This window comes from Dromiciops gliroides, chromosome 3, assembly GCF_019393635.1.
Source record: "Dromiciops gliroides isolate mDroGli1 chromosome 3, mDroGli1.pri, whole genome shotgun sequence".
Lineage (NCBI taxonomy): Eukaryota > Metazoa > Chordata > Mammalia > Microbiotheria > Microbiotheriidae > Dromiciops > Dromiciops gliroides.
In genome coordinates this window covers 373610252-373754430 of record NC_057863.1, presented here as the reverse complement: position 1 = coordinate 373754430, position 144179 = coordinate 373610252, and the positions used below count along the sequence as shown (strand labels likewise).

Below are 144179 nucleotides of genomic sequence, written 5' to 3'. Positions count from 1 at the left end.
AAAGGCACAAACAGTACAGTTTTAAAAGTAATATGTAGAATTTTCATATACATTTCATATACATTTGCTTTTGCAAGTGGGATTAAATGCAGTTTGACAGATTCATATAGAACTTTTTTGTGTTGTGTGGGGATATATAGATTGCTAGATCCATAGATAGAGAGATCAATACATTTAACTATAAAAAGATGACAACTGGCTGGAGGAGAGCCAAATCCTGGCCTAACTCCAGAAGACAAAGACCTAGAGGAAGTTATTTGGATAGAATAGAGGTGCAGAGCCAAGGTCACACATAACAATGCCTGCTTAAAGTGTAGGGAGGGGAAAACAGCCTTGTTATCCAAAAGTGCAGTTGGCTACTCTACGCCTCCCACCCCCATTCTGTAGTAGACTAAATAACAAAACCTGGTGGGACGCTGAGGAAGTGGGGGTAGAGGTTGGATCTTGCTTTAGACTGAATAACAAAACTTGACTCAACTACCTCAATCTGGCTAGACTGAATTCACAACCTCCTGCAGCACTGAGCACTCTAGCTGTTCCGGACTGTTCCTCCCCCACAATGTTGCACCCAACCTGCAAATAGACACTTTTCCACAACAACTCTCTCTCCTAAAGGAAAAGACTTTAATCCCATTGGTCCGTTCAACTGCTACAGAATGCTTCTGATTGGCTGTATACTCTAAGCAGGACTGAAACAGCTGTATCAAATGTGTAGCTTAGGAACTTGAAGCTTCCCATAGCAAACTGGCTTCCTTAGTGATCTAATACATTTCTTTTCCTTTCAGTTTGGTTACTCACTTTATTTTACTTCCATGTCACAAAGACCTGCATGGATGAGATTCTTCCTGGGCACACAAGGAAATTTGGCTGAGAAAATTCCCCAACGTGAGCAGTCCAGAAAACTGTTTCATTGTCTAATGTATAAGTTTGAAACCCCTATGTATAACAGTAGTTATACATACTTGTTTACATTTTTATTACTTGTTTACATTTCTGTCCAAGTGTGCTCCTTTTAAATTTACCATTTCTTTTTCTCTGTAGAAGATAGACAGTTGTCTCATAGCTACAGGGGTGTCCTGGAGTCAATTTGTACTGGCTCCACAGAGCCTACTGTTAAATTTTCAGTATAAGCATTTATATCCCAGAATTCAATGAAAGCTTAAAAAAACAGGTTGTTTTGTCTATTGTCAAGGTTTGGGAAAGTGATGGAGAAAATGTTTATAATGCAGATTACACTTAAAAGTACATCATGCATTTTTTTTTTTCAAAGCCAGTTGTTAAAACATTTACCAGTCTATTCCTGGATCGCTGCTTCATATTTCTTGTTCAGTACCTTTCTATTCCCCACTTTGAGGAGGCCCAAGATATGACCTAGACCTAAATTTTAAGTAATTTTTCCCAAGTTATTCAGTTGGGATATAATAAGTCAAAGAATAAGAGAAAAGGGACCTGACTTTTTTTTTTAAGGTGGTCAGGTTGCCCTGGGGTTGAATTCATGTCAGTCAAGTAATGTGAGTCCAAGTCTGAGAGAGACTTCTTGGTGGACACAGAGAGGGCACAGCACCCCATTGGGACCAGTTGTCATACTGTTATATTACAAATAGGCACTGAAGATTTTTGAGCACTATATTGACATGGTCACACCTGTACATTTAGAAAACTGTTGTAGCTGTGTGTGAATAGTTGGGGGAGAGGGGGTGTTCCAGAAACTGGAATCTAAGAGGCCAATTAATAGGCCACTATAAGACTTGAGAAAAGAGGTGATGAGATCCTGAACTAGGAATGGCATGGGAATGTCAAAAAGGGATCATTCCGGAGAGATTTGTACAAAACTAGAACCAATGAGACTTTGCAACTGTTTAGATATATGGTGGTGAGGGTGAGGGGGAAGATTCAAGGATGATGAGAGTTTGGATGAATAGCATGGTAGTAGTGTCCCAGACAAAAGGAGGTAAATTTGGTGGAGTAGGTTTAAGAAAGAAGATAATGATATAATTGGGGCATTCTGCATTTGAAATGCCTGTGGGACTATACAAGAGACATAGTAGAGCTGGCAGAATGATTAGAGTTCAGAAGAGATTAGGTTAAATATGTAAATTATGTGTCATTTGCTTAAGGAAGATATTTGAGCCACAGGAGAAGATGAGGTCTTTGAAGCATAAGAGTTAGAAACAGAAGAGGGAGTACGAGGGAAGGATGAGTTAAGAGGATAGGGAAGTTTGGAATTAGGGTTACACATTTGTCCCTCTCTCTCTACACTTCCAGTGGGTTGTGCCCTTTCCATTACCAAAGGATAGTGGGAAGGGAAAATAAAAGAGGAAGTCTGAATAATTGAAATGATCAGTTGATTAGGGATTTGCCCTAGATGGATGACTCTTATGGTTAGCAATAATCCTAAATTGCTCAATTTCTAAGTAGTTAAGATTTCATCGAGCCATAGAATGTTAGAAGTTGAAGGGACCTTGGAGATCCATCTAGTTCAAACACCCTCAAAATATTTATTAAACTCTCCCAAAGCACTTGGTAATAATCAAGCAGAAGGCAGACTCCCATGGAAACTTTTAACCTAATAAAATAAAGCATGACACATTTTAGTTTTCCTGTTTGTGCTTCTGAGGGGAGTTGTGGTTTTGTTTTGTTTTTTAAGCTATCGTAGGACAGGGGAGGGGGTGATGATGACTGGATGTCCATTATTCTTTAGGGAAAATGGTAATATCCTCTTATTCTACTAACCAAAGCAGACTTCCTGGAAGAGATGAAGTTTGACTTGAGTTTGGATAGAAGAGAAATGTGGCAATTTGGGGAGCCAGAAGTAGGGAAAGGGTAGAAACAATAAAAGTGGTGGATGAATGAAGGATGGGATGAACCCCCAAAAAAGAAAAAAAATTAAGTTTACTAAGTAGTGGGCACCTTGCTAAGCCCTGGGGATATAAATAAAAAAGGAGAGTCTCTGCTCTCAAGAAGCCTACTTACATTCAAAAATGTGAATTTGGGGAGGATCACATACAAAGAAAAGTCATTATGGGTTCTTTGCCACTGTGAGAGGAAATCTTTAGGAAAGCATCCCTGGGGAGCATGGCTTGGCTTGTGACTTTTCACCTTTTTCCTGGTGACTTTAAGTCCTGGGATCCATGTTTATCAAATTTTCAGATGTCACAAAACTCCTAGGGATATCTTACATACTGGATGATAGGATCGAAAATATGTAGGTTACAAACATTGTGTTAAATCTAAAAAGATGAAATAGATAAATATAAAGTCTTACACTGGGTTCAGAAATCAACTTCACATAATAATATGAGAAAGACATTGGGCAGCTAGGTGGCGCAGTGGATAGAGCACCAGTCCTGGAGTCAGGAGGACCTGAGTTCAAATCCAACCTCAGACACTTGACAGTTACTAGCTGTGTGACCCTGGGCAAGTCTTAACCCTCATTACCCAACCAAAAAAAAAAAAAAACCCAAGCAAACAAAGAAAGATCTAATAAATCATTGGGGGGGAGGGGGGGGATTAGATGGCCTTTAAGGCCCCATCCAGTTCCGAATCTATGCTCCTATGAGCAGCTAATATATAGGCCAAGTGAATGTACTATTTAGACCCTATACATAAAATATTGTTAAAAAAAACAATTATTATTTTTTAATATAAAAGTGTAACCTGACCCTAAAGCCCTCTCTCCTCATTGGTGCAGATAAAAGCCCTCTGTCTGCATGAGGTACAGAGTTGACAGCAGAAGGAGAGAAGAGAGCTCCAAACCTGAGAAGAGAGGAAAGGTTTGTGCTCATCAGTCTCTTTGAGTTCTTCTGGCTTCCAGATTCAAGAGAGAAGGTATGTGACGTTAACCTGCCCTCAGACCCATAGGATGCTAAAAGGAGAGTGATGTATAATGAGGCTAGAAAGATAGGTTAGGGCTAAACTGTAAAGGGTGTTCAAAGTCAAATAGTCATCAATTCAAGTCAATATTTATACCAATTTTTAAAAATTATTAAAATATATTTCTATTTTATCCCAAAGGCAACAGGGAGACAATGAAATATATTGAGTAGGAAAGTGACTTGGTCATAATCTGAATTTAGGAAAAATCACTGGTAGCTGTATAAAGAACGAATAGGTGGCGCAGTGGCGCGATAAAGCACCGGTCCTGAATTCAGGAGTTCCTGAGTTCAAATCCGGCCTCAGACACTTGACACTTACTAGCTGTGTGATCCTGGGCAAGTCACTTAACCCCCATTGCCCCGCAAAAAAAAATAAAAATAAAAATAAAAATATAAATACACTATACACAGATGTGAATAGGCTAAACACAAACGTACAATGTATATACGAGAAAGTGGTTATGGGGAGATTACATAACTCTCTGATGGGAACAAGAAAGGTATCATTGTATAGAAGGTGGAATTAAAACACTAGATTTAGGGGGACAGCTAGGTGGTACAGTGGATAAAGCACTGGCCCTGGATTCAGGAGGACCTGAATTCAAATCCATTCTCCAAAACTTGACACGAGCTGTGTGACCTTGGACAAGGTCACTTAACCCCTCACTGCCCTGCAAAAACAAAACAAAAACAAACAAATAAAAACCCCACTAACCTTGAACAGATCCAAAGATTCCAAGAGGTGAGATTGAAAAAGAAGAACAAACCAGGCCTGGGAATTAATCTGTACAAAGAAATGGAGGAGGGAGATGGAGTAAAGGGCATTCAGTAAGTAGGATGGTTTGATGACAAAACAAAGAATGTGAAAGGGAATAGTGTGAAATCAGTCTGGAAAGAGGGTAGAACCAGATAGGTATATGCTTTTACATAAACAAATATGAGTTATTATTATCGTTGATATTGTTATTATATTTACATGCAGACATGTATTTATATATATTATGTTTTAAATATATATACATGTGTGTGTGTGTGTGTGTGTGTGTGTGTGTGTGTGTGTGTGCTATTGCTGAGAGGCCTTCAACAAAGTTGGTCTACATAATTGAAGACATGGGCTCCCCAAGGGAGTGTTCTACCATATGTGGAAGAGAATAGACTCAATGAGAAAGCAGACAAACAAGAACCACCACCAGGTCTTAGGGCCCCATTTTTATGAGTTGGGAAAGCAAACCTAATTGCCCTTTTTCAAGAAAGGGGCAGGTAAGTGTCAGGAACATAGAGACTGGTTCTTAATAAAAGGTAGGGTTAAAGAATTAGACTTGGTCTTTTTAAACAATAAATAATGAAATTGCTTTCTTAATTTACATAGTTGTGGTACATTGGTCAGCATTCTATAAAGTCTTAGTACTAATGACAAGCCACTACTTTTACTGTTAGTAAGCAATTAGCAGGAATAGTAATCATTCTGGAGGTGGATTATGACCTAATCTAGATGCTCATAAAACTCTAAACTTACTCTGCTTTTTATTCTAGTTGCTAACAAGCACAGAACCAACATATCTGAGTCATATTATGAAGGGTCATGATCCCAATAGTATTTGATCTGCATTGCCTTGCCCTTTAAAGAACATCAAAGAATATCAACAGCAAGATGTTTTGATAGAAAGTGTTAGATGTGGTTTTTAATAGGTGGGCAAATCTGATCAAAGTTATTTCTTATTTTCTAAAGCATAAAACCCGTTTTGCTCAAGGAGCCCCAACTAAAATACTGAATAGGAAAACTTAAAGCACAAACCTTTCAGTACAAATACTATGCCCTATGACTACGACCACTGACTTTCACCAGGAGGTAGGGGGGAAGGGTATGGATTTGTATTTAACACTAATTTATAATTCAGTACTTACTGGACTCTTTAAATGAGCCCTTTAAAATCATTTTTGGAAAACAGCTTTTTTTAAACTGAAAAAGTAAGCTCAGAGAAATGTTGGATTTTTATAAAGAACTTGGGAGATTTTTCTTCCTTTAAAAAAAAATTTTGGATTTAGTCCAATCTGCCAACTCATTTTGCATCTACCTTTCATTTCTTAAAAACTGTGTATACCATATACTGGGCAGCTAAGGTGGCACAGTGGATAGAGCGCCGGCCCTGGATTCAGGAGGACCTGAGTGCAAAAATCTGGACCTCAGACACTTAACACTTACTAGCTTGTGGTGAACCCTGGGGCAAGTCCACTAACCCCAATTGCTTCACTAAAAAAAACCAACAAATAAACAAAAAATAAAACTGCATATACCAAATTTCAAAGAAGTTATACCTTGGGGGAAGGGGGGAACCTTGCTTTTAGCTTCCACATCTAGGTTTATTTCAAGAGATAATATTAATCCATTCTAATTTACTTTTTGTTTTGTTTTGTTTTAAAATTCTTTTTTTTTTTGTGGGACAATGGGGGTTAAGTGACTTGCCCAGGGTCACACAGCTAGTAAGTGTCAAGTGTCTGAGGCCGGATTTGAACTCAGGTATTCCTGAATCCAGGGTCGGCGCTTTATCCACTGCACCACCTAGCCGCCCCCCTAATTTACTTTTGATTGACCAATGTGTCACTCTTATTATGGTTTTGTGTGGTTGTTACTCTGAAGGGGCAAAACTATAGGACTTAATGACCTTATATCTGCTCCAACTGGTTTCTCACATTCTTTAAAATTCTTTCTATTTCAAAATGCAACTGCTCTTAGAAGGCTTTAAATTCACACTATGGTATAGTAGTATTCATTCATTTGTTCCACAAATATTTCTTAAACAGAAACAAAGTTTAGATAATAATAGCTAGCACTTATACAGCATTTTAATATTTGAAGAGTGCTTTTAAAATATTTCATTTTACCTCAAACATCCCTGGGAGGTTGATATTATTATTATCTTCACTTTGCAGTTGAGGAAACTAAGTTGACAGAGGTTAAATGACTTTTCCAGGGTAAAACAGCTAGTAAGTATTTGAGGTGGAAATTGAAATCAGGTCTTACAGGTCCACTGTTCTATCCATGGTGCTACCTAGCTGTAATAATATTAATATTAATAACAATAACAATAGTTTTATAGCACTTTAAGGTTTGAAAAGTGCTTTATGTATGTTAGGTCATTTGATCCTCAAAACAATCCTATGAGGTAGGTGCTATTATTTTATTATCACCATTTTATAGTCAAGAAAACAGGCACAGAGAGTTTAAGTGACTTGCCTAGGGACACACAGCTGGTAAGTGTCTGGGGCAGGTTTTGAACTCAGACCTTTCTGACTCAAAGCTCCATGCTCTATCCACTGTCCACCTAGAATAAATAAATCATAGTCCCCGGCCTCATATAGATTACATTTAAGGCACAAATATGGATACCTATAATATACAAGGTTATATTACAAGTGCATTAAATAGTTACCAAAATAAGGTGCTATGTGAGGTCCAAAGGTACAGGTTGTTATCAACTGAGAGGATCAGGGGAAACTTCATGGGGGAGGTAATATTCAAAGTTGGTTTTAAAAGAAGTGTTTGAATTCCACATGCAAAGAGAGAGAACATTCCAGGCCTAGGAAACTGTGTGCAAGAGCACTGAGGTGGGGGCAGCTAGGTGGCACAGTGGATAAAGCACCGGCCCTGGATTCAGGACTCCCTGAGTTCAAATCCAGCCTCAGACACTTGACACTTAACTAGCTGTGTGACCCTGGGCAAGTCACTTAACCCTCATTGCCCTGCCAAAAAAAAAAAAAAAAAAGCACTGAGGTAGGGTTAGAAGAGTGCCATTTGTGTTTATGAAGGTAGAGTATGCAGAAGAGAAGGATTAAGTCAGTTTGGCTGGGATATAGAATGCAAAATATGAGTAGTAATATGAGTTATCTAGACAGGTATGACATTTTCAGATTATGAAGGTCCTTTAGGGTGTGTGTGAGGGAGGAATTCCATGGTATTTAAGAGGGTCATACTTAAATGGGTACTTAAAGATATGTCATGACAACTTTCATATGGACAATGGAGGAAGAAAAGAGCTGAAGTAAGGAAATCTTTTAGTAGGTTATAGAGGTAATCCAGGTAAGTGGTAATAAGGTTCTCTACTAGGATAGTGGCAGTGAAATGGAGAATATGCAATGAATTCGAGGGCTGTTGTAGAAGTAGGAATTATAGGACTTGGTTGTTAAAGTTATGAGCCGCAGGAGAAGGGGAAGTATCTGGGATAACTCCAAGGCTATGAATTCTGTTGCATTGATGAATCATGGTACCACAGATAAAAAGACTGAAGTAGAAAGGAAGTTTAGGCGAAAAGCTCATGATCTCAGTTTTGGAAATGTTAAATTTGAGGGCTAGTAGAACATATAAATAGAGAAAATTCTGTATATAACTTGTAGGAGGATCAATATCTGTCATTTAAGTTTTCCTTAAAATGTATTGAAACACACCCTCAAGAATTAAGTGACCCAAAGGACTAAAATTTTTGCCTTTAATATAGATTCATGGTGGCCTAAGGACAACCACCAGACCATAAGGAAGAAGGGATTGCTTTTCCTCAGGAATGACTGATACAATCATAGTCAACACAGAAGGGAGGAAGCTTCACTTAACTGAGTCAGTGCAGTATCCTTTCTATACAATGGCTAAGTAAACCCCTTTTTGTTGAATGTCATGGTGTCTATGAGTCTTCGTTTTCAAGCTGAAGTTCTATACTGCCCTGAATTGGGTTTGGATTGCAAAAATTAGCAAGTCAGTAGCATTGGACTAAAATGGCTGCACTGAAGTGGGGGGAAGGATGATGCAGAAGGAGGTGTATCCCAGATGGCCTTTATGCTTCTGGCACAGAAGTCCAATACTGCTGTGTTCTGATTTGTCCTCTGTACAAAGAAAAGGCGGGTCCGTGATATGCTCTTTCCAGAGCAAAGAATAACTTGACCTGATTACAGTTCTCAGAGAAAGGAGATTGGGGAAAGGGGTTAGCTTCACCCAGGCATGATTTCTGATGATATGATTAGGAAGTTAGAGTAACATCAACATCCTGGATAGAGATGGAAAGAAATGGAAGTGAAAAGAATGAAAATATCATTTACAAACTTAAACAAAGGCAATCACTGTTTACTCATAATCCACAGAAGAGTAAGGACAGAAGATTTTATAAGGTTTCAGTGGCTTCCCTTTTGAATAAAAGGACAATAATTCATCTGTCATACCAGCAAATCCTGGTCATTATAAAAATGCTTGAGTGAGAAGAGGAAGTGTGCTATGGACATCTATGAAAGAAAGCAACAATATAAATTCAAAGAAACAAATAAACTACTTCAGTTAAAAACCAAGGGATGTTTTTTTTGAGATTAAAGGGATAGGGGCAGCTAGGTGGCACAGTGGATAAGCCACGGGCCCTGGATTCAGGAGTACCTGAGTTCAAATCCGGCCTCAGACACTTGACACTTACTAGCTATGTGACCCTGGGCAAGTCACTTAACCCCCATTGCCCCACCAAAAAAAAAAAAAAAAGAGAGAGAGAGATTAAAGGGATAGCCTTACCCTCATTTAAGAGATTTAAATTTTATCCCAGGTGACCCAACAAGCCTAGAAAAGAAAGAGAGCACTACTGCTGTGTGTCAGCTAAGGAGCATTACCATCTTAGGTCAAATATACAAACCTAATAGATTATGTGAATTACACTGAGGGAAAAAAGATGGAAGCAGGGTCAGGGAATATGATCACCATTCAATAAGGCAAAGATATATAGATGTGGTTTTGTCACACATACCTGTTTTATATACAGTAGATTCTGCATTCAAAATTGAATCCAATACATGTAGAGTTCTCAGCAAGAAGAAAATTTTTAAAAAACCATTCTTTGCCTTTTCTCTCTTGATGTTGTATAGATTGGAGGAGAATAAGACTATAAATGGATAGCTTAATTTTTCCATATAAGACTTCCTGGGAAAAATAGGAATGGAAAGAAGAGTAATAAATGTTTATTGGGGGCAGATTCATTGACTTTAATAGTTGATCACAAACATCAAACATACACAATGTAATGATTATATTGCTATAGAATAAGCTACACAACAAAATTTCAAATTTCCTACTCTAAAAACTTTCTTACAAAAAGAAAACTGAACTACAAAATGGCTATTTTAAACTCAACCATTTTTCAAAGAAATAATTCTAACAAAATGGTGGAATATTTCTCCTTGTAATTCTATATACACAGAAAATGGGGGAAAGTACTGCATTAAAATGGCTAATCACACAAAACAGGAACATCAAAAAGGCAATGATGACAGAAGAAAATGGTGATAGGTGAAGAGAGAAAACAGAAGAAAACAAAAAGATGGCATTGCAGGGAAAGAGTAGCAGATAGGAGACCTAATAACTTTATTGGTCTAAAGATTAAATTACAAAGTAATATTTCAAGCAAGGGGAATAAAAACAAATTCAGGAATTATTCCTTTCTTTTTGTACAGTAATTCCAAGTGCTAAATGAATAATTTATCTCATGCTTGGTAGCAGGTGTTAACATATCTGTTCATTGAGTTTAGATTCTTTATGTAAACTGTAAGACTTTTGAAGTTAAAATACAATTTTCTTTAATAATGACCACTTGTGGTCCATAATTAAAGTACAACTTGTTAGTTTAAGAAATAATTGCCTAGCTTATTTGAAGCAAAGAGAGGATAATGAATTTCCTAATAGTTCTTCCCAGTTCAAGTCTTTAATCTTTGACAACTTTACTAGGAAAAAAAAAGAGTGAAAGTATAATAAGATCAAAGACTCATAGATGAATGAATGATTACTTGAATGAATGAATAAATGAATGGAAAGGCATTTAGGTATTTACTAAGTTCTAAGTCTTACTAAGTCCTCCACTGAAGAAGGAAATAGCAAACTGCTCCAGTGTCTTTGCCAAGAAAAGCCCATGGACAGTATGGTCCACCTAGTCACTAAGGGCAGACAGGACTGAACAAGTCCAAAGTGCTGGGGACACAAATACAAATATGACAGTCTTTGCCATCACATTCTCAAAGAGAAAGAAAATACATGTAAAAGGGGTGCTGGCCAGGGAAGAGTGATTTGAATAGGAAAAGCAAAGTGAATGGAGCTTGGTCATAGGACAACTGATTTACATGTTTTTACCAAGAATGGTAGTGTGGATTTGATTACTATTAGTGGCCAATTTAAACGATAACACCAATTCTTAGAACTAGAGATAAGTAGAAAGACGAAGGGGAATAGATGTACAGAACATGGCATGGGGGATGGTCAAAAAGAGGCATGGTGAACCTGAAACCAGGCTATATAAGCTGAATGCCCACAAATCAGAGCCCAAAGTTATAAGAGTGGGTGGGCCCAGACAGAGTTAGAGGTTGGAGAGTTGGAAACCTGCCAAGGAGGCAGCCAGCACCATCTAGAGCTGGAAGCCATCTAATGTAATCTGCACTCCATTTTATTTTCAGGGAACCTGAGGCAAAAGAAGAATTAAGCGATTTACCTATTGTCACAAAGGTAAAGAGTGTCAGAAGGATTTTTGGTACAGTAATCAATTCATAGTATGTTCCTGAACAACAACAACAAAGAAAGGGCAATTACAAGGTTAATATGGAAAAGAGGTAGGCAGAATTTGTAACCAGAGCACTGAAAGACAGTCAAAATATCAGACTGACAGTGTCCCATTAGAACATTCCTAACTTCTTATAGCATTTCTTGTATACACTCCCACTTCTCCTTTGACATTGCTACTACCCTAGATGCAGGCCCCTCATTACTTTATTCATAGATTTTTTTTCTTTGGTGGAAGCAATGAGGTTAAGTGACTTGCCCAGGGTCACACAGCTAGTAAGTGTCAAGTCTCTGAGGTCAGATTTGAAACTCAGGTCTCCTGAATCAGGGCCAATGCTTTTATTCACCTTGCTGCCCTTAGAACTCATAGATTATTACAATAGACTGCTGGTTGGTCTTCCTGTCTCAAGTATCACTATATTCCAATTTATTCTCATTCAGCAGTCAAATTGAAATTCATTAAGGATGTCTGATCATAATCTACCCAACCTCATTCTTAGATAGATTCTAGTAGCTACCTATTACCTCTACAATCAAATATAAAATCCTTTAGCCTTTTAAAGCCTGCACAATTACTCATTACTTATCTTTTCAGTTTCCTTATACCTACTCTTTCCACTATATGCCAAATTCCAGTGACACCAGCTCCTTGATGTTCCTTGTGTAATGATTGGTATGATGCCACCTGCTGGAGACTTTACTGTAGAAAAGCTGCACCATGAGGTGAAGGTCTCTGAGGGCAAGAACATGCGTCACAAAGTGATTTTGGCTTGTGGGAGGAAGAAGGGGGAGCTGGCATTCTGACTCACTCTCTTTCCTGTGGATTCTGGTGGAGAGTGGAGCTAGAAATGTGCTCTCCCTTTAATAGATAGATGAATGTAGGCCTTTCTCTCTCCTCTTTACCAAATTCTTATTCTCCTTAATAAATGCTTAAAAGTCTAACTCTTGCTAAGCTTATAATTTATGGTGACCACTCGTTAGGATATTTTAGACAGACTAGCTAGAATTTTAGCCTTAACACTTGAACAAGATACTCCAACTCCTGACTGGATTTTCACTAGGCTATTCCCCATTTCCAGAATTCATCTTTCTTCTCAACTCTGTCTTCTGGTTTCCTTAGTTGTTTTTGTTTTTTGTTTTTTGGGGGTTTTTTTTTAGTGAGGCATTGGGGTTAAGTGACTTGCCAGGGTTACGTAGCTAGTAAGTGTTAAAGTGTCTGAGGCTGATTTGAACTCAGGTACTCCTGACTCCAGGGCGGTGCTTCTATCCACTGTGCCACTAGCTGCCCCCCTCCTTAAGGTTTAGCTAGGTCCCACCTTCTGCAAATGAATCTTTCCTCATCCTTCTTAATCTTAGTGCCTTTGTCTTGAGATGATCCAGTTATATCTTACAAATATTTTGTTTGTATATTAGACTGTGAGCTTCTTGAGCCAGGGACTGATTGCTTGTTTGTTTTTGCCTTTCTTTGTATCCCCAGTGCTTACCATCCTGCCTAGTATGCAATTAGGGTATATAAATGCTTTTTGACTAACTGAATAGGCTGAGTGCAACAAGAAAGTTCTGGCACCTAGGATGTTAGGAACTTGCTCTGTTTCTTTTTTCTGCTTTATTGTGGTGAGTGAAGAAGGTTCAAATGTGTCTGTATTGGTTTGGGGCATAGGGACTGTAAGGCTTCATAGCCTACAGAGAGTAGAAGAGGAAAAAAACAGATGTCCAAGTTGTCTTTTAGATCTATCCTAAAACTGTATCTGCGGTTGTACCACCTGAGTTTACAACTAGAGGATTGAATGGTAACAGTTATTGGGCATGTGACTGAGGCATGGAAACAGTTGTAGTTCCAACACTAGAGTGCTGGAATAGATGTCTGGAAGACTTGGGTTTTAATCATTCTTCAGATAGTCCCTAACTGTGTGTACCTTGGGCAATCACTTAACTTTTCTGAGTTTCACTTCCTTTCTCTATAAAACTGAGATAATAATAATTGTGTCAACCTCACATGATAAGGATTAGAAATGAGATAATTTATGTAAATTGTTTTATAAACCTTAAAACATTAAATATGAGTTATCAACAATACATTTTTCTCTTTTTCAACAGTAACATAAGCTTTTAAAAACCTATATATAAAACAATTCTGCTTTCTAGTGAGCACATTGTCCATGAAATAAAAAGTCGATTAAGAAAGCAAACATAGGGGCGGCTAGGTGGCAGTGGATAAAGCACCGGCTCTGGATTCAGGAGTATCTGAGTTCAAATCCAGCCTCAGACACTTGACACTTACTAGCTGTGTGACCCTGGGCAAGTCGCTTAACCCCATTCGCCCCGCAAAAAAAAAACAAGAAAGAAAGAAAGAAAGAAAAGAAAGCAAACATATAATTTTAGGAAATTGGCATCCTGATATAAGCTCAAAGCAAACTCTTTGTCAATCAAGCCATTCCCCACCCCCCACCTTCCCCCATCTTTAATATGACATTAAACTCTTCAAACTGCTAAGAAAAGGAGGAGGGTAAAGAGGAGGAGGAGGAGGAAGAGGAGGAAGTAGAGGAGAAGGAGAAGGAGGAGAAGAAAGAGAAAGAGGAAGAGGAGGAGGAAGAGGAGTAAGTAGAGGAGGAGATGGAGAGGAGGAGGAGAAGAGAAGGAGAAGGAAGAGGAGGAGAAGGAGGAAGAGGTAGAGGAGGAGGAGGAGGAGGAAGAGAGAAGAGAATCAGTTCCATCCAGAATCTGGAATGATTTCATCAACCTCAAAAGCTATTAAAATTATACAAGGGAATCACAAAAAAATGAGGGTTCTGGAACCAAATTTACCAGTCTAGGCAAAATAATGCAGCTGCAAAATAATTCCCCTGGGCAAGACAGGAGGTAGGTGAAGTATTATTGTACTGTCCCCTAATACTGTTTAAAATGTGGAAAAAAGGAAATGTAGATGATACATGGAAGCAAAAGTGTAGCTACCTATTCTTGAACAAACAAGAGAAATGAAAAGCCCTTTGATCGAGACCTCAGTGATAGAAGTAATATCCCAACCATTCATGCAAATCCTAGACTAGTTTTTCCTTAAGAGGTATGTGGGGGGGTGTGCAGGTAGGTGGCGCAGTGGATAAAGCACTGTCCCTGGATTCAGGAGGACCTGAGTTCAATCGGACCTCAGACACTTGACACTTACTAGCTGTGTGACCTGGGCAAGTCACTTAACCTCATTGTCCTGCAAACAAACAAAAAAAAGAGGTATTGGGGACCCCTCTTTGGATTTAATTGGCTTAAGTATTAAAAACATGTGTTGTTGATGTCACTTTCTGGTCACAGGAAGCCAGGAGGGCTTCAGGTGCTCCTGTGATGCTTGGCTGATAGAAAACAGTGGGAACTCAGGAAATTTAGGTAAAAGAATGCCAAGCAGCTGAATCAACTGAAGGTTGTCCTGACTGCCTGTCTTTGTCAAACATTCTCCTGCTCTGGCCTAAGTAAATCTTTTTGTTGCAGTGGAATGATCTCTGAGTATCTTATTTTGTTTCAATATTCAAGGGGGCTGGCAGAGTAAGGGAGGCCCAGATCAGAACACTTCCAAATGGATACAATCTAGAGGAGTATTTATTCATCAAGTAAAGACTATTCACCCTTAAATGTTATTGCCATGGTATTGTTACTGGTTTCTAATTCTTCCTTCTACATACATTCTCCTTTCACCACTTTGAGAAAGCATCTTACTGAAGTGGATAGAGAGCTACCCTCAAATACAGAAGAAGCTGGTGTTCAGTCCATCTTCTAACCTCTCTTGTCTCCTGACCCTAAGCAAGTCACTTATGGTCTCAGTGATCAGGCTGATAGGTATCAAATGTTCAGTGCATGGCTACGAAGACAGATTCAAATGTAATCGGAGATATTAAGATAAATGACTAAATATAATAAAGCATAGGTAACATTACATTTTTAAACTGTCAATATGCAGCCCCCAGAGATCCTTACATACTAATTAATAGACCCCTTTTCAACTTGAGTTTGACACCACTGCTCTAGGCAACTTCCTAAATGGCAGGGGAAAGTGCTGACCTTGTCAAACCAGTTCCCTCACCCAGGAATTTCCTCTACTGTCCAACAACACTGGCCTTCTTGCTATTCCTTGAACACTAACACTCTAGCTCCCATGTTTGTGCCTACACACTGCAAGTTCCCCATGCCTGGAATTCTCTCCCTCCTCACTTTTGCCCCACAGTATCTCTGAATTTCTTCAAGCCTCAGCGTCACCCCTGCTTCAAGAGATCTCTCCAAATATCTCCTTTCCCTATTCTTCTCTAACTACTAGTGCCTTCTCTCTAAGATTACTTCCAATCAAAAGACTAGGAGGAAAAGGTTGGCTTTATTTTTCTTGTTTGTACATAGTTGTTTTCATGTTGTCTTCCCCATTCAAATGTGGGATCCTTAAGGTCAGGAAGCATGTCTTTGCCTTTCTTTGTATCTTCAGTGTTTAGCCCAGTGACAGACATATAATGTATATTGACTGACCAATGAAATGACAGTTTATCCATATCTTTGCTTTTATCCCTTCTTTCCTTTCCCTTCTCACTACCATTTCATTCTACACGCTGCCTCCAAATTAATCTTCTTAAAATACTCGTTTCCTCATGAGATCGCCCAGTTCAAAATCTTTTGATAGCTCCATTGCCTCCCAGATAAAATAGAAACTACTTAGCTAGACATTCAAATCCTTCTGGAGTCTTTCATTTCTGCTGAACACCAGTTGTTGTTTCTTCATTCTCAAAGAGGACCATGACAACGGGGGTGATGTCATGACTTGCACTTAGTTGGATTTAAGTAAGGGAGGGCTATGAAGTGTAACCAACCTCACTCTCTCTTCCAGAGCCATCTGGGTTCGGTGGCATCAGGATGACTGGAGGTGGCTCCAAATGTTTTAAGGTTATTGTGGTTAAGTGACTTGCCTAGGGTCACAGAGCTAGTAAGTGTCTGAGGTCAGATTTGAATTCAGCTCCTCTTGACTCCAGGGTCAGTGCCACCTAGCTGCCCCTCAACATCAATGATGTTATACTCAAATAGAAAGGTGGGAGGAACTTAACTATACATAAGGATCCCTCTGGACTACATATTGATTTAGATTTAAAATGTAACATTTTCTATGTTTTATTTTATTTTTATCTTTTTTGTTAAGCATTTCCTAATTACACTTTAACCTGATTCCTCAGTACTCAGAGAGTGTTTGACACTTCTGCTTCTATACCAACAAAATAATCTAATCACTGGGCCCTCTACCTAAATATGCCCACTTCCTAAAATGTTCTTCTCTCTCCTCAACCTGTCAGAATTAAATCCATTTTTCAGAGCCCAATTCAAATCCTACATCTTTAATGAAATCTTCCCTAACTACCCCCACCCACTGTGATAAACCCCTCATTTTTTTACTTCTGATGTTTTTATTTTTGATATTTTATTTTCCCAATTATATATAAAACAATCTTAATTTTTTTTCCTTTTGAGTTACAATTTTTATCCCTCTCTCTCTCCCTTCCTTCACCTTTCCCCCAAAAGGTAAACAAACTGATATGTTATTCATGTGCAATCATGTAAAACATTTCCATGTTAGTCATTTTGTGGAAGAATACTCAAACTAAGAAGGAAGAAAAGAATGAAGAAAGGAAGGAAAGAAGGAAGGGATGGAGGGAGTATATTTTGGTCTGTATTCAGATACCATCAGTTCTTTCTCTGGAGGAGGATAGCATTTTTCATCATGAGTCCTTTGAGATTGTCTTGGATCATTGTACTGCTGAGAACAGCTGAGTCATTCACAGTTGTTCATCATACAATGTTGCTGTTACTATGTACAGTGTTTTCTTGGTTCTCTTCACTTCACTTTGCATCAGTTCATGTTAAGTCTTTCCAGGTTTTTCTGAAACCATCCTGCTCATCATTTTTTATAGTACAATAATATTCCATTATAATCATATTCCACAACTTGTTCATGCATTCCCCAATTGATAGGCATCCCCGTAATTTCCAATTCTTTGCCACCACAGAAAGAGCTGCTATAAATATTTTGGTACATGTACAACCTTTTCCTTTTTTTTTTTTTTAAATCTCTTTCGGATAAAGACCTAGGAGTGGTATTGCTGGATTAAAGGATATGCACAGTATTATAACCCTTTGGCATAGTTTCAAACTGATCTTCAGAATGTTTGGATCAGTTCACAACTCCACCAACAATGTATTAATGTACTAGTTTTCCCACATCTCTTCCAATATTTGTTATTCTCCTTTTCTGTCATATTAACCAATCTGATAGTTATGAGGTGGTGCCTCAGAGTTGTTTTAATTTGAATTTCTCTAATCAATAGTTATTTAGAGCATTTTTTTTTCATATAACTATAGATAGCTTTGATTTCTTTGTCTGAAAACTACCTATTCATATCCTTTGACCATTTAGCAATTGGGGAATGACTTGAATTCTCATAAATTAGACTCAGTTCTCTATATATTTGAGAAATGAGGCCTTTATCAGATACTGGCTGTAAACATTTCCCCCCAGTTTTCTGCTTTCCTTCTAATTTTAGTTACATTGTTTTGTTTGTACAAACCCTTTTTTAATTAATATAATTAAAATTACCCATTTTACACTTTGTAAATGCTCTCTGTATCTTATTTGGTCCTAAATTAGGACCTAATCCATAGATCTGATAGGTAAACTATTCCAAGCTCTCCTAATTTGCTTTTTTTGGGGGGGGGGCAGGGGGAATGGGGGTTAAGTGACTTGTCCAGGGTCACACAGCTAGTAAGTGTCAAGTGTCTGAGGCCAGATTTGAACTCAGGTCCTCCTGAATCCAGGGCCAGTGCTCTATCCACTGTGCCCCTCCTAATTTGCTTATGGTATCACACTGTAATGATGGGAATGACGCCACCTGCTGGATACTTACTGTAGGAAAGCTCCAACATGAGGAGAGGGCCTCTGAGGGAAGGACCATGCGGTTTTTCTTGTATGTCAGGAAGTGATTTTGGCTTGTAGGAGGAAGAAGGGGGAGGCTGGCGTGCTGGCTCTCTCTCTTGTGTGGACTCTGGCAGAGAGCAGAGCTAGGAATGCTCTCTCCCTTTAATAGATAGATGAATCTAGGCCTTTCTCTCTCTCTACCAAATTCTTATTCTCCTTAATAAATGCTTAAAAGTCTAACTCTTGCTAAAGCTTATAATTTATTGGCAACCACTCATTAGATATTTTAGAAAGTATAGCTAGAATTTTAGCCCTTACAACACTTTATGTTTAAATCATGTACCTGTTTTGACATTATCTTGGTATATTGTATAAGATGTCGGCCTATACTTAGTTTCTGCCATACTGTTTTCCAGTTTTCCCAGGAATTTTTGTCAGATAATGAGTTTTTTGTTTGTTTGTTTTGGTGAGGTAATTGAGGTTAAGTGACTTGCCCAGGGTCACATAGCTAGTAAGTGTTAAGTGTCTGAGGCTGGATTTGAACTCAGATATCCCTGAATCCAGGGGCGGTGCTCTATCCACTGGGCCATCTAGCTGCCCCAGATAATGAGTTTCTATCCTTGAATCTCAGGTTTTATCACACTAAATTACTATGATGGAACTACAATGTATTGTGTGCCTAATCTATGCCATTGATCTACTATTCTATTTCTTAGCCAGTACCAGATTGTTTTGATGATTGCCACTTTATAATACAATTTGAGATCTGGTATAGCTAGTCCTAAACCCCTCATTACCTGGGGTCCAGTGAACTTGAACCCAGGTCTTCCTGATACCAAAGGCAGTCCCTATTCCCTATGCCATCTTGTCTCAAAACAACAACAGAGAGGTTAAATTATTTTCCTATTATCTCTCATCCTGGGTAGGTCAGAGTCAGGACTTGAATCCAACCAGGTTTTCCTAAACTCTAAGGCCAGCTCTCTATCCACCATGCCAGGCTGTATAGTAGATAATTTATGGTTTCCTCCTATGGCATAGTTACATCATGATCTTGGTCACTCACCTCTAGATATAATCTAGTTTGCCAATATCTTTCCTAACATGTGGTGCCCAAAACTTTCCAGATGTGATTTTACCAGGATAGTTTTGCCTAATGGAACTGACATGATAGGGGCATGGGTTTTTTTGGGGGGTGGGGGTGGGGTTTGGGCACAGGTTTTTGCTTTTGCTAGGTGGGTGGGGGCTTCCTTTCTACTTCAGCTGCTTCTCTCTTTCCCCTTCCCTTTGTTGCCCTCTGCTTCTGTGGTGCCCTTCTTCTAGGATCTTGCCTTTTCTCCAAAGCCTAACAAAGTGATATGTATGAGGTCAATGAATGAATGAATAAAGTATTTATTAAGTACTTATTATGTGCAAAGCACATGATACAGGCTGCAGATACAAAAAGAAAAGTAAGACAGTGATAGATTTCAAGGATCTCACATTCTAACGGAGGAAATAAAACATATGAAAGAGTTCAGCTATGTCAGATGGAAAAGTCTTATGGTTCTTAGGATGTAGGGCAACTAGTTTGCATAGTGAATAGAGAGCCAGGCCTGGAATCAGGAAGAAATGAGCTGAAATCTAGCCTCAGACACTTATTGGCTATCTAACATTGTGCACGTCACTTTACCCTTTTTGCCTCAGTTTCCTCCTCTGTAAAATGAGCTGAAGTAGAAAAATAGGCAAATCACTCCAGTATCTTTGTTTAAAAAAAATGTAGTCACAGAGAGTGGGGCAGGACTAAAACGATTCAACAACAACAAGAACCCCTGCTCTACAGGGCTTTCTATTGTTAATTATTTAATTCAGTTCAAAACAGTAATTTATTGCCTACTAGTTCTAATTACTTTGATTAGATTTTGGATCTGAAGGGAGGGGGTGATCATGATGTTGTTCTTTGAAGAAAATACCTCTAACCAGTTCTCTGAGACACTCTTGGCCTATATAGTAGCCCCTAAGGGGTGATTTTCAGGTGAAAAAAGGAAGTGTTCATCATAGGGTTGATACAATGTGGATATAACCCAGGATATAGAACTTCTAAAGCACCTCTTCCAAGAAAGCATTATTGTGAGGGGACTTGCTGGATCCTAATAACTCTCAGAGTATATGGGAAACTGTTCTCTGAGGAGAATGGAGAAGGCATTGGGTCAGGACATGGGTTGTTCCACAGGCAGAGAGGAACAGAAATCAGTAGCACCAATGAGGACCACACTAGAGAAAGACAAGTACTACTAGAGCAATCCAGCAGTCCACAAAGGAAGAGCAGGGGTTTTGTAAGGTTTAAACATCATAAAGAATGGCCTTCGGGGGTGCCTTTGAACAATTGTGATTAGGTTTCAGAATGGTTTCAAAGGAACTCAGAAAAAGACCATGGGGAGCAAGGGTACTGTTGCCATACAAAATATTCAACAATCCTTTTTTTTATTGAAGGCACTTTTGATTCAACTTGGGAATATCTATAACCTTGGAGCACCATGCCATCAGGAACTTGTGTTTTCTAGTTTTCCAGTTGGACCTTCCAGTCACAAGGAGTGTGACATAAAAAAATAATCCGGTCTCTGATACCAGAGCTGACCCTGGTATAAAAGGGGTTTTATTTGATCAGTAGTATTGGTAAAAGGTTAGATTTTTGGAATACCTTGTTAAATCTTAGTGTTCTGATCTGGGGTCAGGGTTGTATATTTTACTACCCCAACTAGATCAATAGCTCTCCTCTTAGGTTCTTTGTGTTTCCTTGTACTACCTAGCATAGTACTAGATATGTAATAATTAATAAATGTTTATTTATTGGTTATCTGATTAAAAAGACAAAGGCATATATTCTTTGCCAATTATCATCATTGAAGACTATATCTCTCATATTATTTAAGTTACAGTTAAGAGTTTGGGTAGAAAAATGGTGGTGGGAGTCTAATACTCATGACCTTACACCAACTCAGCTGAAGCTCAAATCTTTGTTCACTCTGGCAATTTCTTCCAAGGTTTAAATTCCACATGCCCCAGAAAAAAGAATGATTGACTTCCTGTATTATCCCATATTGGTTTTGCTTGTGTGAGGTTTAAAATCTAAATTGTGTGGTCACCTTAAATTAGAAGCCTTAGCACTAGTCTTTGGACATTAAGCATTTATTAAAGCATACGAGGTATTCATGTGGAGTTCAGAAAGTTAAGAAAAGGTCTATCTAGCCTAGAGTTCCAGTCTGGTTTGGTTCTTTCTCAAGTTCTCCACCACGAGCCTGCTTTTAAACTCACACCCCTAAACTGAGTGTGGAAGTTTTTTATTTTATTTATTTAATTTATTTATTTTTGGGTGAGGCAGTTGGGGTTAAATGACTTACCCAGGTCACACAGCTAGTAAGTATTAAGTGTCTGAGGATGGATTTGAACTCAGGTCCTCCTGAATCCAGGGCTGGTGCTCTATCTATTCCACCACCTAGCTGTCCTGGAAGCTTTTTTATAGGTCCAGAGCATAGGAGGTCCTTACACACTGCTTCAAGCTAATTGGCTAGCATCATCCAAATCCATTGGTTCACTGGACTTGAAGATGGTCTCAAGTTAAGTTCAAGGTTTTTAGCTTCTGAGGACAATACCTTCTTAAGGGCTAGCCAGGTGTGCTTACAATCTAGATAACTTGAAATAGGCTAATCAGCAGTTAATCACTCTCACTTAATTCAATCAGTTTAGAGTAATTTCCAGGTGGGCCTTTGAGCATCTGCTAAATCCCATTATTTTATCACACTTCTATGCACACTGAACCATAATATTAAGTGAAGCAACATGACTTTGGAAATACCAAGACACAAATTCAACACTAAAAGGTGGAAATGAAGAAACATAGCATTTGAAAATTTAGCAATCTTGGGGTTGATGTTTTAGAGAAAAGACATTGCACAGTCAGTAAAATCAAGGTAACTGAGCTGCAGTGGATGACAGGCTATAGACAAGCAGAAATTAGAGTACCAAACCAAAGGTTAATCTTTATGTAAACGTAGGGAGAAAGTCTGAGTGAAGATGCCAATAGTGCCAGAATAATCCAGAAATTAGATAATTAGGTACTAACTAACCAGTCATTGACTTTAGTAGTCTATTTTAAGTACTTTCTCCATCATTCAGTTCTTCAATTTATAAGTATTCATTGAGCCCCTAGAGCATACATGGTATACTTAGTGTAATAAAATACAAATGGACACAAATATTACACTAGTTTAATGAAATACAAGTGGGCATATTATAACCTCCTGCCCTCAAGAGAGTTATATTAGGCAATTTGCAGACTACTAAACAGACAATGGAACATAATGAAAATAATATTTTTTATGTGGGCATAATGACTGTAGGTACTTTACATATACAGTCATACCTCAGTACTTGTCAACTTTGAAACTCATTTAATTCGGAACTACACAGATTTCAACCAGAAAAAATGCTTCAGCACTCAGCCACTTAATCAGACTCTGTGCACTTGCTAAAAACTGTAGGAGTCAAGACTCTACCTAGTATCCAGTCTCTCCTGAGTAAACAAAGACCAAGGTGTTAGTCTCACAGCTAGTGCTCAGTACAGAACACCACATATTTTGCCACGTATTTTCTTGTGCTTTTTTCCTTTCAAGCTTTTTTTGTTGTTGTTTTTACAAGTCATCATGAGTTCAAAGAAGGTTAGCGATACAATTCAGCAGAAAAGAAATTAGTGAGAATCACAATAAATAGAAAAAAAAGAGAAAATAGCTAAGTATGAGTGCGGTTCTCATGTGTCTGATCTCTACAGAGTACAAAATGCCTACAACAATGATCTCTAGGATAGCAAAAAATAAGGAAGCTATTAAAGGAGCCAGTGTTGCTAGAGGTGTGAAGGCTGTGATTAAGCAAAGATCACAGACATTGGAAGAATTGGAGAAATTGTTGTACATTTGGATTAATGAAAAACTGTTAGCATATTTCTAAGGCAACAATTTTTGAGAAAGCAAAACATCTGCATGCTGATCTGTTAAAAGACAAGCCTGGAACAAGTGGTGAGAGCAGTGAAGTTTTTAAAGCCAGTCATGGATGACTTGATAAATTTAAAAAGAGGACTGGCATTGATAGTGTGGTGAAGCATTAGAGAGGCAGACAGTGCCAACAAAGAAGCTGCCAAAAAGTTTGTTAGTGAGTTTAGGGACGATGTAGAGGTTGAGGGTTTTATTCCCCAACAAGTTTCCAATTGTGACAAGACTGGTAAAGTGAAATGAAATTTTATTTTTATCTAATTATTGTGGTTTTTAAAATTTGTGTCTGTCTAGTTTTAAGGTTTTGTATCGAAAAATCACCCCCTCAATAAATAGTCAAGTAAAATGTGAAATTTTGGAGGTTTAGAAATGGATTATTTCAATTTACATTACTCCTTATAGGAAAAATTTGTTTGGTACTCATTGTTTTTGCCGATCTTCATGCCTTCTGGAACCAATTAACAACAAATATCAAGGTACCACTGTACAAGATATATTATTTCTGAGCCTCATTTTTCTCATCTATATGAAAAGGTTTGAACCAGGTCCTTTCTAACTCTGTCTATGCAACTTATAAAACCATGAAACAATTGAGAGTGATGGATATATTAACCAATATTTGTAGCGTAGTGTGGTATGCTAGAAAAATCATTGCTTTGGAGTCAGGTGACTCTGGGCTCTGAAACTTACCACTTGTGTGATAAATCACTTACTTTATCTAATTTCTTTATCTGTAAAATTAATAGATTATGTATTAGGGGCAGCTAGGTGGTGCAGTGGATAAAGCACAGGCCCTGGATTCAGGAGGACCTGAGTTCAAATCCTCAGATACTTATCACTTACTAGCTGTGTGACCCTAGGCAAGTCACTTAACCCCAATTGCCTCTCCAAAACAAACAAACAAATAGATTATGTATTAGATGATCTTTAAGGTCCTTTCCAGTTCTAATTCCTATAGGTTTTAGAAGGAGGTAAATTGACCTCATGGATATCATTGAAACAGTGAGATGGGACCTATTACTAGAAGTCGGTCATTTAGGGGTACCTTACTTAAAGGGAACAGGCTAGACAGATAAAGGTGGAAGGGTCACATCAGTACAGTGTTTGAAGAAAATATATTCATGCAAGGAAATCCAGGAACCAAAATGGTGAACCATAGTAAAGAGAATTTGGATAAAGATCAATGGAGTAGGGGCAGATAGGTGACACAGTAGATAAAGCACTGGCCATAGATTCAGGAGGACCTGAGTTCAAATCCAGCCTCAGACACTTGACACTTACTAGCTGTGTGACCCTAGGCAAGTCACTTAACCCTCATTGCCTCCCCCACACACACACAAAAGATCACTGGAGTGTGAGATTTAAAATTGGATACTAGAGCATTAATCTCCCCTCTTTAACCTTTCCCTTAATTTATCTCCCAGACTAATAAATGGAAGAAGTCTCTGGTCTCTAGTTAGAGCTTTTATTGTTTGGTAGTTACAAGGTGATGTTGATTAGAGGGATAGGAAAGTAGAAATATAAAACAAATAGTCTTAAGTCTAAGCTTAGTCTATATTCCGTATAAAACTCACCAAAAGCCCAAGGCCACCTTTGGGGGGAGAGAGCCGAGTCAAGCACGTGCTGCTAACGGGGAGCTGGGCCTCGTCCAACTCCAGTCAGCGTCTGTCTGTGTGTCGCGCCAGTCTTCGGACCAGGAAAGCAGGAAAGAGATCCCACTTCCGTTCTCTCCTTGCCTTTTAAGCTTGCACCCCGGAAGTGGAGTGCTTAGCAGCCGGGCTGGCGTGTGTAGCCCATGCATGGCCATCGGTCTCCTCCCCGAAAGGGTGGTCCTTCAAAAACTGGCATCTTTCCGTATTCACTAACCGACTATTAAAAACTTTTTACCACAGGAGGAAGAAACTGAAACAATATAGTCATGCCAAAATACTCTAGACCAGTGGTGTCAAACTCGGATAGAAAGGGGGTCACTAAACTATACATAATGATCCTTGCACATACATATGGACTTAGAACAACATATATTAACATTATTTATTTTATATTTATTTTTTATTTTGTTTAATTCTTTCAATTACTTTTTTTTTAAGTGAGGCAATTGAGGTTAAGTGACTTGCCCAGGGTCACACAGCTAGTAAGTGTTAAGTGTCTGAGGCCGGATTTGAACTCAGGTACTCCTGAATCCAGGGCCAGTGCTCTATCCACTGCGTCACCTAGCTGCCCCTCAATTACTTTTCAATCTTCTTTGGTCCTATACTAGGAATATTGCTGACAGCAAAGGCTTTGTGTTTGACATCTCTGCTCTAGAACACCGAGACAGAAAAAGGAGGAGGAGGGGCTATGTCAAAAGTCTTATATAGAACCATGCTATTTTTAAAAAATGTTTTAAATAGATATATTTTGATTTTAACATCACCATATTTCCCCCCAGTAACCCTCCCAGAGAGGATGTCTACCATCCCCCCCATGCCTCTAGAGAGCCATTCTACATAACAAATAATGTTCCTTAGAGGTAAAAAATGAAAATGATGGGGAAAAAAGATCAACAAATGATCAGTTCATCCAAAAAAAAAGTCTGAAAATATGTGTAATATACTGTACCTGTGGACTCCTAACTTTTGCAAAGAGATGGGGTGGAGTTATCTTCCGTGATCTCTTCTTTGCAGCCATGCTTATTTTTGTTTTGTATTTCTTTCTGTTTACATTGTTGTAGTCATGTATATTTTCTTGGTTTTGCTTACTTTATTTTGTATCAGTTCATATAAACTTTTCCATTCTCTGTATTCATCATATTTTAAATTCCCTATATCCCAGTAATACCTCATTACATTCATACACCATAAGTTGTTTAATCATTCCCTCATCACTGCTCATCTATTTCATTTTTAATTCTTTGCTTTCATAAAAAGTGTTGCTGTAAATATTTTGATGTATATGAGGACTTTCTTCTTATTTGTGGCAAAGGGCACTCAGGATTGTTAAGAATTTTAGAAGTAGATAGTGATAAAGGGAAAGCATTGGGAGTAAGTGATCATTTTAATTTATAATGTGTGATTGGGAGGCCAAGGAAAACTGGGACATAGTTTGACAAGTACCCTAGATATAGGGGAAATAGATTTCAACATGTTTAGGGAAGGCATAGGTGGGACTGGATGGTCTAAAGTCCCTACAGGGAGTTCAGCCCAGGAGGAATGGGAAGCTCTCAAGATTGAAATCCTAAAGACATAAGCAGAAACAATTCTAATGAAAAAAACAAGAGGTGATGTCTAAAGAGACCAATGTGGATGCATAGGGAGCTCATTGACTGACCTAGACATTTTTTTTAAAGACGTACAGAATCATGGACACAAGCACTGGGAATGAAGGATGACTAGAAAAGCATGTCTTCATCCAGAAATGAATCAAAGTGTCAGGAATGATAAATCTCAGAATGAGTTCAGACAGTGAAGAATGTGCAGGACACCAGAAAGAAATTTTGTTTGTCGTTGATTATATTGGGGAAAATAAGAAGGGTAAAGAAGGGAATTGACTACTGCTCTGAGCATGTGGAATCATGAAAATTATAACTAATACTTTAATACTTGAAAAGTCTTATTGGATCTCTGATGGAGAAAAAGCAGATCTATTATTTCTCTTTTGTTCCATATGCTAAAGCAGAATTATTACTGTAAAGGTAAACACATAGCAAAAATGGCTAATATAGGGTTGAAACACAAGATAATTAAGGAGATAATTAGAGAACATTTGGCTGCTTTTGATGAGTTAAAGTCATGAGGTACCTTCCAAGGTAGTGAAATATGTCATTATTTAGCATTGTTATTAATCTTTGAAAGTTCATGGAAATGGTTGAAGTCTTTCAGGACTGAAGACCTCAATTTTCAAAAAAGGGAAGAGATGAGTGCCTACTAACTAGATAGAGAACAGTGAGCTTAATTATGCTTCCTGGAAAAAATCCCAGAATGTTATAAGGGATAACTTATAATGTTAAAGGGATACCTAGTAAACCATCAGAAAAGGAAAAAATGTTTAATGAATAGCCATCATATCTTCAGTCTTCATCAAGAATAGGTTAGATCAAACTAGTCTCATTTACCTTTTCCCCCTAATCTTAATAGTATTTTGTTTTTTATCCATTACATGTAAAGATAGTTTTCAACATTTGTTTTTATAAGATTTTGAGTTCCAAATTTTTTTTCCTCCCTCCCTTTCCTTTCCCCTACCTAAGACAGAAAGCAATATGATATGGGTGTATTATATAAATTACTGGGCTCACCAACTATTTCCAGCTAAATTATTGGGGGGGGCAGACTGGGTTTTTCTAAAATATTGCTACTTATAAATTAATGGCTATTGCACCCATTTAGGCAGTAAGTATTCATTATTAAAGTTTATTAAATATTAGTGAAGAATTGACTTCGTGACATTTAACACAAGCTGAAAACCCCCCAGCACCATATTGTCTCTAAGAGAGAACATGGCCCCAATGTGATGTTTAAAATCTAATGTGTGTTTGCCTTATTCCTGTCAAGTGTAGGGAAAGCTAGCTAGGGTTTACTTATAAATTAGAAGCTTTAGCCCCAGTTTTGGGGCAATAAGCATTTATTAAAGAATAGTAAAAAGAGAACACATGGAGTTCAGAAAGTTAAGAAACCTATCTACCCTAGAGGAGAGATAAAAGAGTTCAGCCTGGCCTGCTTCTTCCAAGAGTCCTTTGCTACCAAGCACCTGCTCCACTACGAACTGCCCCAGGATCTTTATTCCATGTCCTGAGGAGAGGCAGTCTTTCCACCCTGCTTCAAGCTAAATGGCTAGCATCTCCCAAATCCATTGGTTCACTGGACTTGAGGGTGGTCCCATTTTTTTTTTTTAGTGAGGCAATTGGGGTTAAGTGACTTGCCCAGGGTCACACAGCTAGTAAGTGTTAAGTGTCTGAGGCTGGATTTGAACTCAGGTACTCCTGAGTCCAGGGCCAGTGCTCTATCCACTGCGCCATCTAGCTGCCCTGAGGGTGGTCCCATATTGAGGTCAGAGTCTGAAGTCTCTGAGAACACATCCTCTTCAGAGTCAAGCAGGTGTGGTTTCAATAGAATTAACTTTAAGTACGTTAATCGGTGAAGTCAGTCAATCTCAGTCAATCCAATCAGTCCAAATTAATCCCAGCTGGGACCTTTGGGCATTGGTGAAGCCCATTATTTTCTTACACCAAGGAGAGTTCTGAAGCCCTATACTATGTACTCTGGCTTAAGAGAAGAACATTTACCAACAGGAAAGCCTTCCCAGCCTAGAGTGCAAGTCAAGAATGACACTGGCCTCTTGGTCAGAGGCATTTTTCCTCTTTTGATAGAGGTGGTTCTTACACACTGATCAAATCCCTGGCTAGCATGATTCAATTCCATTGGTTGATGTGACTTGAGAATGAGTTCTACTGTAATGACATCAGGGTCTAATGGAAGACTGATCCCAAGAGTGTAATGGGAATTCAGATAGGTGTGGCTTAATCCCCTCAATTCACTGAGGTAGTCAGAGTCTATTCTCTAGCTCTATTGTACATCCCGAACAGGATTAGAGCTCCCACCTAAAAATTGATCTCTGAAGGGGGAAGGGGGGTTAGAAAGCCAACCAAAGACTGGGTCCCTCCTTGTTCACCCCAAGAAATCCATTATTAATAACTATTTTTTCACATGGGTTATATATGTACAGTCTCATTTACTTTTTAAACAGTATTACTAGACTGTGTATACTTACACACATACATATTCTGTGCTTTATTTAGGAAGTTTAATTTGGTTGCTGAGTTGAGGAAAGACTGGAGTGGGGAGATGATTAAGGCAGGGAGACCAAACAGCAAGTTGTTGTAATAGTCCAATAAGGTGAAGAAGACTTGCCCAAGGCTGGAGAGGAGAGAAGGGGGGATGTATCAGAGATATTACAGAGGCAAAATCAGTAGCATTAGGTAATAGATTGAACTGGTTGAATGATAACACCAAAGGATTGGGCAATAATGCCATTTGATACATTGAAATTAACTTGGAGGGAGGTCCCTAGTAGAATCCCCCAGGGAACTGTCCTTGGTACTAGGATGTTTATACAAATTATGTTTTACATAACATTTTTGTCAGTGATTTGGATAAAAGCATACTCATTATAATTGCAAAAGAAACAAGGGCAGGATATTCAATATCCTGAATGATGGTCAGGATCCAAAAAGATCTTGATAGGCTACAACACTGATCTGAATCCAATAAAGATACAATTTGATAGGTATAAATGTGTAGTCTTCCATTTGGTTTGAAAAAAAATCAATGTAATTAGTATAAGGGAGGTTTTACTAGAAAGCAGCACATTTGAAAAAGTACTGTAATTCTGAACAAACTGAAAGCTAAATGTGAATCAACAGAGTAATTTGATAGTCAAAAAAAGGTAATTGGATCTTAGGCTTCACCATTAAATTGTACCCTCTTTGAAAGAGGGGATTATGGATCTTTATTTTTAACCTTTGCTTATATCTCCAGCACTTAGGACAATGCCTGACACATCTTAAGCACTTAATAAATGCTTATTGACAAAATGTTCAGAACAAGGGAGTGATGGTTCTTGTCTCTGCCTTGGTTAGAACACAAGTAGAGTATTCAGTTCTGGATAATAGATCTTAGGAAGAATATTGAGGCAGTTGGAGAATGAAGTAGATAGAGCATGGGCATGGAGTCAGGGAGACCTGAATTCAAATCCAGCTTCAGACACTTATTAGCTGTTTGACCTTGAATGAGTCACTTGAACTCTGCTTATCTCAGTTAACTCAACTATGAAATAATTTTGTTTTTTTTCACAACATGACTAATATGGATATATGTTTTACATGATTGCACATACATAACCATATCAAAAATACTTACCATCTTAGGGAGACTGAGAGGAGGGAGGGAGAAAATTTGTAACTCAAAATTTTATATAAAAAATGAATGTTAAAAATTGTCTTTACATATAACTGGAAAAAATAAAACTATCTACTGGGGGGAAAAGCAAAAGCAAAAGTACTTGCCTTTCAATGAGCTTGTGAGTTAGGTTGATTGTTGTTCTTGTTGTGAGTTAAGTTGTTTGTTTGAGTTATATAGTGTAAATATTATCAACTCCATTTTAAAGGTGAGTTTCCTCACTTGCAAAAGGCTGAGGGACTATTATTTGCCCATTGTTACATATTCAGCAAGTGTCTGAAGTAGGATTGCATCCCATTTCCTCTGGTTTTAAATTTACTTCTCCATTCATTGTAGCAACTTGCCCTGAAGGGTTTAGGGGTCATTCATTCCAATGTCAGGTCATTAAATATAGGATTTGGGGGATATTTATTCTGGAAAAAGACATGGAAGTCAGGTACATGTTAGTCGACTTCAAGTATTTTAAGGACTGTTAGATCAAATAAGGGTCCGTCTCTGGAACTGAATTAGGAGAATTATCAAAAAATAGAATGGGTTGCCCTAAGAGGTATTGGGGTTCTCCCACAAGTCTTTGAGTACAACCTAGATGATCCCTTGAAAATATTACAGGGAATATGCAAGTATGGATTGGACTAGGTGACCTCCAAAGGTACTTCCAGTTCTAAGGTTCTTGTGAAAACTGGTGGTTAGGTCATCTTCTAGTGGCAGCATGGTAGAATCAACAGTCCAGTGGACTTGAAATCTAAGACTTCTGATCCAATCCTGATTATGACATTTCCTAGTCTATAAATGTGGCTAATTCACTACTCTTTAAGTTTGTTTCCTCATTTGTAAAACAGGCATAATAATACATATGCTATGATCCTATAATCAGAAAAGATTCCATATACAATTAAAACAGCTTGGTTATTAGCCCGTAGATGTCACTTCATAGCATGATAGGTCTACAGCTGTAAGCAGTCTTGGAGATTCCCTAAGTAAGCAATCATGGAGATTCCTTAAATTAGCAATCTTAGACATCCTTAGAAACACCCTAATCCAACCCTTTATTTTACAGATGAGAAAACTGAGGCCCAGAGAGGTTGTAATCCTGCCTAGGTAGTAAGTTAAGGTGATGGGTTTTAACTTAGGCCCCTTGACTCCAAATCCAGGGCTCTCTTGATATACACTTGTGTACTTTCATGTAAAGTTCTACTCTGATGCTTCATTGTGACATGGTGCTATCTCTGGATTCTTGAAGCCTCTGCAAATGGAGTCCAAGTTCTGGCAGATTGTACCAAGCTGGAATGGCTCTAAATTTGGGCCTGTTGATGCATGCTATGTGTGTTGTCTGAAGACAAGCCTAGCTAAATTTGGAAAGGCTCATCACCAAGTTGCCTACAAGGTGATACATTTTCAGAGACTTCAGTCTTTTAAAAGGAGCTACTCACTTGTAAAGGGATTTCCAACCTTGTGTTGGTAGAGGGAATACTCACACAAAATCATGGTGCTTTGAAGAACAATTTGTACCACCTTTTCACAGGGTTGTTGTGAAGAATGTGCTGTGTAGACAGTAAAGTTGACAGAAAATGTGAGCTTTTATTATTCTTGTTTGCATTACAGTAGTTGGGAGAAAGTGATCCAAAGGAACATTGTGCTTCAAACATTTATTGTTTATAGTTTGATAGCACAGGGTAGCTAGTACTCTGACCAAACATTTGCACCTTTAGGGTATGTTATTGTTCCATATTTTTTTCTTAATTCATCATTATCTATATCTTGCCTTCTCTAGGAAACCATAGAGAGGCTGCCTTACATTTTTTTCCACTCATGGGGAAAAAACACTGGATTTGGAATCAGAAGACCTGGATTCAAAACCTGCCCGTGTTACTTACTTCCTCCATTTCAAATCATTTAAATTCTTATGGGCCTTTGTTTCCTAGTGAATGTAGGCATCTAGTGAATCTCTCAAGTCCGTTTCACATCTATATTCCAAGACCCTCTTGGCATAGTGTTGAGCACATTTACTGTCGTGGAAAAAAATCTCTACATATGCATTTGTGTACACACATAAACTCTCACATACTCTGACTCCAGTGAGATTCTGCCAGATGCAAAGATGAGACATTCACACACTGATCTGGTCTCTGCCCTTTGGGTGTTTCTGTTACCGTAGCTAGCCCGGACCGCAGAGAATACGCATCTGCCCAACATCAGATAAATAGAAAACAAGGCAAAGAAACAAAATACAACAAGGGAACTCACGTAACAAATAAATTAAATGTTTACAGAAGTGTCAGTGGGAAGCTGGGCCAAGGGAATCATTGTATCTTTAGACAGCATGGTTTCAGGAAAGGGATGGATGGGTTCTTGTTGTGACGGGATCTATAGTTGTACAGAAGCCCTCCCACGATCCCCTTCTCCCCAGCACAGTTGGAGGTGAGACTGGAGAAGGCGGGGCCGCTTGCTCACCCCAGGACCTCCGTTTCCTCCCCTCCCCTCCTCCCCTCCCCCTCCTCCCGACGCAGCAGCTTCCAAAACCCGGAGACACGGATTCCTACGCACGCCCGGAAGCGTCCGACAAGCCGGAGTGCAGGGGAGGGAACTAGAGGGAGAACCCCACGGAGCCGGCGGCACGGCGCATGCGCCGAAGCTGGCCGGGGCTTTCGTCGCAACTAGGAAGCCGGAGCCCGGGAGCCGGAGCCCGGGAGCCGGAGCCGGAGTCGGAGCCGGAGCCCGAGCCCGAGCAGCAGCAGCGGCGGCGGCGGTAGAGGCAGTGGCGGCGGCGACCGCAGGGTGGGGGGAGCCTGTGTGAGGAGGAGCCGGGGGCGGGTGGGGGGGGGGGGGGAGGGGGGGAGAGTCTGAGGCGGCCGCCCCTGGCGGCGGGTTTGTTTATCCCGGGGAAGAAGTTTGGGAAGCAGGAGAGAGGGGGACGAGGAAACGGGTGGGGAGGGAAGGAGGGATGCAGTACGGCGGAGGCGGCCGCCGCCGGGACTCGCCGCCGTCACCTCCTCCTTCGCCGCCGCCGCCGCCGTCGTCGCCGCCGCCGCCGCCTCCCGCTCCTCAGGCCGTCTCCGCCGCCTCCGCCTCCTCCGCCTCAGCATGAGAGGAGCCGCCGCCGGGACGCCCTGCCACCCCCCACTGCCGAGCCCGGTAGGTTCCCCCCAGGCCCAGGCGAGACAGGCCCGGGCGTCCAGCCAGTGCCACCTGGCCGCCCCCCCCCCCCCCGGTCCTGGATCTCCCCCCCCCCGCTCCTTCATCTGCGCTCCCCCTCCCCCCCCCTTTCCTGTCTTTTCTCTCTTCTGCTCCTGATAGCCTCCATGGGGAAGGGGCAGCGTCCAGGGCTCGGGGTTGCCCTTCTCCGCTCCCTGTTCCCCCCCCCTCGCCATGCTGACCTGACTGCCCCTTCCAAGAACCAATTCAAGTACCCCCTCCCACACACAACCAGCCTTGTTTACCAAGACCAGTCACCCTGCACAAATAAAATTGATCTGTAGCCCCGTCTAAACACACACATACACACATACATACATACACACATACATACATACATACATACATACACACACACATACGTACATACTCCTCCACCCCACCCGCACCGTTTTAGGCCAACCTTGGGCGCCTATTGGGCCAGGTCTGGGTTTTCCTCCCAGGTCCCATTCATGGCGTTCCCTAGTTAAGCTAACCCTGCCTGGGGCCTTGGTTGTAATGAGGGGTGGGTGGAAGGAAAGGCCTTTGGTTGTTTCGTCTCCCCTTATCTATTTTTCCTGTCTCCCCGCCCAAACCCCCAAAACGCAGAACTCTTCCCCCAGCCAACCCCTGCGGTGGGGGTGGGTCACACCTTAGGGTTCTTCTGGTTCTGATTCTCTCATATAAGGGAATGGGATTTAAGAAAATGGTTTCTCTAACTTAGCCCCCTTTTTTTTTTACCCTTTACACGTTTCACCCTTTACTCTTTCCTATTACTGTGCACCCCCTCAAGTTAGCACCTTAATTACAGGGCCTCGTGGGAAGATGGAACCCTGCTTAATGCCTGGAGTGTTGGCAGTTTTAAGATTTCTCAGTTTACAGATCAAGTCATTTATTCAGTCTTTCTCTGAAAACTCCTGCCTCCTCTCTCTCCCCTGCTTGTTACCCCCTTCTGACAAAACAAAACCCCTAGGGCCTAGCTTTCCATATCTTTAGCCCACTCTTACTTATCATGGTCCTCTTCCCTGTGACTGAATTTACTCTTTTATGCAACACAGCCCTAAGTAGTAAGAAGTTGCTACTTTGAAAGATTGCTGACATCCCCACCCCCCACTCCCAGCCAGCATTGTAAACTATCATCATCCTGAGATTAGGTTTTAGTGTCTGATAATTTCACTCATTTATTCTAGAAGACTTCAAAGTGGGGACCTTGTCCCCATTCTCTTCATTTTTCACTATTCTTGATAAAGCTGTGACTCATTTTAATATCACTGTAATTCCACTGTTATGGAACATACAAGGCTTTAGCTCCCTGAATCAAAATTAGGAAAAACCAGACTTTAGAGAGATGTAGCTTTCATGAATACTCATTCATACTCAATTTGGAAATCATCTATTACCTTTTAAGTGAGAATGAGAGACATTTAGTTTATGAGATCTTGTAACTCCATGCACAGTATCAAAACTTTAACATTTTATTAAGTGGAAACGTGTAGACAAACCTCTTGAAGAAAGTCGTGCATGTCTGCTTTTTCTTTTTTTTCTTTAAGAGAATAAGCTTCCCCCCCACTCATTGGTTAGGTACAGTGGCTTTGAGAACAACTTCCTCCACTTTTAAAAAATATATATTCTTTTTTGCAGTGTACTTAGATTGATGAGATTTAACTTATCCAGTCTTTTATTCCACCACTTAACCCCAAACACCCTCTAATAATCACCCTATTACTGGAACCTAACTATCATGTGCCTTTGCTCCTGCTTATCCTCCTATCTGAATGCCATTCTTCCTTTGTTCTACTTATTCTAATTCTAGTTGGCCTTTAATTCTTACCTCTTTTCCTTAACTCCATTCAACATGGATCTCTTTCTTTTTTGGCTGGACCACACTAGTTATTATCTATGCTATACTTTTTTTTTTGCTAGGGTTTTTTTTCCCAGGCCCAGAAGTTCGAGACTTGTGGACTTGAGATTTAAGAATATTAAAAGGTTCCTGAGTGAATCAGTATTTCTTGGGGGCAAATGCTATTTAGTACACAATTTAGAATATATGGGAAAGTAATTGTCCTAGAGACATGGCTTCTTATATGTAGATAGACATTGGGAGTTACTGATGACTTGCTTTTTTACTTCACCTTACTCCAGATGCCGATGCTGGAGAGTGGGCATTGAAGTTGGAATGAACATATATTTTTCCATTGAAACATTCCTTAACACTGGCTAGATATTGTTGAAAGTCCTATTTTTTTAGTTTTGTTTGTTGGTTTAGGTATATTATGGATTAAAAAGGCCTGGGAACCCACAAACCAGAAACATTGTTTCTATGGAAAACTTCACTGAGATGTGTAGATCAATTTTGAAGAAAGTTTTTGGACTACAACCTGTTAAGTTGTGGAATGCCCACATCTATTTTAAAACTGTCTTATATGTACATATATATATGTGTGTGTATACACACACACACACACACACACACACACACACATGCTCTTGTCTAATTTTTCTCTTTTGGTCTTGTAGCCTTGTCCTCTCTACAAGATAAAAGCTACTTGAGGACAAGTACATTTAAATATACTTAACATTTTTTTTCTAAATTAGGTTTATTTGTTTGTTTGTGGGGCAGTGAGGGTTAAGTGACTTGCCCAGGGTCACACAGCTAGTGTCAGGTATCTGAGATCGGATTTGAACTCAGGTCCTCCTGAATCCCGGGCTGGTGCTTTATCCACTGCGCCACCTAGCTGCCCCATATACTTAACTTTGTACAGCTGTGATGGACAGCTGGGAGGCACTCAGTTATTGAAACTCCTTTCCACCAAAAACTCAATCTAAAATAATTTTTCAATGGCTTCCAGGAGCTTATTTTTGTTGAAACTGCTTTTTTAGTATTTCTACAATGTTTGATGTGTCTAATTTTTTTCTCTTATTTTCTCTTAGTGGATAAACTCCTGTAAATAGTTTTCACCCATACTTCTACCAATAAATTGGCTTTATGTGAAAATTAATGAATTACTGATCAGGATAATTTCAGTTTTGATTTGAGATTTGGGGGTGTTAAATGATTATTAGGTTTTATTTTGGGTACTTGGCTATTCTGAAATAAGAACTTCAGATTGTACTATTATATACACTACAAAATGGCTTGCCCGTTTTTTGCTATGATAGGGACAAAGATGAAAGCTATATAAAATTCTTAGTCCTAATAATTTTTAAAAATATTACTGCAGAGTCTTTCCTTCGGAATTTGTTCAAGGATTTCAATTTAATCTGCTGAGGTCAGTCTCTTAAATGACTCTCCTTTCTTTTGTATGATAGTATGGCATCAAGAGATCTTGTTACTGATTATTTCATTTTGAGACACAAAAGTCTGCACTGTGAATGTGATAGAAATACCCAGCATTTACTGGATTCCTATTTTATTAATTTTTATATCTAGGCTAACATACTGCTTTATTACATAAAATACTTTGTTATCTAAAATTTGTTTGAAGTAGTTTAGCTCTCTTGTTACTGTACCATCTGGTTATGGTCAAATTTGTGGGCTCTCACCTCAAGAGGATACCTAAGGTAGGACTTGGCACATAATAGGTACTTAATATTTAATATGTTTGTTGATTGGTATAGACCAATTAACTTTGCTTTGTTCCTTAACCCTGCCCTCTGAAATACTGTAGTTTACACAGAATAGCAGGTATGAATACATGCATAGGTCACTTTAAAAGTAATTTTTGAGTTCCCTCTATATACCTAGTACCATGCTAGTCAAAGTAGGGTTCAAAAAAAAGAAATATAAGATGGTCCTTTCATATAGGCAGGCAATATATGAACAAGAAGAAATGAGTATGTATGCAAGTGTATAATGCCCACATATATGTATATGTGTGTGATTACATATATGCCTGTATGTGTAGAGGGTTTAAGATTATATATTTTACAACATGGTCAGTTTCATTTGAATACTCCCTCCACTGATGCATATCTCCATTTACTTACTCTCATTGTGTATTTTTTAGCCTTGTTCTCTAAAATTCTAATCTACCCAACATGCTTAAGGCCTTTCTCCAGCTAAGTCTTTTAATATTTTCTGGGTTCCAAAGTAGCATTTGTGCTGTCTCTTTTCATTCTCCTTCAAAGTGATTGGCTCACTTTTCCAAACTTAAATCTGTTATAAAGATAATATCTTTATGTCACTTCTTGTTTCCACAAAAGTCCTAGTTCATGACCTCATCTACCTGTGAAGGGATTAGTTCTTTGGCCAGGATAACAAATCAACATTATATATTCTAATGATAAAGTGCTAGAATGGGATATTATGATAAAGTGATAATTATGCTATATAAACAGGTGTAAACTTGTCAGAAGATTGTGAATAATTGATTTGGGCTGTAGTTGTAAGGCTCAGAGGGAAAGGTGGACTTGGAATGGGATAGAATCAGGCTTTAGAGCTGGAACAGGGAAGGACCTTAGAGATAATTGAATCCAGTTTCTTCATTTGGGGGGAAAGGGATAAAAGGTAGGCTGTGGAAAATCAGTGTATGATTCATGCATATCCCAGTATCACTACTGGAAGACTGTCTCAGACATTTTCCTATCTGAAAGTAGAGCATATGGTTAAATTTTGCTCTGGATCTTGTTTCTTAAACATTTCTGTCCTTTAAAACTATACTATAGGGGCAGCTAGGTGGCGCAGTGGATAGAGCACCGGCCCTGGAGTCAGGAGTACCTGAGTTCAAATCTGGCCTCAGACACTTAACACTTACTAGCTGTGTGACCCTGGGCAAGTCACTTAACCCCAATTGCCTCACTAAAAAAAAAAAATTATATAAAAAACAAAAAACAAAACTATACTATAAGCACATCCCCTCCCCTCAGTCTTAATGCCTACTTAAATGTTTAGGAGTAGCCTATATGACTAGTAAAACTCAATAATGGTAAGCAGCTAGTAAGTATAATGGATAGAGGGGCCTGCCTTGGAGGCAAAAAAAGATGTGGATATAACATGTGGTATAGGATTATGGTTGTGTCCCTTAGCTTTGCTTCTGTAGGCCAGCAGTTCTAAAACTTTATTCTCTAGACCCTTTTTACACTACTAAAAAATTATTGAGACACCCCCACTCCCCCACACATACCCTCCCCCCCCCAGCAGTTTTTGTGGGTTATATCTATTGATGTTTACCTAATTAGTAGAAGCTAAAAAGAGTTAGTATTATGAAAACAGTTTTGACCCAGGGAACCCCCTGACAGCCTCTAAGGGACCTCCAGGGGTTTGAGAACTGTAATTTTTGGCAGTTCTCAAAAATTACAAGTTGTAGATAGTGATTGCTGGAGGGATTTTCTCTGTGCTGTGGGTGGGACTTCGGTACCAAGTTGTCTTGGGAGGAGAATGCACTATAGGACTACATCATAGGTAAAACAGTAACTAAATCCAAGACAAGATGCAACTTGTATCAACAAGTTCCTTACTATAGAGGGTCAAAGAATCATTTAATTTTTTTTTTAACTTAACCCAGCACCAGATCTTGTTTCCACTCTTTAAAAATCAAAATATGGTTATAGTTTGTATTTGAGGCTTTTTCAGTGAATCTATGTCTCTTTTTTGCCTCTCAAACATTGGGAGTTAGGTTCAACGACATTCTTTAGGCAAATTGTTACTGTTTCTAAAAATTGGTTTTTTTTTCTTTATACATTTATATCGTATGCAAGAGAAAACTCTATTAAGTACATTGTACTTAATAGAAGACAAGTATAGTCTTTTGTTGCTTTTGTACATCATTCTTTAAAGTCTATGTTTGAAAACCTATGGGGGATGATGTGTATTTGATTTTATGGTGGTAGTTTGGTACTTATATGTTTGGATTATGTTTCAGAGACCTGGAGACTCAAGACTTTTTTTGGTCACCACTGGAATATTCTTGTGATGCAGATAGACATACTTTACAAGTATTTATCTGTAGAGTTTAAAATTGCTTTAAAATGACCTAATTTTTCACAGTACTACTTTGAACACATGGCATTTGTTGTTTTCAAATTTTAAGCTTGCTTTACAAATAGATGGTATTTAGTAGTTTTGTTTTGTTTTTTAAAGGATTGGTTATCAACCTCACAATAGCTCTTTGTCAGAATTGAAAGGTTCTTAGATAAATACAGAAAAACTTGAAAAGCTTAAAAAAAAAGAATTGTCATTATTTTTATATCAGGATTTTTCCATTGGGAATTTAGCTTTTATATTACTGTCTTTTTTCCTTTTTATAATTTTTTGGGTTGCCAGAAGATGTTTTTGAAGAAAATATAGCAGTCTCCCAAAGACTTTCTAACTATAACATCATTTGAACAATTTCAAAAAGTATGCTACTAACTGACTGTGTTGGAGGAGTATTACAGTTGAATATGAATACATTTCACTTATAGAGTGGCAGTATAAAATGGGGCTTATAAACTTTTTCAGAAATTGTTAGCTCATGTATCAACTTCAAGAATGTAGCAAGGTTGAATGAAAAGTAACACTATAAGAGCAACTAATCTTATTCAAGCATTTATCACTCCATATTCTGATAATAGCTTTACATTACTGGAACTTTGCAATTAATTTTATTATTCTCATCAGTAAAAGTAAAATAGTACTTACCTTTCTATACAAAAAATATTTTATTGATAAATTATGTTTTAATATAGCATGGACATGTAAACTAAATGAAAGTTTACTTCCCAAAAATATTTAAGCAAAATATACTTTTTGTTTTGTTTTATTTTATTTTATTTTATTTTATTTTATTTTATTTTATTTGGTGAGGCAATTGGGGTTAAGTGACTTGCCCAGGGTCTCACAGCTAGTAAGTGTCAAGTGTCTGAGGACAGATTTGAACTCAGGTCCTCCTGAATCCAGGGCCAGTACTCTATCCACTGTGCCACCTGGCTGCCCCTGTCCTGTACTTTTTAAAGCCTTAGTCCATGTTAGCTATTGTATTTAACTTAGAGATTTGTTACTGTTTGTGTTGTTTTCATTTACATGGTTGTCAGTGTAATTGTGGATCTTCATTTTTCACTTTTGTCAGTATAGATATCCATATTCCTTAAGGTAAAATGACACTCATTCTTTTTGTGTATCAGTTTATTCAACCATTTCCCACTCAATGGCTACACAGTTTGTTTCTGACTTTTTGAACATATAACTAACTAGTGATTCTAGGAATATTTTTATAGATTTTTTTTCCTGTTAGTAATCTTCTTGAAGAGTATTTAGTGGTGGAAATGTTGTCATAGGGTATCACTAATTACACAACTTAACACATAGTTCCATATTGCTTTCCTTTTTTTTTTTTTTGGTGGGGCCATGGGGGTTAAGTGACTTGCTCAGGGTCACACAGCTAGTAAGTGTAGTGTCTGAGGTCAAATTTGAACTCAGGTCCTCCTGACTCCAGGGCCGGTGCTCTATCCACTTCACCACCTAGCTACCCCCTCCATATTGCTTTCCAAAAGGATCACACCAATTTATAACTTCACTGGAAGTGAATTAACTTGCATAGGCATTAAATTTTAATGTTAGTGAAACTCTTTCCAATAGGTAATAAAAGTAGTTAACTATATTAAAAAAGTAGAACAGGATCAAATGTCTTTTTGATATTGGCACACAGTGAAAATGGGATTCTTTGTGTAGTACTTGTGTTTTTGAAAGTCGGGTGGTAGTCTAGTTCTTTTGATATCAAGAATATATGTTCAATTTAATTTTTAGATAATGGATGCCAAATAAAAGTTCAGCTGAAACCTTTTTCTCTTAAATCCTTCATATTTTTGTCAAAATGTTAATGCTTTTGATGGAAAATGCCTAAGAAAAAGTCCACTAAGAGTTCACTTTAAGTATAAGTGGTATATTTTGGTCCTAGTCAATGTTATGTAGGCAAATTTAAAAAAAATTAAAATAAAACAATAGCTACCACAAACCTAATTCTTCATCTCTGACTTAGCTAATTATTAGCTACATGTTCCCATTTTTGCTTTATAAAGTGAATGGAATAAAAAATTTGGGACCAAACTAATTTTTGTTCTAATTTTACTGATAATGTTTAAGGGTGTGCACACATTAGTCTTTAATGATTTTTTTCTTAGTACACACAGATATCCCTATCCCAACACCACTTAGGGAACAATAACAAAATGCAAGTATCTTTTCTTAAATCTTGACTGACTTCAGTTTCCATATCTTGTCAATTCTTTTTCTTTTCCTATCCTACTCTAACTTACATGCATTTCAGTAAAAGTGCTATGTACCCATGTTCCATATATATCCCCTGTTGATAGTCCTTAAAAATGATTCACCTAAAATAATGAAATTTGAATAATCCTGATTTTTTAAAAAAGTGGTTGTTAGAAGTACAAAATTTCCAGAAAAGGTATAGATATATAAATTTTGGGGGAAAATACTTTTAAAAAGTATTAACCATTAACCTTTATCATATATAATATAGGTTGATAATATTTTGTCTTTAAAGAAACTCAACATTCAGTTCCTTTAGGATGCGGAGGAGAGCTAACTATCCCAACTTCAGAACCTTCAGATATGCTCTAACTGTTGTATTCTGAATCTTTTGAGTAACCAAAGCAATGGGTTTATTGTTCTTAATCTAGGGGATGTTACATTCAGCTACTTTATAGTCCTTTGATGCTTCATCAGGATGAACAACATCCATATTAACAGTAACAAAATACTTCATATTTGTATGCTGATATGCATTTTTTTAGAATACTTTTTTATTTGTCATTTCATTTAATCCTTCATCTTAACCCTCTGAGGCTGTCAGTACAGGTTTTGATAATTTTTGTAGCAGAAGAAACTTAGAATCACTTAGAAGTTCAGTGACATAACAGTCACATAGTAAACTGTGGAACTGGGATGTAACCAGGTTTCCTACTTGAAGGCTAGTGAATGCTCTATTCACTTTGAGTCAATTAGAAGGAACCCTGAAATCAAAAAGGCTGTGACCATTTCTCTTGTGAAATGACAGTGTCCTTTGGAAGTGGAAGTCCCATCTTACTCTTAAATTTAAGAAGAATAATATACCCTTACTATATGTGGGTATTATAGTCATGTTGTAGTGTAGCTAGTTTTACTTTAAATTGTTTTACTTTTGAATAGGTTTTTTTTTTGAAGGGCAATGAGGGTTAAGTGACTTGCCCAGGGTCACACAGCTAGTTAAGTGTCAAGTGTCTGAGGCTGGATTTGAACTCAGGTCCTCCTGAATCCAAGGCCAGTGCTTTATCCACTGGGCCACCTAGCTGCCCCTTGAATAGGTTTTTTTAAAAAAGAAATTTGGGGGCATGAAGATGGGAGAAACAATATATTAACACTTTATCTTACACATTTAATTCATAATTAAAATATTTACTTTTAAATGAAAAACTGAGAATTCTCTACCCCCCCCAATTTGCTGGTAGAAATAAATTTTGAAGAATTTATAGGAAGAGAAATTGTTTTGCAGCTGTGGTTTTTTAAAAAATAATTTCAACCTAATGAATTTCCTTGAAATAAATTTAAAAAGTATTTATTAAATGCCTGTTATGTACCAGGCTCTGTGCAATGTTTTGGGGATCCAGAAAAAAATATTAAATAGCCTCTGTTCTTTAGAAGCTTATGGGGAAATGGTATGCACATATATTAGTATTTACAAAAGAGGAAAATTTGAAGCTGAGAGGCATCAGGAAAAACTTCATGTAGAATGAGGTGTTTGAATATGAAGGAAACAAGGGATTCTAAGAGGTACAGTTGGGTGGGAATAGACTGCATTCTAGATATGAGGAATAGCTAGTACAAAGGCAAAGAGACAGAAGATAGAGGACATAGAGTATAAAAAGAACAGCAAGAACAGCATAGTGGGTTAATCCCAGAGAGCATTAAAGAGAGTAACGGATAGCAAGGTTGGAAAGGTATGGGGCCAGGTTGTGAAGCATTTTAAAAGCAAACAGTTTATATTTTATCCTAAACGCCACTGGTGTTTGTATAGGTGAGTGACATGCGATTTAATGAAATTATTGTGGCTGCTATGTAGAAGGTGGATTGTGGTAGGCAGAAACTTGTGGAAGGGAGAGTGAGAAAGTGAATTGGAGGGGTCCAGGAAAGAGGTGATAAGGTGATTGTTATATGGAGAGAAGGGGATGGATGTAAGAAATGTCAAACTGGTAGATGCTGAAGATTTTTCAAGTGACTGGATGTGAAGGGTGAGCAAGAGTGGTTAGTCAAGGATGATGATAATGGGAACGTGGGCGAATGCGAGGATGGGATGTCCTCAGTAAAAACAGATGTTTGAAAGAGAGGTGGGAAAGATAATAGCTTAGTTTTGGACATGATGAGTTTGAGATGCTATAAGACATCTAGTATGAAATTTCTAATAGGCAGTTGGAGATATATGACTAAAAGCTTGTCACAGCTCACTCTTAGAAGAAATAAGGGTAGGAACTGCTGCTAGTCTGTAGAACAAAGAAGTCATCTTATATTGGAAAAGAAGAATGAATCGTATGAGCCCAAAGTATCTGACTTGATCAAGTATTACAAAGTATTTGTGGGCAGCTAATCTGGCAGCTGGGTGGTAAGGTGGATAGGGTTCCAGGCCTGGAGTTAGGAAGACTCATCTTCCCTGAGATCAAATCAGGCTTCAGACACGTACTCTCTGTGTGACCATGGGCAAGTCACTTAACCCTCTTTGCTTCTGTTTCCTCATCTGTAAAATGAGCTGGAGAAGGAAATGGCACGCAACTCCAGCATCTTTGCCAAGAAAACCCCAAATGGGTCATGAAGAGTCAGACAAAACTGAAAAACGATGGAACAACAAATCTGCCTTATTATAAATGTTTGAATCTCTCCCTTCCCTACCCTACCTGGCAGAGTACTTTGCAAATGTTCAATAAATGTTTTGTTTTTTTAATGAATGGGAAACCAACATCAATTTTATAAGAAGGGACAATAATACTGTCAGAAGAGGCAAAGTCAGTGGTATTTCTGAGCTGCCGCTTGCATCATGAGAGGAAGGTCATCCTACTTGTTTATTTGGGTATTTTGGAGGAGAGAAATAAGAACAATATAAATGATACATGTGCCATGCAATTATTATATATGACATTCCAGTTGTGCTTCCTATGAGGTATTTACTCCTATTCCAGTAAGAAGAAAGATGGATTAGCGGGGCAGTATGGTGCTGTGGAAAGATTGCTTGACACAGAGTCTAAGGCCCTGAGATTTAATCCCAGCTCTGCCAATTTTTATTGGGCAGGTTATGTCTCTGAGTCCCTGTTTCCTCATCTGTAAAATGAGGAGGTTGGACTAGTTTAAACATCTAAGGCCCCACTTCAGCTTTAAATTTGTAATTTTTTGTTGTTGTTGCTTACTAGGACCAATAAAAAAATAGAATTATATAAGTGGAGATCTTGAAGAATATGTAGAAAGCTCTGATATTTACTATTCCTAGTGACCTTTAGCCAACATTTAACTTCTTTAGGCCTCAGTTAATATGTAAAATGAAAGGACTGAATCACCTTATCTCTCAGGTCACTTCTAACTTTAAATCCTAATTGGAAGAGGAGTCAAGTGAGAAAAGTACTTGAGAAGCCTATCCTTTCTCTGAAGAAATACACAAGTGTATGTTTAATAGAATGAGAATGGAAACATAAACCTCATTGACAAAAAACTGAGTATGTTTAAAGACTCTGGTATATATTATTTCACTAGACAGAAGTCAAACAGGGAGAGGGTTGATCGTGTTCAACAGATGTAATGCTAGAAACTTATGTCAGTAATTTGGCTACATAGGGAAAAAATAAATATGAGACATTTTGAGGGGGGAAGGGAGTTGGTGATTTTCAGATATATCTTTTATGTTGTCAGTCTGTTTTGCAGGACTGAAGGGTGATGTCATAGAATATTCTTCAATTCAGATACTCAAAGACTGGCAATAAAGAAGCAGAGAGTTAACTTGGAGATAATTAAGGAGATGTAGAACAAGGAAGGGAGAAGAAAGATGTGCAAAAAGCAAATAGGTAAAAGGACAGCATCTTCAAACAGAATGCAAATGTACAGAGATTTGTAAAAATATTTGAATACTGGATATTTTAGCAAGGCAATATTAATATTAACTTGAGCAACTGGCAATGACATGGATATAACCTTATATCAGTCTGGAAATGAGAGAGATATTCCTAAAAACTAGATTGTGTCAACAAAAAACATTTTCATTTTTTGAATAGGAGGATCAACATTTATTCACTATCTATACCAGAATAATACTATTTGGACAAATAATTATAGAATCATGGCATATTACATCTAGAAAGGGGCATGAGAGGTTATCTAGTTTGCCCTTTCATATTACATATGGGGAAACTGAAGCCTAGCGAGGTGAAGTAAAGCAGCCCTTGCCAGTTGTTGTAGGATCAGTTTATCAGTTTGTTTATGTTGAGAGAAACTTTGGGCAAATAAGAATTTTAATGAAAATAGCAATTACTACTGGAAGAGTAGTATTTTATTTTACTGTCTTATTCTTAAAAGATTCATTTTATTAAGTAGGAGCACAGCTTTCAGATGTTGCAAACTTGTAACAACTTTTTCAAGTAGATTTATTTTTTAGAGTGTATGTTTATCCATGGCTCTTAATTTCATCTGGGATGTACTTGCTGTGACTTGATAGTCTGCATAGGTTGTGCTTTGTATTTTCATTGGTCTGAGATTTCCAGAGTAACAGGCACTCTTGGATGCAATAGTGCTTTCATCTATTAGTTTTTGCATGTTAAATGAAAAAAAAAAAGAGTATACACATATTCAGAAGTGTGCTCCATTATGGATAAAGTAAAAAGGATGGATAAAGTAAGATGATGATGACTTATATGACTTAATATTTTATAAAAGGCCAAAATTTACAGAAAGCAGTATTGCTTTCTGTAACTCAACTACTACTGTAACTACTACTACTCAACTCTGTAACTCATCTCTAATTATAAAATAAATGCTGAAATCAAGCCTACAAAAAAAGCTTTCTTTTCTTCCTTGTCCTCAGTCCTTTTGGGAGATGATAGGAGAAGGGGTCTTGAGGGTTCCTTTTGGTTCTTCCCCTATAATTTCAGGTAAGGCTTAAAACTAGCCTAATATTATATAGTAACAGCAACAATTGGTAGCAAAGTGTTTTATGACTGTCTCATTTTATTCTCCCAACAATCTCTGGTGATGTTCAGTTGTTTCAGTTGTGTCTGACTCTTTGTGATTCATTTGGGGTTTTCTTGGTGAAGATGCTGGAGTGGTTTTGCCATTTCCTTCTCCAGTTCATTTTCCAGATGAGGAAATAGAGGCAAAGAGGGTTAATCGACTTTTTCAGGGTCACACAACTAGTAAGAAGGCCTGATTTGAACTCAAGAAGATGAGTCTTTCTTACTCCATGTCCAGTGCTCTATTCATTGCCCTACCTACTTGCCCCAGCCCTGAGAAATAGGTGCTATTATTATACCCATTATACAGATGAGAAATTGAAGCACACAGAGGTTGTGACCTGCCTGGGGTCACACAGCTAGTATGTGTCATAGGCCAGATTTGAACTCAGATTTTCCTGACTCCAAGTTTAGGGTTTTATCTACCAGGGCTCTATCTACTGTGCTACCTTGTGGCCTGTAAACTAAAGTGATTTAACAGTTGTTTTTTTTTTCCAGCTTTAAAAAAGCTTTAGAAAATATATTCTGCAGCTTTCTTTTGTAACTTAATTTCATTTCATAAGGTCCATGATTCCATGTCTAATTCCTCCAACTTCACTTTAAACTAATTTCCTTGTCTTAGATGGAGACCAGCTGTTCTATTTATAACAACCCTTTGTATATTTGCCAGTTGTTTTTGCTGCTGATTATTTTATTTTATTTTATCTTATTTTATTTTTTTTTTCAGGGCAGTGAGGGTTAAGTGATTTACCCAGGGTCACACAGCTAGTATGTGTCAAGTGTCTAAGGTCACATTTGAACTCTGATCCTCCTGAATCAAGGGCCAGTCCTTTATCCACTGTGCCACCTAGATGTCCCCTCTGCTGATTATTTCTAATAGTAATTGTGGATTTGTTTAGACCTTTTCTTCAGAAGAGTGTACATTTTCATATCCATTATCTAACTTATCTTTATCCTATTCCTTGAGGTAGACTTTATTGTCTTTTGTTGAATTAAACTTCTTTATGGTTTCAGAGTGTTTCAGTAGAGATGGGAATAAAATCCAGGTATCTTCTAACTCAGTATTCAATTCACTAGACTGTTTTGCTTGCCAGTCTGATATACAAGATGACTTTTGGTATGGTCTGTTGTCATCCTCAATGTAGCACCTGATTTTTATTATATGACAAATGTATTTTTCTGAACATCTATACTAACTCTGGTTTTAAGGCTGTATGAGGTATAATATAACTGCACATACAATGCTTCAAGGTTTGCAAAGCACTGTACATATATTTCATCCTCACACTGTCCTTGAGATAAGTAATATTGTTCCTATTTTATAGATAAGTAAGGCGAGGCGCAACATGATTATGACTTGCCCGAGGTCATAAACTAGTGTCAGAAGCATCATTTGAACCCAGATTTAACCTGACTCTAGGAGTATTGCTTTTTTCCTACTAAATCATACTACCTTGGCTTTTATTTATTTAGAAGGAAAATTCTGCCTTCATTCCTACTATCCTGTCTTAAAATCCTAGGTACTTCTACAGTTGCTAGCATCCCAGAGTTAGGGAACATTTGGGAATCTGGTTCCCAAATTACCTTTTTAGACTTTTTAAATTTTATTTTCCTTCTTACGGTCTTTGTTCTAGCCAAACTGACTGCCTAGCTGTTTCGTATACCTTATCCCTTCAAGTTTGCATAGGTTGTTTCCCTGTGCTGTGAATGCATGACTTGCTCAATTTTGCCTCTTAGCATCCTTACCTTCTTCAAAGCTTTGCTTTAGTTGCTACTTCCATTCTGAAGGCTTGCCTGTTTTTCTGCCACCCCTACCAATTGCCAGTGCTGTCTCTCACCTTGCATTAACTTATTTGTAACATGTAACCTCCCCACCACCCACATGTGAGCTTCTTCAGGATGTAGATTCTTTCTTTTTTGTCTTTATATTCTTACTTCCTACACTGTGCCTTGCACATTATAGGTGCTTCACAAATATTTGTTTAATTGAATTTTGGTTTTTCTTTTAGCTGTATTTCTAAGAATATACTTTTTCTTGGTTATCCACTGACCCTTCTTCTGCAACTATTCCAGTTCTTTCCTGTATACCTAGGTAGATAACACCTGGACAGCCTAATGTTCTTATAGGATTAATGACAGCTCAAGGTAGAGGTCATTTATAATTTATTCATCATATATGTTAAGTGTAAGAGTAATATTTTATATTTTGAGTTCACAGGATACTTTTAAATACTTTTTTATAACCCTTTTAACACCTCTGTGAGGTAGATAATATGTTTATTTGTAATATATTTATTTTACAAATGAGGAAATTGAGGCAAAGACTTGGCAATGTCATATAGCCAGCAAGTGGTAAAGCCTCATCCTAAAACCAGATCTTGTGATGTAAAAATCCATTGTTATTTTCACTACGTAAAACAATTACTCTTCTCATATGCTAAATGATATATCCTATCAGGCAGTGGAAGGGTGGGGGAAGTAGAAAGACAAGATTCTACCCTTGTATATATGTGATTTAGCCTCTTATAGAGGCTAAATTATTCTGTATTATACAATATATAATACAGAATAAAATATATGATCATTAAGGACAGTATGAACAATAATATGAGAGTTTTTCTGGCTTGGTGTGAACTAGGGAAGGCCTCCTGAAAGAGTTCATTTACTAACTGGATCTTAAGGTGATAGGTAGTGTTTAGAGTGCTGGGCCTGGAGTCAAGAAGACCTGAGTTCAAATCTAGCCTCAGATACTAGCTTTATGACCCAGTACAAGTCACTTAACCTTTTTTATCTCTGTCCTCATCTGTAAAATGAGCTGGAGAAGAACATGACAAACCATTTTAGTATCTTCCAAGAAAACCCCAAATGGGGTCATAAAGAGTCAACTTAAGACTGAAACCACTGAACAACAACAATAACAAAAGGATTCAAAAGACTGGGAAATGGGTGGAGAGGGCATTCCTGGCAAAGGAAATCACTTCAGCAAAGGCCTGGATGTGAGAAAGTTTGCAGAATAGGAAGTTTGGCTGGAGCAGTCCCAAAGAGGAATAAGTTTGGAAAGGGTAGGATGGTGTCAACTTGTCAGAGGTCCTATACACAAGATTAAGTAATTTGCACTTCATTCTATAAGTAAAGAGGAGTTTTGGCGAATGAACCAAAGCAACCAAATATTACATATGCCTTAGGAACATTATTTTGACAGCTGCATGGAGTATGGTTTGTAGAGGAAAGAAAAAATTGGAACCATGGAGACCAATCAGGGAGGCTGTTAACAGTAATTGTAATACATGATGAGGACATGAACTGAGATAGTGGCAGTTTGGACAAAAGTTAGAAATATAAATCTAGAATTGACAAGATTTGGCATATGGGAGATAAGGAGGACAGAAGAATCAAGAATGTTGATTCTGAGGCTTAGTCAGCTTCACAGTTCCTCAAGAGGAAGAAGTTGACTGACAGAAATAGGGATGTTTGGAAGAGGGACAGGTTTAGGTAGAAAGATGAGTTCTGTTTTCTCTATATTGAGTTTAACATGCTTTTGAGAAAGCTAGGTGGGCATGTCTAGCAGGCAGTGGATAATACAGGATGGAGTTCAGGAGAGATATTAGAGCTGGGTATATAAACATTTTTGAACCATCTTTATACAGGTGAATCCATGGGAACAGATTAAAATCAGGGAGAGAGGGCATTGAGTGATACCTATACTTAAGAGATGTTGAATGGATGCTCTTGCAGCAAAGGAAATTGAAAAGGGATGATCAGATAGGTAGGAGAACCATTAGAGAGAACTCTAATAAAAACTCAGATTGGTAATGGTCATCAGAGACTTAAGTCAGATGAGGACTGGAAAAAAAAAAAGGACACTGGATTTAGCAGTTGAAATCCTTGGTAGCATGGTAGCAGCAGTTTTGGTAGAGTGGGATGGATGGAGAGTAAAGACATGAGTCAGTACTGAGAATGTGGAGACAATCACTTCAGGAATTTTGCAGTGGAAAGGAGGAGATATAAAATAGTAGCTTGAGGGATGGAAAGGTTTTTTTTGTTTGTTTTTTTAAGGTCTGTGGAGGGGGCACCTGGGCTTATTTGTACATACAAAAGGGAAAGAACTTCTAGAACTCGAGAATTTTGAAGGTTGGAGGGAATTAGAATGTGAGCTTTTTGAAGGCAGGGGACTCTTTTTGCCTTCATATACTCAGTGCTTAGCAGAGCGCCTGCTACACAGTGTAATAAATGCTTGCTGATTGATTGATTGAATGAATGAATGATCCATGGGGTATGTTCCTAGAGGAGATGGGGGATTGGATAAAGAACACAGAAGAGGATGAACTTGATAAGAGGATGGACTTCTCATTTTTCAAATGAGAAGAGGATGAGTAAAGATATATAAGACTTTAGAGTTGTGGAGTCTTTTAGATGAGGAAACACCCAACAGATGGCCTTGATTTTTCTTACAGAAGGCATCTTCATTTATCAAGGGAGAAGGGGTTAAGAAAGAAAGAGAAAAAAGTTGGGAACAGCTGTATAGGAAGTGTACAAGTCAAGGAAGAATGAAAGGATTATTGTGCAGGAGCAAGGGCCTAGATCAAAATTAGATTACTTGAATTGTTGTGAAGCTAGGTGACAAGAGTTTTGTGACTTCACAAGTAATACTTAGCAGAAATTGGTGAAGAGAGAATGTATGGTGGGGGATGGCTCAGGATTGGCAGAGTGTGAATGGATGGGGCAAAGGAATCCAGATTGAAGGACAGTATATTGTTGAACTGGTTAAACTTCAAGGTCAAAAATGTGAAGAGAAGAAAAGTAAGGCCAATAGGGGTGATGGATGAAGAGAATAGAGAAGAATGATGGAACTGCAGATTATGAGAATGAAGAATAGATTTAAGAGGACTGATATAGGTGGAGAAGTAAAAGTACAGGAATTTATGGTAGGCAAGGGAAACTTCAGGGTCCAGATCATGACGTTGGGATAATTAAGAGTGGTGATGAGATCTAAGCTATGACTATAAGGAATCTGTCATAAGAGGCCAGTGGGACATGAGTAAGTATGTTGAAGTTTCCAAGTATGAGGATAGAGAAAGATGGGAAAAGGAAAACTGTGAGTCAGGTATTGAAATGCTTGAGAAATAAAGGAAAACAGCTTGGACCCCAGTCAATTAACAGCAACAAAGATGTGGACCAGGTGATGTAGCTAGATGGACAGATAGAGAAGGGATACATTATCTTCTCTAGAGAGTCAGCTTCCTGTGAACACCAGAAGGTGAAAAGAGTGGTGGGGAGGGGACAGAAATAAGCATTTACACAGCACCTACTATGTGCACTTAACAAATGTTATCTAATTTGGTCCTCGAAACAACTTTCAGAGGTATGGGCTGTTAGTGCACATCAATAAGTATAGTTGATGAACATGTCCCTCATTTAGCCAGCTAAACATCTGTGTGTGAAAGTGGTGGGAATTGGGGCACATCCACACACACACACACACACACACTCTTAGCATGTAGAGCAAACATTCAGCAATGAATGAAATTTCTTGGTACCTTTTAGGATGTTTCCTTTGGAAGAAGCCCATATGCTTACAGTAGACATTGTAGTACAGTAAACTATAGTTACTGAATAAATGTTATTGAATTGAAATGCTGCAGTGAATTCAAGGAGTATGAGAACTGAGAAAATGCACTTTGATTTAGTGATTTGATAATTTGTAACAAAGAAAATACTCAGTGGATTAATGAGAACAGAAGTTAGATTGCAAGAATTTGTCAGATTCAGTGGATAATAAGGAAATTGAATTATAGAGAATATATTTCTTTCAATAGGTAAGAAAAAATAACATAAGACATAGGACAATTTATTATTTTTTTAATAGGACAATTTAAAAATACATATTTTCCATTTTATAGTCCAGAATGCTAGGTGCTACTATACAGAACAAAGGTAAAAATCTTGTCTTTTAATAACTTGTTCTAATTCAGTACTATTTCATACCCTTTCGTTATTCTGTCCTATTTGGGTGATAGGAATATGAGTAATAACTTTATTAGTCTCTTCCTCTTCTATTATTGTTTGTCACCTGATTAAAGGTTAAGATGGCTAAGAGGATTAAGAGTGAGCTGTCTTGATTGGGAAGAAGTTGTATTCCTAAATTATTATTTTTTTCTTTCTTTCTTTCTTTTTTTTTTTTTGCCAGGCAATGGGGGTTAAGTGACTTGCCCAGGGTCACACAGCTAGTAAGTCAAGTATCTGAGGTCGGATTTGAACTCAGGTGCTCCTGACTCCAGGGCCGGTGCTTTATCCACTGCGCCACCTAGCCGCCCCCTAAATTATTTTGAAAAAGCAGGACAAAGGGCAGCTAGGTGGCACAGTGGATAGAGCACAGGCCCTGGATTCAGGAGGAGCTGAGTTCAAATCTGACCTCAGACACTTAACACTTACTAGCTGTGTGACCCTGGGCAAGTCACTTAACCCCAACTGCCTCACCAAAAAAAAAGAAAGAAAGAAAGATGCTGTAATCCTCTTATGCTCAAAGGTTTTTTTTCTCCATTGCCTTTTGGATCACTTACAAATTTGATAGTTTGGAAATTGTGGTATTCTGTGATTTCCAGCCAAAGAACATCATTAGAAAAGTGTTAAAAGTAAAAGTGTGTGAGTGTATGTGGGGGGGAGCAATTTAGGATTCCTGAAAATGCAATTCATCTTGCTCCTTTTTGCCTGTTCTAGCTCTAGTTCACTGCTCTTCTACAGTGTTTGTCCAAGAGACAGATACTGATGTACTACCCATTCAGTGGCATTCCATAGTTTGGACAGTTACTTGCTTTTTCCTTTGTGAGTTGTTAGGGTCATCTCATTTTGTTTTGTGGGTGGTTAGGGATCTCTCTTGATTGTACAATCATTACCATGCTATCTACAGATAAGAGCATTTGGAGGATATTATCAACAATAAGGATTCCGTTTTCTATTTATCTTAGGTACAGGATGTCCTGACTAGCATACAATTTCTGTTTACACCTAGTTTGATAGTGTTAGATGATTGCTGAACAAAGGTTTCTCTTATCTATTAGAGAATCTTGTATAATTTTCACATGTGTTAGATGCCATGTTACAGGAGAATCTTCAAGGGATATCATTTGCTTTTCTGAATCAATACATAAAATTCAGTCATTGATAAACTCAATAGGTTCTTGTTTTCTTGGAACATTTCAGTCAATTGTTGGCCTACTGTGAAAATATTTTGCCAAACTTTTTTTTTTTAATGTTTTAATTCATGGTATCAATTTAGTTCCACATCCAAAATGTTTCATAAAATTACACCTTACACTTCCATTTGGATACTTCACTGAAAATTCCTAATTCAAGAAAAGGAAACCACAGGTGGGTATGAGTATAGCTAAAACAAAAAAGCAAATTCTACTTTACTATGACTTCCTAAAACAGTTCATCATTTTCTTGTGCCAAGCTTTGCTTGTTTTTTTTTTCTTCTCATTTTTATGAGATGACTATTAGCATAATTTTTATAAATATAAAAATTGGGGCCTTTGAATTAGTAGTTCTTGATCTCTTTTGCCCTGTTTTGCTATTAATACCAACTATGATTTATCCCAATACCATCTTCTGTATTTCTTCAAATATTTGGAAATAAGATCTCTCAAGGCTTTTTTTTTTTTTATGTTTAGACAATTCAATCTAGATTCTCTTACCTTATCTTTAGTGTTCTAGCAGATTGGGAACTGAATCCAAATGTGGAAGTTCTGCTCTTCTTATTGAGGATGAAATAATTTCTTGTAAAAATAGTAATACCTGTTCCTTTTTTCATGTTGTATTCCTTCAAGTTGTATCTCTAGCAGCCCTTGGAACTATCTGGCTTAGTTGGATCTCATGGCAAGCTTTAAGCGGGTTTAGTTTTCCTTTTCACTTTACTCTTTTCAGAGATAGTGCTACTAATCTTCCAAAATGAATAGCTTTGGCATTTTGAAAATAAGTTCAGAGTCTATAAAAGCACTGTTCTACTGCATCATGTCAGAGAGTTGAATCTAATTTCTCCTTGGTGATGCTGAGGATCACAATGTCTGATGAGGAGGAGCATTTATAGCTCCTCCTGTGTACCCAAGAATTGTGTTAAGTGCCTTACAAATATTATCACACTTGATCCTCACAATAACTATGGGAGGTAGGTGCTAGTATTGTCCCCATTTTACAGTTGAGGAAACTGAGGCAAACGGGTAAAGTCACTTTATAAGGTTACACAGTAAATGTCTGAGGCTAGACTTGACCTCAGGTCTTTCTGACTCAAGGACCAGCACTCTATCTACTGTGCCAACCTGAGTTGCCTCTAAGGCCTTGACAGCTTTTCCCAGGCTGAGAAGGCTTATTACACATAAGCATAAGAGCACTGCCAACAACAGACTGTCACGGATTCTTTGATCATGCCATTCTATAAATCAAAGAAAATGTAAAATGATTTTCAGTTATATTTAGATCTCTTCTACTTTGGTAGTGATGTTGACTGACTAGTAGAAAAGAGGTGGGATATAGAAAAGGTTAAGAGATTTTGTAGACTTTTGATCAATCCTCAACCTATGAGATCCTTATCCAATGTTGAAATGATTAATATACTACTAAAGGAATTGGACTACAATTATCTCTTCCACATTGCGACTTTCCTCATTGCAGTTTCAACATGTCGTGGGTTGGCATAAGAAATTTTGGGGGAGTTTTATGGAAACACAGATGACACATGAAGGCTGCACAGAGCCCATGACCAAATGTTTAACGGAAATTTTACAATAAGGTACTGTAAAGACCCCACAAAAGAAAAAGAAAAATTCAGAATTCTTCTCTGGTATGGAGGGCCCAAAAATTTTATGCAGATTTTCTTATCTTGGGGGCACTGCACCCTTAGCCCTAGTGATGTGGGACATTGCCATTTTTGTTATAAATAAAATCAGAAAAAAAGTTGCCCTTAAATGGTAGGATGATTTACAGAATTTCCATGAAGAGATGAATAAAGAAGTTGAGCTTGCTAAAGATAAAAAAACTTTTTCATAGGTCACTTGCTTATATGATGTAGCAGCATAAGCAAAAAAAGTCATCACAAGTAAAGATAATTATGAATTATGCTCCTATATTTTTATTGATATTTTCAAAGCCAGTGGTTCTCAAAATTTTACATAAGGGTAAAACTCTTCAATTTAAACAAAGCTTTGGCAGAACCCTTGGAATAAAAGGCAGTGGAGGCATAACTATATTTTTCCCCCCAATTTTCCTTCTACTTCTCTTGTTTGATTAATAAAATCCTTTTTTAAGTTCTTCTCAGAGAGCTTTTTTGATCTTGAGACCAATTCATCTTCCCCTTTGAGGTTTCACATGTAGGCATTTTAACATTGTTGTCCTTTTCTGAGTTTCTGTTTTGGTATTCCCTGTAGTCATAGTGGCTGTCTATAGTGACAGATCTTTTCTGTTTCTTACTCATATTTTTGCCTATTTTGTGCCTTTTAAAGTTGAGCTCTGCTCCTGGGGTACTGAGGGCACTGTCCCAAGCTTCTTTTGTAGGGGGGGCCAGGGTCCTGATCACTGGCTTTCTGTTCTGAGCCCTCAGGGGCTCTCAGCTTGCTTGCTTGCTGCACTGGGGTGGCTTGACCTAGTTGCGCCTATTGTGTAGTGGATACCCCAGCTGGCAGAATGCCTTCTGCATTGGGGGCCTCACAACTGGCCTGCTGTATCACAATGGAGAGTCCTTAGCTGCTGATCTGTGCTGTGGCTGAGAGCCTTTTGCTGACTTATTGAGAACACCCTCTGCCCTCCACTCCCCTTTCTACCCAGGTGAGATAGACCTTTCCTGGAGTCCTTCTAGGTTATCTTAAGCTGGAAGATTGTTTCACTTCATCCTTTTGTAGGTTCTGTAGCTCCAGAATCCATTTAGAGGCTTATTTTAATGTTTCTGAGGGAAATTTGGGAGAGTTCAGGCAAATTTCTGACTTTTCTCTGCCATCTTGGTTCAGGGTAGGTGGTTGGAGAGGGATGGGAAGATGGGGGATGGGGAATGAAGAGACTTAAGAACTCAATTTAAAATAAACATTTAAATTGTTTTTATACCTAATTAGGGAAAACAAAAATTAAAAAAATAAAAATAAAAAGTCTTGTCATTTGGTCATTTTCATTTATTGTTTTGGGACATTAAAATAACTGCATAATAATTATGATTATAGTAATTGAGAAACCCTGTCAATGAAACAAAGAGCAGTGTTTAGTAAAAGTACTTGGAAAATATGTTTTTGTTTAATGTTAAAGAAAATATAATGAAAGTACAGTGTGGGCATTTTTGCACATGATGTGATGATATACTAGGAAAATCCCACTCAAATAAAAAGTTAGTTAAAACAATAGTTTTAGCAGAGTAACAGGATATAAAATAAATCCACATAAATCATCAGTATTCCTACACATCACAAACAGAACCCTGCAAAAAGAGATAGAAAGAGATACTCTTTTTAAAATAACTCTGGACAGTATAAAATACTTGAATAAATCTGCTGAAACAAACCCAGGAACTACATCAACAAAATTATAAAGAACCTTTATATGCAAATAGAATCAGATTTAAATAAATAATAATAGTGTTAGGCATCTTCCAATTATTATCTTTCATCTTCACAACAACTTTTTGAGGTAAGGCTTATTATTTTCATTTTACAGATGAAGAAACGTAAGCAAACAGAAGTTAAGTGACATGTAACAGCTAGCAAGTGTCTGAGGTCTGGATTTGAGTTCAGATCTTCTTTTTTTAGAGCAAAATAATATTTTATTTAGGCGCTAGAGAAAGGAAACCAAGAGAGAAGTCCTTGGATTTCTTCTCATGGGGAGAAGAAGGCATGGCACAGAGGCATGGCCCTCTGAGATACCTCTCTCTGAGCGCAGACCTTCTTGAAGCCATTTTTAGTGCTCTATCCACTGTGCTGCACAGCAGTACTTGATATATTCTATTTTTCTTGAATCAGCCTCCCTTATTATCCTAGTTGTATAAATATTCTTCATGCAAAAGCTTTTGACTTTCATGTAATTAAACTCATTTCTTTTATCTTTTATAATCTCTATTCTTTGCTTGGTATAGAATTAGCCCCCTGCTTTTAAATGTGAAAGGTATATTATCTGATTTTCCTAATTTTTAAATTGTATTTTCTTTAATATTCAAGTTATGTATACATTTTGGATTTAATTGTGATATGTGGTATAGGATGTTGTAAAATTTTACTTGTTCAAAACTTCTTTACAGCTTTTCCTACAATTCTCTTCATATAGAGAGTTTTTCCCGCTAAGTAACTTGATTTTAGATTTATCACATACTAGGCTAGTGAGTTCAATTATTTGTCATTTTTCTTTGTTTTCTCTGTTTCTTTGTAAGGTTTTGGTGGTGCTTATTATTTTCTCCTCAATTTTTAAAATTTTGTAGCCTGTAACTTTACTGAAGCTATTAATTATTTCATTTACCAAACAGGCATCTCAGCAGTTCCAAAACAGGTAGTTCTGAGTTCAAATCAAGACTCAGACCTTTGCTAGCTGTATGACCCTGGAGATTTTACTTGATTTTTGCCTCAGTTTCTTCATCTGTAAATTAAGCATAATTATAGAACCTGCGCTTCAAGTTTATTGTAAAGCATTTTGCAAACATTAGAGCACCATATACATGTGTGTGTTTGTATATATATTACATATACTAGCTATTGTATTATCTATTGTTTTTCTAAATAAACCGTTAGCAATTAGGCTTTTTTTTCCTCTTTGAATGTGATATGCTCATGCCTTCAATTCCATTCTCATTGCTGTTGCTCAAATTTCTAGAAATTAATGTGAAATAACAGTTGATCAAGATGGAATCCTTCATTTACTTTATTCATTGGAAAGAAAGGCTTCTAGTGTTTTCCCACTCGATTTTCCCATATCCATTTTAAGGATGAGAAATAAGTCTGAGAGCTCAAGTAACTGCATTAGTAAACCCCCTATTAAGTTAACCTGGATTCTTATCCCATAATATATTTTTATCATTATTATTTATTGCCATAATTGTTTTGAGGGAAGTTCTTTATGAGACACACTTTGGAAGGGCATTGTACTAGGTGAGGGCTAGGTAGGTAGGTGAGGGCTTCTCTTGCAGGGATTGGAACATCCTAAATGCAATGGGCTGCCAAACTAACTGAGCCTTGCTAGCAGCTTTCATATCTTCGAAGGCCTTATCTTGAATTACTACTAATAGAGATGAGTGAAGTTTTTAGAGTCAATTATGCTGATAGTGCTAATGCAATGATAATTGTTTAAATGTCACTGAGGAAAGAGAAAGTTTAGTATAGAATGCTAATACAAAAATCTCAGAAAGCAAACTTAATTTTGATTTAATTAATGTAGATAGTGGTTTGCAACCTGTCAAAAAGCATACTTAATTTGGGTTTGTTTAACTTAGGTAGTAGTTTGCAATAAGTGAGCCAGACTGAGGAGAGTTTATTATAAGGGTATTTCAATCAATATGTGCCTTAAGCTTTATCATTGTGGTCTTCCTTTATCTTTAACAAAACATAGAATTTTTCTCAGCATATTATGCCAGCAAATATTCATAGAAGAACATTAATTTTGAACTGGATAGACCCACAGATAGGTCATCCATACGACCCATTTACCCACCCAGATGGAGACACATAGACAGATGCATATGTTCACATTTATAAACTTTTTGGAAAAACTCTTTATCATGTCTATACAGAACTTAAAAAGTAAAACTTCGTGGGGCAGCTAGGTGGCGCAGTGGATAAAGCACCTGCCCTGGATTCAGGAGGACCTGAGTTCAAATATTGTCTCAGATACTTAACACTTACTAGCTGTGTGACCTTGGGCAAGTTCACTTAACCCTCATTGCCCTGCCCCCCCCAAGTGCTTTATTTAAAAGTGATACTGAATTTATGATAGCTTTTGTCATGAACCTTCTTAACCAACAAAATACTAATAGTAGAACTGCTATTTTCTAAGAAAAAAGGTGTTTTAATTCTTTTCACTTCAAAATACAATAGGGTCCTTTAATACTTAGGGGGAAAAAAGAGTAAGTAGTCCTATAGGACTTGTAGTTTAGTGAAGAGTACTGTGTTCAAAGCTTATCATTTGTATTTATTAGTCTTGTGACTGTGGATTAGTTACATAAATTATCTGAACTTGTTTCTTCTACCAAATTGGGATGATGATAATACATTGATTCAAAGTGGTAATGTGGAAAATTACAAAACATGAGCATTATTTCAATAGACCTTGAATCCAAATGTATTTTTTGAGGGTATATTTCTATAACCCCAAGTCATCAATAATTGACTATTTGCAGATTCATGGGATCATACATTTAGAGCTGGGGAAGGACCTTATTCATCTAATTCAACACTTTAATTTTTTAGATGAGGAAATGGAGGTCCAGAGAAGTAAGGTCATTTGCCATGCTTACACTAGTAGTATGTTAAAGAGCCTTGATCTTACCCCAGGTTACTTGACTTCAGATCTGGTACTGACCAAAATTAAAGTTTGCCACTTAAGAGGATAAGCTTTGTCTAGAAAATTCACTTGGAATAGCTTAATCCCCAGTATTTAACTTGGGTCACAGTTGTTTGGATCACTTTTTTTTTTTTAACATACTATATGTTATTTATTTTTAAAAAGTACATACAAATGTTGTGACTAGATGTGGATATCAGTGTTTATGGAGTATTTTCGAACCACAAGTTTGTGATTTTCCTATTTCCATATAGGATAGCACTATCCTTCTAATCTTATAGATTTGTAACTTTTTTGGGGGGGAGGGGTGGGGCCAATGAGGGTTAAGTGACTTGCCCAGGGTCACACAGCTAGCAAGTCTCAAGTGTCTGAGGCTGGATTTGAACTTAGGTCCTCCTGAATCCAGGGCCAGTGCTTTCTCCTGCACCACCTCACTGCCCCCAATAGATTTGTAAGCTTGAAGTCATCCTCAATTCTTTACCATTCCTCACCTCCCATATCTAATCAGTTGTCAAATCTTGTTGATTTTTACTTCTATAACACCTCTTGCATTTGTTCCTTTCTCTCAGCTCACATAAGCACCATCCCTAGTTTGGGCCTCTATTACCTTTGATCTGGACAATTGAAATAGCCTCCTAATTTAGTCTCCTTACTTCTAGCCTCTTCCCCCACTTCATTTCATCCCCTGCTAGGTTGATCTTTGCAAAAAACTGGTCTGCTTATGTCACTCCCCTCTTTAAAAGCTAAAGTAGCCTGTGACATAAATTGAAAATTCCAGTGTTTGGCATTTAAACTTCTTCACCATCTGGCTCCAACCTATCTTTCCAGGTAAACATTCTGGGTTCTACACAGGAAGTCTCACCAAATTCCTTGTATAAACTACTCCATCTTCTACTTCAGTACCTTTACCCAAGCTGTCACCCATGCCTCAAATGTTTTCCTTCTTCATTTGTGCCTTTTGGAATCTTTTACTTTCTTTACATATCCAGTTCACATGCTAGTTTCTACCAGTATACCTTTATACCTTTATGGATCCCTTCTCACTAGTCAAAGTTCTCCCTGTCCCAATATTCCCCCCCCCCAAATTATTTTTAAAAATACTTTTCTTTTTAAATTTTGAGTTCCAAATTATCTCTGTCTCTGCTACTTTAATGTGGAAGCTGCTGAATCTTGTGTGATCCTGACTGTGGCTCTATAATATTTGAATTGGTTTTGTGTTTTGTTTTTTTTGGCTGCTTGCAATATTTTCTCCTTGAGCTGAGAGTCTGGAATTTGACTATAATAATCCTGAGAGTTTTCATTTTGGGATCTCTTTCAGGAGTAAGATGAATGAAAACCTCAAGAGGCAGAGTGTCTGGGTTATTAATTAGGATAGCAAATAATTAATTAATGGTCAGTGTTTTTTCTTGGTAACCAAAGACAAAAGACCAAGGAGATCATTGAGTGTTTAAATATCTTTGGAAAACTGGTTGGCTCTGAGAGGCAGAGATCAACCCTGGTTAGGAAGAGTTAGACATATTAATGAGAAAGTGGGCCATATGTCTTCAGTTCCTCTTGCTGAGAACTTGACTTGATCTTGAAACTCAGCTGTCTCTAGCTCTCTGCACAAAAGAATCCATCTCCATCCAAACCACTCTCACCTCCAATCTTACTCACCTACTTATTTATTTATTTATTTATTTATTCATTCATTCATTCATTCATTTATTTATTTATTCATTCATTCATTCATTCATTCATTCATTCATTCATTCATTCATTCATTCATTCATTTTTTTTTTTTGCGGGGCAGTGAGGGTTAAGTGACTTTCCCAGGGGCACACAGCTAGTAATTGTCAAGTGTCTGAGGCTGGAATAGAATTTAGGTCCTCCTGAATCTGGGCTGGTGATTTATACACTGCTCCACCTAGCTGCCCCTTCTCATCTCCAATCTAGGCAAAGGGATCCAATTGCTACTAAGGCCACTTAAGTTCAATAGTGGGCTGGAGTTTTTATAGATTAGATTCTCTTTACACTTTAATCAGAGATAAGATCTTCCATTTGAATGGGGTTTGCCCAGAATGTGAGGAGAATGTTCCTGGAAGATTAGGCCAATTTAATTGTCAACCCTGTCCTTCCGAGGCTGAATGACCTACAAGATCTGGGCTTTGAATGAGGAAATCAAAAGAAGCAGCTCTGGATCCTGATATTAATAGTTAGTTATTAGTACTTATTTGTCTCAGGAGGTTATCAGTGGATTCTTAGCAATTTCTTTTTTACCCTCTGGATCTAAGGTATTGGGGTTGTTTTCCTTGATAATTTGTAGAAATAAAATGTCTAGGTTCTTATTTTGATCATGGCTTTCCGGTAGTCCAATAATTCTTGAATTATCACTCCTTTGATCCGTTTTTCAGGTCATATCTCCTCTCCCCCGCCATGGTTCACATTTTCTTCTATGTTTTCATTATTTAGAGTTTGTTTTATTGTTTCTTGATGTCTCATGCAGTAATTGGTTTCTACTTTCCCAATCCTTTTTTTTTTTTTTGGTGGGGCAATGAGGATTAAGTTACTTGCCCAGGGTCACACAGCTATTTTCAAGTGTTTGAGGCTGGATTTGAACTCAGGTCCTCCTGAATTCAGAGCTGATGCTTTATCTATGCGTCACCTAGCTGGCCCCTACCCCCACCCTAATTTTTTAAAAAAGAATTTTCTTAAGTGAATTTTTGCACCTTTTCCCCCCCATTCAGGCTATTCTGCTGTTAATTCTCTTTTCAATAATTTTTTCTTCACTCTTATTTTTTTTTCCTATTGTCCTTATTGCTTTCTTTAACTCTTCCCTGAATTCTGTTGTGTTTGTGTCCAAGTAGCATTTTTCTTTGAGGCTTTGTTGTAGCTGTTTTCACATTGCTGTCTTCTAAGTTTGTCTTTCCTGCTACCCTAGTAGCTTTCTATAGTCAAGTTCTTTTTTTAAATTGTTGTTTGCTCATTTTCCCAGTGTATTTCTTGACTTTGACCTTAATGTTAAACTTGGATTCTGCTCACCTGCATTTGGGGGGGCACTGTCCCAAGCTTCAGTTTTTTTATGCTGTTGTTTTCAGAGCTAGTTCTGAGGGTTTTTGCTGCTTCCAAAGTGGTATGATCTGGGGAGAGGTCTGTTCACTGCTCTCCTGGTCTGCAGTCTCATCTTCCCTTAGGAAAGGTCCTTGTTTCCTTGCAATTACAAACACTAATGTTCCTCTTCACCCTGGAACTGTGACCAGGGCCCTTGTTCCATTGTGACCAACCACAAGTGCTACTTCTGCCTGAGAACTGTGTATGGTTGGTTATCAGAGTTGCCAATCAGTACCAGCTATACCCAATGCCATCAGTGGGTCCCCGTTGCTGACCAGTTGTCCAACACCCTTCCTGTCTCTGGGCTGAGAGCTCCTGAAGCTGCTATTGCTGTTGTTGTTGGACAGATTTCCATCTCAGTGGAACAGACATCTACTGAAGATCTCCTAAGTTTTCTTAGACCAGAAAAAATGTCTCATCCTGACCTTTTGTTGACTCTGCCACTCCAAGATTTGATCTGAGGCATTATTTTAAAGTTGTTTGGAGGGGAATGTTGAGAGAGTTCAGCTGGGTTGTACCCAGCTACCTCTAATCTGCTATTTTAACTCACATTTCTTTAAAATATATTTAAGCTTTCTTGAAACCACATTTACATGTTTAATCCATCAGATTTTTATAAGTAAACCGAAGAGATAAAATATTTATACATGCATTCACTCAGAAGTTGAAATTTTTCAATGTTGTCCTTTTGATATCTTAAGTTTTGTTAAAATTAATGATGTCTTTTAATAATCGTTACAGGTTCTTAGGCTTTAGAGTTGGAAAAGTCATTAGAAATTATCTAATTCAGTACTCATTTAACATATGAGGAAATTGAGGTTTATAGACGTAAAATGAGTTATCCATAATTCCACCATTCTTATAGAAGAGTATGTTGGGGATTTAAACTTCGGAATTTGCTTTCTCCAAATTCAGTGATCTTCCTGCTTCAACTCCTAAATTAGACTTAATTTATAAATATCTAGTTTGCTTTTGTAGACCTAATTAAACAGGAAGGTATTTAAGGTTCATTTTTGTGTTTATAACATAATCATTTTGTCATGCTGACTACTCTTTTGAAAGGTTTTTAACTACATGTTTGTACCTTTTACCTTTTTATTTCCTTTGGAATGAAGTCTCTTGTCTCAAAAGTATCATAGTAACACATTTTTCTAGATTTGAAACATTTTCATTTTATCTGTATAGCTTAATTTTTATAGCATTTAAAATACTATTTAATATTGGATAACTGTGGAACCTAGATACTAAGTAAAAAAATTGATATTAAAAAAAAAATCTAGCCAGCCCCCCTTCAAGGCATCTGAGTATATATTTGCTTTGCTCAGTGTTTTGCATTAATATAGTGCTTTGTACATGGTAGGAGTTTAAAAAATGATTTAAATTGAACAGCAGTAGGACTATTTCTTTTCTTTTTCCTGTTATTGTGTTAACTGTTTGGTCTTTTAAAATCTATTCATGTAGTTGAATATTTGGTTTTCATCCTGTTGTTTTTAATGTATGAGTTAATTGCTCAAGTTGTATTGAAATAATTGGACTTGTAGATATTGGTTAGATATGGAAATTATTTGTAATAGCATTTCATAAAAAGTGTCAATGTGTGCTATATGAAAGAATTAGTTCATACAGGGACTTTAGGCTATAATGATGAAAATAAGTGATTTGCAAAGTGTTTCTGTAAGAACTACTGTTCTAATTGGCAGTCTTAAGTGGTGAGCATAGTGTAACTTTACATATACCTAAATATGTATTATATTTCTCTATAAGTCATTCTTAAACTGGAGTCTGTTAAATTGTCATCTATGTATCTATATTTACATTTCTAGATATCTATTTTGACATGCCTCTAGATATGGATAACTGTATTTCAATATATTTGATTTCCTTTCTAATCCCATGTATTTTATGCATTCATAAACCTTATTCGCAGAATGGAGCCATTATATAAAAAAGGAAGAGAATCCTACTTAATAAGTTTTATGTTATGTTCTTATAGTTCTTTTCTCTGAAAATAAGACAATAGAAAGGGATAACTATAATTAGTGAACTTTTTTTTTTTTTGGTGGGGCAGTGGGGGTTAAGTGACTTGCCTAGGGTCACACAGCTAGTAAGTGTCAAGTGTCTGAGGCTGGATTTGAACTCAGGTACTCCTGAATCCAGGGCCAGTGCTTTATCCACTGCGCCACCTAGCCACCCCCCATTATTTTTGATATAGGAGTTTATAATGACACTATCTAAAGAGAAAATTGAGAATGACAGTGATGAGTGACAGTATGTATATCCCTTCTTCCCATCTCTGTATTTGATGGCTGTGAAATGATTTAGTCCCTTTCAGAACAATTTTTTCAAAGTTTGACCTTCATTTTACTAATCTTTCCTAAAAGTAATTGGAAAATGCTTCATATGTGATATCTGGGAGGAGCTATAGGGAGCTAAAGAATTGCAGGACCTTAATGTAAGACTGCCAGACATCTAAATCAGAAATTCCTTAGCTTTTTATGTGATGATCCCCATTGGCAGCCTGGTGAAGTGGATGGACCCCTTCTTGGAATGTTTTTAAATGCATAAAATAATTTATAGGATTACAAAGGAAACTCATTTAAACAAAATTTGAAGATTGAGATCTACTTGTTGGTGTACATTGATTATACATATATTTGAAAATGGGCCTTATACATTTTGCTCATTCCCCTATCACAGGTTGTGATGGGAACATTATGTAGCCATCAATTTCAGAGTACTTGGACCCTAATGAAAATCTGAATCCTTGAGTATTTTTAAATGATGGGGGACAATTTTCTGTATTCCAGCCTAAGAAAGGACCCATGAGAAAGGTCATTTGCCATTTGAACAGAAGCTGTAGCACAATGATGATGATAGGGAGTGGAATTTTTTTTTTGGGGGGGGGGTGAGGTTAGGGAGAAGAGAATAAGAGGGGACATGGAAGAACATAAGGACAGCAGCTGTATGGCATTGTGTACTGCCCTTTCATTGTCCTATGTGCCTGAGTTGTTGATTTACTGGTCAGTACACTTTTGTTTACATATAATGTATGAAGCTCTAAATCTGCTGAAACGAAGAAAGTGAAGCATAGGGAGAGTAGAAGAAACAAGGTTAACAGATGGATCTTTGAGTTTGAAAAAGAAAGCAATACATTGCCTTTACAAAGAATGTAAATGGAGAGGTGTTCACATTTGATTTATTTGTAGAAAAACTTGCCAGGCAAAGAAGGTAGCCTTTGAATATAATATTTATGTTACATTCATCAATTCAGAGGTCTTTTAAAATGGAAATGCCTTTCCACAGAGTGAAATAAATGGTAAATATAGCACTCTTTAGGCTTCTACAAAAAGTAACCTTTTTTTTTCTTTTAAAAGTCTATCAATATTTAAATTTAAGGCAAAGTCATCATTTAAAACAGTTTAAGGATATTAAATATATTTTACAGCTCAGTTAAATAGTTGCCTGCCAAGACCTCCATAGAAACAAGTATTTTCTTTTTCTTTGCAACTAAATATCAATCTACCCCCATTTTGGTATTTGCAATTTATAGTAATTCAACTCTTGACTGAGCACATCATACTTCAGTTTTTGGGTTTTGGGGGGGGGGTAGACAGGGCAGTGAGAATTAAATGACTTGCCCAAAGTCACACAGCTAGTAACTGTTCAAGTGTCTGAGGTAGGATTTGAACTTAGGTCCTCCTGAATCCAGGGCCAGTGCTTTATCCACTGATCCACCTAGCTGCTCCCCATAATTCAGTCTAATGAAATGTATTGACACAAATGTCACTGGTATTATCCCTCTCCAATGCCTCTTTCTTTTTTTTTTTTTGTAAATTAATAAAGTATTTTATTTTTTTTCCCATTACATGTAAAGATAGTTCTCAACTTTTGTTTATACAAGCTTTGCAATTTCAGATTTTTCTTCCTCCCTCCCCTCCCTCACCCCTCCCCTAGACAGCAGGTGATCTGATATAGGATACACACACACACACACACACACACACACACACACAGAGTAACATTAAACATATTTCGGCATTAGTCATGTTATAAGAGAAAAATCAGAGCAATGACAAAAAACCTCAAAATAGAAAAACATCAGCACCAAAAACAAAAGAAATATTATGGTTCATTCAGCATCTACTCCACAGTTGTTGGTTTTTTTCCTGGATTTGGAGATCCTCTTCTATCATGAGTTCCCTGGAACTCTTCTGTACCATTGCATTGGTGAGAAGAATATAGACCATCACAGTAGATTGTCAACACTCAATGTTGATGATACTGTGTACAGTGTTCTTCTGGTTCTGCTCATCTCACTCATCATCAGCCAACATAAGACCCTCCAGGTTTCCCTGAACTCCTCCTGCTCATCAATAGTATTCCATTGTATTCATATACCACAACTTGTTCAGCCATTCCCCAATTGATGGGCATCCCCTCAACTTCCCATTCCTTGCCACCACAAAAAGAGCAGCTATAAATATTTTTGTACATATGGGTCCCTTTCCCCTTTCCATGATTTCTTTGGGAAAAAGACCCAAAAGTGGTATTGCTGGGTCAAAGGGTATGGACAGCTTTATCGCCCTTTGGGCATAATTCTAAATTGCTCTCCAGAATGGTTGGATCAGTTCATAGCTCCACCAACAATGCATTAGTGTTCCAATTTTCCCACGCTTCTCCAACATTTTATTATTTTCCTTTTTTGTCATTTTAGCCAATCTGATAGGTGTCAGGTGGTACCTCAGAGTCATTTTAATTTGCATCTCTCTAATCATTAGAGATTTAGAGCATTTTTTCATATGGGAATAGATAGCTTTGGTTTCTTCATCAGAAAACTGCCTGTTCATATCCTTGACCATTTCTCAATTGGGGAATGACTTGGATTCTTATAAATTTGATTTAGTTCCCTATATATTTTAGAAATGAGGCTTTTATCAGAAGTACTGGCCATAAAAATTGTTTCCCAGCTTTCTGCCTCCCTTCTAATTTTGGATGCATTGCTTCTGTTTGTACAAAAATTTTTTAATTTAATGTAATCAAAATCATTCATTTTGCATTTTATAATATACTCTATCTCTTGTTTGGTCATAAACTGTTTTCCTTTCCAAAGATCTGATAGGTAGACTATTCCTTTCTCTCCTAATTTACCTATGGTATCACCTCCTTTGTCTAAATCATGTATCCATTTTGACCTTATTTTAGTGTAAGGTACAAGATGTTGGTCTATGCCTAATTTCTGCCATACTATCTTCCATTTTTCCCAGCAGTTTTTGTCAAATACTGAGTTCCTATCCCAGAAGCTGGAGTCTTTGGGTTTATCAAACACTATATTACTAGTGTCATTTACTACTGCATTTCCTATGCCCAACCTATTCCATTGATCCTCCACTCTATTTTTTTAGACAGTATCAGATAGTTTTGATGACTGCTGCTTTATAGTAAAGCTCCAGGTTTGGTACCACTAACCCACCTTCCTGTGAATTTTTTTTCATTATTTCCCTGGGTATTCTTGATTTTTTGTTTTTCCAGATGAATCTTGTTATTTTTTCTAGCTCTATAAAATAATTTTTAGGTAGTCTGATTGGTATGGCACTGAATATTTAAATTAATTTAGGCAGTATTGTCATTTTTACTATATTAGCTCTGCCTATCCATGAGCAGTTGATATCTTTCCAATTATTTAGATCTGATTTGATTTGTGTGAAGAGTGTTTGGTAGTTGTGTTCATAGAGTTCCTGGGTTTGTCTTGGCAAGTAGACTCCCAAATATTTTATATTATCTACCGTTACTTTAAATGGAATTTCTCTTTCTATCTCTTGCTGCTGGACTTTGTTGGTCATGTATAGAAATGCTGATGATTTATGTGGATTTATTTTATATCCTGCTACTTGGCTAAAGTTGTTAATTGTTTCAAGTAATTTTTGAGTTGATTCTCTAGGATTCTTTAAGTATACCATCAAATCATCTGCAAAGAGTGATAGTTTTGTTTTCTCCTTGCCTATTCTAACTCCTTTCATTCCTTTTTCTTCTCTGATTGCTAAGGCTAACATTTCTAGTACAATATTAAATAATAGGGGTGATAATGGACATCCCTGTTTCACCCCTGATCTTATTGGGAAGGCCTCTAATTTATCTCCATTGCATATAATACTTGCTGATGGCTTTAGGTAGATACTGTTTATTATTTTAAGGAAAGCTCCACCTATTCCTAAACTCTCTAGTGTTTTTATTAGGAATGGGTGCTGTATTTTGTCAAAAGCTTTCTCTGCATCTATTGAGATAATCATATGATTTTGGTTGGTTTTCTTATTGCTGTGGTTGCTTATGTTAATAGTTTTCCTAATGTTGAACCAACCCCACAATCCTGGTACAAATCCCACCTGGTCATAGTGTATTATCCTGGTGATCACTTGCTGTAATCTCCTTGCTAATATCTTATTTAAGATTTCAGCATCAATATTCATTAGGAAAATTGGTGTATAATTTTCTTTCTCTGTTTTTGCTTTGCCTGGTTTTGGTATCACCACCATATTTGTCTCATAAAATGAATTTGGTAGAACTCCTTCACCTATTTTTCCAAATAATTTGTATAATATTGGAATTAATTGTTCTTTAAATGTTTGGTAAAATTCACCCGTAAACCCATCTGGCCCTGGGGATTTTTTCTTAGGGAGTTCATTAATGGCTTGTTCAATTTCTTTTTCTTTCTTTCTTTCTTTTTTTTTTTAAGTGAGGCAGTTGGGGTTAAGTGACTTGCCCAGGGTCACACAGCTAGTAAGTGTTAAGTGTCTGAGGCCGGATTTGAACTCAGGTACTCCTGACTCCAGGGCCTGTGCTCTATCCACCGCGCCATCTAGCTTGCCCCCTCAATTTCTTTTTCTAATATGGGTTTATTTAAGGATTTTATTTCCTCTTCAGTTAACCTGGGCAGTTTGTATTTTTGTAAATATTCATCCATTTCATTTAGATTGTCAAATTTATTGGCATACAGTTGGGAAAAATAATTCCTAATTATTGATTTAATTTCCACTTCATTGGTGGTAACATCACCCTTTTTTTTTTTTTTTTTTTTTTGGTGAGGCAATTGGGGTTAAGTGACTTGCCCAGGGTCACACAGCTAGTAAGTGTTAAGTGTCTGAGGCCTGAATTGAACTCAGGTACTCCTGACTCCAGGGCCAGTGCTCTATCCACTGCGCCACCTAGCTGCCCCACCCTTTTCATTTTTGATACTGGTAATTTGGTTTTCTTTTTTTTTAATCAAATTAACCAATATTTTATCTATTTTATTGGTTTTTTCATAAAACCAGCTCTTAGTTTTATTGATTAATTCTACAGTTTTTTTTGCTTTCAATCTTATTAATTTCTCCTTTAATTTTCAGGATCTCTAATTTAGTATCTAATTGAGGATTTCTAATTTGTTCTTTTTCTAGCTTTTTAAGTTGCATGCCCAATTCATTAATCTCCTCTTTCTCTTTTTTATTCATGTAAGCATTTAGAGCTATAAATTTTCCCCAAGCACTGCTTTGGCTGCATCCCATAGATTTTGGTATGTTGTCTCATTATTATCATTCTCTTGGTATAGTTATTGATTGTTTCTATGATTTGTTGTTTGGCCCATTCATTCTTTAGAATGAAATTATTTAGTTTCCAATTGATTTTCATTCTACTTTTCCCTGTCTCTTTCTTACATGTAATTTTTATTGCATCATGATCTGAGAAGGATGCATTTACTATTTCTGCCTTTCTACATTTGACTATGATGTTTTTGTGCCCTAATACACGGTCAGTTTTTGAAAATGTGCCATGTACTGCTGAGAAAAAGGTATATTCCTTTCTATCCCCATTCAACTTTCTGCAGACATCTATCATGTCTAATTTTTCTAGTAATCTATTCACTTCTTTCTTATTTATTTTTTGGCTAGATTTATCTAATTCTGAGAGGGGGAGATTCAGATCCCCCACTAGTATAGTATTACTATCTAATTCCTCTTGTAACTCATTTAACTTCTCCTCTAAGAACTTGGATGCTATACCACTTGGTGCATACATATTTAATATTGATATTACTTCATTATCTATAGTACCTTTGAGCAAGATGTAATTTCCTTCCTTATCTCTTTTTTTTTTTTTTTTGCGGGGGGGGGGGGCGGCAGTGGGGGTTAAGTGACTTGCCTAGGGTCACACAGCTGGTAAGTGTCAAGTGTCTGAGGCCGGATTTGAACTCAGGTACTCCTGAATCCAGGGCCGGTGCTTTATCCACTGTACCACCTAGCCGACCCCCCCCCCCCCAATCTCTTTTAATGAGATCTATTTTTGCCTGCGCTTTGTCTGAGATAAGGATTGCTACCCCTGCCTTTTTTACTTTAGCTGAAGCATAAGATATTCTGCTCCAGCCTTTTACCTTTACTCTGTGTGTATCTCTCTGCTTCAAATGTGTTTCTTGTAAACAGCATATTGTAGGATTCTGGTTTTTTTGCTTCCCTAAAGAATGAGCTGTTTCTTTATCCCAGTGAACGTATATGTTATTCCCTCTTTGAATCAGATCTAATGAGATTAGGGTTGAAACAATGTTCACCCCTCCTTTCTTTCCCTCTATTGTAATAGGGTTTGTTTTTTTCACCTCTTCATATGATATAATTCATCCCATTCCACCTCCCCTTTCCTCTCCTCCCTATAGACTCCCTTTTTAACCCCTTAATTTTTTTTTGGTATCATCACATCAAAGACAATTTATATTTATACCCTCTGTGTAAACTCCTTCTCTCTGCCCAAATACATTTACAGTTCTTAAGAGTTATGAGTATTATCTTCCCATGTAGAGATATAAACAGTTTAACCTAATTGGGTAACCTTTTTTTTTCCCCTCTGTTTCCCTTTTTAAACTTCTCTTGAGTCTCGTTATGTTAAGATTGAATTTTCTATTCAGTTCTGGTCTTTTCATCAGGAAAGATTGAAAGTCTCCAATGTCATTAAATATCCATCTTTTCCCCTGAAAGAGAATGCACATTTTTGCTGGGTAATAGATTCTTGGCTGCAATCCAAGCTCCTTTGCCTTCTGGAATATCATATTCCAAGCCTTGTGGTCCTTTACTGTTGAAGCTGCCAGGTCCTGAGCAATCCTGACTGTGGCTCCATGATATTTAAATTGCTTTTTTCTGGCTGCTTGGAGTATTTTCTCCTTCACCTGATAATTCTGGAATTTGGCTACAATATTCCTTGGAGTTTTCTTTTTGGGGTCTCTTTCAGGAGGTGATCGGTGGATTCTTTCAATGATGATTTTATCCTCTGATTCTATGACATCAGGGCAGTTCTCCTTAATAATTTCCTGGAATATGGTGTCTAGATTCTTTTTCTGTTCATGGCTTTCAGGAAGTCCAGTGATTCTCAAATTGTCTCTCCTGGATCTGTTTTCCAGATCAGTTGTCTTTCCAATGAGGTATTTCACATTTTCTTCTATTTTTTCATTCTTTTGATTCTGCTTGACTGATTCCTGGTGTCTCATGGGTTCCTTATCTTCCAACTGTCCAGTTTCAATTTTTAAGGCATTGTTTTCTTCAGTGAAATTATGCACTTTTTTTCCCATTTGGCCAGTCAGTCTTTGTGCTTCCCTTTCCAAGCTGCTGATTCTTTTTTCATAGTTTTCTTGTTTTGCTTTCATTTCTCTCCCCATTTTTTCTTCTACCTCTCTCAATTGATTTTTCAAATTCTTTTTGAGCTCTTCCAGGAAGGCTTTTTGTTCTTGAGACCAGTTCACCTTCCCTTGTGAGGCTTCACATGTAGGCAATTTGAGGGTATTGTCCTCATCTGAGTTTGTGTTGGCTTCTTTGCTATTGATACAGAAGCTCTCAATGGAGAGGGCTCTTTTTTGCTTCTTACTCATTATTTCAGCTTATTTATTTTTTAAGTTGAGGTCTGCTCTAGGGGCACCAGGGTCCCTGTTTTGGGCTTCTTATGGAGGGGTATAGGTGCTGTGTGACCGGCGTTTTACTTTGAGGCCTTTATAGTGTGTGCAGTTCTATCCCCTGCACTTCTGTCTGATCGTGCTCAGCCAGGCGCCTGATCCCGCCTGTCCCGTTCGTGGCCCTACAGCTGTCAACTTGCCCTCCCAGCCAGTGCAGGTAGGTTTTTCCACTGTCCTTCTTGGCCATCAGATTTTTGAGCCAGGTTCTAGGGGCCTCAGTTGTTCGGCTGTGGCCCGCAGCTCCTGCTGACTTGCCCTGACCCCCTCGGCGCTGGGCTGATGCCCTGCGCTGGGCCTCCCTTTTGCCTGAGTCAGACCGACCTTTTCCTGAAGTCTTCTAAATTATCTCTGGTTGGAAGACTGTGTCTCTCTGTCTCTTTTCTGTAGTTTCAGAATCTGTCCAGAGGCTTGATTTAATGTTCTTTTTGAGGGAACAGAAGGAGAGCTCAGGCAGCTTGCTGCTTCCTATCCGCCACCTTCCCAATGCATCTTTCATATATCTACTAAATTGATATCCATAACGCACAAATCTAAATATGTCATTCATTTAAAAATCTCAGGATCATAGATTCATTATGGAGGGTAACTTAGAGGCCTTCTGTCTACTCCAACCCACTCACTTTAGAAATGAAGAAACAGGCTCAGAAAGGTCGGTTTGCCTCTCTTTTTTTTTTTTTTAATTTTTTTTTTTTTTTAGTGAGGCAATTGGGGCCAAGTGACCTGCCCAGGGTCACACAGCTAGTAAGTGTCAAGTGTCTGAGGCCTGATTCGAACTCAGGTACTCCTGAATCCAGGGCCAGTGCTCTATCCACTGCGCCACCTAGCTGCCCCGGTTTGCCTCTCTTAGTAAGAGGCATAAGAAGGAAGTAGACCCTATTTACTTCTAAGGCACAAAGTAGAATCCTTAATGTTATTTAAAGCTTTCTACTTAAGGCTCCCTCATACTTCACACCCTTACTTCACCCCACAAATAAATCCTTTTATGGATGGGGTAGCAGGCCTGGAATTAGGAAAACCTGAGTGCAGATTCAGTCTCAAACACTTCCTAGCCCTGTAACTATAGCTAAGTTACTTAACTCACTGCCTCCATTTCCATATAAAATGGGCATAATAATAATGCCTACCCCTGAGGGTAATATTGTGAGTATTACATGAGGCAATATTCATTCATTCATTTATTTTTTGTGAGGCAGTTAGGGTTAAGTGACTTGCCCAGAGTCACACAGCTAGTGTCAGGTGTCTGAAGCTGGATTTGAACTCAGGTCCTTCTGACTCCAGAGCCAGTGCTCTATCCACTGTGCCACCTACCTGCCTCTATGAGGTAATATTTATAAAGTGCTTAGCAATGCCTGGCACATAAGACATACTACATCCTCATCTTCATCCTCCTCCACCTCCTCATCATAACACCCCACCTCCAGCAACACTTCTCACCTCCCGCCCTCATCATCGGCATCAGCATCATCATCATCATTATCATCATCTCCAGCCTCAGTTTCTGCGTTGGGACTTTGTGCTTGGTTCAAGCTCAAATCGTTCCTATACTCCTTGTTGGTGAGGGCAAGAAGTGCTTCCTACTGAGTGTGATGCCTAATACTAGGCCTAGTTCTCTGCAGGAATTTTGAATTGTGGCTCACTTTAGGTATTTGGTTTTCCTCCTCCTACATCTCCTTTTACACAATTGCACACCAACTCCATCCTTCACTGTTATGCTCAGAGGCTTCAGCCATATATTATTGTTTTTGCTGGTTGCAGTTTTCCTTCAAGACACCAATACTTTCCAGGTGGTATCTTAGTATTCCTCTTATTCTTTGTGCATGAACTAGTGGACTGTCTAATGTTGCTGCTCTGGTGCTTGGCCCTGTCTCCTGCTTTGAGTCTAGGCTGCTTTTGAGCTGTGCTTTCTGCCTATCCTGGCTTGTTTTTGCTCAGATTCTTTCCAGGTTTCTGGCAGTCTTAATTGTGCAATCTTGGACTGGATTGAGATGCTTATAGCTGTATCTCATTGACTCTTTCCTCTTTGAGCTTGCCAAATATCAACAAACATTTCAGTGTTTACAAAGAAGAAAAGGGATTGCATATAGAAGTGGACTTGTAGTGTGTGTATGAAATTTAAGAAAATAGTGACAAAATTCTATGCTGACCTATGCACTTTTCTGAATTTTTTTTAATGTGTATTTTTGTTTCATTGATATTTTTTCTCTTCATATCTCTACCTGCTAACCCAGTTCTTCCTCCCTCCGTAAAACAAAAGCAAAAACAGGAGCAAGCCTCCCTTGTGACAAGTGTAGTCAGACAAAATATATTTCACACATTGACTACATCTGAAAATGTTTGTTTCCTTTTGCACCTCTAGTGCTTGCTAGGATGTGAGAATCATGCATGCTTTATCATCAGTCTTCGAAAAAGCTTATGGTTAGTCTTTATATTTTTCAAGAGAAATTAAAATCTACCAAATATTTATGTATTTAAGTCTTTCAAAGTTGTTTTACTAAACCTTTTTGCAGTATAAATTCTTCTGCTCCAGTTCACTTCTCTATCAGCCCATACAAGTCTTCACAGGTTTCTCTGAATTCATCCCTTCAGTCATTTCTTACTGCACAATAATATTCCATTATATATGTGTAATGATTTGCTTTGTCATTATGCAGTTAATGGACATTGACTTTCGTTCCAATTCTTTGATATTAAAAAGGTATTTTGTACATATTGGTATATATGAAACTAATAGTGGTATTGATGGATCAAAGAACATGTATGATTTAGTGACTTTTAATCTCAAATTGCTTTCCAGAATGGCCACATCATTTCACAGCTCCTATGTGGCCTTGAATAATTGTCATTTTTCCTTTTTGTCATTTTCATCCATCTTGTTGTGAGGTGGAACCATTAAAATATGTATCTGCTTTATTAGTGACTTGGAGCATTTTTTTTATATGGTTGTTGCTAGCTTGCATTTCTTTTGAGACCAGCTTGTTTATCTTCTATGACCATTAATCTGTTGGAGAATGATTTTTGTTGTTACATCAGTTTGTAAATCAGTTTGTATATGTCTGGTTATCAGATATTTATCTCATTTTTGGAGTGAAGTTTTATACTTAGGTCATATGTCCATTTGGAGCTTATTGAAGTATAGTTGTATGAGAAATTAATCTAAACTTGATTTCTGCCAGATTGGGCTTATAAAATGCTATGACATGATATTTGGTAGTTTTCAGAACCTGTTTCTGGTTTGTTTTTGTTTTTTTAATTAATTGAGGCAATTGGGGTTAAGTGACTTGCCCAGGGTCACACAGCCAGTAAGTGTTAAGTGTCTGAGGCCAGATTTGAACTTAGGTCCTCCTGAATCCAGTGCTGGTACCCTATCTACTGCGCCACTTAGCTGCCCCTTTGGTTTTTTTTTTTTAAATTAGTATCATAGTTTTGATTACTCCTTTTGTTTTTAATCTGTTAATGTTAGACTCCGTTTTCCATTCCCATTTTTTGGTTTATTTCCCTTGAATTCTTGACCATTTCTACCTCTATGTGAATTTTGTTGCTGTTTGTTCAGTTTTATAAAGTATTCCCTTGGTAGTTCATTTTGACACTAAAATTTAAAAATTAAGGAACTATGAGTATGGCTCCAATTATTGAAGTCTTCTTTCTGTAAAGAATTTGTATTTGTAGTAACATTTAAAAACACTATCACCACTACCTAAGTGTATTTTTGTAGGCTAAGTTCTTGATATTTTATACATTTTTAAAATTTTGAATGAAATTTCTTTTTTAATCTTGATGTCTGATTTTTATGTTTACATCCTGCTCTTTTACATCCCTCACTATTGAATCTGTATGATTCTTTAAAACATCATTTTTTGGATGGTATATGTGGGGAAATAAACTTGTGATTTCACTGAAAATAAGAAATGCCCTCTACCAAGGAAGATTAGTGCTTGCTCTGAGTTGTCTGAGTTATGTGACTTGAACCCAGGTCTTCAGGATGCTGAGGCCAGCTCTTTATACCATGCTGATTCTTTGTCAATTATCAGAGATAACTTTGCTTCCTCTTTGTCTTCTTATTTCTCTAATTTTTTTTTTAATTTTTTTTTTTAGTGAGGCAATTGGGGTTAAGTGACTTGCCCAGGGTCACAGAGCTAGTAAGTGTTAAGTGTCTGAGGCCGCGTTTGAACTCAGGTTGCTACTGACTCCAGGGCCGGTGCTCTATCCACTGCGCCATCTAGCTGCCCTCCCAGTTTATTTTTTACTGCTTTTCTAATGTTTTTAAGATCTCAAATAATGGTAGTGGCAGTAGACAGAGGGGTGTGTTGTGTATGTGTGTGACACATATGTATAGATATACCTGCTGATTTCAGAAAGTCTTTAGAATACCTCCATTACAAATACTCTTAGCTATTGAGATCTCTGCTGTTAAAAAAAGGATTAATTCATTTTATTTGTTTTTGTTTTTTGTGAGGCAGTTGGGGTTAAGTGACTTGCCCAGGGTCACACAGCTAGTGTCAAGTGTCTGAGGCTGGATTTGAACTCAGGTACTCCTGAATCTAGGGCCAGTGCTCTATCCACTGCACCACCTAGCTGCCCCGGTTTATTCATTTTTTAAAAAATGAGTTTGTGTTTTATTATTTTGTTATTGATATGGTCTGTTGTATTTTTTCCCCCCAATGTTGAATCACCTTTGCATTCTTGGCATTTATCAAACTAATTTGATGACAGTAATGGATAGTTTGGATAAATTTCTGAAGACTATTAGAAACTTATTTAAATGTTTTTTCACCTGTATTCATGATATTGGGATTTATCAAACTTAATGGGTTTGATATTAGTATTATGCTTGTCTTATATTTGAACTTTTAATAATTTTTTTCCAGAGATAATAAATGTATTCAGTCAGTCTGACAAGAATTTATCAAGCATTTACTATGTTCTAGGCACTGAGCTAAGGGCTGAGAATTAAAAAAATAAAAAATAGGCCCTGCCCTCAAGGAACTTATATTCTAAAGGGGAAGATCACATGTACTTTCATAAATTTTAGCCACAAGATACCAAAGATTGTACTAATCAAATTAAACATTTTGATAGAAATATTTTGTTACTTATCTGCTATGTTTAAGGTCATATGCTTCTCCCCAAGTGTACATTCTTTTTTTTCCCATATAAATATTTTATTTTCCAGTTACATGTAGAGATAATTTTCAACATTTGTTTTTGTAAGATTTCTTATTTCCATGAACTTTTCCTTCATTTTTTTTTTTTTTGTGGGGCAATGGGGGTTAAGTGACTTGCCCAGGGTCACACAGCTAGTAAGTGTAAAGTGTCTGAGGCCGGATTTGAACTCAGGTACTCCTGAATCCAGGGCCGATGCTTTATCCACTGCGCCACCTAGCCGCCCCCTCCATGAACTTTTAATCATTTAAAAAATAATGCTATTGGTGTCTTTTTTTCCTTCAACTACATTTTTTTATGTATCTTGCTCCTTCCCCAGCCCTCCTTTATAACAAACCATTAAAAAAAAGTGATGGAATTCCAGAAGCTTAATTTATGCAGTAATACAAATTCATAATCCTCTCCCACATCTGCAAAACTAGAGGGAAGATGGCAGTTACCTTCTCATGTCTTGTCTTTGGAGCATTTTTGGTCTTAAAATTTTTGAAGTATTCATTTTGAATGGTTTTGTTGTTTTCCACTTTACTGTGGTAGTCAGTGTGAATAGTCAAGCTATTCTGCTTGTCTTCTGAACTTCTTTTCTAAGAAATAACCGTCTTTTTTTGGTGGCATCACAGTTGCTAGTTCTCCTCCCCCGCCAATTCCTGTCCCCTTACTTAAAAAAAACAAAACAAAAAACCTCTGAAATAGTTTTGTAACTATTTTGTATAGTCTGGCCAAAAATTTGTGTCATATAGTCCACATGTGAAGTACCCCATCACTTTGTTAGGTGGTGGGAAGTATGCTTCATCATCAGTTCTGCAGTACTGATTGATCATTGTATTATTTGATCACATAGTTTTTGAGTCTTTCAAGGTTGCTTAAATTTCTTTACTGTGATATTTCTTTTCTTTCTTTCTTTTCTTTTTTTAAAAGTATTTTATTATTTTCCAGTTACATGTAGAGGTAGTTTTCAGCATTTGTTTATATAAGATTTCCAATTTCAAATTTTTCTCCCTCCCCTGGACAGCAGGCAATCAGATATAGGTTTGTATATATTATGATGTTATTTCAACATATAAATTAACTTCCTGATTCTGCCTTCTCTTTATCAATTTTTAAAAAATGTTTTACTTGGTTTCTTTGAATACATCCCCTTTTATAACTTTATGATGCAATAACTTTTATTACATTAATGTTCCAAATTTTGTTCAGTCTTCATGGGTACTCCATTACTTTGCCTTTTTTTTTTTTGCTACAACAAAAGTGCTTCTATGAATATTTTCATATGTTTGGCGTATATGCTACTCTCCTATCCTTAACCACTATTTTTTTCCCTGGTAAAGAACATAAGGACAAAGAAGAAACCCAGTAGGATTTGTGATTTTGTTGTTATATGGAATTCCCTGTGAAGGTCATGAAACATGGAATTACCAATTCTTATTATCTCTCAAAATGTGTTGGAGGGAACAAATCTAATAATTGTGATCATGAGTATGAATTGGATGATCTAATCCTTAAAAAGGAGGTTATTAATTTGAGAAAGGGGTCCTTTTCTTCACATTGCTGAGGGAAGCATTTTCATGACACAAAGAAGTAAAGAATCCCAATTCTAGAGGTATTTAGGCTTGTCTAGAACATTTGAAAATGTCATCTTTTTTGTAATCCTTATTGTGTCTTCTATGTGAGAAAAATCAAAAGCTAATTCTAAGTGTGAACACATTTAAAAGTGTCAGATGAAGCTTTCTGTTCTGATTTTACCTGGTCTTAGGCTTTTCCATTATATTAGAATTAGATGGGACTTTAGAATGTTATCTAATTCCACTTTCCACCTGATGAAAGAAATAATTTCACTGATAAGGAAATTGAAACCCATAAGTTTTAATGAGAGACCTATTATTCCTCACCAACCTGGGATTTTGAACCATATTCTGCTGCTTTCATGGTTCCATGCTATAGAAATGCTTTAGTGTACTATGGCAGATACTTGGGGCTGTGCCCAATATCTTGATATGTTTAAACTACTATCAATTTGCCATATCTATAATTTGCTGACATTTTGTGACTAGAACCCATATCTCTACTTTTAAACCATTTGTGTCAGAAAATTGGGCTATTAGTTCTGATGCCACCATTTATTAGACTCATTACTATTAGAACTGAAAGGGACTTTGTAATGTTAAGTAATTTCCTGATTTGTAGGTGGGCATCTACACTTGTTTAAATGCCATTGAAAAATAATTTACTGCACCAAAAACAACCCATCCCATTTCTGAATAGCCTTTAATTAGTAGAAAATCTTTCCTTATGTTGAGCCAAAAATCTTCTTTTAATCACTTTTTGTTTGTTTGTTGATTGATTGATTGATTGATTGATTGAGAGGCAGTTGGGGTTAAGTGACTTACCCAGAGTCACACAGCTAGTAAGTGTTAAGTGTCTGAGGTCAGATTTGAACTCAGGTCCTCCTGAATCCAGGGCCAGTGCTCTATTCACTTCGCCATCTAGCAGCCCCAAATCACTTCTTAAAATACATTGTGTGGTATAGGACAATTTAATTTTCTGTGCCTTGATTTCTTTTTCTACAAAGTAGGGTTAATAACACCTGCCCTGTCTACCTTTTTTTTTTTTTTTTTTTTGCTGAAGACCAATTTGGACCACAAACCTGGACTGGACTTTAGAAATCCTTTAGGGGGCAGCTAGGTGGGGCAGTGGATAAAGCACCAGCCCTGGATTCAGGAGGACCCGAGTTCAAATGTGGCCTCAGACACTTGACACTTATTCACTGTGTGACCCTGGGCAAGGCACTTAACCCTTATTGCCCTGCAAAAAAAAAAAAGGAAAGGAAAAAAATCATTTAGGCCAAAACTCTTATTTAACAAATGAAGAAACTGAGGTTCTGGCACTGAAATAAGTTACCCAAGGTTTAAGAAAACAAACAGCTTACTAATGGTAGAGGGGAGGACTGGAGTTCAGAGATAATGTAGAGGGAAAGGCTTTGTAAACTATAAAGTATTGTGCAAAATATATTACATTAAAAAATAACTGAACAAGAGTTAAATGCTTAAGGTATAAATGAACAAAATTAAAACCAGCAATTATTATCATTTGAATTTTGGCTGAGGCTTAAATTCTTTCTGGTAAGCATGGATATGTATTTTTAAATGTTAATTAAGCACCCAGACTATTTGATATGAATGGCCTTGTAGAAATATTTTTAACTTGACTAGCCTAATTTTGGGGGCTGAAGCTGACTGGAGGACTAATCTGGGGACTTTTGATTATTTGGCTATCTGACTTCGTTAATTTAATGTGGGCCGTTTATAAAGTTCCACCACACTGCTCCACTCCCAAATTGATAAGCACAGGATTAAGAAGCCTCTTAACTAAATAATCCAAGTAGAGTTTATTTATGAGATACTATTTCAAATTAGGAATCCAGGGAAATAAAGTACAACCTGACTGCTTTCCTGTGGTCTCTTTCCACTGCTCTCTTTAGTACCTGCTGCACTTGAAACTTCTTGAATACAATAAGGGCCTCAGCTGCCTCCGGCCTCAGGGCATGATACACTTTCCCTGGTTTGTATTAAGGCCCGTAACCTTGTCAGACCCCGCTCTCCTTTTCTGAACCAAACCCTCCTCCGTCCTTGTCCTCTGTCCTTGTCCTCTGTCCCCCTCCTCGTCTCCTTCCTCCTCTAGTCAGCCATCCTCCTTTTTCTATCTCACTCCCAGGTCTATATATACCTTTTCTTCTCTCCACTCAAATCTCGGGGCTTCCTTTGCCCCCCACAGACCAAGCTAATCTGCCAGCCAGAGCTGCAGCTGGTGGGGGGGGTGTGCTCCAAGTTTCACGTGCCTCAGCACAGGCTATCCGGGATCCTTCAGATAGCTCCGCTCAGGTCAGAGGGAGCTGGGGGCTTTCTCCCCCCCCCCCCAGCTGTCTGACCTGGCGTCTCGTATAGCCCATGGGGCTTTTTCACTTAGCTGAAACTGAGGAGGAGGGGGAGAGACCCTGAGGGCCTAAGGCTTTCTAATCTCAGCCTAAAGGTAGGGTCCCCAAATCAAAATAAATTTCCACAGTCTAATGTTGAATACCAATCTGCAAGCATTCTTCAAGGGCCTATTATGTATTATGCTCTAGGGATACATCCTCCAAGACTTGATATTTAACTGACTAATTGGGGCATAGGTGTTCTGGGAGGACTAGCACCTCTGGTGTGAGGACTTGCTAGGCCTTTTTCTGTGCTGCTCATCTGCCTTTGGTGTCTACCTGATTCACCTGTCTCCTTTGGCTCCAAGAAGTTGTAGCATTCACAGTAGGCACACTGTGGTAAAAATCTTGACAGGTGGAGGGTAACCAGCAGGCCTCAAACCTGTAAGTTGGGGTGATGTCTGCCCCAAGCATTTTGTTTTTTTTATTTATTTTTGCGAGGCAATTAGAGTTAAGTGACTTGGCCAAGGTCATACAGCTAGTAAATGTCAAATGTCAGAGGCTGGATTTGAACTCAAGTCCTCCTGACTTTAGGGCCAGTGCTCTATCCACTGCTCTACCTAGCTGCCCCTACCCCAAGCATTTGAAGACTTCCCACTGTGGAATGTGTGGATGAGAATAATTTGTTCCATCGGCCATAAAGGTTCCTGAAGTAGGTGCTGTAGAGGCTTAGATATTGGTCAGACATAGAAGCTACTAAGGTTTTCCATTGCATCTGGACCATTGCCAATCATCCTGACTTTTGTCTTGCCATTGGGCTTAGACGACTTGGAAAGAGAATGTGAGGCTGAGGACTTTATGCAACTCTTCTTCATTTAAATCCAGTTCACACACCGTCAAGTCATCATCTCTCCCTGCCCTTGCCCATTATTGGTTCTCTTCCGAAACAGGAGGAACACCAAAAATGGCTAAGACATTTTTAAAAAAATATATAATTAGAATTGCTTCCCATCTTGGGGAGAAGAGAGGGGAGAAAAATTTGGAACTCAAAATTTTATAAAAGTGAATGTTGAAAACTCTTTACATGTAATTGGAAAACATAAAATACTATTAAAAACATACTCAGAAAAAGGAAGTGGACTGGTTATGTATACAGAACGAAAGAATAATTAGGCATCTTGAAAATTCCTTTGGTACACCAGAAGATGACCACATACTCTGTTGGCTTGATCCTCTTGAAAAGGATACCTAATAATGGAACAGGATGAAAGATGTATTGAGGGTTCGATTTATCTCCCCAATGGAAGCAACATCTGTTAGTGTAATGTACGGAGCCAAAACTATTAGCAAGAGGTTAATTAAATTTTGACTTAAACTGAAATTTTTTGTATTGTTTGCTTGCTTAGGCAAGCATTTTAGAATGGTGCTTTTTGAGTTTTTGGAAATGATAGCAATGCTTTGAGTTTTAAAATTTTACTAGATATCTTAGAACAAACAATGAAAAGAGCCAGATTTGGGGGATGAGTTCATAAGAAAGTAAATGAATATCCAAATATATGAAATTGAGGCTTGAAGAAATAAGCGTGTTTCTGGTTGATTGGGCATGGCAGGGAAGAGCTCCTTTGATTTTAAGATGTTCAATCCTAATGTATAGGATAAGTTTTTCAGGTTTCAGTGACAGTGGACTAGATGGCCTTAAAGATCCTTTCCAGGGGCAGCTAAGTAGCGCAGTGGATAGAGCTCTGGCCCTGGATTCAGGAGGATCTGAGTTCAACACTTAACACTTACTAGCTGTATGACCCTGGGCAAGTCACTTAACCCCAATTGTGCCTCCCCCCCCCAAAAAAAAATTCCTTTCCAGCTCTGTCTGTCTGTCTGTCTGTCTGTCTATCTATCCCTCCATCCATCCATTGTATGGGGCAATGAGAGTTAAGTGACTTGCCCAGGGTCATACAGCTAGAGTCAAGTGTTTGAGACTGGATTTGAACTCAGTGAAAATAATATGATTCAATTTTTATTCAGATTCCACAGTTTTTTTCTGACTGCAAAGAGCATTTTCCATCATGAATCCTTTGGAATTGTCTTGGATCATTGTATTGCTGAGAAGAGCCAAGTCTGTCACAGTTTATCATCACACAATGTTGCTGTTACTATGTATAATGTTCTCCTGGTTTTTCTCACTGCATTCAGCATCAGTCCACTTAAGTCTTTTCAGATTTTTCTGAAATCTGCCTGTTCATCATTTCTTATAGCACAATAGTATTCCATTACATTCACAGAAAAACACCTATTTCAAGCTAAAAACTACAGCCAATAGCTGCAATGAAGAGAATAGCAGTTGAGACTACTATTAAGTTCATAAGAATCTAAAATCTTAGGTGCTTGTTAGTAAAATTTCTGAATTTAAACATTTATATACACATGCCCAACATCGACCTGCAATCAATAAGGAACTAAGTATCATAAAAGAAAGGCAAATTTGATCTCATTTATAACTCTGACTTGATGGAATGAAATACGTGCCTAGAATATGCCTATAGATGCTGTACCTTATTCAAAAGAAAAAAGGATAGCTAGAAACGATGAGGTAGTGTTATGTATTCAAAAGGTATACTCAGTTTAAAAATCTGTATCTATATTGAGAATAAAAAGGATCAAAAAAGGAATAGGACCTTTTCTTGAGGTGGATGGGATGATTATATTTGACAACAGAGACAAGATAGCTACTTAACTTTTATTTTGCTTTTTTTCTGAAAGGATAATGGCCTTTATACTGTAAATGACAGAAGAAGAATTACTAGGGAATTGATACCAGGATAAGTAAGGAAATACTAAGAGAGTACCTTGAAGTCACCTGGCCCAGATAAACCGAATCCTTGGGTATTGAAAAGATTGCAGATGTGATTACTATGACCCAGTGTCAGTAATATATGAAAACCCATGGAAAATGGAAGAGGGTACTACAAAATTGGAGGACAATTGTCCTTTTTCTTCTCCTTCCTCCCCTGAACTCCAGAAATTAGAGGACATAATCTGTGGACTAGAACAGTGAGCATGTCTGTGGTTGCTGTAAAAATTCTAGAATACATTAATCTTTTTCAGCTTGGCCCCAGAAGCAAAAGAAGTTGAAAAGTGGCAGATTTAGACTGAATATAGGGAAAAACCTGCTAATAATAACTATCCAAAAATGGAAGGGGCCAAATCAGTATGTGCCCTCTTACTACATGTCATCAAACAAAAGGCTAGATAAAACACCTGTTCTGCAATGGTACAAAGAGTTCTTTTTCAGATGTGGGTTAGACTAGTCTAGGGTCATTTCCAGTTGGGGTTTTTTTTTTTTTCCTTTTCTTTTTTTTAATTTAGTGAGTCACTTGGGGTTAAGTGACGTGCCCAGGGTCACACAGCTAGTAAGTGTTAAGTGTCTGAGGTCGGATTTGAACTCAGGTCCTCCTGAATCCAGGGCCAGTGCTCTATCCACTGCGCCACCTAGCTGCCCCTAGATCATTTCCAAACCTGATAATTTTGTGATTCTGTGAAACTTTACATTATGATGCTATCTTAACAGATAATTGTATTTCAGGATAAAAATAATCATGCACATGAAACTAGTTCACATAAGATTTCAATGCAATTTCATGTTGTTTATTATTAGAGATGGTGAACATCTAGAAAGGAAAATTGATTACAGAGAAGTAATCTTGATGGTTCCATCAAGAACAGGTAATTACAGACTTATATTTCTTTTTTCCTTTCTTTTTTCTTTTGGGCAAGATTATGAAACTGGTAGATGAGCACATTGCTGTAGATGTTAGTTTACCTAGATTTTAACCAAAAGTGTCACGTGATATTCTTGTGGAGAAGATGGAGAAATGTAAACTAGGTGATATTACCATTGGATTTAGAAATGGTTGAATGGTTGGCCTCAAAAGGATTGTTACTAATTGTTCAATGGCAGAAGGTCTATAGAATTGTGAACCCCAGGTATCTGTGATTTGGCCCTGAACTATTTATTTTACTTTTCTTTTTTAAATCCCATGATATGGATAGGCATTTCTTTATATTAAGTCTAAATCTGCCACATTTCAACTCTTTTTTTTTTTTTTTTTGCTTCCAGTGCCATGCAGAACACATTTAACAGCTTCTAGTTACTTCTTCAGGGATATTGAAAATATTGAGGTTATTGATGAAGGTTGGAAAAAGAATAAAGCTCATCTACAACTTGGATTATCATAAAGATTAAGTAGCACAGGGGGTGTGTTTCATAACTTATTTATCTAATTTTCAGTAATAGCAATTGAATGTCATAGTTTTACTACATGTTGTTTTTACTGTATGCATTGATTTATTTCTTATTCTATTTAATCATTAAATGCCTTACTTGCTAATGAATACTTGGCCATTCTGTTAATGCCTGTATATACCTTTGATTACATTTGACTATAAGTCACCTTTGGAAAATGAAAGAGTATTTAAAAAATCAGCATTTCTCAAATGTTGCTTCCCCCTCCCCCCAACATACAGCTGACATTTGTATAAGCCCCTCTTCCCTCTTTCCCCAGTAGTCATGATTTATTCCATCTCTTTTCATTAAAAACAAAACAAAACACAAAGAAAGATAAAATCTTTGTAACATGGTTAAGGAGAACAAATAAAATCGTTGTTGGTCATTACCATTGATCAGAGTTGTTAAGTTTTTCAAAGCTGTTCACTTATGACTTTGTTACTGTATAAATTGTTCTGGTTCTACTCAAATCATTCTGGATTAGGTTAAGCAAATCCTTCCAAGTTCTTTTGGATCTTTTTCTTTTGTCATTTCTTAAGTCACAATACTACTCTATTAGATTTGTATGCCACATTTTGTTTCGTCATTTCCCAATTTATGGGCATCTCAATTTCCAGTTCCTTTCCAGTATGAAAAACGTAAATTTTCGTATGTATGTGCCTTTGTTAAAACAAAATTCTTTGAAGTATATGCTTAGTTGTGGTATTTGCTGGGTCAAAGGGAATACACAGTAATATTTCCAGTTTTCCAGAATTTCTGGACAAATTCAAAGTTCCATCAACTCTAAATTAATGTGCTTCTTTTCCCATGGCCTCTCTTAACATTTGCCCATTTCTCTTCTTATCAACTTATCAATGTGAAGAGTGTGAATTGGGGCCTTACACGTCATTTTAATTTGCATGCTTCTGATTATTAAAAATTTGGAGCATGTTTTTATATGACTTATTGATACCTTAGGTCTCCTCTAGAATATTGCCTCTTCATATCTTTTAACCATTTATCATTTGTGGTCATTTTTTGGTGCCAAGCATAATCATTATGATTTTGCAGCATTCTGTTTTGATTTTCATAGTAGTCATTTAACATATTGAGTTGAACAAAGTCACTTCCACACATAATTTTCCTTACTTATTGCAGAATGCTATTATTAACTGTGATTCTAAAATGTTTTTTCTTTCTCTCCTTTTAACTTTTTTTTTAAGCTTATATTTATAGTTTTCCTTAATACTTTTGTATAATCATTTGAAAATGAGCATAGGCTTGGCAGTTTTTTCAGGTTCTTGGAGTATTCCCTGCATAGAGTCCAGATGGAAAAGGGATACTCTACAAATGGTAAAGTCTTCCAGATTCTGCTGTTTGCTGCTAACATTGTGCCCTCAAATAATATAGTGTTTTAATGACGTTGCTGACTATAGAGAAGAGAATTGTTTGTTAATTACACACAGGAAGAAACAAGTAAACAAAAAATATATGTTGCTAAAATTATACCTATTGGATGGCTAGCTAATTAGTGTATAAATCTTGGGACAGGCAATGTAGATGGACAGAGACTTGGAAAGAAGACTGGTTGCATTCAGGGCTTTCAGTGATTCCAATACACCAGTTTATCTTTCATATTAGTATTCTTCCTGTGGTAGTGAATGTTTGTGATTCATGAAACATCATGCATTCCAAAGGGAAAAAAATGTGCAAATAATAGAAAGGGCAGTGTAGGTAAGCATGGTAGGCATCTTTAGGCCATAGAACTTGACTAGTGTTGATTGGCATGTAAGAAATAATAGCAACAACAACAGAAAACCCTAAACCATTGTCAAGGATGTGTATCAGTAAAAAAGGAGGGTGGGCTGGTTGTATAGTGGAGTATAAGATATAACAGATGGGCAGTTATTATAGCATGCCCCAAAATTGACTCAGTTCTAGTATGTCCTGTCTCATGGAGTCATTGTTCTCTCTTTGTCAAATCTAAATTTCAAGGAATGTGTCATTTGAGGAAGGTTGTACAACTACTGTAACTAAAGCTGTATATTCTCCTTCCAGTTTTTTCTCTAAAGTTCTTTATATATCCAATATCTTCCTCTACAGTTACCATTTCATTTATAAGATGCTTTAAAATCTTGTTTCGGGGCAGCTAGGTGGCATACTGGACAAAGCACTGGCCCTGGATTCAGGAGGACCTGAGTTCAAATCTGACCTCAGACACTTGACACTTGCTAGTTGTGTGACCCTGGGCAAGTCACTTAACCCTCATTGCTCCCCCCCCCCCCAATACCCTCTCTGCTCTCAAGTATTCTAATAATGTAAATCTTACAATGCAATGCATATACCACTTAAAACTCTTCATTCACAAACAGGTCACATAATTTAGTTTAGTGGTATGACAGTGAATTGGGATAACAGAGGAGGATTGTAGACAGCTAAAAATTACTTTTTAAAAGTCAAACTGCTCAAGAATTGTCCACATTTCACTACAGTCTTGGTTGAAATAGTTCTGTGTTTAAAACTGAGAAAAGCCAGATTTTATTGACTGCACATTTATTTTGCTATGATTATATGATGTAAGTAGAAATAGGTAAATTGTGATATTGTATCTTAGGTGGCTTTTTTGGGTGGGGGGGGCAATGAGGGTTAAGGAACTTGCCCAGGGTCACACAGTTGGTAAGTGTTAAATGTCAAGGACAGATTTGAACTCAGGTCCTCCTGAATCCAGGGCTGGTGCTTTATCCACTGTGCCACCTAGCTGCCCCCCAGGTGGCTTTTAAAACCAAACATGTACCTTGCCAGTTCTCCTTTGTACCATGAATAAACATTTTTTTTATTTTTTTTGAAAAACTCCTATTTTAAAATCATAGTTCTACTTTTGTAATGTTGATTTTCAGTTATGAATCCCTACAGACAATTCTGTGTCCAAAACCATTCAACTTTAAGCACAAAAACTGGAAGTAACCATTTGTGGTTTATCAGAAGAAACAGCATTTAAAACTGCTTGGGGGGGGGGTGTGGACAGCTAGGTGGCGAAGAGGACAAAGCACCGGCCCTGGATTCAGGAGGACCTGAGTTCAAATCAGTCCTTGACATTTAACACTTAGCAACTGTGTGACCCTGGGCAAGTCCCTTAACCCTCATTGCCCTGCAATAAAAGTAAAAACAAACACAAAACCAAAAAAAAAAACCCTGATAAAGGTACCTGATGGGTCTTTTCCCACTCAATTTGACTATGCCTTATATCAGAATAAAGATGTCATCTTTTTTTCCCATCCAAGTTCATAGATCCCCTGAAATCTATCCTCAGCTCCCTTTTGGGAGTCTGTAGATCCTAATTTAAGAACACTTGGCCTAGAATAAGAAGAAAATGTTGGCTAAGAAAAAAATCTATATGTCTCCGTAACAATTTTTTCCTCTAATTTTAAACAGTGCTATCATTTATCTGTGAAAAACATTTATTCGGGGCAGCTAGGTGGCACAGTGGATAGAGCACCAGCACCAGAGTTCAAATCCGGCCTCAGACACTTAACACTTACTAGCTGTGTGACCCTTGGCAAGTCACTTAACCCCAATTGCCTCACTGAAAAAAAAAAAAGAAAAGAAAAAAAGAGAAAGATTTATTCATATTTTGTCTTAGGCCATTTGTTTCCAGATACAGCCAGTTCTATGCCCACAGTGAGCCCACTATATTTTAAAAAAAAAAGTTATTGATGTCTTTTGTCATATCACCTACATTTCCCAGTCTGTCACTTTCACTTTCCTCTTCCCTTTTCAGAGACCTTCCAATCTCCTCTCCCCCCCCCCCCCCCCAAAGAAGGGGGAAAACAATTGTTACTGAACACATCAATCTTGGACTTCTGTAAAGAAGGAAGGAAGGTGTCTTGCCTCTTCTTTGGGTCCACGTCTGACTTTTTACAGTTACTTTGAATGCAATTTATTATTGTTTTCTCTAGAAATAATGATTTTCATGCATATTATTTTTATTGTTCCATTTTACTAGGACTAATAATTTTATTTCTTTATTTGTGGAAACTATTATAATTTTCTAAGTCAAACTTCATCTCTTCTGCATGTTTATACTACTTAAAGTCTTTCTCTTGTCTTACTACTGTCATTAGCATTTCTAAAGCTATCTTACAGTAGTGGAGGAGAACATATTCCTGTTTTATTCATATTTATGGGAAAGTTCATATTTTATATTTGCAAATAATGCTACATCTTGGTTGGAGATTAAATTTTTTTTTGCCAAATCAGAAAGGGCCTTTTTAAGTTTTTGTGTGTTTTAGCATTCAGGCTCCACTTTATCAAAGGCCCTTTTCTGCAACCATTGATAAAATGATGTTTTTTTTGTTTTAGGTAAACAGTGATACTAATTGTTTTTCTAATGTTGACCTATTCATGCATCCTGGTTATAAGTCAAACTTTTAGTTCTAGTGAATAATTTTATTTTGTATATATTGCTGTTTTTTTTAACTGTAAATTTATTTAAGTTTTCAACATTTGTTTAGTAAGATTTCCAATTTCAAATTTTTCTCCCTCCCACCTCTCCCCCCCCCTCCCCTAGACAGTAGGTAACCTGATATATAACATTAAACATATTTCTGCATTAGTCATGTTATACAAGAAGAATTAGCAAGAAGGAAAAACCTCAAAAAAGAAAAACATCACCAAAAACAAGAGATAGTGTGGTCCAATCAGTGTCCATATTCCACAGTTTCTTTTTCTTTTCTTTTTTTTTTCCTGGATTTGGAGAGCCTTTTCCATCATGAGCCCTTTGGAACTTTCTTGTACCATTGGATTGGTGAGAAGAATCTAGTCTATCACAGTTGATCGACACACAATGTTGATGATACTGTGCACAATGTTCTCTTGGTTTTGCTCATCTCACTTATCATCAGCCCATGTAAGAGCCTCCAGGTTTCTCTGAGCTCCTCCTGCTCATCATTTCTTACAGCAAAATAGTATTCCATTACATTCATATACCACAACTTGTCTAGCCATTCCTCAGTTGATGGGCATCCCCTCAACTTCCAGTTCCTTGCCACCACAAAAAGAGCAGCTATAAATAATTTTGTACATGTGGGTCCTTTTCCCTTTTCCATGATCTCTTTGGGGAAAAGACCCAAAAGTGGTATTGCTGGGTCAAAGGGTATGCACAACTTTATCGCCCTTTGGGCATAATTCCAAATTGCTCTCCAGAATGGTTGGATCAGTTCACAGCTCCACCAACAATGCATTAGTATTCCAATTTTTCCACAGCTTCTCCAACATTTATTATTTTCCTTTTTTGTAATTTTAGCCAATCTGATAGGTGTCAGGTGGTACCTCAGAGTTGTTTTAGTTTGCTTCTCTCTAATCAATAGTGATTTAGAGCATTTTTTTCATACGGGAATAGATAGCTTTGATTTCTTCATCAGAAAACTGCCTGTTCATATCCTTTGACCATTTCTCAATTGGGGAATGACTTGGATTCTTATAAATTTGATTTAGTTCCCTACATATTTTAGAAATGAGGCCTTTATCAGAAGTACTGGCCATAAAATTTGTTTCCCAGCTTTCTGCCTCCCTTCTAATTTTGGATGCCTTGCTTCTGTTTGTACAAAACCTTTTTAATGTAATCAAAATCATCCATTTTGCATTTCATAATATTCAAAGAGATAGCTCTTTGATCATAAACTGTTCTCCTTTCCAAAGATCTGAAAGGTAGACTATTCCTTCCTCTCCTAATTTACCTATGGTATCACTGTGTTTTTGGTTTTTTAACAAGGATTTTAATACATTTGATTGGTCTATATTTCACTTTTTCTGCTTTTCCTTAGGTGTGGCTTAAAAGTACTATATTATCTCAAAAAATGAATGAGTAGAAAACTTTTGAAGTTATGTAGAATAATTTTTGTGGTATGGATATTTATTACTCTTTAACTCTTCAGTACATTATACTCGTAAATTTAATATTACATAAAATTCACTTGTAAATCTCTCTGTATCTCGTTGGGTTTTTCTTCGCTCTGTTCAGTTAATGGCTTCAGTTTCTCTTTCTGAGACTCATTAACTTAAGTTATCTCTTTTTTTTTGTTAATTTGGGTATTTGAAATTTTTGCACTTAATTGTGTTTCCTTGAAATTCTCCTTTTTGCACATAAAATTAGGTATAGTGGTTTCTGATAATTTTATTGATTTTTATATTCATTATGAATTGACTTTGTTCATTTAAAAATTTTGGCTTTCCTCTTAAATTAGATAAAGGCTTCTCAAACTTTTGTTTTTTATTTCTTTTGCCTTTTTACAACTTTTAAACTTTTCAAGATTTTTTCCTTTGTTCTTATTTTTTTAATGTTATATATTTTAAATTGCATGTTCTATTATTTTTTTCTACCTTGTCAGTACATATTTTTTGACGACTGCTTTACCTCTAGAACTTTGTTATATATTTTTCATTGTTAAAATGTTCTTTTACACAGTTGATAATTATTTCTTTTTTTTTTTCTTTGAACCACCAATTACTTATTCTCCATTTAGACACCTATCTTTTGGACTCTTCTGAAATTGCTTTTTCTGTTAATTTGTTGGACACACAAATCACCGTTTTAATTAGTTTGTTATATAAAAGATATATTTAATTTTGTTTTCTGATCTCTGTACTTTTATAGATGGTCATTTTTCTTTTGTATTCCCTTGAATGCTACAAGAGCTGTTAATTTCCAAAGTCTAATAAATACGGTCTTTTAGATTTTTCCATCCTTGAGAGAAGAATGTTATGGTTTCCTGTAATAATGTGTTAGTATCTGTGTCTTTTTGAAATTTGTATACTTTACTTTATGGATTTAGGTACTATATCTTGGTACATATAAGATTAGTAATGATAGTTGTTCTTTGTCTATGGTGTCTATAAGCGTAATGTAGTATCTTTTATCTCTTGACATTTGTGAAATTTTATTTTTTCCCTATCTGATAATATGAATTCAACTTGTATTTTTCTTTGTATTTTTTTTGTTTTGTTTTGTTTTTGTGGGGCAATGACGGTTAAGTGACTTTCCCAGGGTTTTTTCCTAGGAGTTTGACTATGAAAAATAGAAGACAAACAGAATTGGCTTGTAGGTAGTGTGGTAAAATCAAGTGAATTTTTTTTTTTAAAGAATAGGGGAGATCTTGGCATATTAATATTGGGGATTTGGGGGTCATTGAGCTATCTTAGCTTTGCTTAGAATATTATTAGATTTATCAATAATAATCTGATAAATTAGCAAAGTATTTATGAACTTAGAAGTTTCAGATGACCCTTTTTTTGTTAATTGTAGGTGTCCTTAGTTTGTTTTTGAGCCTTGTTACTGCCTATTCACTTCACTCCCATCTAGAGTTTGTTTATATAATTTCTTTGTAACCTAATATGCATATGATTCCTACATCTTTATCGCCAAACCCTTTCTCTTCTTTTATTGAGTACTTCATTGTTGTTCTTTTGGTGCTCTTGCTAATAGGTTGTCTAGGGCCCCAAATTTGGGATTGTAGAAATTACAGCTGGGAGGAATTTTATTAATCATCTAATTCAGTCTTCTCATTTTGTGGATGATGGAAGCCCAGAGACACAATACTTACCTAGAGTCCCACAGGTAGTATGTAATAAAGCAGAATTTTCATTCTAGGCCTTAGAACCCCCAAACCTATACACTTTCTGACTTGGATCCTTAGAGCCATTTTAAAACTTATTCTCTTTCATCCACCACCGAGTTCTGCAGATGGAAATCATCCCTGGGACCTGCTTTTTAATCTGTTTCTACAGCTGTAATCTTGGTCACATCCCATTCACATCTAATACTGCTATTAGAATCTTTACTTCAGTTCTAAGTTCCAAGTTTTCATTAGGTGATTAATGAACCATTTGACATCAAGGTTCTATTTTATTTATCAGCAGCTCTTTTTTATTATAGTAGAAGATGGTATCATGCTTAAATACTTTGTGAGAATAGATAGTCCTCATTAATCTTATTTAGTTATGATAGGAAAAGGTATTTAGCCCTCCCTTCCTTCTTCCCAAATAGATGTTTCTGTACCTAAGGAGAAAGGCAAGTAAAATCCTTGGTGCCACGACCCCCCCCCCCCCAAGTCTTTAATCCTCCATTATCTTTGTAACTGATTTGCAGCCTGGAGAATATCTTACTTGTAAAGATTTTGGCAAAGAGTGTTATTAGTAAATGGAATATTTTTTTAATGGATTCTTAATTCAACTCTTGGAATGACCTGGGCTTTTATTGCTGACCCATAACCATCTCCCTAAAACATGCCTACACTTCACTTCCTTACCTCCAAAATATAAGCCCTTTTTGAGGGACTCAGTCATCTATTATGAAAATTGTTACTTATACTACTCAGTTGGTCCTTGGAATCTTATTAATTCATTCTTTTATTTATTTTGTCTCCCCATCTAGATTATAAATTCTTTGAGGTCAGTGCCTTATACATAAGTCATGCAATTGTTTGATTTTATAAGTTGATGGACAAGAGCTATACAGTTGGCTGTGATTTGAGGCCATTTATCACTTTATTCTTTCCTTACTTTGCTTATTATTTCCTTAGTACATAAGGTTCTTCTTCAAAACAGTTGTATCTTGAAAGTATCTCTTTTAAACTGCTGATATTTTAAAATTTTAATGCCTTAATCCTTACTTGGAATATGATTTAATTAAAATATAACAAGATATTCCCCAGCCTTATCCATAGAACTTGGTATTTCTCTGCATTCCATTCCCTAAGAACTATCCCATATAAAAATATAGCAATTTTAAAGATTAAAATAGGCCAAAAAAAGGGTGGAAATCAGTATAATTGATCAATACATTGAATAAAATCTGAAAATACATGTAATGTGCAATACTTGTGGATGTCCCATCTCTGCAAAGGGGAGTAGGAAGGCTTTCTTATATATCTTCTTTTGAATATTATATTCTTTTGTTTTTATTATAGCCACTGTGTGCATTTTTTTTTTCTTGGCTCTGCTTATTTCACTGTATCCATTTATATAGCTCTTTCCAGATTTTCTGTATTTATCTCATTCATCATTTCTTATAGCACATTAATAGTCTACTACGGGGGCAGCTAGGTGGCGCAGTGGATAGAGCACCGACCCTGGAGTCAGGGGTACCTGAGTTCAAACGCGGCCTCAGACACTTAACGCTTACTAGCTGTGTGACCCTGGGCAAGTCACTTAACCCCAATTGCCTTACTAAAAAAAAATAAAAAAAATAGTCTATTACATTAATGTAATGAAATTTATTTAGCCATTCCCCAATTGATGGGCATCTGCTATGTTTCCAATTCTTTGCTATCACTCTTTTGTTATTGTAGTCATTAAACTTTTGAATAACCTTATATAAATTAATTTTTTTCACAGGTAAAGTACTGAAGTGTAGATTACTGACCTGATAACAAAAACCTGCAATAAAATGGCAATGTCTAGGGTACCAACCCCACCTCCACCTGGAGAGATGACCTGTGGGCCTATAGCTGAAAGTTGGTGTTACACACAGGCAAGTACACTTTAACAAATACCTTACTTTAAACTTTAAAGAGACCTTTCTGAACATTTCCTGGATAGTTTTTAGAACTTTGTTAATCTGTGGAGAGACAAAATGTATAGTGGATTAGGAGTTAGGCAGATCTGTATTGAAGTCCTTTCTCTGATCAGCTCTCTTAATCTCTGACACAGTAAGTTGCAGAGAAAGTGCCAGGTATACATTGGTAGAAGGAGTTATGATCTCCCTATGACATCATAGGTCTTACTATCTTCTTCCTGTGCCCCCTACTCCAAAAATCTCTATAACCTATATGAAAAATGCAGAACACTTAAATATAATTCTTTGAATCTTTCAGGTTAAAGTAGTAAAATTTTCCTACATGTGGACCATTAATAACTTCAGCTTTTGTAGAGAAGAAATGGGTGAAGTTTTAAAAAGTTCTACATTTTCATCAGGCCCAAATGACAAAATGAAATGGTAAGACTTTTTATTATAAACTGTTTTTTATTGCTAATTTTTATTTTCTGATAGGCATCAGTAAGGAATGGATTACATTCTTTGTACTGTGGAAAGAATAAAGAACTATAGATGACTTGCCATAGATGATTTGCATCATAATATAAATGATATTTTCATTGTAGCTCATGTTAAAAGAAACTTTTAAACTCTTACTTTTCTCCATATGAACTTGTTTTATTTTAGGTGCCTGAGAGTAAATCCAAAGGGATTAGATGATGAAAGTAAAGACTACTTGTCCTTATATTTGCTTTTAGTCAGCTGCCCCAAAAGTGAAGTTCGAGCAAAATTCAAATTTTCCCTTCTAAATGCTAAAAGGGAAGAAACAAAAGCAATGGGTAAGTGATTTTACAAAGAGAATAATATAAGGAAATCCCTGTGTTAATTTAAATTAAATCCCACTGTCACTTTTATGCTTTTCCTGCTTCCCTCTCTCTTGCCCCTCCACCCCCAACCCTAAAGAAACCAAAACCAAAAAACCAAACAACACAGGGATTTTTTTATTTATTTAAGGTTAGGTTTAGGTGATAGCAAGAAATTGTGGTTGATAATGCATTGAACTCTTTGCAACAGGCCAATATTTTTCTTTCTTTCTTTTTTTTTTTTTTTTTTTTGTTTTGTTTTTTGTTGGGCAGTGAGGGTTAAGTGACTTGTCAAGTGTCTGAGGCTGGGTTTGAACTCAGGTCCTCCTGAATCCAGGGCTGGTGCTTTATCCACTGCCCCACCTAGCTGCCCCTCTATTTCTGTTAATCTTGAAGGAGAATCAAAGTTGGAATTCCTCTCTCTGTGCGTATGTGTGCACCTGTGCATGTGCACACAGTGCACACTTGCTTTGCATTTTCATCCCAGAAAGCCCTTGGGATGACTTTGCCTATTTGGATATTGTGCCATATTTTATTTAAAAAACTGACTTTATCCTTTATTACTTCTTTCTACTTTATGAAAAAATATTCTTAATAATTGTCCATTTTCCTTTTTTATAAGATTTTATAGATGAGTTTATATTTGAACCTAGTATTTCCTTTTACAGTTATCTTTTTCTGTTTGATGAGGTTAGACTTTGCTGACTCAGGTGTTTTCTCCAGCAGTTAATCTCTTAGCGTTGATTTATATTGCTTTAATGTCTGGATTAGATTCCTATAAGGATTTCAATGTAACTTCCGTTTTCCCTTTCTCATTTTTCATTTTCAGTAGCTTTCTTAAATAACTCTGAGTTAATTATCTTAATTGTACACTATATCTTTTTCTCATTTCCTTACTATAAATTCTGATCTTACCTCTGTTGAGTTGATGGTTGACTGTGCAAAGTTAGTTAACTGTAATGTAACTCTCTGATAAAATGTATTCATTTTCAGACTTTGTGATGGTTAGATTTCATCATATTCCATGCCTCCCAATTGTTTTTGTTTTTTGTGGGGCAATGAGGGTTAAGTGACTTCCCCAGGGTCACACAGCTAGTTAAGTATCAAGTGTCTGAGGTCAGATTTGAACTCAGGTCCTCCTGAATCCACAGCGCCACCTAGCTGCCCTCCCTCCCAATTATTTTTGAGAAAGTGTTCATGTGAAGCTATTTAAGTTTTTGAATAATCTACAAATATTTGCCCTCTCTCATTTCTTTCTCCTGAACCATATTTTGCCATTTATTATTCTGCATCCTAACTATTCCCCACCTTTTCATTGGAGTCACCAGGTATTAGAATGTATGTTAATTTTGCTTTGGGGGATGCTTTTTTTTTTTTAATCAAATACTTCATAGAATAGGACCACCTTGGCCATAGCCACTGTTGTTAACGAATAAGCTGTAATTTCATGAAAACCTTTTTTGCAAATGCTAATCATTAGTTGTGAAGTAAGCAGTGACCAAACATGTTAAGAAATAGTATATCTTGTAACTTTTTTGTGCATAATAAAAACTACTCTGCCAACTCCTTTTATTTGCCCCTTTAAAGAATATTGATTGGGGGAGGCTAGGTGGTGCAGTGGATAAAGCACCAGCCCTGGATTCAGGAGTACCTGAGTTCAAATCCGGCCTCAGATACTTGACATTTACTAGCTGTGTGACCCTGGGCAAGTCACTTAACCCCCATTGCCCCGCCCTCCCCCCCCCCCCCCAAAATATTGATTAACCACTTTTTCCATTTAGCTGCAACTTTCTTCTGTTTTTGGTATATAACTAGAATGTCAACATTACCTGGTCTATTCTTTTGGTCATTAGATAAGGATCTCAAATTTAGAATACCAACCATCAAATTAAAGCTTGTTAATGGTCTAAAAACTTAAGTACCCTCTGCCTTCTTTCCTGCCACCATTACTTAGAAGGTAGCCATACAGGAATGAGGGCCCATTTTTATTTCAGGTTAGTTTCATGAATTGCCATGTTCCAAAACATTTCATCACTAGGTAGCTAGTCTTACTTTCATGTGCCTCTCCACAATTAATTACACGGATCTTCAGAAAACAGACTTAACCTATTCCCAAAGCCATGCCTAATACATATTTCATAAATTTCATATAGCATTAAAGTAGCAGTGTCAGATACATTTTTCAAATTAAATTTTGGACTAAGGTTCAGGAAATTGAAAGGCCAATGAGGAAAATGCTTCGTTTTTTTAGACTGGCCAAGGTTTGTACAATTTGATGGGAGCTCAAGCGAAACTGATGAAATTTCTGAGGTGATGGTATAATAGAAGGTGTGGAAGAGGCATTATAAGGGCAATACCTTATCTGGAAATAATTGTGTCCCTGACGTTGTAATATACTGACATACTTTTATTGTGCATACTTTTATCCTGTAAAGTGTTAAATTGGTTCTCTTTTGTAGCCTCAGACACTTTATTTTATTCCTTTTGCTCAACAGAAGATCCAGAAATCTGTTGCTAAGCCAATGATGGTAGCCAAGAAGAATCATCTAGATTTCATATACATATATATGCATGCACACATATGTGGCAAGCAAAAATGACAACTCAATTTAATTTCATTTGCTTTTTGTGACATTTTCTTAAGAATAGACCCATATAACTGAAATTTCTAACATGATTGCTCAGTTCTTATTTTTATTCATTTCATGCAGCCATGTTATCATTCTTGAATTCGTGAGTCCTGAACTTTCTTTTTATTCTCTTCTCTACCAGAAAGCCAAAGAGCGTATCGATTTGTACAAGGGAAGGACTGGGGATTTAAAAAATTCATTAGGAGAGATTTTTTGCTAGATGAAGCTAATGGTCTTTTACCAGATGACAAGCTTACATTGTTTTGTGAGGTAAGTATGGTTTTTAGTTTCATGAAGTTATATAATTGAATTTTATAATTAACAAAAGTTACAAACTGATGTTGAAATAAGAATGCTTTTAAAAAATGTAAGATACAATTGGTGCAATTAATTTATTTGTGAATGAGTGCCCAGAGGAAATTGAAATAAAGATAAATTTATCTGTCATTGAATGTCTTCTATTTGATAAACCTTGTTTTATGTGGTTAGTATTTTCTCTTGTATTTCCTATGAATTGTTAATATTAATTTATCAATATGTCAAGTTTTGTGAAGTAGGTAGTATATGTATTTACACTTAAGGAGAATTTAAGCTAAAGGATTACATGACTCATACAACTAGTACAATGCTGATTACATGCAATGACATTTATATCAAAAAAGGTAAATATTTTTGTATTATAACTTAAAAGAAACTTAGAAAAGTGTCTAAATTGAGAATATTCAAATAGCTGGTCATAAAAATGTTAGGTGTAAGGATCCTTGAGGAATAATTTTAGAGTTAAACTACCCACCTCTGTAACCAGTATCAGAAGATGAAGTTAACACTGAAAGCACCATATGCATCAACTAACACAAAAATTCTAATTTTTTTGTTTTGTTTTGTTTTTGCGGGGCAGTGGGGGTTAAGTGACTTGCCCAGGGTCACACAGTACTAAGTGTTAAGTGTCTGAGGCCGGATTTGAACTCAGGTACTCCTGAATCCAGGGCCAGTGCTCTAATTTTACTTTTAAAGAAAATTTTTCATCTTACTGTCTCTATTTTCTTTGCATTATGAATAAAAAAAATACTGTGTCAATTGAGGCAGGTTTGTCTTTTGAGCTATTCTTTAACTCCTTTCTTTTCAGTGTTAATTACATGCATAAAATCAAATCAAACTAGAAAAACAGCACTACTCCCAGTCTTCACATTTATACTTTAGGTTTGTCTTACTTTGGAACTTTGAATTGGTGTTATATAGTATCATTGTTGCTATTTGTGGTTCTAAAACAGTTTTCCTTGTATTAGAAGGTTCTTGTAGCTTATAGGGAAATCAAATGACATTTTCTTACTGAAATGTTTGTCATTTTAAAAAAACTTAAATTTAATGGGCAGTTTTGGATATAATCTAGTATGCTCAATATTAAATATATTATGCTAGTTATTTAATTGCTGCGGGCCAATTAATTACTTAGAAGGATCATTGATACTGCCAATAATTTAGCTTAAGTCTGTATTTTTAACATATGTAAAATTTTCTTGGCAGGATTACAACATAATTAAATGTCATTATGTTGTGTCAGAGGAATAATTGAAATGTGCCTCCTGAGAGTACATAGTACAAATATAGTGTATCTTGTTTTCACTTAGACAAGTTAAATTAGCTGTATGATGAATTTGTTATGAATACAATTATTTGGTTGATAAAGCAAATGTAACAAGTGTCTTGTGGTTCTTCAGGGCTCATCACAAGATCAATCTTAAATTTTATTTAATTTCACAAATTTAGCATTTGCTGCCTGTGGGCTTTTATTCCATTTAAATATAATTTATTATTTAAAAAATATTTTTGAGCATTCTTAATTTTGTAGTATTCTAACTTATGCTTGATGATTATCTTAAATTGTTCGTTAATATATTATGCAATTTTTATAACTTATTTTCTATAAAATTATTTCCTAATTTTTAGCATAAAAATGCATTGCTAAATATTTTGGAACACTGATAATCCAGAAATTCAGAATTAAGGCTGTAATTAAAATACAGGTTTTTGGGTTTTTTTGTTTTTTGCTACATCATTAAAAAAAAATCACATTTTCCTTTCTATAGTAGTACATTTGTCCTCTCCTAAAAGACCCACTTTCACATTAATTTATATTGGTTTATATGTTGACAGCTATCCAATTCAACTTTTTGAATCCTAAAATACCTAACACACTTTTAAACTGTTTTGTATATACGTGGATAGACTAGGGTATCCCTGAAGTAATATAGCATCATATTAGTCATGGATAAGATGAAGAAAAGTATATATAAGCAATTTTTATACCCTCCTACCAAAACATATCCTCATATTTTGTCCAGCCCAGTCTCACTGATGCGACTTCCTTCCACAGCATCATCAGCACTGCTTGCAGAAGAGGAGGAAGCGTTGCACAGAGCCTACATAGAGAACTGCCTCCTCCCCCTCCCCTGCAAGTGGTGCTGTAGGCAGGTAAGGCAGTTTGGTGCTATTCTCTTTGTACAAAACATAACCTGGCCTGCAAATTACATACTTCATTGTAGTGACCAGGAGGAAAACAGGTTTTTAGGAGAAAGATTTTTTTTTTTAAGTATGAAATGAGAAAATAAAATTATTTTGGAAAAGAGTATTTGAGGAAGAAATAGGAGAAAATAAAGCACTGGCTTAACCAATCTTTTTTTCCCCTGTCATCAAATAGATTGCAAATTTCCCTACAAATACCATAAAACTAGATTGGCTCCACCCTTGTTGTATGTGGTTCATATTCACAAGAGTAGGGTAGAGAAGGGATGGGATCTGGGGAAATTGGCCCTTGAACAACATGGTGGTGCCATGTAGCCCTGAGTCATTAGCTCAGTATTTTCCTGAAAGCAATGTCAGTTTTGAGGATTTACTTCCCATCAGATGTATCTGAGAGGCCTAAAGTAGTCAGTCATAAGTCTCAATAGCTAAAATTTTTTAAGGAACTGTAAGATTGACCTAGATTCACTAGGCAGATACTGATAGACATAAGGCCAACTTACACTTAGCAAAGAATAGACTTGCTTTGTACTCTTCCCAGTTTAGATTGCATTTTGTGGGTCTGGCCCAAAAGTGGACCATCTTTCATATTTGAGGAAAGAAGTGGTGAGTTTTAATGATATATTTACCCTTTTGAGAGATGACATATTTTATCCCATAATTTTACTTTATCAGCCTTATTTCTGAATTTCTGATTGAGTTTGATTCAGAAACATTTATAATTATATTTATGTACTCATTTCATTATTTTAAATAGAAAGTTATGTATCATTTAATTTGTCAGATTTTCCTATTATGGCCATAATAACTAAAGTTAAATGCCCATAAACTCTAGCTAAATTATAACTCATCGCCACATTTCTAAAGTATTTCTCTAAATTCCTTTGTAATGTGGAGTGTTGGTTAAAATTCTTAGTAGCCATACTGGTGTAATAAACTTATTACATGGTCTAGAATATTTTTAATTATGTCAGAATGGTACATTTCATCCACGATCAATTATGATTGTTTTATTTTTGATTAATTATTTCCTAAAGAAATGCAAATCACTTTCTTCCCACTGCCTTTCCCCCTACACTTTATACTAAATATATAACTATAGTTAAATGTATAGGCAGAAGCTAAGCTATTTAAGAAATCCTTACTCTTAGGCTAACTTTATAGCTGTCATCAAAATTATAACCATTCTTTAAATAGTATTAGTTTTGCAAAATATTTACCTCTGCTGTTTACAGAGAATTATATGGTTCCAATTCATACCCTCTAAACAAAGTGTAATCTCTTAAAATATAATTTTTTCATTCATATTTATGGGGACTAATAAAAATCCATGCACATGACTGTATAATAAGATAATGGAAAATATTAATACTAAGTTAGATTATAAAAATAAATGGTAAATAGATGGCCAATGAGAAGTGAATAATTGGGATTATATGGTCAAATGGTTTTAGAAAATGTCATAAGCATTCTTAGGCTTGAGGTAAGTTAGGGCTAGGAAAACTATATGATCTATCTAGCAAAGTTTCCTGAAAAAAAAATTAATGATAAATTTGTTGGTTAAAAGAACAGAAGAACTCTGGTATATGAATTATGAAATATAATAGAACATAGTGAATTCAATTAAGGAATTGTTTCTATAGCTATTATGTTTATGGTTTTTTTGTGAATTGCTTTCTTAACAATAAGTAAAACATTAAAAGTACTATCATATTAAAAATTTTTCATAGATTCTAGACAGAGTGAATCCAGTTTGGTAGAAAGAATATTGTGAATTGGGACTAACTAGCATTGTAATCTGAGTAAATAAACAATAATAATAACTCAACTTTGAACAGTACTGCAAGTTTTACAAAGTTCTTTCCCCCAAAGAGACTTGTGAGATACCAAGACTAGTGCTCTTAAATCATGCTGTCTTATAAACCATTTACATTTTCTACTTAGCTTCTTTATTTATGAGATCAGGATTACATCAGATAATTTCTACGGTCCTTTACCTCTCTAATGTCTTAACAGTATGTTAAAGTCCTATATTCATATATTTTCCCAGGGATATTAATAGGCTTAGCACTAGAGTGGTCTTGCTCAGAGTTTAACCTCTTTGTTTTGTAGATGGGAAAGTGACTTGCCTAAAGCCAGTGAGCTGGTTATTGATATGGCTGGAACCCAGGACAAAAAATCCAGTTCTTCCTAATTCCTAGGCCATTTGAAAGTAATTTTAAAATAATAGATTTACTAATTTTCTTAGAGAAAAAAAATATATAGTTGCTTTATTTTGTTTGTTTTTAAATAATTTAAAATATATACACATGTATGTATGTATATGTGTGCACATACATAAATACATACATGGATACACAGACTTACATACATACACACATTTCCTGTGTTGCTATGGCCCAAGAATTTATTATATAGTAAACCATTTATGATTAGCCTCTCCATGCTTAGGTTAGTTCTTAGACAGTATTCTGTTGCTAGGACTACATTTAAATTTTTCCAGCTTAGTAGAATCTACAATAGTTTGTACTTTGCTGGGTCCTTCTAGTACTCTGCATCAGATATTTATGCCATGATGAGGGATCACAATAGGAATTTTGTAGATAGAAGTTTCTAATAAAGTTACAGAGTTTTGTATCAAGTTGGGATGTATCCACAAAATTTGAATATTTAATTTAAACTTTTGTATTCAGATGACTCTTAAAATAATAATTTTTAAAATTACCAAATAGTAGTGCCAACAGATTTGTCTAATTTAGCAATTTCCAAAGTAACTCTTCTCTTCTGTACAAATGAGATAATGTCTGTAAAAATCCTTTGTAAACCTTAAAGTATTATATAAATGTCAGCTACATATATTATGCATTTTTGTTAGCCATTTATATCTATTCTATTGGTAAGTTTCTAATATATCTATGGATATGTCTACATATAGACAGAAGTGGCATTGGCAATTAACTTTGATTTTGATTTTAAAAGTTCTTAGGAGGGGGGGAAAGGAAATACATGTATGCACAAGTATATCTCTATGTATTTGGTGGATAAAGCCTACCTAATAAACTATACAGAAATGATTGACTCATACTTGAATTTTATTATTGTATCAATTTAATTATTCATTGTTTTTCTTTAAGCAATGTGATAGCTTTTGGCATATACTATAAAATCACATTCTTAAACATGTTTATAAGCAAGTTTAACTTGTAAATTACTGGTCAGCCATGACACATTGGGTAATTATGTTTTGGGAGATTATATGTGTATATCTATGTATGTACATGTGTATATATACATATATACACACACAATGGGAATCCTTACAAAAAATAAGCTTTAAAATCTTTGTCTCTTATCATATAGATATTAGTATGATGTTATGACCAAACTGAAATTTTCCATATAATTTAGGGTATACACTGGATAGCAATATATGGCCTCTTATATATGGTAATTTGAAATCTTGAAAGTTATTGAAATTAAGCACTTTTAGGTGAGTTTTTATATAGTTGACACATGGAAGTCTAGAACTTAATTGGATGTCCATTTCTTCCTAGATTTATTATATTCTATAGTGCTTTTTCTGTTATATATACTAATGGATCTTTCTGAACCTTGTATTATTTTTACTACTTCACTCAATAAACATTTGTTCAGTGCTCACTATAAGCCAGGGACAGTGTTAAGTCTTTCTACTTGTAATATAATTAAAAACCTAATGTGCTTAGAAGGTAAATAGTTGGTATAGAAAGGTAAAAGAAATTCCATATATATTTTAAAGCTATGAAACATAAGTGTTGGTATTATAGCTAATGATTATTGGTACTCAGTTGTGATGGTATTTGTCTTGCTATGTTTTTTTTTTTCCAGGTAAGCGTGGTCCAAGATTCAGTAAATATATCAGGACAGACTAATACAAACACTTTGAAAGTACCTGAATGTCGACTAGCAGAAGATTTAGGGAATCTTTGGGAAACCACAAGATTTACTGATTGCAGTTTTTTTGTGAGAGGACAAGAATTCAAAGCTCATAAATCTGTTCTTGCAGGTAATTTCTGCTTTTGTATCAACATATGTTTATTTTCCTTTCCTAAACATGAATGCTAACGATTAATTTCTTGTTACAGCTCGCTCCCTCGTTTTTAATGCAATGTTTGAACACGAAATGGAAGAAAGCAAAAAGGTAAACAAAGGGTCAGAGCCTTTAAAAGTTATTTTAACAGTTTTTAAAGAAAGTATATGCATGTTTAAGAGAAGAACCCTTTAAATTCTGTTCTAAATGAAAGTAGGATAATCTCAAAAATACTTATCAAAGGAAAAAAAAACCCTAAACATAAGATGTTACACCAAAAGGATATGATAACATATGTTAAGCATTTTGCAAATCTTAAAACATCATATAAAAATGATGATAATGATGACAGTCATTCTCATGTTTTCTCCAGGTTTTGAACATAAAGGTAATTATCAACTGGTGGGGGTGGGGGTATTCTCACCCAAGTTCTATGTCAGTTGGCAAATAAGAATCTGAGGAAGGAAAGTCCCGATTAAGACTTGAGACTAAAGGGAAATCTGCATGTGCCCCTTTTCTGACTGTGACTATTTTTACATGTAGATCGGAATCAAAATAGACTCAGAACACCTTCTTTGCACTTTAGCTCTCTTTCATTCAATATTCAGAAAGCATTTATTAAGTACCTATTGTGTCCACTATAATGTTCTAGGCACTGGTTGAGAATTTAAATTAAATTTAATTTAAACTTTGGTTTTAAAAGATAGGCAAGAATTGAGTAAATGGAAGGGAGGGAAGATTCTTGGCATAGAGAGGTGCCTAAGCAAAAAGCATAGTCAAGAACTTGGAGTATGGATTAAGTAGAGGAAAATAAAAAGAGATAAGGCTGAAAAGGGATGATCTCATCAGGACATCGCCCTCAGCTACTCAAGACATTGAATCTCAGATGTTACCTGAGCCAGGTGTGTGAAATGCTCTGCCTAAAATTGCCAATGAACCTGATTAAAAATCACATTTGGAAATGTTGAACAGTATAAAGAAAAATATAATACAACATAAGATGATGTTATTTATTTTTTTTAAATGGGGCGATGGGGGTTAAGTGACTTGCCCAGGGTCACACACCTAGTAAGTGTCAAGTGTCTGAGGCCTGATTTGAACTCAGGTACTCCTGAATCCAGGGCCGGTGCTTGTCAGTCAATATGCAACCTACAGGGATCCATTTCAATTTGGGTTTGACTGCCCTTAGCTAGTTCCACTTACATATCTCAAGCTGAACAGGAAACTTCTGCAACATTCTTGACAAGTGATTATCTACACTTTTCTTGAACACCCAGTGAAAGAAAGCTGGCTTGAAGTTTAACATTAAAGCAAAACAAAACAAAACAACCCTAAGATCTTGTTAACTGTGTCTACACTTCCTGGCAAATGGAGGAAGAAGAAATTGAAGTGTCAGATTTTATATTCTTAGTCCCAAAGATCACTGCAGATGGCTACTGCATCCATGTAATTAAAAGATACTTGCTCCTTGGAAGGAAGTTTTGGTAAATCCTGGACAGCACATTAAAAAACAGAGAAATCACCTTGCTGACAAAGGTCTGTAGAGTCAAAGCTGTGGTTTTTTAGGTGGCTGCGTATACCTGTGAGAGTTGTGCTGTAATGAAAACTGAGCACACAGAATCAACACTTTTGAATTTTGGAGCTGGAGAAGATTTTTGAGAGTCCCTTCAACAACAAGGAGGTCAAATCAGTCAGTACTTAAAGAAATTAATTCTGGCTCATCATTGGAAGGTCAAATACTAAAGCTGAAACTTAACATATACTTTGGCCACAAAATGAGAAGATAGGACTCAAGAAGAGTTGGACACAAAAGGAAAAGGAGGAGGGCAGAGGATGAGATGGATAGATAGTATCATGGAAACAAAGATCATGAACTTGGACAGACTTTGAGAGATGGTGGAGGACAGAAGGCCTGGCGTGCTGTGGTCCATGGGAGTTGTGAAGTTAGACGTGACTGAATGACTGGACAACAACAACAATATCCAAACAAAGTTTAGTTTACTTTTGGACAGCTGTTTTAGGAAATTTTCCTTTATGTCTACTTGCTTTTCCAGGATCTATTCCTAGTTCTGGGGAAAGGGCAGGATCTAAGTGAGCCATCTTCTACATGACACTTTTTCAGATAGCCAAAGGACATCTAGTATATTCTTCCTAATTTAGGTCTATTTTTTTCCTTGTTAAACATCCCCATTTCCTCAAACTTATCTTTATATGAGATGGTTTCATTACCATCTATATGCTTTTTCTTTAAATGTAATACCCAGAAGTGAATAAGATAATTCAGAGGCAATCCCACTATGGTAGGATATGACAGGACTGTCACCTTATTTTTGTTTAATTCTGGGTAGCAGGCATTGATCAAATTCTTTGTATATTCCAGGTCTTGTGCTAGGAGCTGGGAATTTAAAGACAAAAATGACAATAGTAAAGTGCACTCAAGGAGCTTTTTTTTCCCCTTTCTGTGGCAAATCAACAAATCCACAGATATATAAAAACAAAATAATTTTAGCCCATGGTAGGGAGAAAATAATGCAGTGTTCTGAATCAAGCTAGACATTGTAATGAATTAAAACATTTCTAGACCACCTAACTTTTATTAATATTAGTATGGAAAGAATATTTGGTAAGGATATAGCATTGGTTCATATGGACACAGCTCCACTATTTTCCATACTGTTGTGCTCAGTAATCAGGATATGTTAAGTTTTAGGAGCCTCAGGTGTGCTTTGGGTTACTACAATGTTTTGATCTTTAGTCCTTTTGGACCAGTAGGTTTCAAAGTTTTAGGGAAAAACAAACCTAACATCTCAGTAGTTGTTGCTTTTACTGGAGAGATAGGGTAAGAGAGGGAAGTGGAATGAAGCCCCCCAAAAGCTGCAAGGATTAGAAAAGGCCTTCTGTAGGAGGTGGCATTTGAGTTGATCCTTGAATACAATTAGGCACAAGTGAGAAACAGGGACAACAGGAATAATTTCCTTTATCCTAGAAATAAAATGCAGCCTTTTGAAAAGCATAGACATGGGAGAGAGAATACTTAGTCAGAAGGCCTTTGCTGACATAGGTCAGCTTGGCCTACATCAGAGTGAGAAGTGGAAAGTATGTTTGGAATGATAGGGTTATGGATTTTCAAGGGTTTTAAATACTGAAAAAGTTTGTATTTTATCCTAAAAGCAATGAGGATCCAGTGAAACTTTTCTATTCATTCATTCATTAACTCATTCATTCATTAAGTTACTTATTTATTTAGAATTTCCCCCAAGTTACATGTAAAAAACAAAGCAAAACAAATTTCTTCACAAGTTCTTCTGATAGCATCCTGCTCATCATTTCTTTCACAATTACTAGTGCTAACTGTATTACCCTCCATATTATTCCCTCCCCTTGATATTTACTCTATTTTCTATCTTCTTTCACCCTATCCCTCCTCAAAAGTGTTTTGCTTTTTACTGCCCCTTCCTTCCCCAATCTGCCCTCACTTCCTTCGCCTCTCCCCCCTTATCCCCTTCCCCTCTCACTTTCCCTCAGGGCAAAATATATTACTATACCCACTTGAGTGTGTATGTTACTCCCTTACTCCCCTGCTCCTTTTCCATCTTCCCCTCTACTGCATAAGCTTTTTCTTGTTTCTTTTATGTGGGCTATTTTACCCCATTCCACCTCTCCCTTTCCCTTTCTTCCAGTGTATTCCTCTTACCCCATAATTTTATTTTAAAGATGTCATCATGGGGCAGCTCGGTGTCACAGTGGACAAAGTACCAGCCCTGGACTCAGGAGGGCCTGAGCCCAAATCTGGCCCTAGACATAAGCCATCCCACCCCTGCTTGCCCCCCCCCCCCCAAAAAGGCAAAAAATAAATGCTTTACAAATGTCATCCCTTCATATTCAATTCACATCTGTGCCCTCTAAGTATATTCCTTTCAGCTGCCCTCATACTGATAATGTTCTTAGGAGTTAGAAGTATCGTCTTCCTATGTAGGAATGTAAACAGTTTAACCTTGTAAAATCTCTCATGTGGGCATCTAGGTGGCGCGGTGGGTAAAGCACTGACCCTGGATTCAGGAGGACCTGAATTCAAATCTGTCTCCAGACACTTGACACTTACTGTGTGACCCTGGGCATGTCACTTAACCCTCACTACCCTGCAAAAAAAAAAAATCCTTCATGATTTCTTTTTCCTGTTTACCTCTGTGTGTGTGTGGCGGGGGGCGGGGGGGGGGTGGCAATTGGGGTTAAGTGACTTGCCCAGGGTCACACAGCCAGTAAGTGTTAAGTGTCTGAGGTCGGATTTGAACTTAGGTCCTCCTGAATCCAGGGCCGGTGTTCTATCCACTGTACCACCTAGCTGCCCTTCCTGTTTACCTTTTTATGCTTCTCTAGGTTCTTGTATTTGAAAGTCAAATTTTCTAGTCAGTTCAGGCCTTTTCATCATGAATGCCTGAAAGTTCTCTTTTTCATTGAAATCCCATTTTTCCCCTGAAAGATTATACTCAGTTTTGCTGGGTAGGTGATTCTTGGTTGTAATTCCAGTTCTTTCACCCTCCAGAATATCATTCCATGTCCTCCAGTCCTTTAATGTAGAAGCTGCTAGATCCTGTGCTATCCTGACTGGCTCCACAGTATTTGAATTGTTTCTTTCTGGCTGATTGTGTTATTTTCTCCTTGACCTGGGTTCTCTGGAATTTGACTGTAATATTCCTGGAAGTTTTCCTTTTGGGATCTCTTTCAGGAGGTGATTGGTAGATTCTTCCAATTTCTATTTTACTGTGTGCTTCTAGAATATCAGGGCAATTTTCCCTGACAATTTCTTGGAAGATGATGTCTAAGCTCTTTTTTTTGGTCATGGTAGTCCCATGATTTTCACATTATCTCTCCTGGATCTGTTTTCCAGGTCAGTTGTTTTTCCAAGGAGATATTTCATATTGCCCTCTATTTTTTTATTTGTTTGGATTTGCTTTATTGTGTCTTGATTTCTCATAAAGTCATTAGCTTCAATTTGCTCTATCCTAATTCTTAAGCAGTGATTTTCTTCAGAAAGCTTTTGTACCTCCTTTTCCATTTGGCCAATTTGGATTTTTAAGGTGTTAACTTTTTTTCATGACCCATCTAGATCACTCTCATTTCTCTTTCCATTTTTTTCCTCTTCGTCTCTTACTTTATCTTCAGAGTCCTTTTTGAGTGCTTCCATGACCTGAGACCAATTCATATTTTTCTTGGAAGCTTTGGATGTAGGAGCTTTGACTTTGTTATTATCTTCTCCTGAGGGTGTATTTTGATCTACCTTGTCACCAAAGAAACTTTTGATGGTCTGCTGCTTTTTCTGTCTTCTCATCTTGCCTGTCTATTTCTTGGCTTTTAACTCCTTCTTAACATGGGGCATTGCTTCCAGGGCATACTGTCCAAAGCTTCAGGGGGTCCCAGGTGGAATGATTTAAGGAGAGGTTCATTCTCAGCCTGCCTGGCCTGTAAGTAACCATGGGCCTGCTTGCTCTTTAACGGGGAAGCAGAAATCTGATTCTCTGTGGTTGGCGTGACTGTGCTCCTCCCCAACAGGGCCACTGCCACTCAAGTCTGCTTCCTGAGCAACATCACAGTGCTCTTGCCTTTGCTTCAGCAGAGACCCCCTACTATTTCCCCTTTGGCCAAACCACTGGACCCCCTCGCCAGTCCATGAGCTGAATTTCAGAAGAAACAGCTGGCACTGATGATTCTGAAGCTCTGAAGGTGCGGCCTGCCTGGGACTGGATCCGTGCTGTGTGCTAAGCTCCTCCCTCACCCCAGTACAGCAGACCTTCACTGCTACCTTTTTAAGCCGTCTTTGGCTGGAAAATGGTCTCTCTCTCTTCTTTTGTGGGTTCTGCTATTCTAAGAGTTGTTTTATGGCATTTTTGGGGAAGTATGTGGAGGGATCTGTTGAGCTCTGAAAGTCACAGCCTTTCTTCCACCATCTTGGCTCCACCCCCCCAAAACTAGTTATGGGCTGGGGGTCTGCCGCTCCCAGGGGCCATGCTTTCTCATTCTTGGGATCTGCAAGCACAGAGCTGGCTTCTGGAAGGCAGAGTTATTGCTGCCCTGAAACTTTCTGATCAAGAGAATGACATGGTCATACCTGTACTGCAATAGTAATCATTTGGTAGCTATGTGGAGAGGTAGATTTAGGAAGTGGAGGGAAGTAGAAGCAATTAGAACAATTACAAAGCTATTGTGCTACAGCTGAGAGGTTAGGAGAGGCTGAACTCTAATGTGGGATCTGTGGCTAGAGTGAAGGATGCTTTTAAGAGTTGGAACTTGGATAATTTGGAAGGATGGGGGTGCCCTCAAGAGGAGGGCAGATATGTTGGGGGTGGGAGGTGGGGTTCCTTTTGGAGGTAAACAGATTCAGAATGCTTAGGAGTGATCTGAAAAGCTTTTCTATCCACTGAGTATTTTTCTAAACTGGAAGTGTGTTCATGTGAGCTTGAAGGGCTTTTGAGTTTCATAGATTTTAACCCATGATTAGGATAGAACTTGAGACTTAATAGTCATACTGCATAGTCATGAAGCTATGGGTAAGGTTATCTATAGGAGAAAAATAAAACCAATGACTGTGTTAAATATTTTTTAAATTGAGGTAGGACTAAAATGAAATTCTTAAAATATAGCTTTAATCTTTTTTACACAATAGTAGGCTATGTAGCAATAAGTAAACTAAATTTAAGTTTATTTTTTAAAAAGATTAATTCTGGTTGTTTTTTTTCTTGTATTTTAAATAACAGAATCGAGTAGAAATCAGTGATGTAGACCCAGAGGTTTTTAAAGAAATGATGAGATTCATTTATACAGGGAAAGCACCAAACCTTGACAAAATGGCTGACAACTTGTTAGCAGCTGCAGACAAAGTAAGTAATTCGTTTTTAAGAGGCTAAAAAAATGTCCTCAAGCTTGGTGGTTATTTAAAACTATCAAACAAAACCTTTAAAAGTCTTGAGCTGTAGGAACAATCTGTGTTTTTGTAGATAACTCTTGATGATGGTTATTTTGAAATAATATCCAATGGGGGCAGTGTTGAAAAGGGGAGCTTTTGGAAATGAAGTCTTAAATACATTTGAAAGAAGTTATAGTAAAACTATTAAATTGCTAGGGAAAACATTTTGGGGGAGAAATTAGATTGTAAACTAAAAATAACTTTTAATTGTATTTTTCCCTTGCAAGTATGTTGCTTTTAAGAATAGTCTTGTATCACAGTAAATATGAAATGTCATGAATTTTTATTTTTGTAAACTATTAAATCCATTTTGCAAAGCATTTAATCATGTGGCTTTTTTAAAAAAAATTCCAATTGCAATGTATACTATTTGCTTTAGAAATAGACTTGAAAATGCATATTTCTAGAGAAAATAGCTTTATGTTGAAGTTTGGGGAAAAGAGGGAATGTGATCTGAAATATCAGGAAATTTACAAATTCTTACTTTGAAAAGAATTGAACTTTTTTCTCTTCCCACAGCAGAATGTTCTTATTTATATTTTCTTCATACTAATATTGATTCTTTTTTTATTCTTTAAACTTGCAACAAATCACTTAACTGGGCTAGTTAGCTCATACATATGGATTAATAAAAATGAGGTTAATGAATAAGTGAGTATTGTAGATACAGGGTTGGCTATCTGGGAGTACTTTAGTATAATTACTAGCATAAACTAAGTCACTTAGCGATTACAGTATATTATAGAGAATACTAGAACCAGATTTGAATCTAGGTTGGGCCAGTTCCAGCAAGTCACTTAAATTGTCTTAACCTCAGTTTTCTTATTTTTGAAAGTGGGAATGAACTAAATAACTACTTGACGAGGGTATTAGAAGGAAATATGTGTAGTAAGTTCTTTATAAACCTTAAAGTGATTTATAATAATATTTTAGTAGCAGTTATTATTGGCTGGAGAAACCATCTAAAGTTGTTTTAAAGTAACAAGTTATTAATTTGTAGGATCTGTTTAAAAATTCAGGTCTTTTTAGGATTTCGTTATAAAAATACTAATAGTTCTTTTTGACCATTTCCATCATTTTAGTATCTGCATGAATTAGATTGATGGATTCAGCCACATTAAAGAGTGTATATATATATATGCGCAAATTATTTTAAAGCTTTTGTTATAAAATACACTTTTGTATATAGATTTTATTTTAATAAGTCAGCTGTGAGGAATGCAAGACCTTTGGAAATCATTTGCTTATAGAAACTTAAAGGTTTGCATGCATTTCTATGCCTTTTATCTAGATAGTTGACCTTACTTAAACAATTTTACTGTTAGTCAGAGCCAAATGTGTATGAATTTAAGATTGCCAGAATTTGACACTTGCCATTAAAATTATGCCACTGAAAATTACGTAAAAATTAGACATTGCAATATATAACTAAGTCTACAAATAGAATATGTACAGTGGTGATGTTACTTCCAGGGTGGCAGTTCATGCCATTGTAAATGAAAACAGCTATTATATTACGGATTCTAGTTCGTTTTAGCATGAAGTAGAAGTAAAATATCTCTGGATTTACTAGTTGTGGTTTGATTGGTAATGAATTCATCAAAAGTATGTTCCCTGATTTTTAACTCTTAATGGCAACAGTATTATGGGGTTACAACCTAACACTCAGGGAAGGCTCTCACCATTTAAGGTGATCAGTATTGGTTTATTTGCTTATCTTAATGTAAGAAATTATCTTTTCTCCTAAAGATGCTGTAACATTATTTACTTTGGGGAACACGTTTTAAAGTACCTGTACTACATTTTTCTTTACATTTTTAAAGAAATCTCACATTATTATTATGCATACATGAATGAAGTTAATGTTCTTAATTCTTATTTAAAATAATATTGATGTAGCAGCTATTTAGCAACCCAGAGACAATGAAATATATTGCCACTCTAATTATTGCATTCAATTTCTTTAAGGACCTGCTGTGAACTGAGTACTGTCTTGGTCATGGTTATGGTCATGGTTATGCTTCCACAACTGATATCTCCCAAAGGAACAGCAGACAGGTTTCAGAAATTCACTAATATAATTATTTCAAAAGTTGGGGGTGATGTTTTCATTCATTTAATGCATAGTCACTTTTCCTAGCCACATGTACATTTGGTATTAATGTAGGTAAAGCTATCAAGAAATTAAGTATAACTTATATACAAGTATTATTTCTTTAGTTACATATAAGTAAGCATACGTATGGTTAAATATATATATATATATATATATACATAGATAGATAGATATATTAGGGGTGGCCAGAATAGTCTTTAAAGCTTACTTGACAGTTATGAACAAATTCTTTGGCTTTATTAAGCTTTTTAATATACTAAGTAACTTAAAAAAAATTTAGCAATGAATACCCAGCATATGACAGTTTTCCAGTCTGATAGGAAATGAGCTTTAGATTATAGAAGTATTAGTTAAGAATTTTTAATTGTGGTTTTGATGAATGACCCCTTACTTGAATATACTCAAAGCATATTCATGTTTATTTCAAATTGTATTAAAGAATGATACAAGTCCAGAGCTGGGACTAGGGCTAAACACTTGCCTTAAATGTATTGAAGGACACATTTTAATACCACTTTTTATAAATTTACTATTTGTTATGCCATAAAATTCCACTTTCCATGGTATATTTTGTGACAGCTCACATCACAATGGAAGGCTCTGAGCCCCAGTACCATATCCTTCCTAGGCACACCACAATGAAGAAAGACAAGTTTTATCAAGAACTTTTTTTTCTTTTTCCTTTGATTCAGACCTTACCTAAGGCATTCAAAACCTTGTCCCGGCTCTGTTCAATAACATCTACTCCCCACTCCCCAATTTAGTTTTTGTAATATTAAGGAAAAGATGTTTTCATAAAGTGGGTGGAGATTAGACTTTTATATGTCCTACTCAGTTTTCTGTATTTGCTTTGACTTTACCTTCTAAATTGCATGTATGATAATTTCTATAATTAATGGTTTGAATAAAGGTATAATTGTTGTGTGTTTTCCTTTCCAATAGTACGCACTGGATCGGCTGAAGGTGATGTGTGAAGAAGCTTTGTGTAGTAACCTCTCAGTAGAAAATGTTGCTGATATCCTTATCCTTGCAGATTTGCACAGTGCAGAACAGTTGAAAGCACAAGCAATAGAGTTCATTAACAGGTAAGTGATATCTAGATTTTAATCAGTTTGCTATCTTCTCCATCTGTGCTCAAACAAAATTCTCTTAAGTATGCTTAAATTTTTATTGCAGGTGCAGTGTACTTCGACAATTTGGGTGTAAAGATGGGAAAAACTGGAACAGCAAGTAAGATGATATCAGATTCTCATTTTAATTTGAACTCTATAAATGGGAGTAAATCTTGCCATAGGCTTGAGTCATATCTAGTAATAAGAATTTGCGTAATTTTTGAAAGTCGCTTTCTAGCCTTCCCCAGTATCCAGAATGTAAGAATAGAGTAGAAACTTCAACAATTTAAGAGTTTTCATTTTTCTGTTTTATTTCCATACTTATCTGTATGCCAGTACAGATCATGCCAGTAACATTTGAATGCCATTATTTTAAATGATTAAATGGTATGGTGTGATGGTGAGGAAGAAGAAAAAAAAATAAAGAGTTCTGATAAAACTCATTTTTACATGATTTCACAATTTCCTGTGGTTGAAAAGTCCATACTTTAAATGTTTTGATTATACTTTATGCCAGGTCTAGAAACTATCTCTACATATTTCTTTGGTTAATTTGCCCTTGGTTGCTGACATTTATATAGAACTTTAAAGGTTTGCATATTATACACAATGCTTTACTTGGATCATTTCATTTGGCCTTCACAACAAACCTGTGATGAGGTATTAGCTATCCACATTTTACAAATTAGCACACTATGATGCAATGTTAAGAAACTCCTAGTGAAAAAGCTCCTGGTAGGGGCAGCTAGGTGGCCCAGTAGATAAAGCACCTGCCCTGCAGTCAGGAAGACCTGCATTCAAATATGGCCTCAGATACTTGACACTTACTAGCTGTGTGACCCTGGGCAAGTCACTTAAGCCTCATTGTGCCTGTGGCTCCCCCCCAACACCCCCCAAGGGTTGGGTAGGCTTTGAAAACTGCTGAATCTTGGACTCTTTCCATGGTTCCAGATTACCCTGAGAAAATAAAAATTCGGTATTTCATCTCTTTTTTTTTAAGTGAAGCAATCGGGGTTAAGTGACTTGCCCAGGGTCACACAGCTAGTAAGTGTTAAGTGTCTGAGGCTGGATTTGAACTCAGGTACTTCTGACTCCCGGGCCGGTGCTCTATCCACTGCACCACCTAGCCGAGACTCATCTTATTTTTATCTATACTATTATCATTATCAAACATGGCTGATGATCCTAGAATATAAATCACTTTGAAATGCATTATAAAAAGGTAGTTTGTTGGGTTTTTTTTCCCCCAGTATGTTTACCTTCTCCGTACTAGATACTGTTATAAGGTATTGACTTTGTGGGAAAATTGTAAGTAGATTTAAGTTTATTACTTACAAGGTGCCTAATTGTATGATGTGCACACAAGCACTTGGGAAACACTGGTTAAACAAATTAATGAAAATACCTAGTAAAGTTTGAAGTTAGTTGAAAAGTGAATAATTCAGTCATGCCAGTTTCATATCATATGGCTAAAACATGTTTTATTGTTAATTGGATGTTTTATTTTTAGTTAATATTATGTATTCATGCATTTTATGTTTTGGCATATCCCTTTTTGGGGAAAGTTTTAAAACATTTTGAATTCTATGCTGTTGCTTTTTATTCCTTTTAATATTATATTTTATGAAATATATGTAGTTAATTGTTTCATTCACTTTATTTTTCAGCCAAACAACAGACATAATGGAAACAGCAGGCTGGAAGTCTATGATTCAGTCCCACCCTCATTTAGTGGCAGAGGCCTTCCGAGCACTAGCATCTGCACAGTGTCCACAGTTTGGTATTCCTCGCAAACGACTAAAACAGTCCTGAAATCTTCCATGAACTTTAGAAAAACTCAGTTGACTTTTACTCCTCCAGGTCCAGATGGATTCTAATATACAAACCATAAACAAGAATTGTTTTTGTTATCCTTGTCCACAGAACAGAAGCTGAAAAAGCATTGTTTGCTTTTCAGATGGATAATTTATGGTTTAATCTTCAGCTTTAAATTAGACTGATTACTCTCTAATTCACTGCAAGGCCTTAAATTATCTTCAATGACTTCTCTAGTTCATATAGGCTAATTTTTTTTTTTTTAAATTGTGCCTTGTCTTTTTGACTAGGCTATGCAGGATTGCACTAGCTCCATAATGCAGTAAAATTGATAACTGAAGATATTAAGTTTCAAAAGGATCTTCCATTATTTTGAAAAACAAAATGAATTTTATAGTTTTGGTCCAGTGCTATCTCGAAGGTTAAAACTAGGCTCTCCTCAAAAACACTTGAATTGGAGATGACCATGGATATGCTCCAGTCCAAGTCTTGTGAATACAGGAGAGCTTGCTTACCTTCAAGGTAAGTTATGGCAATACACTACTTTGATTCTAATTTATTTTTCATTGTAGGGGCAAATATGCAATGGTTTGGCCTGAAAGAATTGTATTTTCAATACAGTTTGTAATACATGTCTGTATGTTAACTGTGCAACAAACTTGAGAAACACATAATAAACTTTTGCCTGTGTTTCTTCATGCCCTAGTTAATGATGTTTGAAAATTAAGGTTAAGATGTCAAAAAAATAATATTTGCTCTTAGAAATTTTATATTTATTTTGACCCACATTTATATGAAGATTCCTGGACATGCAGAAAGTATACATATAATGACCAAATGTAAATTAAATTAATGGGCCAAATTAAGAATGATAAATATGCACTTTTAATGTGTAACTTTTTGTATACTGAGTGGTACATATATATTTTGCTTCTGATTGAATTAATGAGGTACAGTTAATGTGTCTTAACTTTTTTGGGAAAAAAACACCAAGATATTTGGAGCCAACTGGGACACTCATTTTGTTACCATGGACAAGGAAAATAACAATTAAGACAACAGAATTGAGTAATTTATGTACTCTCCCTTCCACATAATAAAACAGGATCCTGAGCAGCTTGCTCTCCTCTTTTTCCTTTTACATACAAACAATTGTGTGCAACTATATGATTTCTCTAAAGGGATGTGCACACTAGAGGAGAAGACCTTCTCCTTCTCCTCTTCTCCCCCCCCCCCCCCCCCATGATAAGTATTCCAGGCCACATTTACAAGCATTGTTCTCTCCTCCCCCTACCCCCACTGTCTTAAATTAACGTGCATTGTGGACAATATTGAAATTCTGCATAATGTGAACAGGACAAACCATTTGGAAACTCCTTTTCATGGGCCAGTTCTTATATATGAATTTTAGCTTTAAATAACATTTTCAGTGTTCAATAGCTTTGTTTACAATTTGAAGGGGGGTGGAATATCTGCAATGGTGCACAGTATAGGAAGAGCAGGAGAGTAACTGTTGAGTTACTGCTTTAAATTTACTGTAATAGTGATAATATATAAATTGATGCTAGGCAAATTTTTTGTTTCATCACAAAGGAAGAAGTGTCTCACTGGAAAATAAAACATATTAAATATATATATATATTTATAATTTTATTCACAAAAGATTGTAATTTGCCTGTAGAGTTTTACAATACAGGACAAAGGAATTTAAACTTTATCTTCCAAAATAATTTGTATTTCCCAGGTCTTCATTTGTAATCCTAATGTTTAAGGAAGAGAATGTATGCATATTTACACTTAACACTGAAAAGTAAGCATTTACTTACAAACTAGAAAGAGTTTAAGGATTCATACTTTAAAATCTTTAAATATCTTTCTATGATTTTAACTGTATTGTATCAGTTTTGAAATTGGAAGCATCCCTTGGGCAAGCAGAAAGATTAAAGTTGAACAGAAGATTCCTTCCCTGATAACAGGCTCTTTCTGTCCTTTGGAGTAGTAAGAAGAGTAAAATACACACTTTCCTGACTCAATGAGATTGATCTATGTGATTTTCAATGTGAAGTTAGTTATTTTCAAAAGGGTTTTTTTGTTTGTTTGGTTTGGTTTGGGGTTGGTTTTATTATTTGGTGTTTTTTTAACTCCTGCTAGAGATCTCTGAGACTGGCTACCTGGGATATAAATACTGTTTCCTCCACCTCAGTTTAGTGAAATTTTTCTGCCATGTATTATAGTAAAATTTAAGATATGCATATATGTAATGGTGTGTGGTGCATGTGTATGTATATGTATATACATGTACATACAACATATAGATATGTACATATATACACATATATCTCACACCATGCATAAATTCACTGCTAAAACTACAGCTCTTAAACACAGTAACTTGAGTAATGTTTATTACTGTGTAATATTCACTTCAGCTTGTTCTAATATAATATTACTGTCTATTGGAAAGCTTAAAGATTTTATTATAAAGATTTTTAAAAGCTCAATAGCACATTTTGTACCAAAAAATGTCAAACACTGTGCTGTAAGAACATCTACGTTTGTAAAAGTGTCCACTTTTCAGATAATTCAATGCATACCTTCCTTACACTAACAGAAAATTGTATGGCATTGTTTTGCTTATTTTTATTTATTATGTATATTTTCAGTTTTGTTATGTCTTAAGGAAAAGGTAAACAGTTGATGTATTCTCAAGTGGATGCATTCATTATTAGTTCTTTGGTTGCATTTAAACCCCATGTAATTCTCAGTGGGCCCTAATGACTGTCCAGAACATTTTTGTCCTTTTGAATCACCAGCTTGCTTCTGTGTCCCTTTTTTGTCGCTTCAGAGGGGGCTTTGCCCTAGAAATGTAGTGGTTGATTTCAAATGTTCTACGTTATAAAATAACCATTACAAAATGTTCTTATTCAGGCAAAGATTTTTAAAGTGTGTATGTACGCGTGTGTTTTGTTTTTAAAATCGTACAAGTGTTTGGAGCACAAGTATGAAGGTGCCATCACATTTTGGCTTGCCAACATTACCTCCTTAAATATTCATGTCTACCACCTTCAAACTTTTTTGGAGAATTTTGCATGTGTTGTGTGGTCATGTTGCGTGTGTATACACGCTTGTATGTATGTGTGTGTGGTATTTTTACAGAGATAGATTTTTCTGAAAATAGGACTCAGTTAAATCTTAAAATTACAGGTTAGTTTTAGGTATTTCATTTCAACTTGTTTTACTTAGGAGGCAGTTCAGGAGGCAAGGAAACTATAAAATACTTTTTTATATGGTCAATTTACTGCATACTGAACTAAGAAAACAGTGCCTTTTCAGGACTTCTATGATAAAATTAAGTTATAAAATATTTTAAAATACCTTAAGTTTTCTCAAGTATTACTGATGCATATGTAAACTAGATTCAAAATAAATTATGAAAAAATTGGATTAATTTATTTGCCTCTTTGACATTGCAATATCCTTACAATTGAAATCAGAAAGCAAATCTCCTTTGCAAATGTGTAATCAAGGACATTTCTAAAATCTAACCCTGGTCCATTATTCAGATTAAAAAAAAAAAATCCAGTGCAATCAGTCATACACAGTATTTCTGAACAGGAAGAGCACCTGTGGGGCGTGCCTCCCTCCTCCCCCCACCCCCACCCCCGTCCCCCACCCCCCACCCCAATTGAGACATGTCACATATTTTATTTGCATTCTCATGGTCTGAAATAAGTATTTTAAGAATGAAATTTTGAGAGTTTGTTATTTCCTTGGAAAGGTCTTCATTAGTTTAAAATCAGTATTTCAGTCCAGGTTAAAACTTATCTAAATTCCAAGTATTAACTTCATTTATTTGAAATTGACTCAGTAATACTGGTCACTGGTTTTAATGTATTAGAAAGATGTACACATTCGTACACACACACACACACACAGAGCTTCCTATAAACTATCAAGATTAAACTAGTTTAACCAGTGCTCTGCACATAGTAGGTGCTTAATAAATGTTTGCTGAATTGAATTAAACTCACAACTTATTTTCTGTTTGCAGTAAATGGACTTTATATTTGAAAGGGAATTTGTGGGAATTCTTCAGATGTTTGACTTCAGTTAATTCTGTATTCGGTGTTTAGAATGAAGGCTTAACTTAAATGAGTCCTGTTTTGGAAATAAACACATTGTTATTATGATTTAAAGACCAGTATTGGGATGGGTATGATTTAGAAAATTCATAATATATGTATAAACACTTGCATCAAACCGGCCAGCCTCTTTTTTTAATCAGCTGATGTTAATGTTCAGATACTTTTTGTATCTTGTTGCTGAAAATATTTTTGCATTTCAGCACATCAAGTTACAATAAAGTTATTACTTATGCAGAATCATTTTGTTCCCTTTGCCTTTATTGGAAAATATATAAGCTTTTATTTTGGATTATTATGCTTTACTTTTTAAAATAGCCAAGTACCCAATAGCATAAATCTTGTCAAGTAATGTAAATCAATTTTTACTTTTATCCAGGAAATAGAGTACTTTTGAGATTGGTCATACTTCAAACAACAACCAACCCAAAAGCCCCACTTTTCATCAGTGAGTTGAAAACACATTTATTCCAACCCAGATATATCAACTTGTGAATACTCATTAAAGCCTGTTACAACTTATGAAAAATATTGTGATCATACAAAAATTATCATTAATATTCCACTATCACCCCATCTGCATCATACTGCCTAATTTTACCTGCTTTTATTCATGGGGAAGAATGGATGAGAAACTGAGCTGTCCTAGACCCATCTTGGGGCTCTAGGACTTGAGCTTCTGCTCAAGAAAATTGTGGGGGAACAAAAGGAGAGTTATTGAATTAATTTGGAGAAAGCTACCTAGTGAATGCTTAGGGAACGTAAAAGTTAAGAGCAGTCAAGCAAGCCTGAGAGTCCTCCTGACTAGTGTATAGGAAGGGAATTCTAGGTCATATGATTCATTCTAAAGAGGAAGAGCAAGTAGTTATTTACTTTATTATTTAGAAGCTTTAAAATGGACCTGTAATTGTCATGCTAATTGGATCCTTCCCTTCTCTCCTCCCCTCCCCCCTTTAATTAGTAAAATGATAAATAAAGCTATTTCTATTTCCTGGAATAGTTTCACAGGATATGAAATGGAAAGCATGATTTAGTGACAGGCAGCAGATGTCACATAGGTCATTCATTTGATCTCTTTTAAAATTATATAGAGACGGGGTCAGCTAGCTGGCTCAGTGGATAAAGCACTGGCCCTGGATTCAGGAGGACCCAAGTTCAAATATGGCCTCAGACACTTGACACTTATTTAGCTGTGTGACCTTGGGCAAGTCAACCCTCAGTGCCCCACAAAAGAAAGAAAAGAGAGAGAAAAAAGAAAGATTATATTGAGTTGATCCCTGAAGGATAATTTCTTGTTGGTATCAAAGGTGATTTCTTTGTCTCAATCTAGTCTCATGTCGGAGTTGCCTAAAGTAGCTGTTTGTATTTTGACAATATTCATTTAGCAAACATTTATTTATGTGTACTTAAACATTTGCTATGGTCCAGTTGTTTTAATGTTTATAGTCAGTGTAGTTCCCAAAGTTAAAGTGATAGTAAAATTGAAACAATTCTGCCTAAGAGTTTTACTCTTTTTTTTTTTAATGAGAAAAATGAGGTCCAGAAAGAATATTACTTGCCCAAGTAATAGTTGACAGAGCCAGTATTCAGACCCAAATCCATCCAGTATTTTTTCCTACATCAACCACCATTTTGAAAACCCCTTTAAATACCCTGATCACAATATTCCCCAAAGTCTTGAACTCCAGCAAACATTTTTTCCATCTAACTTCAATCACACATTAGTACGATCAAGGCATTGATTTCATATTCTCCAATATCTATAGCTTCATTCTGACCACATATTCTGAATTCTGCCCCATTCTCAACATCTGTTTTTGTTCTCATCCACGAATAAAAGTTTCTTGACTGCTACCTATTTATCCAGTTTGTCTCCCTCACTCTGGCTTATGTCTTGACTGCAGTTAGTCTAGACTGCATGATCTTCATTTTAATGCTTCAGTACCTATGCTAGAACCCCTCATTGCTTTGACCATAGGCAGTTTTACTTATTCCTGATCTCCAAATCCCCATCCCTAGGTAATCCCCCCTATTTTATATTTCTTAGGTCTTATTCCTGTGCTACCAAGTGGTATTAGAAAGAGTCAACACAATCGTACAACATTTATTAAATTCATAAACATTTATTACATGTCTACTATATTTAAGACAAGGCTCTTGACAGCTGCCAGATAATCCATTTTCATTCCTTATAAACCCTATCTCATTGTTGACCACTATAAACTTTTTTCCTCTCTTCTCTTACCTTCGTTATACCTAGAGCATATGACCTGGTTTCTTTATTAAGAAGATTGACTCCATCTGAAGGGAGCTCAAAGGAACCCTGTAGCTGGAGGATGTGGGCTCAAATTTTGTCTCATGCTCACTGTTCATGTGACCCTGGGAAAGTCAACCTCCTTAGGCCTCATTTTCCTCTCTGTAAAATGAAAAATTTGAACTACATGGCCTCTGAGGGTCCCTTCCAGTATTAAATCTATGAGCCATTGAACCTATATGCTTCACTCCTCAAAGCTTCTTAGCACTGTCATATACTCTCTTCTCTAACCTCTATCCTTACATCTTTAATTTCATCTTATTGCTTTCTACAACTTTGTTCAGCAAGCTTCTTTAATACAATTTTTCCTTCCCTCTGGTTCTTCTTAATCTACCTAAAAATATAGTGTCTCCCCAGTCCTAGAAGAACTGCCTCTAGAGATATGTTTACCTTATCTCACTACTGCCCTCTTGTCTTAATCTAACAAATAGGTAGGACATAAGATAGAGCACTGGGCCTTGAGGACTTGAAGACAGCTCGAGTCAGGAAGACCTGAGTGCAGATACAGCTGGGTGGATCTGGACTAGCCGGATGAGGCTGAGCAAGGCATTTAACCAGTTTACCTCAGTTTTCTCAACTGTAAAATGTGAATAGCAATTACCTCGTTGGGTTGTCAAGATGATCAAAAGATGTAGGTACTTAATAGATGTGTATTTCTTTTTTTTTTTTGGTGAGACAATTGGGGTTAAGTGACTTGCCTAGAGTCACACAGCTAGTAAGTGTTAAGTGCCTGAGGTGGATTTGAACTCAGATCCTCCTGACTCCAGAGCCAGTGCTCTATCCACTGCACCACCTAGCTGCCCCATAGATGTGTATTTCTTACTCCCCTTTTCCTAAACTTGTGAAAAAGTTATCTATACTGAATGCTTCTACGTTGTTAGCACACGTTGTTAGCAACGTTATCTCAAACACTTGTAACCTAATTTCAGCAGCCTCGTGCCGCGCGCGCGCGCCCCCCCCCCCCCCCCAGTCACCAATGACTAATCACCAAATTGGTGTGATAGGAGGAAAAGCACAGGATTTGGAGTCATAGAACCTATTTTCAAATTCTGCTTCTGGTTCTTACTACCTATGTAACTTTGGGCAAGTAATGTAACCTCTCTGCTCCTCACTTATGTAAAATGAGAAGGTTCTATTAGATGGCCTCCAGGGCCCCTTCCAGCCCATGTTCTGTGAAATCCAATGGCCTTTTCTTGTTTGGTTTTTCTAGTTCTTATCCTTTTGTCATCATATTCTTATCCTCTTACTGTAGAGTTGGACACTAGTTATGCAAACTATGTGCAAACAAGCCATATACAGGAAAAGCAATCAACAGTCATAAAGTAAAGGAACTGGAATTAAAGGGGTTTGGGGAAAGGCTTCTTGTAACCGGTGGGATTTTAGATGGGACTTGAAGTCAGGAGGTGGGTGGAGATGAGGGAAGACATTCCAGATGTGAGGGACAGCCAATGAAAATGTACAGAGCTGGACACTGGCATTTTATTTGAGAAATAGCAGGGAGCCAGTGTCACTAGATTGCAGAATATTTTGGTGGTATATAAAGAAGAACAAGAAGGTATGGGAGGCAGATTAAGAATAGCTTTGAATTTGCCCCCCAAAAAGGAATTTATTTTTTATCTTGGAGGTGATAGGGAGCCACAGGATTTTTTTTTTTTAATTGGGGGAGGAGGCTAGGGAGGGTGACATGTTTAGACCTTCACTTCAGGAAAACCACTTTGACCACTGATTGAAGGGTGGAATGGAATGGGGAAAGTTAACTCACACACTAGTCCAAGCATCAGGTGATGAGAGCCAATTCCGAAGTAGTAGGCAATGTCAGAGGAGAGAAGGGGCATACTAGAGATGTTGCAAAGGTGAAATCAACAGTCCTTGGCAATAGATTGGAAATAGGAGCGGGCTGGGATGGGGTGAGAGGGAGGATTTGAGGAAGACACCTAGATTGCAAACCTTGGTATCTGGAAGGATGTTGGTACCCTCAGTAGCAAAAGGGAAGTTAAGGGGGGAAAGATGAGTTTGGTTTTCGACATATTGAGTTTAAGATGACTATGGGACATTAAGTTCAAGATGTCCAATAGGAAATAGATATAAGATTGTGGTTCAGGAGAAATGCTGATCTGGATCTGGATGAGTAGATGTTAGAATCATCACATAGAGATGATAATTTCATCCATGGTAACTGATGAGATCAAGTGCAATAGTATAAAGGGAGAAGAGGGCCCAGGATAGATTCCTGTAGTATACCTAGCGTATGTGCCCTGGATGAAGATCCTGCAAAAGAGACTGGTCAGTTTGGCTAGGAGAACAAGGAGAGAGTAATGTCACAACAAACTAGAGTGCCAAAGAGAAGAGGGTGATAAACAGTTTCAAAGGCTACAGAGAAGTTAAGAAGAATGAGAACTGAGAAAGGACTATTAGATTTGCTAATTAAGGGGTTGTTCATAACTTTGGAGACAGCAATTTCTGTTGAATGATGAGGTCAGAAGCCATACAGTAGAGAGTTAAGAATGAGAGGAAACTAAGTGGAGGGACCTGTTAGAAGTAGTTTTCTCTATGAGTTTACCCACCAAAGGGAGGAATGATATAGAATGATTGTTAAGCAGAGATGGATTTCAACCCTTACTATATTCTTTCCTCCCTTGACTCCAGAGACACCACACTTTGCACTTTCTATGTATCACTTCTTTCTCTGCTAGATCCTTCTAGTGCTTTAAGCAAAATATTTCCCAGAATTTTTTACTGATTGTAAGGAAACAACATCCATCTAGTCTAATATCTGAAATGAATTCCTACTTCCTATTTAATATACTGCTCTAGGTAGAGTACCTAAGGTCTATCATCTATTTGTGGAAGCTGTGTGTGTGTGTGTGTGTGTGTGTGTGTGTGTCTTTCTCTCTCTCTCTCTCTCTCTCTCTCTCTCTCTCTGCAGGGTAATTAGGGTTAAATGACTTGCCCAGGGTCACATAGCTAATAAGTGTTAAGTGTCTGAGGCTGGATTTGAACTCAGGTTCTCCTGAATCTAGGGCCAGAGCTTTATCCATTGCGCCACCTAGCTGCCCCAAAACTATCTCAATGGGGCTGCTAGGTGGTGCAGTAGATAAGGTGCCAGCCCTGGAGTTAGGAATATATCTTCTTGAATTCAGATATGGCCTCAGACACACTTAATATCTGGGCAAAGTCACTTAATCCTTTTTGCCTCAGTCTCCTCATCTGTAAAATGAGCTGGAGAAGGAAATGGCAAACTACTCCATTGTCTTTGCCAAGAACACTCCAAATGGGGGTCAAGAAGAGTCAGACATGACTGAAAACAACTGAACAACAAAGATGAGTCCGTATAACCCTATATTACCTTAATTTTTTTTTTTGCTGCCACACCACTCATTTCAAATTTGCAGTTCTTTAAAAGTTCCAGAACTTTTTCAAACAAATCTCTTTCAAATCATTCCTTCTCTTTCCTGTATGTCTTAAGTAACTTTTTTTGAACCTAAGCGCATGACTAAATTTGTTCTCATTCAGTTTCATCTCATTGTATTTGAACCCTAGGCTGTATCCTTTGGATCCTGATTCAGTGTTAGTTACTCCATCTAACATTTGCTACATCATCTGAAGATTTTAATAGATATACTATCTATTCCTTTATCCAAGTCATTGATATAGATGTCTAAGGTTAAGCACTGCCCTAAATACCAACATTGAAACTGAATGAGTAGTTATTTACTCAGCTGTCAAAGTACAGGTCTGAACGTTTTACACCCCCCCCCCCAAATCCATTTAATCATACTATAGCCTTCAAGCCTCCATCATCTTCTCAATAATTATGTGAAATGTTCTCTCAAATGTTTCACTAGGTAAACTAAATTTTTATGATCTATTAGTTTAGTAACCCTGCAGGGGGGAAAGATGAGGTAACATCTGGCATTACCTGTTGGTGAAGCAATACTGTCTCTTAATTTCTTTGTCAGATGTCTACTAAGCATTTCTTTAGTTATTTGTTAAAGAATTTTCCCTGAGTTGTCAAGCTTAATAACCTATAGTTTGCGTTTTTTCCTTTTTGTTTAAAATAGGACATTTACCCTTCTCCATTTTTTTCAGTACCTCTCTTGACTTTCACATTCTTTCAGATATTATGTTCATTGGATCACCAGTTATATCCACCAATTTTGTTGGGTTTAAGGTCACTACCTCTACAATTTCTGCCTTGTCATTTCCTTGTCAATTTCTGTCTTTTCAGTCACTTTTACAGATTCAATAACCACCTCTCCAGATGGCTCTCAAATCTTTGTTTTCATCCCTGACCTATTCTAATGTCTGGACTGCCTATGGGACCTATCCACCTAGATGTCTCCCTGGTATCTTAAGTTCAACATAATCAAAATTGACCTCATTTTGATTTCTGGTCATATATTGCTCAGCTAACCATTACATTTCTTCTCCAGTGCAATCTTTGGTTGTTGCAACTTGTACCCAATTGTTTCCTAGTTAAACTTGGACCTTTTGATCATAACATACTCTATTTAACATGGAGACCAGATTGGATGTAAGAATAGAAAGAAGTGTGTATACAAAGAGCAATCTGAAAGCAAGACAGATTACAGAAGAGGTAAACAGATTGAATCTCCTTTTGGGAAACATTTGCATACAATCATCTTAGGCCCAAAAATTATACTTCAGTTCATCTAGTAGTTTATTTGAATGTGGGACTAGAAAGAATTTCTGAAACTACTCAGTTTAAAATTTACCTTAGTAGTGATCACTATCCTTCTTCTGTCCTCCAAGGCAATTCTAGTAGGAACTGAGTTTGAAGATTATTTACAAGTCTATTGGAGTACTGTGACACAGAGACACAGAAAACTATAAACAACATGAGAAACTTTACACCCTTGATGATAAATCCCTTTAAGGAAAAAAACAACATACATACATAGACACACACACACACACACACACACACATATAAAAGCAAAGTTTAGGCAAAACTGATTATATTTCAAGAATGTACAAAAATGCTAGAGGGTAAAAGAAAACAGTTCTTTATTATAGTGTAATATAGCTAAGTATTATTTGCCTAATATTTCTATTAAAGTTTCCCAAGGCATTAATATCAGTACAATATTTTCATCTGTACTAGTTAGACTCTAGAATTTTTGAACCTTTCCTCCCTTTTTTTCTTTTGTAATATAATTTACAGCAAACTAATTTATGTTGATAGTGAAAAGGACTAGATAAAATGGGTAAATAGACAATTCTGAAATCTCATTTTGACCCTTTGAAATTTAATCATCTCCAATTCTTTTCACAGGTCTAAAAAGAAAAACTAATCTCAATTTCTTCTTTCCCTTCTCTAGTCTAGCTTCCATTTCACTGGGCAATGAAATGGTCCCAAGGAAGAAAATAGAAGAGAAAATAAAAGGATCCAGATAACTACAAACTGTACCATCAGCACCCTTGAAAAATGAAGAATTAGACTTTGTCTCCCTTTTTCCTGTCTCTCCCCTTTCCCTTGAAATATGCTATTAAAAATTTTTAGTTATTATTAGTAGAGTTCAACGATTAGTCACTGGAAAGTTAGTATATTATCTGGGCTGCTATTGCAAAACCGATAGTAATTAAAGATACTCAAAAGTGTCTTTTACATTACTCAAATTTTTTTGAGGGGTCATAGAAGTCAATTTTGATAATTTGTGCTATGGGTACTTTGCTTATTTTCTGTAGTTAATGCTATGTATATTTTGATTGCTTTCTTTCCTTGAATTTTCCTTCGTGCTTACCTGTTGCCCACTCTTCACACACATTTTACTAACCAACACTCATTTTGAGGTTACTCTGGAGGGATGGGGTGAGGGTGGTGATCATATCAGCATTTTCATGTAAGTTATCAAGGACCTTCATAATGGTTCCTTCCACTAAAAAATTCTTTGTATCACTGTGGTCAGTTCAAAAGTTTTGACCAAAATCCTAGATGGAAGGAAGTGTATATCCAAATGTCTTCTTAGATCAGTGTTCACTACAAGTTGTAGTTGGGGGTTGTCAGTCATTGTCAGGTTGTTGATAAAGATATAGATGTCACCAGTATTGCTAATTAGTACCTTTTTTCTCAACAAGTTGGTGGAAATAATTTTTCAGAGTGCTAATTTCTATTAGTGGCTTTCTCTAAATAGTTACATGCTATTGGGCAAGTTTTCCTGAATCTAATAGACTCAATTTTACGGTAAGGGGCTAAAATGAGATGGTCAATCGAGGTTTTTAACTTTCAGAAAAGCTTATACTGTTAGAGAATTATTTATCTTTGAAACTTTGGCTCTATGATTTATTTCATTGATGTGCATACTACTACCTTCAGTGGCACAGATTGCAAACCACCTATGTTTTCCCATTCTTTTCTATGTCCTCCTCCCCATCTGTATGCTGTAGAGGGTTTACTTAACATTCCAAGGACCTTCACCTAGAGCTCTTGACATTTTATGGATATCAAGTGGAGGAAGAGTGAGTGAGTAAGAGTGTGTGTGTGTGTGTGTGTGTGTGTGTGTGTGTGTGTATTCTGTGAAGAGCTCATCCTTTTTTTCCCTTTTCGGGGTGGGGGGGTGTTTGGTGAGGCAGTTGGGGTTAAGTGACTTGCCTGGGGTCACACAGTTAGTAAGTGTTAAGTGTCTGAGGCCAGATTTGAACTTAGGTCCTCCTGACTCCAGGGCCGGTGCTCTATCCACTGCGCCACTTAGCTGCCCCTCTTTTTCTACCTTTTCTTAGCTTTCCTCATTTGTATTATTTTCTCATTACCACCATGCTTAAAGCCAGCCATATGACATTAGAAGAATTTGGTTAAAGGAATAATACACCCCTGTTTTGAATGATTGTAGAACTCATTTAGGAATTCCCAGCAGTCCTACGAGATATTCACATTGAAATTATCTTCATTTTTTTTTTTTTGCATTGACCTCCATCTCTGTCCATTATAAGTTTCATGAGGACAGAAACTTTGGCTTAATTATTTGTCTCTCCCAGACTACCACAGCTCTTTGTGCATAGTAAGTACTTAATAAAATTGCTGTTGAATATTTTTCTCTCCATCACTTTTAAATTTTTTCCTTGAAGTTTTTTCTTATTAATTGCCTATATTTGACATATACTCATTTGGAGTTGTCTCTTTTTCTAATACTTCAACTGGGGAATGATTGAGGCAGGGAGGCCAACTATTATTAGGCTTTTGAAATAATCTAGGTGAGAGGGGAAGAGGATCTGAACTGAGATGATAACTGTAAGTGGAGAGAAGGGGTCAGATAGATGCAAGAGATGTGGAAATAAAAATAAATCAAGTTAAAGTGTGAGATGGAGAGGATGGTGATGCCTTTAACAAATAAGGAAATTTGGTAGAAGGAAGTGTTTGGGTGGAAAGAATTTCAATTTTGGATATGTTGAGCCTGAGATGTCAGGGACATCCAATTTGAAATATATCTAATGCATGGTAGGCAACGTGGAACTGAAACTTAGGGAAAGACTAGGGCTGGGTATGTCTTCATAGACATAATAGTCAATTCCATGGGAACTGGTGAAGTTACCAAGATAGATTATATAGGGAAAAGATGAAGAGGGCCTATGACAACCTTTGGAAGCACAAACAATTAGGAGCTGTAATGTAGATGATGAGCCTGAGATAGAAAGAAAGGAGCAGTCAGGTAAGAGGAATGCTAGAAGAAATTATTGTTTCAAAAGCCTGGAAGGGAAAAAAAAAATATTCAGGAGGAGAGAATAGTCAACAATGTCAAATATAGCAGATAGGGCAAGAAGGATGCAGACAGAGAAAAAGCCATATTTCTTAATTCGGAGATCACTGGAAATTTTGAAGAAGACAATTTCACTTGAGTGAAAGTCAGAAGTTAGGTTGCAAAGGATTGAGTGAGTAAGAGAAGTGGAAACGAAGCCAGCAACTATAGGCAGCTACATTTTTCTAGGAGTTTGGATAGGGGAAAGTCAGGGAGAGTTGGGGGAATGACAGAGTTTAAAATAATTTACATAGAGATTGAGAATGATTCCCTGTTATGGAATTATAACTTGAGGGCCTGGCAGGACCTAGGAAGGGTAGTTTTTGTTTCAAGGATGGTGAAAAAGGGAAGGAATTTGTAAGGGAGAGGTTGAAGATTTGAGAGGGAGAGAATAATTGTTTCCATTCTGTTTGAAAAGAGATAATGGGATCAAGCACACCTGTAGTGGGTTTGGCTTGGTAAGAAGGGTTACCTCATCGTCAAGAATTGGGAGAAGTGAGGTTAAGGTGGGAGGATAATGTCAAAGCATTTTGAGATGGAGGAGAGGAGAGGGAGCTCACATCAAATAACTTAAGCTTTCGTTAAAATAAGGAGTGAGATCCTCAGCTGTGGGGGCGGGGGAGGGTAAAGGGGAGATGCAGGAGACTTGAGAGAGCAGTGTTTGGAAAAGCTGTTATGTAGTGAATGAGATTGAACATTAGGGAGGGAAAAAAGTAGCGCTGCATACTTATCAGGGGAAAGATACTTTCTTGAGGAGTTATGTAAGGTGGATTGGGAAAGACTTCTTGAAGCAAGTGGGACTTAAACTTAGACCTAAAGGAAATGAGGGAAGCCCAGAGGTGAAAATGAGGAGGGGGAGAGTGTTCCAGGCATGAGTGACGGCATTTGAATATTGTGGTCCTCTATTCAGATGAGAGTAATATTTAGTTAATATGTGGCAATGAACCATAGGAAATGGGGTGAAGAATTTGAGAGCAGAGGAGGGTGTAGTGTAGCTGACAATAGGAAGAGTGAAAAAAGTGGAGCCTGCAAAAGAACTTCAGTCTGGGAGGGTTTGGAGGACGTCTTCATCATCACAAATACCTAGCAGTTATATACGGCTTTCAGGTTAGCAAAGCTCTTTATACATGTTATCTCACTTGAGTCTGAAGCCGAACCTATGAGGTAGGTGCTTTTACCCCCATTTTACAGATAAGGAAACTGACAAAATTTAAATCTTACATTATCCTCTTGATAAAAGTTAACAGTCTTAGGGGTGAGACAGGGAGAAATGCAGTGATCAGAGATCATGGTCTAATGGAAGAATTTGAGTTTATAACTAACATTTTAAAGTTTTGGCGGGGGAGGGGGGTAGGGCAGGGCAATGAGGGTTAAGTGACTTGCCCAAGGTCACACAGCTAGTAAGTGTCAAGTGTTTGCGGTCAGATTTGAACTCAGGTCCTCCTGAATCCAGGGCCAGTGCTTTATCCACTGTGCCACCTAGCTGCCCCTAATAACTAACACTTTTAGGTAACAATTATTTTTGTTCTAATGGTTATTTGTGAGGATAATTAGAAAATGTATTCCCATTGTTGATACATAATATTTCAAATTCAAAACTCCACTAAATCCTTTATGTTACACTGTACTTTCTTTGGACATCTCTGTAGAATCTTAAACAGGTATTTCCATTTCTTGCATTTCGAAATAGAAGTACAGACTTGGAAAGGATTTCTTTTCCCCCCCATACTTTGACATGTAGCCTGTCCAAGCCAATATAGTGGAATGATTTACTACCAAATCAACCTCAATCACACAGGTTTCTGGTCTTGAACAGTAGTCGTTGTATTTTTTTTTTCTTTTAACAACCTCATGCTGTCATGGTAGTTTATAGCTATCAGTCTTTGCTTCTGAAAGGAATCAAGTAACTTACTGTTTCCCAGGTAAACAGATTAAAGTAAAATGAATTCTAAAGTCACAGAAAATTAAGAAAAAAGGTAACATGGAAGAGGTCTGTATAACTTACAGGAAGGTTCGGTTTTTTTGCTTTCAAGATAGTTGTATTTGTTTTAGCACCTTGAGAGGAAACAATTCTCTTTCCCTTTAACAGTCTGTGTTAATACTGATGGTAAGAGACAGCATGAGGTAATGAAGAGAGAGCTGGATTCAATCTGAAAGAGTTACCTTTGACATAATACCAGTGTGAACCTGGGGGAGTCACTTGATTTCACAGTGTCCCCAGGCCATCCTCTAAGTAATTGCAGGTTTGCCTTGGTAGAGGGAATCTGCTTACTTGGAGCTCCGTACACCAAAGAGATCACAGGTCCAGACCAGAACAAAAACAAATTGATGTTATTGTGCTGTTTTCTAAGAATTCCACAAAATGTCTTGTATTTTGTATCAGGAAGTGGGTTTTTGAAGAATGTTTTCTACACATCAACTTGATATTCAGAAGTCTGCAAGATTAGTCATACTTTCAAAATTCTCTTTTCCCAGTCAAAATGACTTCCTTTTGCACACTTGCCAAGTCTCATCGATTCTACCTCCCAGCCACTTCTCCATCCATCTACTTCATTCCACTCACATCACTGCAACTTTAGGTTCTTCACATCCCTTTCCTAAACCAAGCCTCCTCAAGGGTCAGTTTCCCCATATTTTCACTTTCCAATATGTTCTCCACATAAATGGCAGGATCTAAATGTGCCACTCATTTTCTTCAAAAAATCTATAAGTAGGGGCAGCTAGCTGGCGCAGTGGATAAAGTACTGGCCTTGGATTCAGGAGTACCTGAGTTCAAATCCAGTCTCAGACACTTGACACTTAACTAGCTGTGTGACCCTGGGCAAGTCACTTAACCCTCATTGCCCTGCAAAAACAAAAAAATCTATAAGTGGTTCCATATTGCCACTAGGATATGTTATATGCTCTTCAGTTTGACTTTTAAAGGTCTCCACAATCTGGCTGCAGCCAAATTGGAGAACTAGCTATTCCCCCAAATTAACATCCCATCTCTCCTCTCTGCCTTCACGTAAGCTGTCTCTCACACCTGGAATGTATTCCTTTGTACACCACTACTTTTGGAAGTCTTCCTTCAGTGCTTAGTTACTACCTCCTCAGTAAAGCCTTTTTGGATCTGATCAAGTGTTAATGTTCTTATGTTTCTTAATTAACACTTATCTGGGTACACATTATTGATACTCCTTTAGGAGAATTTATGCTCCTTGAAGGCAATGAATATCAGATTTCCCTCGTGTCTCGTGCATAGCACAGTACCTTTCATATTAAATAGTAACTTAAGAAGTATTGAATTTTTGAATTCTTTTGGGCAAAACTGCATTCTCTTGATTTTTAGTCGGTTAATTTTTCTATACTATTTTCAATACTTAGGATCACTGCAAAGGGCAGGGATACTCTTTCCAAAGTATAAAATTCAAACAACATCTTTTGATTTCATGCAATACCATAACATAAGCATCTCAGTCTATTGATTTTTGTAGTTTCTCAGTCATTCTCTGTGTATGCATCAGATTTTTTTCCCTTTTAATTATCCCATGTAGAATTCTCCCTAATTCTATTATTAGATGAGGATAGATACTAGACTTGTGATTTCATTGTTATAGGGAACCCCTCATTAGGAAACTACTTATACAATTATAATTATAATCTTAGAGAATTGCCCAGAAAAATGAAAAGTTAAGTGACTTGTCCAGGGTCACATTGCTCATCTACGTGGGAGGTAATACTTAAACCTAGTTTTCTAGTCTCTGAGGCCAGTTCTTTAGCCATCTTCTATGAAAGAAGTTGAACATAAATTTTCCCTCAAATATTTTGTTTTGACTTATCTCTTTTCTTAGCCATTAAATAACATTTTAATTACTTTAAAGCACCCCCATCCTTGTAGCCTGTATAGGTTTTATGCTTTCCTACCACCAAGCTATGGGCAAGGCCAAGGAAGAGAGAACACTACCCTCTTCTAGAGGCTAGCCAAATGTGACTCTTTGAAGGGAAGAATTGTAATTTTAAAATATGAATGCCTCTGTGTCTGTGGCCAAATTTCACTGTTCGAAGCCAAGGGTATGCCACAGCTCCCTAAAACACTCAATTTTAGCTTTTCCTTTTTCCTCCTATTTGCAGTAGGTTGGTTTTTACTGGCCAATGTCTGTTAATTTATCATTTTCAAGATGCCCTAACTCCAGATACTTCCTTTTGGTTTGTCTCTGGCATCCAAGATCTTTTATACAGTATCAGGTATGGGTAGTAGCTTGTGTATTTTCCTACTCAGGGGCATCTTTTCCTGCTTAGTGGAAATTCCTGGACCTGAGGTACCTAGAGAAGGTCCTTCCTTGGTATTAACCTGTTATAACTATGGGTTATAATAGTTTATAATAGTTATAATAGTTATAATCAAACAGCCCTAATCTCTACATTTTCTTGGACACTTCAGTATTCTTATGGCTTTGGCTATTATCCAGCTAGGCAGATGAATCCCAAATCTTTATCTACAACTTCAATGTTTCCTAGCATTCCACTCATGTATTTTCAATTGTCTGCTGAATATCTTCACCTAGATGACTAACCAACACCTCAGAGTCTAAAATTGAAGAACTGTAATCTGAACTTGAACTCATCATATCCCCTACCCTATCATCTCTGTGTTATTAGTACCACCATCTATTCAGTCATGTAGCTTCATATTCTTAAACTGTTTTCAGTTCCAGCATCCTCAACTTAAAAATCAAATCAGTTGTCTGATCTTATTCTTTCTCTGCAATATCCACAATTCCAGCTAGAACTAGTTTCTTTAAGGGTCTCATTTCTTTTCACCCAGGCATTTATCTTCTAATTAGCTTCTAATTTATCTTCCTGACTCCCATCTATCTTGTATGCAGTCCATCATTCACATGTACTCTTCCTTCTATCTCATTGATCACATCACTTATCTACTTAAACACATCTTATGTAACTCCCCACTACCTAGTCAACAAGTTACTTAAGTATTTTTATGTGTTGGGCAGGATGTTAAGGGCTGGGAATACAAATAAAAAAGACAATCCCTAATCGAAAGAAGCTTGAGTTCCAGTGGAGGAATGGAGCTCAGAGTTGTAGGGGAGAGAAATGTCTGGAAAATCAAGATTGGACCTGGCAAAGGAGTGAGTATATCTGGCTTGGGTAACAATTTTGCCCCTACCATTCTGCCTGGTTTCAGCTCCCTGGAAGAAGATGCACCTTCTAATCTCATCATGCTGCTAACAATACCACCTCCTCAGCCTCCTCTCCCATCCGATTGAAAGACTAGAGGGTGGAGTTACCAAATTCCTCCCAAATCCTCTCCTTATAAAGGGCAGAAATTGCATTTCCAGCTCACTCCACTTTGCATCTGCAGATCTGCTTGATTTCAACTCCAGTGAAGATGTCCCAGCTGGATATCACTAGGTGTCCCTCCCTCCTGCTCTCAACCTCCTTTTGTGTGTCATCTTCCCCCATTAAATTATAAGCTCCTTGAGGTCAGGGACTGTCTGTCTTTTTCTTATTTATATTCCTTGTGCTTAGCACAATGACCACGGCAAAGTAGGCACTTTAAAAATGTTTATTGAATTGAATTCAATAGTAGGAGAAAAAAGGGTGTTGAATGAACAAGAGAGATCCTCTAAAGTGAGAAGACCAAATACAGAAGTATTGGTATTCTAGGTTTTCCACAATCTGATAAGGACTTACCCACAGAATTATAGTGGCCACCTAGTGCTACCAATACACAAGTGAAATTTCTGCTCTAAAATACCTAATAAATGCTTGTCCAGTCTCTTAAGACCTTTGAGGAGATGGAATACAGAACTTCTTAAGGTAGTCCGTTCTCCTTTTGGATAGTTGTTAGGAAGAGGGAGGAGAAATAACCTCCCTAGCCAATATGGGGGCAAAGGGAGAGGCATGGACCTTACCTATGTTTTTGGGAAATAGTGGTAGATATTAGTTCTTTCAGAATAGGTTAGTGGTTATCCCTATCACTTTTTAAGGATATTAATATGATTTGTACATATTTTCCCTTCAGATATTTTGCATATTGGTCCCTCAGCACCCTTACAATTGTATTGTTTTCAGCATGGATCTTGTCTATAAATATACATGGTCCGATTTGGCTGCTTTTCCCATCATTCTTTTCTTTAGAGCCACTTCTGATTCCTTAAGTGAGGCAACTGATATTAAGGTCCAAATGTGGTCATTCCACGATCCCAATGAGAAAAAAACAACTAATAAAATGTTTTTTATCCAAAACTTTTCCAATTTCTATTCTCTTTTGACTCCTTTCCATTTTCATCCTTGAATGCCATTGGGATGACTTTGCTTGTTGGATGTCTTGCCAGTCACTTTTTACACTGGTTTTACCCTCCACTGCTTCTCTCTGCTTTATGAGAAAATACTGTACATAATCATCCATCATCTTTCTTTGTAAGATTTTTACAGACATGTTTATATCTAACCCAGTATTGTCTTTGGCAGGTACCTTTCTCTCTTTGGCAAATAAGTCACATGTATACTGATGAAGATGCTTCCTAGGTACTTTTAGTCTCATTGTACCAATTAATTTACATTGGTTTAGCTTCTGGATGAAATTATTAGAGTGAGTGTTGAGGTAACTTTTGTTATCCATTTCCCATTGTTTAGTTTCAATAAATTGCTTAAGTAATTCAGGGTTAATTTTTTTTTTAATTGTACACCATAACCACCCTCCACCCCCATTCTTATTTATTTTAAGTCCTGATACAAGCTCTGATGAATTAATGGTCTGTGACAAGAACTCCTATTTCCATAATGAATCTTTTCCTTGATAATAATGCACCCACCCTAAATTCAGAATGAATTTCCTTTTAACTTTTAGTTCAGTAGAATTTCATGTTTTTAATACAGAAAAACATCTAATTCATGGTCAATTAAATGACTTTCTCTTCTGTGACTTGATAATACAGACTATGAAACATTTCAGTCATGTTGAATTTTAAGGAACTTCATGCTGCTTGTTGAATAACCACTGTGTGTGTGTGTGTGTGTGCGCGTGCGCGTGTGCGCTGTTTATTATTATGATTACCAAGAATAATAATAGATGAACTACAGACTGTCCCAAAAGTCTTAATGCCATTTAGGAAGGTCACTAAGACTTTTGGAATACCATGCATGTGTGTGCATGTATATACATGTGTATATGTATGTGTGTGTAGACACAGATATGCATGGTGTTCCAAAAGTCTTAGTGACATATAGACATAAATTTGAAACTACAAGTGCTATTATCTTCATTTTATAATTCAAGGAAAAGACTCAGAAAAATGAAGTGATTTGTTCTTGGTCATACCATTAGGTCTTAGAAGCAGGATTTGAACTCAGGTATTCCTGAACACAAATCTAGCACTCTGTTTACTCTGCTAGGGGGTTTAGATTGGTACAGATTTCAGCCCTTCTCATATTGTATACTTCTTTTCTATGTTCTTTCATAAATCCACCAGAGAGAATCTGTCCAATATATTGGAAACTTTCTTCTGGGACTTTTAACATTTCAATGGCATCGGTACAAACCTTGGGCTGTTGACTTCTCAGTCAACCTCTCAGTTCATGACTGATCCACCTTTACCAAGCATATATTTTCTTGATATCTTTTATGCCAGCAATTATGTGCAAGTCATCATTAATGCTATGGTGCACTGTGCTTATTTTTGTTATGTATTTCTTCTTTTTCCCCCTTTGTCGTTCGCCCCACCCCCCCACAGGGCATTAAGGGTTAAGTGACTTGCCCAGGGTCACACAGCTAGTAAGTGTCAAGTGTCTGAGGCCAAATTTGAACTCAGGTCCTCCTGAATCCAGGGCTGGTGCTCTATCCTCTGTGCCACCTAGCTTCCCCCTTTTGTTATGTATTTCTGTCTTGCCCTTTGGGTCACTCTTAATTTTGATTCTTCAGAGAAGATAGTGTTGCATGATTTGAAATCACTTCACATCATTAGTAGAATATTGGTGTTAAAAAAATGGACTTTTATGTAAGGAAACAGTTTGAGATAATTGAAAATATCATCCAAATTCCTAAACAAATTTCAGCCCACTCCCTTGTATTAATTCTGAGCCTAGTTTGTTGTACAGTTAGTTTGTTGCAGTGAGTGTCCAGACTATATGTACTGATGGACTGATTCAATGGGTTGTACATTCCACTGCTGCATAGAATCTGGGCAATAGACATTCTTTATACACTTACTTTTTCCTGTATGAATTGTTCATCTGATTTCTTTTGAGTAATTTCAATATAATCAAAACAGTGTCATCCTCAAATAGATTAATCTGGAAGATGTTATCCTGTATAGGAAATCACTTCCATTTGAACTAAATGCGGGACATCTACTATCACAGCAACGAAATCTGTTGGTGGTTATAGGATCATAGATTTAGATCTGGAAGGGATAGGAGATGCCATTTAGCAACTAGCCCTCTCCCATTTTATATATGAATAAAATGAGGCCCAGATCGGTTAAATTACTTGTCCAAGGTGGGCAGCTAAGTGGTGCAGTGGATAAAGCACAGGCCCTGGATTCAGGAGAACCTGAGTTCAAATGCGGCCTCAGAGACTTGACAGGAGCTGTGTGACCCTGGGCAAGTCACTTAACCCTCATTGCCCAGTAAAATGATGATGATGATGACGATAAATTACTTGTCCAGATTAATCAATTTACAGATAGTAAATGGAAGTACCAAGGTTTTAACTCAAGTCCTGTGACTCCTAAGTTCAAGGTTCTTTCTACTACAACATATTGTGTCCTGTTTTCAGCCTCTTGTGGTCCTTATTCAGTCATAACAAGCCTTTTTTAGTGTTGCAGGGTTCCTTTTTTTTTTTTTTTTTTTGCATGGGGCAATGGGGGTTAAGTGACTTGCCCAGGGTCACACACAGCTAGTAAGTGTCAAGTGTCCGAGGCCGGATTTGAACTCGGGTACTCCTGAATCTAGGGCCGGTGCTTTATCCACTGCACCACCTAGCCGAGACCCTCCCCCCCCCCTTCTATTCTTGGATCTATACTGTTTAACATCTTTTATCAATGTGTTGAATGAAACCTTTGAAGGTATGCTTGTCAAAACTGCAGCTAGATGTAATAACATAAAATTCAATGAAATAAAAGTATATAGTTCTTCACTTGGATTAAATTTTTTTTTTACAAGTACAGGTTCTGGACACATGGCTAGACAACAATTTCCATTAAAAAATATCTAGGGAGTTTAAGAAAACTAAAGCTCAGTATGAGTCAACTATGTGATATAATAGTCAAAAAAATGTCACTGCTATCTTAGGTTACATTAGAAGAAATCTAGTGCTCAGAATGAGGAAGCTCATATTTCCTCTGTCTGGGTTAGGCTACATTTAAAAATGTATTCAGTTTTGAGAGCTGTATTATAGAAAAGTCATGAAGAGTAAGTCCAGAAGACACGAGAGGTCTTCTGACTAGGAAGGTCATTAGACAGGACAACAGGAAATACAGAGTTAGTTTGAATGAACTGCGGATGTTTAGCTTAAAAAAGAGATTTGGGAAGTAAAAGCAGTTTTGGGCTTTTGGGGGGGGGGGGTAATGAGGGTTAAGTGACTTGCCCAGGGACACACAGCTGGTGTCAAGTGTCTGAGGCTAGATTTTAACTGAATCCAGGGCTGGTGTGCCATTTAGCTGCCCTAGTAGATTTGTTCCCCCCCCATTAACTATTCTCCCTCAATGGTATTTGCTTTGAATATAGTTTGTTTATACTTATGTGTATAAATAATTTTGCAGATAGAATATAAATTCCTTGAGGGTAGGGACTGTTTCGTTTTTGGTTTTGTGCCCCTGGAGCCTAAGACAGTTCCTGGGTTAAGCATTTAATTAGTACTTAGTGATTGCTTGACCCCAGAGACCAGAATTAGGAGCACTGAGTGAAAGTTGCAGAGAAGCCAACTTGGGAATGATGTAGGGGAAAAGTTCCTAACAATTCATATGTTGTTGTTAGTCATGTCCAACTTGGTGATCCCATTGGGGTTTTGTTTTGGGGGGGCAGTTCTTTGGGCAAAGACATGGGAGTAGTTTCCCATTTCATTATCCAGCTGATTTTATAGAAGAGGAACTGAGGCAAACATTGTTAAGTGAGTTGTCCAGGGTCACACAGCTAGCTAGTAAGTGTCTGAGGCCAGATTTGAACTCATCAACATGAGTCTCCTTGATCTGTGTCACCTAGCTGCCCAGCTTAACAATTAGAGACACCCAGTAGTGGAATGGGTTACTTCAGCAAGTACTGGATTACTCTTCACTTGAGACATTCAAGTAGAATCCTCACTTGTGGATATTATATAAAATATTTTTGTTCAAATATGATTCTGAGTAATTGACATATAAAGACACTTGCAACTCGTGAGATTCTGTAAAGTCTTTAAGTCATTCTATTATTTTAAAAAATTCTGTATTAGGCTTTTATGAAATTTTCAACAAAGGTCAACTCTAAATAAAAGGAAGTCTCCTTGATTTTTAATGGGAGAGGTAAATTTAAAATGGGTTCTATCATCCAAGGCACGATGAAATAGTGACAGGTTTTATAATCTTTTTTGTTTGTTTGTTTTGTTTTTGTTTTTGTTTTGCGGGGCAGTGGGGGTTAAGTGACTTGCCCAGGGTCACTCAGCTAGTAAGTGTGAAATGTCTGAGGCTGGATTTGAACTCAGGTACTCCTGAATCCAGGGCCAGTGCTTTATCTACTGCACCACCTACCTGCCACCAGGTTTTATAATCTTGAGGAAATAGTGATCTTTGAGTTATTAAAAATTGTATTTCTACATATTCAAAGGAATACAAAAAGATGATTGTATATTAAACCACAGATCTACAATTTATTTCATGTGTTTAAATATGTGTGTATTATTGCAAAGCTTTAAAAACTGTCCAGCTTGTTTCTTCTTCTTCTTCTTTTTTTTTTTAGAATATGGTGGTAGTTTATTTAGGGGCAAGGGAAGGGAAGGGTGGGGGGGAGGGAAACCATGAAAGAAATCCTTGGACTTCTCATGGGGAGATAGGCACAAAACACGAGGCTCAGAGGTACCAATCTCTAGCTTGTTTCTTCTTTATTCTCTGAACTTCCTTCTGTTCTCTTCTGTGCATTTAAAAAAAATGTTCCAATGACTTTCTTTATTTTGGCATCACTATTACTAACTTCTCCTCCCCCCAAATCCCCATCCCCCAAAGACAGTGTGAGAATATTATTATTACCAGAGGCCCCCTGCTGTGAGAGCATGGGTTGACCTTTCTAAGGTTCAGTGTCCCGAAGTTACCCCACAGCAACATGAGACCACTCTCAACCAATCAGCTTGAAGCAGTGTGTGTGAGGCAGTTGGTTTTGTCAGTTGGTGGTTGGAACCTCGGGAGATTGGCAACTGAGCTAGGAGTGGTTGAGGTAGTTAGGGTTTTCCTATTCTTTCAGAGACACTTGTTCTCTCTTTGTTAACCTCTAATATATTTTAATAAACGTTTAATACCTAAACTGTTAAACTGTTGTCCTAGTTAGCTTTCCCCACAAGGGGACAGATAGGGTAACCACACACATGTAGTTTTACCCGTCACAACAGCAAGTTAAAGTGCAAAAACTTGTAACAAATAAACATAGTCAAGCAAAATGAATCCATTTGGTATAGCCATGTCCAAAAATTTATCTCTTTCTGCATCGAGTATCACCTCTCTGAAGATAGGTTATGTACTTGTTCATAAGCCCTTTGAAGGCAAGGTATTAATCAGAGTTCCTAAATCTTTTTATTTGTTTTTCTTGACATAGTTGCCATTATATATTCCC

At 36.9% G+C, this 144179-nt stretch overlaps 1 protein-coding gene across 3 annotated transcripts; it reads left to right on the top strand.

The window, feature by feature from the left end:
• The first annotated feature begins 33309 nt into the window (after positions 1 to 33309).
• SPOPL (speckle type BTB/POZ protein like) lies at positions 33310 to 130177 on the top strand. 3 transcript variants are annotated; one of them, XR_006355684.1, is made up of 12 exons: positions 33310 to 33449; positions 95946 to 96081; positions 96425 to 96546; positions 96772 to 96923; positions 99720 to 99847; positions 105965 to 106142; positions 106222 to 106277; positions 112919 to 113041; positions 116186 to 116328; positions 116420 to 116473; positions 118023 to 118692; positions 129969 to 130177. XR_006355684.1 is itself a non-coding variant. In XM_043996006.1 (11 exons), the coding sequence occupies exons 2-11, from the start codon at positions 95998 to 96000 to the stop codon at positions 118165 to 118167; spliced, it is 1185 nt and encodes a 394-aa protein (XP_043851941.1). In that variant the 5' UTR covers positions 33310 to 33449; positions 95946 to 95997; the 3' UTR covers positions 118168 to 122544. The 3 variants fall into 3 exon arrangements, 1 of the variants encoding a protein (XP_043851941.1); XR_006355685.1 differs by lacking the exon at positions 129969 to 130177 and adding an exon at positions 122692 to 122808; XM_043996006.1 differs by lacking the exon at positions 129969 to 130177 and having other exon boundaries at positions 118023 to 122544.
• Positions 130178 to 144179: the final 14002 nt, after the last annotated feature.

Bases quoted from the DNA above. Each gene is read 5' to 3' on its own strand.
- SPOPL (XM_043996006.1), top strand. From the start codon at position 95,998: ATGGCAATGTCTAGGGTACCAACCCCACCTCCACCTGGAGAGATGACC. The intron at 96,082-96,424 runs GCAAGTACACTT...TGAATCTTTCAG, and splicing joins AAAGTTGGTGTTACACACAG to GTTAAAGTAGTAAAATTTTC. The intron at 113,042-116,185 runs GTAAGTAATTCG...CCTTTCCAATAG, and splicing joins TGTTAGCAGCTGCAGACAAA to TACGCACTGGATCGGCTGAA.